The 121,896-nt window shown below is 54.2% G+C and overlaps 3 protein-coding genes across 5 annotated transcripts; 2 read left to right on the top strand and 1 right to left on the bottom strand.

Annotated features, from left to right (window-relative positions):
- Nucleotides 1-1,065: 1,065 nt before the first annotated feature.
- Nucleotides 1,066-9,482, top strand: PGC (progastricsin; the record flags this gene model as incomplete). The annotated part of the gene is made up of 9 exons (XM_082638727.1): nt 1,066-1,127; nt 3,079-3,229; nt 3,636-3,753; nt 4,711-4,829; nt 5,467-5,666; nt 6,885-7,007; nt 7,544-7,691; nt 8,475-8,573; nt 9,330-9,482. Exons 1-9 carry the CDS (start codon nt 1,069-1,071, stop codon nt 9,480-9,482), a joined length of 1,170 nt encoding a protein of 389 aa, XP_082494853.1. The 5' UTR covers nt 1,066-1,068.
- A 1,821-nt stretch (nt 9,483-11,303) lies between these two features.
- TFEB (transcription factor EB) lies at nt 11,304-59,885 on the top strand. 2 transcript variants are annotated; one of them, XM_082639653.1, is made up of 9 exons: nt 11,304-11,400; nt 53,484-53,709; nt 53,832-54,044; nt 54,582-54,659; nt 56,178-56,298; nt 56,389-56,445; nt 56,925-57,000; nt 57,623-57,770; nt 58,768-59,885. In XM_082639653.1, exons 2-9 carry the CDS (start codon nt 53,500-53,502, stop codon nt 59,254-59,256), a joined length of 1,392 nt encoding a protein of 463 aa, XP_082495779.1. In that variant the 5' UTR covers nt 11,304-11,400; nt 53,484-53,499; the 3' UTR covers nt 59,257-59,885. The 2 variants fall into 2 exon arrangements, with proteins under 2 accessions (XP_082495779.1, XP_082495778.1); XM_082639652.1 differs by having other exon boundaries at nt 53,790-54,044; nt 58,768-59,884.
- Nucleotides 59,886-83,799: 23,914 nt separating this feature from the next.
- MDFI (MyoD family inhibitor) lies at nt 83,800-98,432 on the bottom strand. Of its 2 annotated transcripts, none has more exons than XM_082638505.1 (5): nt 98,130-98,432; nt 97,908-97,994; nt 90,699-90,881; nt 87,270-87,494; nt 83,800-84,479 (listed from the first exon to the last, which is right to left on the bottom strand). In XM_082638505.1, the coding sequence occupies exons 2-5, from the start codon at nt 97,981-97,983 to the stop codon at nt 84,223-84,225; spliced, it is 741 nt and encodes a 246-aa protein (XP_082494631.1). In that variant the 5' UTR covers nt 97,984-97,994; nt 98,130-98,432; the 3' UTR covers nt 83,800-84,222. The 2 variants fall into 2 exon arrangements, with proteins under 2 accessions (XP_082494631.1, XP_082494632.1); XM_082638506.1 differs by having other exon boundaries at nt 90,699-90,876.
- Nucleotides 98,433-121,896: the final 23,464 nt, after the last annotated feature.

Genomic DNA, 121,896 nt, shown 5'->3' with positions numbered 1-121,896 from the left:
GGCAGAGTCTCAATGGAACAGAATTAGAGAGACAACGAAGAACAGAAGCAGGGGCTGGCATGTCCCCTCCTCCCATGCCCCTGCCCAGGCCTCCTGTCGCTGCAGATCAGTGCCAGTGGCACAACCAGAAGCCAGTGCGGCTAACTCTGTGGGTGTATCCTGAGTGCCTGCTGAACTATGATGAGAATTTCTCCAAATGTCCTATTTGACCAGGAAAACCTCCAAAGCTGCCCCCAATAGCTCTGACTTCAGCCACTGGCAACCCAGCCCCACCATCTGCATCTGTGCTAACAATACCGTCAACATCACCACTGTCAGCATCACGCTCACCGCTACCATTTATCATTACCATCATCCTAGCTACTGACCCCATCAACCCCCAGACACTCCTAACTGCATCCCCCAAGGGGTTGGGGGTGCTGGAACCAGGACTTAAGTCAGAATCTTTGAGTGCATCACCTATAGACCAGCGATTCTCAACAATTTTGCTCCCGAAAGGGACATGTGGCAATGCCTGCAGACACTGTTGGTTGTCACAACTGGGGACTGTTGCTGGCATCTAGCAGGTAGAGGCCAGGGATGCTGCTGAACATCCTACAATGCCTAGGACAGTGTCCACAACAAAGAGTTTTTTGTTTGAAAGTGTCGGAAGTGCTGAAGATGAAAAACCTGCCTACGGCCTTCACTCTGCCCTCCTCTGGCCCTCACCCTAAAAGGCTTATTTCACACCTCTGGTTCCTGCACAAGAAGTCATATTTGCCACTCCATCTTACGGCCACTTTGATTTCTTATCGCTCGCACCTCCTGGCCTCCACCGCTTGTACTGAAAAGTCAATAAGGTGAAAAGTCATTTGCAGCCACCCTCACAAGGGAAAACACACAGAAACAACTGATACCTGGAGCCCAGGGTATGCCTGGGATTGAGGTCATGCTGGTGCAGGGCAGGGAGGCAGGGGCTGGGCTGGGTCCTTGGGGTATAAAGGAGGAAGGAGTGTTCAGGCCTTCACTCCACTCTGACGCCACAACTCTGAGCTGCTTCTCTGCTGTGGCCAGCGGGGAATCGGCATAATGAAGTGGATGGTGGTGGCCTTGATCTGCCTCCAGACCTTGGAGGCGGCCGTGATCAAGTGAGTCTGGGGCCTGGCTGCTGGGGCAGGAGCCTGGGCAGCCTTTTTTTTTTTTTTAATGAACTACCATAGACTGGATGGCTTATAAATAACAGAAATTTATTTCTCAAAGTTCTAGAGGCTAGGAAGTCCAAGATCAAGGTGACTGTAGATTTGGTGTTTGGCGAGAATCTGCTTCCTAGTTCATATACCCCCATCTTTTTGCTATCCTCACATGTTGGAAGGGACAAGGAAGCTCTCTGGATGATCTGCCTCTGCTCTGGGACTTCTGGACAGGGAAGGCTCCCTGAATCGGCGTTAAGACAGGACTCAGCGGTGGGAGGAGATATGGCCTCTGCTTTCAGGGAACTTCCAGTCAAAGGGAGAAGCACCATCCTTTCCCCAACTGATGAGAAAAGATGGATAGGAAACAGGGAGAATAGGGGTGACTACCACCCAAGCAGATGCTGAACGGCTGGTACAATTATATCTAGATAGGGAGACGTTTGCTAGTATTTTCCTTAAGGCCCCCAATTTATTTGGCAGATGCCAAAATCATCTAAGCAGAAACACCAGTCATGTAATCTCTACACGCTGAGGTGTCAGGGGATAGGGAACGAGGCGGCACAGCTCACAGGACATCAGGAGGACTCCCGGCCTGCCACACTGCCTGCTATTCTACCACTAAAGAGTGATTTTTTGGCAAAGAGATGGCTCCTCTCAGAAACTTCTTTGAATATGCAAATTCTGTAATTGTGATGGGGTGGAGCAAACATCAGCCTTCATAGCTCAAGGTGAATGGGTTTAGCAGAGAATTTCTGGACAACGAAGGGTCTTGGGGGAATGGGGAAGAGATGGGGAAAGAAGTGAAAGCAGCAGGAATTCTGGAACCTGGAACCAGGCCTGGGTGGACCCGCAGAGACCCCTAGGCAATGGCAGCAAGCAGGTCTGGGAGGACATGGGCAGAAACCCATAATTCAGTACATGCAGTTCCAGAGCTGACGTGGGCTCCGGACCACCCAGGCCAACCTCCCCGCTGTCCCTGCATCCTGAGAGAAGCATGACTGATCTAGGCCAGACAAGTAGCTGCAGGGGCAAAACTAGGACCCTGTCTTCTGAGTCCGCAGGCTAGTGTTCTTTCCCTGGGCCTGTGCTCTGTCACGGCCAGGCAGCACCAGGTGCCTGACAGCCACTGTACCAGAGGACTCTCTTTGGGGTGAACTTTGCCATCTATGAAACTTTTATTTTATTTTATTTTATTGGCCACATTGTGCAGCATGTGGGATCTTAGTTCCCTGACCAGGGATTGAACCCGCTCCCACTGCAGTGGAAGTGCACAGTGTTAACCACTGGACGCCAGGGAAGTCCCTCTGAAACCTTTTTTAAACACGCACAAATTGGGAATTCCCTGGCGGTCCAGGGGTTAAGGACTCCGCGCTTTCACTGCTGAGGGCGCGGGTTCAATCCCTGGCCAGGGAACTAAAATCCCGCAAGCCACGTGGCACAGCCAAAAAAACCCAAAAACCAAAACAAAACAAAACAGAACAAAAATGTACAAATCCTACAAAGGGTAATGTCTGAAGTTCCTCTCCCCTGCCTGGGAAAGTGTTTATGGGATATCTGAGAGTGGAGGACCAGGGTGGGATGAGGACCCATGTGATGGGGTGGGGGCATGCATGGATGAAGGCAGTTGTTTTCTGAATCTCAGAGCAAGTCCTGAGAAGAGTTTTGAAAGAAAGAGAAAGAGAGGGAAAGAAAATGAGAGGCAGAGGGAGAAAGAGCCAGAGAGAACCAGAGATTGAGACAGAGATGGAGAAAGAGGGAGACACACAGACACGTACAAGCCGCAGACACCGGAGGACAGAGCGGCAGGGAGCCTGAGGCAAACAGAGATGCAGAGAGAGAGAGATTGGGATATTAGAGCCTCTGTAGGAAAGAGGGAGGTCCTGTCCTGACCCCAGCCCTTCTGCAGAGTCCCCGTGAAGAAATTCAAGTCCATCCGTGAGACCATGAAAGAGAAGGGGATACTGGAGGACTTCCTGAGGACCCACAAGTACGACCCCGCCCAGAAGTACCGCTTTAATGACTTCAGCGTGACCTCCGAGCCCATGGACTACATGGACGTAAGTCCTGACCCTCCCCGGGGCTCCCCATCTCCCTGCTGCCAAAGATCAGGCCTGGGCTGTGAGCTGCGCCCTTCCTCTCTGCACCCTCCCCCCCGGCCCCCGGGGCCTGCCCCCATCTCTCAAACCTGCCAGCCCGGAGACTTCATTGGCGGGCGGAGCACTCAGGGGCCCCTGCTGACCTGGCAGCTGAGTCCACAGAGACCTTTGCAGCTGCCCCGGGCAGGCTCGGACCAAAGGTCTATGGGTTCTGGGCAAGCATGGGGGGCAGGCTCAGGCCCCTGCTTCTGGTGCGGGCTGTGGGGCTGGTCACTCTGTCACTCTATCCGTGGAGGAGGCTGGGCCTGATGGTCCCTGGATCCCGCCAGAGCTAACAGCCTGCCCATGTCCCCCCTCTCCCGCCCAGGCTGCCTACTTTGGTGAGATCAGCATCGGGACCCCACCACAGAACTTCCTGGTCCTTTTTGATACTGGCTCCTCCAACCTGTGGGTGCCCTCTGTCTACTGCCAGAGCCAGGCCTGCAGTGAGTGCTAGGTTGGGCAGGGGAGGGCGGCTGGCAGGGCAGGGCACTGACACCCTCTGGGGAAGGGCCGCACTTCATAAAGATTGCTGGGGAGAGCTGTAGTCCTGGAAGGGACCAGGGACTTGTCCAGGGTCACGTGGCACATGCCCAAGCCAGAGGGAAGAAGCTGGCCATGGAGCTGGGTGGCCCCTCTGCTTTCCCTGCTCACCAATACATATCCCTTCACCTACTCCAGCCCAGCCCAGCTCACTCCACTCCGTTCTGTTTGCTCTGGGCAATGCCATTCCATCCCACTCCACTCTACAACACTCTTTCTATGCTACTCCACCCCATGATTTACTAAGTTCTTACTGAGTATCTGAAGGGACACGGGAGAAGGATATAGATGTGGTCCCCTCAGTTGTATTTGGAGACAGGAGATGTTCACTTCCTAGGGCTGCCTTGGTCCCTGCTAAAGCCTAGGGGTTTGGGTCTTGACACCTGTAGTCCAGAAGGTCCCTCATCGGCTCCATCCTAGGCTATCTCAGGATCCTGGTGTGGCCAGCTTCTCCTCAGGGTGAGGTGAGGGTCAGGGAATGCACAGATGCCCTGGAGGTTCATTCACTCCTTCATCCGATGAGTAATTTCTCAGCACTCGCCATGTGTCAGGAGATCTGCTGGGGGTCAGGGAGATGAATAGATTCTATACAGCCTGCCCATAGGGAGGTCACCATCCTAGGGCATCTCAAGATTCTGTAGGTCAGAGGGGGCTTTGGAGTCAAGGCTGGCCAGTTCTTGTGGGTCTTCCAATGCCAGGAATGTCAGCTGGCCACCACCTGACTCAGTGGCCGGTGGAGGGTGGGGCATGGGGGGAGTGCTGAGTCCCCAGGATGTAAGCCCAGGCTGGGAGACACGTGGGCAGCCCGGCAGGCCTGAGAGTGAGCCATCCTGACTTCCCGAATTTTCCTTCCCTTGCAGCCAGCCACACCCGCTACAACCCCAGCCTGTCCTCCACCTACTCCACCAATGGGCAGACCTTCTCCCTGCAGTATGGCAGTGGCAGCCTCACCGGCTTCTTCGGCTATGACACTCTGACAGTGAGTGATGCTGCCGGCTGCCCCTGTCCCCACACCCAGATGTGGGGAAGGTAGTCCGGGGCTGTGAGCTGGATTCTAACCTCAAAATTCTCACAGTCTGATGGGGAGACTTAGATGGAGGCCCTGAAAAATATGGGAAACACCTAGTGCTCTACCGTACAGGCCAGAAAATCAGTACAATAAAGGCTCATCCAGGGACTTCCCTGGTGGCCCAGTGGTTAAGACTCCACGCTTCCACTGTAGGGGGCACGGGTTTGATTCCTGGTTGGGGAACAGATTCCGCATGCCACAAGACGCAGCCAAAAAAAAAAAAAAAAAAAAAAGCTCATCCATTCACTCATTGAACCCTCACTGTGGGCCATGATGTGCCAGGCACCGAGGGCACCACAATAGTTGGATGACCTGGTCCTTAAGGAACTTAAAGCCTCGGGAAGAAGAAGGTTGGGGTGGGGAATGCTGCAGTAGTCAGGGATGGCTTCTTGGAAGAGAAAGTGGCTTTTGCAAACCTGTCAAGAAGAGAAGCAGCAGAAGCAAAGGAGGGATGAAGAACAGACCCTTGAGGGGTCTGAGGAGGGGGAGCCTGGGGGAGGTGGGTGGAGATACACTTGTCATCTCCCATCCTCTGTTTCCCCTCCAGGTCCAGGGCATCCAGGTCCCCAACCAGGAGTTCGGCCTGAGTCAGAACGAGCCGGGTTCCAATTTCCTCTATGCGAAGTTCGATGGCATCATGGGCCTGGCCTACCCTTCCCTGTCCATGGGCGGGGCCACCACCGCCCTGCAGGGCATGCTGCAGGAGGGTGCCCTCACCAGCCCAGTCTTCAGCTTCTACCTCGGCAGGTAAGGAACCACCTGGCGGTCCCCAGCTCCCAGCCCATGCCCCCCCGGGGCCCTGGACGGCTGAGGTTCAACACTTTGGGATTTGAAGGCCTCCCAGCAGGAATATGTGGCAGGGCCTTTCCTCCTGGGCTTCTGACTCTTCCTCCTCCCCTCCCCAGCCCCCGCATCTGTCCCTGCCCGCTCGGCCTCTTCTTTGTATTTCTCGGCCATGACAGTATCTCTCCTTCCTCCAGCTGAACCCTTCTTTGAGCATTGCTACTGCTTCTCCATACCTCTTGGGTTTACCTCCTGCCCAGAGCCCCAGTTAGCTCATTTCCTTCTGACCAAATGTTTTCTACCTGGACACCTCTTTTGTGTAGCAATCTATTGCTTCATCTCCTTTGATCTATTGTTCTAGCAGGTCCTGGAGTCTTCTGGTCTAGGTCCACCATGAACTCCTAGCAAGTTGTTATGCTTACCACACACACGAGCCAACTCAGTGATTTATGTGGATGGGCCCCGGTGCCAGGCGGTAGGAGGGGTGGGGGTGGGGGTGTCGCGTGTGGCCTGGGGTGGACTTTCTTTCCTCTCCAGAATTAGACAACTACCTTCTAGACATAGTCAATATCTACTCTCTGGGGCTTAGTCATTTGAATCTTTCAACCACATTATCCTGTTACGTCGGTTACTGGCCTCTGAGTTTAGCCTGTAGGAGCTCTGCCCAGTTCCACACTCAGGTTCGTCTTCTGTCTAACAGGGGAGGCCCTGCCCTCCCCTCCACCTGGGCCCTACCTCCCTCCGATCCCAGCAGAAAAATAACAAGCTGGGCCCGGGTCAGGCTCCCGTGGACACACTCCACCAGCAGCACAAAGTGAAAGGGAATGGAGAACGTGGTGTGTGGCAGGGTGGGGGGCCAGATGACCAGAGGCTTCCCCAGAGGCAGCGCTTGGTGGAGCAGCAGCACCTGGGAGCCTGAGGCACTGGGAAGTCTGAGCTCCAGTCGGGGCGGGGGGTGGACACAACCTCTTCCCTCAGGGATCCCCAGTCTGGGGGAGACACAGCCGTTCCTCAGGGAGCCCCATTCCGAGGGGAGACACGGCCCCGTCCTCAGGGAGCCCCGGTCTGAGGGGAGACACAGCCGTTCCTCAGGGAGCCCCAGTCTGGAGCCAGGGCAGGACCTCTGTTTTCCTGCCTTTTCCACAGCCACTCCCTGACTCACTTTTGCTTTATGTCCTGCAGTCAGCAGGGCTCTCAGGACGGGGGAGCACTCATCTTCGGGGGTGTGGACAGCAGCCTGTACACGGGGCAGATCAACTGGTCCCCCGTCACCCGGGAGCTGTACTGGCAGATTGGCGTTGAGGAGTGAGTCTGTGGTGGGCCCTGGGGGCGTGGGCACTTCCTCGGAGCAGGCTCTGAGGCACTTCATGTCACACACACACATCCGGGTACTGCCGGGTGGCGGGGGGACAGAGGACCCTCAGCTGGGGTTTCAAGGCCCAGGTTGGCCTGGAGAAGGAGGGTGGGGTGGGGACAACATAGGAAGGGGCAGGACTGGGAATCCCAGACATTTTGGATCCTGTAGTCCAACCCTAGGGGCTTAGACATTAGAAAACTGGGGTGTGTGAGGGGGAGGGACTAATTTGCTCGAAGTACTTACAACGAATCAGTAACCCTGGCCTTCAGTGTTTCTAGAACCATCCTTGGAACTCTTTAGAAAGAGATTCCAAGGCCATTTAGGTGGCCTTTGACAGACTTTGGTATGAGGCAGGAGGATGGCTGGATTGACCTCTGCAGAGTCCTTATCTTCCTGAGGTGCACCTCGATTCTGTGGTTGCGGCTCATCCCCTAGCTGCCCTGAGCTGGGAGGCGCTGAGGCCGCCCATCTCCTCACCGTTCAGGTTCCTCATTGGTGACCAGGCCACAGGCTGGTGCTCCAAGGGCTGCCAGGCCATCGTGGACACTGGCACGTCTCTGCTCACCGTGCCCCAGCAGTTCATGAGCTCCCTTCTGCAGGCCACAGGGGCCGAGGAAGACCAGAATGGACAGGTGCGTGTGGCGGAGGTGTGCCCCTTCCCCGGGGGAGGCCAGCCAGGGCGCATTTATGGTTTTTCCCGGGAGCACAGGAATAGCCTGATTCTTGGCCTCTGTGCTTCTCGCTGCCCCCAGGCACTGGAGGGGGAGGGCTCAGGATGACTGGGGCTGGGAGCTGGCTGGGGGCCCGAAGGCTGATCCAGGGGAGCCAGATGCTTGTGCTAAAAGGGTGTGGGGAGGTCACTACTAGGCAGAATTTCCTCTGAGCTTCAGCCCCTTAGCGGAAACAGGTTACACACCTGCCGGGCTTTGCAGTAAGAGGGAAATAACTAGACTGTGCTGCCAAGCCCATGAGTGACAAGGGACAACCCTTCAGTCCACAGCTCCTTCACCTCCACAGGGCCATGCTCTCTGCCCCGTGCCCCCTCCTGAGCCCACCAAAGGGTTTGCCTAATTAATGCATTCCCACTAACTTTGGTGGACTGATGGGCCATGCCTTCTACAGACCTGCGTGTTTTAAAAGGACACTTGCAGAGAAGGGGGTGTGGATTTAATCTCTCTCATGGGGGAAATTCAAGCAAGAGTCATGTTTGGGGTGAGAGAGATGCTCAGGTCCCCCCAGATCCTACCCTCTGCACGTGAGTCCTCATGTGTAACACGAGCAGGATTGATGTTGCAGCCTCCAGTCCCAAAGCAGGCTTGGGGCTCAGGCCCGGGTCCTGAGGGGCTGAGGTGATGGGGTTGGCAGGTACTCTCAGCGGGGAGATGAGGCATCCCGGGCCCTGTTCCTCTCTGCAGCTTGTCGTGGACTGTAACAACATCCAGAGCCTGCCCACCCTCACGTTCATCATCAATGGTGTGCAGTTCCCTCTGTCACCCGCTTCCTACACCCTCAATGTAAGTCCTGGCCCCTGCAGGCTGAGAGAGTGGGGACACGATCGGGAGGGTGGGGGATGGGGGATGGGGGTGAGGGGTGGGAGGAAGGGGTGGGTAGCCAGAAACGCTGGGTCTCCTTACCTCGCGCCATTTCCTGATGCCTTGCAGCACTGATTTCTTTTCCCCATCCATTGATTCTAAACACCCGTCTCTGGAACGAGGCTATGAAAGAGCAGAGTGCCATCTATTATTAATGATTATTTTTAATTGGGGGGAGGGGCACTGGCTCTTTGGTGATCACTTATGAGAGTCAGCCACTGAGTGAAGCACTTTGTCTACATTTCCCTGATTACTCGTCGCAACATTCAATGAGCAAGATACTGATTCTATTTTACAAATAAAAGCTTGGAGGTTCAGAGAGTTAAGTAACTGGCCCAAGGCCACATAGCTAGTCAGGGTGAAGCTAAGCTTTGAACCCAAGTTGGTCTGGCTCCAAGACTTTACTGCCAGGCTGACCTGCTCCAAATCAGGAACAGGAGGGAGTCAAGGAGACCCTGCAGAGGGAGGCCTGTTGCAGCCTGCCCTCAGCCACGCCAGAATCCCCCACCAGCCCGGCTCTGGCTCTGAAGGCTCAGTTGGCCTGTGAGCCCTCAAGGGCAGAAACTTTGGCTCACCTGTTTCTGCATCTGTGCTGCTGGCCTGGGGCTCTGGGCTGAGCAGAGCCCCGTCACTGTGTGAGCGGATGAATGAGTGTTGCCCTTCTGTATCGTGCAGTACGACGACAGCTTTTGCATGTTGGGGGTCGAGTCCACCTACGTGCCCTCCCAGAACGGCCAGCCCCTGTGGATCCTTGGGGACGTCTTCCTCAGGTCCTACTACTCCGTCTATGACTTGGGCAACAACAGGGTGGGCTTTGCCACCGCCGTCTAGACTCAGCGCCTGGACGCCCGGGCTCCCTTCTCCCTCTGGGCCTCCCAGGCTACAGGGGGTTCTCTCTGCATTTCCTCTCTGCATGTAGCCTCCCTTCTCTGGACTCTGGACTTTCTCTAACAATAAATCTTTCTTCTCCATATTGGCCAGCTGTTGTTTCTAGAGGGCAGTTGTGGCCTGTAAGGCAGCCCCTGGTCTCAGACAATGGGGACAATGAGAGTCAGGGGCACGTTTGCCTCTGCTGCACCATGTTCTCCCTGAGTTTCTAGGAGGTTTGCAGTGGGTCACTGAGAACCTAAGAGAAATAGGGCACAGGGTAGGGCTTGGGGGTGGGCCCTGCATCCCTCAAAGCTTGGAGTCTGTTCACATCTTCTCTCTGGAGAGGGAAGACTGTGGTAGTGGCATGGAAGCAGGGCATTCCTTTGTAATGGACAATCCAAAATGCTCTGCTGACCTAATTTACCAAACTACCACCAGAGTTACCCCACACATGTGCGCTAGCAGTGTGACTAGGGGCCCAATGTATCCTAAGTCTAGGCCTCTTCCTCCTTATCTGTGATCAAGTTTCACTAGGAGCTTTCAGAGTAAGGCTGGATGCCGATACACATTTGTAACAGTCATGGATCCTTTAGGGAGAGATCACCTGATGCCACCAGAACCTAGTAGGTTCCAGGAGGGCTCCAGAAGATCTGGGCTGAGTTAAGCCTATCGTATTTTAACCCAGACCCCTATGTCCCAGGGCTTGTCTTTAAAGAAGGGCTGGCTCTCAACCATGGACAAGAGGGATAGCTATTTGAATCACATGAAAATCAAGCCCATTTGTTCTAACCAACTGAGCAAGAGGTCTTGTCCTTCTGGACTTCATTCCTGTCCTCCATAGGACCCACCCAGCAAAAGACCCAGAAACCTGGTTGGGGTGGGGGGTGGGGACACGGTATGGGGAGGGGGAGGAGGAGGAGGAGGGAGAGGAGGAAAAGGCAAAGAATGATAGCTCAGCACCCTGTAACTTCCAGCAGGGGAAGGTGACACGAAAGAGGTCAGGAAATTTCTGTCCAGCATCATGGCAGTGGGGGGTACCTGCAAGCTCAGGCTGATGAGGTCTAGGTGGGGAGGGGGTATATATAAATGGAGAACTCACAATTAGAGGGGAGGTGGGCTTTATTTTATAGTCATATTTCCTTTACCATGCTGACCAACCTTGTCCCTTATGCTCAAGATCCAGGTCTGGTACCCCACTCCGCCAGGAGGGAAACTGAGGTTTGACACAGAGGGGTTTCTATGGCAACAGCACACCATCTGGGACCCTACATCTTTCCTAGACTCCAGGAAAGCCAGCCCGCTGCAAGCCTCTCCTTGGGGTCAGATAGGCCACAGGGTGTATTGTGGTGATCTGTGGTTCGGACATCACTTATTGAAAAGAGAAAACTTGCAAAAGGGGTAGAAACGAAGTGGAACAAAGTTTCCAAATTAAACGCCAAGTCCCTGTACAGGCCTGAACTCACAGAGCTGGACTACAAATCCCGGCGTGCCTAGCCGAGCGGCAGGGAGGACTACGCTTCCCAGCGGGCTCCGCGGCAGGCCGACGTGGGGCGGAGTCGGGCGGGGCGGGGCCGCGGGGTAGGGTGCTGCCCTCTGCCGGGCGCGGCGGGAAGTGGGTGCGGAGTGACAGCAGGAGCCCCGGCGCCGGGCGCGGGGCTCGGTGACAGCGGAGGCGGCGGCCGCCGGCTGGACGTAGGGAGCGGCGGCGGCGCCGACGGCAGAGGGAAGGGCGGACGGGGGCGGGCCTCCCTGGTGGCGCGGAGCCTGAGGATCCCGGGAGGGGGTGGCCGACACAGCTCTCGGGCCGGACACCTGAACTTGGGACAAGTTGCCGGAGCCGCGGGGCGCGGGCGGCGGACGGATTGACCTTCATAGTTAGGTGAGCGGCGCTGGGGGGCAAGGGGTGCGCGGAGGGCCCGGAACCCCCGACCCAGGCTCCCCTGGTCCGATCCAGTGGGTCCGGGAGACAGGTGGGTGGGTGGGGGTGTCGGCTGGAAAGGGGAGCGAGACCGTGTGCGCCGCGCTGCCACCCGCCCCGCTGTCCGTCTAGCCCGGGACGCCCGGCGCATGGCCGGGGCGGCGCTGCCCGCGGAGCTTGGGAGCCCCTTCAGCCCCTCCCTTCAGGCCCGGGCCGGGGGGCGGCTTCTCTGCGACCTTATGTAACCAGGCGGGAGGGGCCGTGGCGGGCACGGGCCTTCCCGGCCCGGGAGCTGGGAGTCGAAGGGGCGGGAGGCGTGGGAGTGAACTTGCAATAAGTTTGAGGGCGTGTGGGCCCGGCGCCCACTTCTTCTCCACCGGACGCGGCTGGGGCGGGTGGCACGGGGGAGGGCGCCGGAGGTAGGGGAGGTGTGCGGGGGCCGAGTCCGGCCGGGCCAGGCCCTGCCTGGATGGTCCGGGGGAATGGGAGGGCCGGAGCGGCGCCACGCCCCGGGGGCCGGGCTGCTGGAAGCTGAGGTGGGGGCGGGTGGAAGTACCATCCCTCCCTCCCTTCCCTTCCCTTCCTCCCCCTCGGTCTCTTGAAGAAGCCGCCTCTGCCAGAGTCCCCCGGTATCCCTGAGCGCAGTCTTTTTCTCCCCCTTGCATTATTCCACGACCTTAGGGAACCCCAACCCCAAAGCTCACCCACTGTACGCCCCTCTTTCTACCTTCCCTGGAGCTCCCAGCCATCTGCCCGCCCCCTGAGTATCCCCCTTCTTCTCGGTCCCGAATCCCGGAAACACGCCCCCTTCCCCCCGATTCCCTGAGTCCGCACCGCCCAACCTCAGGCTGTCCCGCCCCCGAGTCAGCGCTCCTTCTTCTCCCCTCCTCCCGGTACCCCGATCAGCTATTCGGCCGCAGCGAGTGCGCTCGCCTCCTCGAAGGGAGCGGGCTGATGCCAGCTCGGCTCCCCCGCCCCTCGGCCCCCTCCCGCCGGGGGTTCTGGCTTCACGCACGGCTGCCCCGAGCTGCTCAGGGTTGCGCGAGCAGGTTCGCGCCGAAGCCGCCCGGCGCGCCCCAGCCCAGCGCCCAGGGGGAGGGAGGAAGGGAGGGAGGGGGAGAGGGCGCCTGGGGCGGGGCTTGTCTGCGCTAGCGCCCGCATTGCCCAGGGCTCCCCCACCCGCTCCTCATTCCAGGCCAGCCCCTCACCGCGGGGTCCTTCTCAGATGCCCCGTCCACTCCTGCTGTCGTCCTCCCGCCCGTCTGTTCTGGGGATGGTTCTGCGCGAACAGTTTCTGGACTAAACTTCAGCGCTTTGGCTTAGTGTTCTCTGGGGAAGTGTCAGTTAATTGCCGCCCAGACCCCACCCCCCACCCTGAGAGAGAGGTGCTTGGGTGAGCAGGGAAGGGGACAGGCCGGTTCAGGTCCCCAGTGACACCACTGGGATGTGGGCTCAGGACCCTCCTAGCTGAGATTCCACCGGCCCAAGACCTGGCACTCTTGGGCAACTGGGGGTGGAGGGGAAGGTAGGGGGCCGGTCTCTGGTGTCCTCCAAGGCTGCCAGATGTGGGTGCCCTCAGATCAGATCGCAGTTCTTGATTCCTTGGCTTGTTGCCTCTGAGGCCTTCACTCTTCCCAGCCTGAGAGATGGCCCCCAGGCCCTGCCTTCAGGGAGATCACAGTCTGGGAGAGAGACAGCCAGGCCAGAAGAGGCTGAAGAGGGGAAGGGCTGGCTGCCTTGGGAGCCCTGCCTGGTAGTCTGAGGTGTGCTTGTACCATGCCTCAGTTCCCCCAGCCGTGGGAAAAATAGCAGTTCACTTGGACCCCTTCATTCTGCCTGCCTCCTGGCTTCTAGATGTGAGTCGGGAACCAGAGAGTGTAAATGAAGGGCTGTTTAGGGTGACTCTATGCTCTGCTTGTGCGGGAGAGCAGCCAGTGTTGCTTACAGCTTACAAGGCCTGTTACAGCTGCAATGCTATCCTGTCCTCAGCTCGGCTCTGTGAGGTGCAGCCAAATGGGAACCCAGGTCTCCTGGTTCTGTGTCCCATGGAAGGGGTGCAGGGATTGGGGACATCTCAGGTGAGCACTCAATCCAGGGAGAGCCCCTGGGCTTCTGTGGGCTGATGGCCTGGTAACTCACAGTCAGAGGTGGGTAGGAGGGTGGGCCAGGGCAGGCAGGAACCCATCCAGGGTTCTGGGATGATGGGAGTATCCAGTGCTCACCTCCACGGCCAGTGAGGCCTCCCTTTCAGCCTCTCGGCTGGAAAGCAGGTGGGAGGGGCTTCCCACCTCTCAGGCCTGGCTGCCCTTTGAGGGTCTGGCTTCTGGCCTGGATCCCCCCTGGGGCTCTGTTTATGGCTGTAATTGCATCATTAGCCAGAGTTTATAGAGTTACTTAGCACCTGCCCCCACAGGGAGTGGCCTAGCCACCCCCTGGCTTCTGTCTCTTCCTTTTCAAAGTCAACTTGGTTTCTCCCGGCAGCAGGGGTTTCCCCGACCGCAGCTGGCATGAAAGCCAGGTTGGGCCTTTGTCCTAGGGATGGAGGGCAGTCAGCACTTGGGGCCCAGCTTGGGGCTGCCCTGGAGATGACCGTGGAAATTGGGTTGGCCTCCTCTGATACAGAGGGAGGGAGTTCAGAGTTCCCAGAGCTGCCAGAAGTGTCCACATCCCAGGATACAGTGGGTGTTTTTGCATATAATATATGTAACCTCATCTGAAAAGAGGGAGATAAAAATGTACAAACTTCTCAGGCTGCTGTAAGGAATCAGGTGCCTGGTACATGGTGAGTCCAGGGTGCTGCTCTGTATGTCAGTGTGGGGTGTATGTGATTGATGGGAGTTTGTGTGTGTGGTTATGAGGTTATCGGTATCTACATACATGTATATAGATGAATTGTCTATATACATGTCTATGAGAATGCAACGATAACATTATCTATGAGATAATGAGAGTGTAACGATATGAGAGTGTAACGATAACATTAATAGAATATGCATCTATTCTCTTTATGCTATAATAGAACAATATTATAATAAAATTTAGTTATAATGATAGTTGTCAACATTTATTGTATATTTACTCTTCAGAATGCGGTAGTACTTATTATTTTCATTATACTGATTCAGAGAAGTTAAGCAGGTTGCCTGAAGTCACATAGCCTGGAAGTGGTAGGGATTCTAACCCAGGCCCAACTGAGTCCAAAATCCATGTTCTCAATCCCTGCAGAAGACCACTTCAGGGTTTCCCAGGAGTTCTGTCTTAAAAGGCAGGGTGTGTCGTGGTGCAGGAACCTTCTTTTCCTCTGCCGGGGTCTCCTGCTCTGAGCAGGGGTGGGACTTGCTGAAGCCCCTGCCCCAGGACACACCTGTCTCCTGGCTGCTCTTCTGAGCTGCTGACACAGGTGACGAAGGACCCCTGGCAAGAACTCTCCTGCCCGGCCCGGGGAAGAGATGGGTTCAGACAAGGCTTCCTGGGTCTCTTTGGATACCTCAAATATTCCCTTACAGTGAAGTCCTCAGTAGGCACTTGATTAATCAGATGTGGAGAAAAGGCTGGGGGGCTATTGGGTGAGAAGGGGAGAGCAGAGAGTCGTGAGAAGAACCCAGGAGACCCCACACTGACAGGCCGTGTGGTATCACAAAATACCTATAGTGATAATGTATAAAATATACCTTGACATGACCTGGGACCTGCCTCACATGTTAGCACCCATTCCCACCCTTATTCAGCCCTCTCCTCCATCCTGCCCATTTCTCTTTATTAGTGTGGTAGACTGCAAAGATGGCCCAAATTTTCTCCCTCTATGTATCCATGGCTGGTCCCTGCCTCTCGCAGCCTCGGTTTCCAAATCTGTGAACCTAGATTATCTGTGGAGTCCCCTCCAGTGCGAGCCTTCTACCAATCTTCCTCAAAGGCACCAAGGCAGGGGAGGCTTCAGAAAGGGTTGGGTATGGGGTGCAGGGGAGGGGGGAGGTGCTGCCCAAGTCCACTCAGTAGAGCTTTCGCTAAAGCCTGGCCCCGTGGAGCGACCAGCCAGTTTTTCTTGGGACAGAGCCATAGCTACCATGTATTGAGCGCTGGGCTAAGTGTACCCTAGAGCATGAGCTCCAGGGCCAGGCTGCCTGGCTTGGAATCCCAGCTCTGCCACTTACCAGCTGTGTGACCCTGGGCAAGCTGCTAAACCGTGCCGTGTCTCTGTTTCCACACCTAGAAATCGAGGAGTATAGTAGCACCTACCTAATAGTGCTGTAGGGAGGCCTAAGTATGTTGGTGCTCGCTGCATGTACAGGACCTAGAACAGTGCCGTGCTCAAAAAATGTTAATTATCATAATTAACTCCTATAATGTCTTTATTTCTCATTTCCAGGTGAGGAAATAGAGGCATAGAGAGCTCTAGGGGAGAAATAAAGACCTATGGGTTGCAAACAGGCCTCTCCCGTGGGTCTAGCAGCCTCGAGCAAAATGCCTTCTATGGGGCTTTGCAGACTCCATGGCCACAGTCCCCACCACTCCCTGTTGTACCACACCCTGCTCGGTCTCCACAATTAACAAGGTAGCAGATTTGGCCATGCCTGCAGCATCTCTACCTCCCCTGCCCTGCCCTGCCCCTTGGGACTCCTAGGATAGCATCTGGCCTGGTCACTTACTACTCACTCCTGACCAGAGGCCCTTCCCCTGCCCTCCTGCTGCCTGGCCCTCCTGCACTCTGACCAGAGATACAGATCTCCTTGTCTGCAGTGCCATTAAAAGCAGAGATAAAATCTCAGCCATAAGGCAAGATGTGGAACTTACCGTGCCCACAAGGAAGTGCTTTGCTGGCTGTGGGGCAGTGGGGGCAGTGGGTGAGAGCAGAGGGCAGCCGAGAGGGGCAGAAGCAAGAGGCAGAGTCATCACCAGTTTTCTTTCCTGTCCCTTAAGTGTGGGCATGAGGAGGAAGAGAAATGAGGTCTGGTCATCCCCACCCTTGTCCAGCTTCCTTGGTCCCAGGCCGCCTTCTTGTCTTCTATCCACACAGTGGTGTCCCAGAGTCAAATGTGCTGCCATGGGATTAATCCAGGAACTCCAACAGACTATCCAGAAACTCATGGTCCATATTCCCTCGTCCCAGCCCTTGTTCATGCTGGTCCCTTCTCCTGGCAACCCCTCCCCTACTCCCCTCCCTATAGGCAAATCCTCTGTCCATAAAGGCACACCCTTCCAGGAGACCAGGGGACTGCTCCATCTGCAGCTCCAGCTGGAGGTTGTGATGCCCTGGGGAGCTCTTTTTAAAAAAACTGTTGCATCTGAGTCTTCAGGGAGGGGCTTAGGCATCAATATTAAAAAAAAATTTTTTTTGTCTGATGATTCTAAAGCCCTGTCTCTAGGACAGTGGTTCTCAAATTTGAGTGGGCATCAGAATCAACTGCAGGATTGTTAAAACAGATTGTTGAGCCCCACTCTCAGGGTTTCTAATTGAGTAGGTCTTCAAATTCCAATAGGTCTAGAATTGGCAATTCTGACACGTTCGCTGGTGATGCTAATGCTTCTGGTCCTGGGACCCCACTTTGATAACCTACTGTTTTGCAGCTACCCAGGCAAGAGCTATCTGTTTCCTGGGTCTCCGATTGCTTTGGGTCTCTTAGGCCTATCTCCTTTTCCAGGGGCAGGAACCACCCTGAGACCATTTGGTGACCCCTAGTCTCTGGTATGGTCAGCCCTCCCTCCCCCATCCTGACTTTCTGCCCTCACCTCCCATTAAACTGACCAGTGTCCAGTCTTAGCCCCACCCTTCAGGATAGGTGCTCAGGAAATAGTTACTGCTTAAGGCAGGGTGAGGTGGACAGCACCAGCCCCGAGAGTCATCAGGACACGGGGGCGGTGGGGTCTGAAGCTCCCATAAAAGTGCTTGAAGCCAGGGTGGCATTGCTGGCACCAGGGTGGAGGTGTCCAAAGCAGCCCAAAGTGAGGCTGTAGAAAGATCCATCATGTTATTTTACTTTCCCACCCTGTGGAGGGTGTTTGATCACTGTTTGAATTGCATTTTTTGGTTACTAATAAAAATGATAATACACATGCAAGGAATAGCCATTTCCGGGCTTCCCTGGTGGCACAGTGGTTGAGAGTCTGCCTGCCGATGCAGCGGACACGAGTTCATGCCCCGGTCCGGGAAGATCCCACATGCTGTGGAGCAGCTGGGCCCGTGAGCCATGGCCGCTGAGCCTGTGCGCCATGGCCGCTGAGCCTGCGCGTCCGGAGCCTGTGCCCCACAATGGGAGAGGCCACAACACTGAGAGGCCCGCGTACCGCAAAAAAAAAAAAAAAGAAAAAGAAATAGCCATTTCCTTCTCCTTTCTTCACCTGGCCTGGAGACGTTGGAATGGTGGGTGGGGGTCATTGTTGGGAGTAGGGATGTGTCCATCATCTTCCAGGGGGTCCTGGGCCTTGAGGGCAGCAGATAGTCGGGTGACAGCGGGGTTTCACTGGGAGGCCTGTGTGGGTGGAGTCTTCCTTGGAAGCTGGGGAAGTTGCGGGGAAGCCTTCTGGGAGGGGAGAAGAGGTGATGGCAGGTCCTCCAGCCCTGCAGTGGGGTGGTGAGATGAGCTGGAGTCAGAGCCCATCAATCTACAGATGAATGGACTGCTCCAAGGTCACACTCTGAGCACAGCGGTGGGGTCTGTCTTGCAGTATCACCAGTGCCTGGAGAGAGGCTGGTGTGTAATGGGTGCCCAGTACAGCTTCATGAAGTGAGTGAGCGAGCGTGAATGGGGCCCCGGTCGTGTGCTCAGAAACAAGGACACACAAATGCTTTATCCGTGGTCTCTGCCCTGCAAGAACGTCACCATTTAAGACCCAGGGACTGGTTCCCAGGGACTTGTACAAGGAGGAGCTCCCCGCCTCTGCCCACAGTGATCCAGGCCCAGCCTGGCTCTAGCATGGGGCTCACAGCCTGTCCGTCCCCGCGGAGAGTTTGCAGCAGCAGCCCTGCCCCCTACCCCCCCCACTCCCCCACCCCAGTTCTACCAGTGGGTCTGTGGGGTGGGGCTCCGGTTTGTTTTCTCCTGTTTGCCTAGGGAAATCACAGCCTGTCCTCTGCCTTGTTTACAATTGGTTTGGGGACAGCACCTGCCCCAGCTCCTACATCCCTGAGGGGTGCAGTGTGGCCAGGAGGTGACACACTATCCTGTCCACCCCCTGCCGCCTCTGTCCCCTCCCTGCCCTGGCCAGGTGTGCTCTCAGCTGCCCCTGCCAGCGAGGCACCATCTGGCTTTGCCATGGGCTGATTGGAGCTGCAGGGCTGTGGGCCTCAGAGGCCGGCTGGCGCAGCCCCTGTGTTGTCGAGAGGAGGGGACCGGGATCCAGGGATTGCGGGGGACCCGCTCCAGCATCCATTGGGGTCAGCAGGCACGGACTGAGTGGAGGCCTGGCACTGTGCCAGCCCAGCAGGGTGGGTGGGAATAAAGACACGGCTCCTCCCCCAAAACTGGTAGGCTGGTGGGGAATTTCAGTAACTGCAGAGGACAGTGAAAGGCAGAGTGATGTGAGATAGTACAGAGCCGTGGACTAAATGACCACAAATGTGTGGACGCCTGGCCCTTTGGTCTGAAGAGCATTCTTCCTTTTTTTTTTTTTTTTTTTTTTTTTGCGGTATGCGGGCCTCTCGCTGTTGTGGCCTCTCCCGTTGCGGAGCACAGGCTCCGGACACGCAGGCTCAGCGGCCATGGCTCACGGGCCCAGCTGCTCTGCAGCATGTGGGATCTTCCTAGACCGGGGCACGAACCCGTGTCCCCTGCATCGGCAGGCGGACTCTCAACCACTGTGCCACCAAGGAAGCCCCTTCTTTTTTTTTTTAAATTAATTTTTATTGGAGTATAGTTGATTTACTATGTTGTGTTAGTTTCAGGTGTACAGCAAAGTGAATCAGTTATACATATCCACATATCCACTCTTTTTTTAGATTCTATTCCCATCTAGGTCATTACAGAGTATTGAGTAGTGTTCCCTGTGCTATACAGTGGGTTCTTATCAGTTATCTATTTTATATATAGTAGTGTGTATATGTCCATCCCAATCTCCCAATTTATCCCTCCCCGCCGAAGGGCATTCTTCCTTGGTCCAGAGAGAGTTTTTACAGAAGGGCTCGTGCCAGCACTGAGACCTTGGCTCAGCCCTTCTCACCCCTTGAGCGCCAGAAAGAATGGCTCTCTCGATCCCTGGGTCCTCCCACCCGGGGGTCACCTCTGCAGGCCCAGGAGCCTGCCTTCCTGGACAGGGTCCTTTCTTCCCAGAGGCCTAGAGGCTGCTGAGTGAGAGGTGAGGCCACAGGGAGGCTGCTGGCTCCTGAGCTACCCACCTGTCATTTGAAGCCCTGGGCCCTGGGGCACACGGTGCTAAATTGGGTGCAACAGCTCAGGCCTCTTTGGGCACACCTGTTGCTGAGCCCCAAGGCTTGGGCTTGGAACCGGAGCAGTGCCTCTGCCCCCCCCACCTCCAGCATCCCTCTCTTCCCCCCTCTTTCCTTTGCCCCCCACATCCCCATCCCTCTGACCCTTCATCTAGTTCCACGGCATCTGGAACATCAGGCCTAGATGCGGGTGTGTCTCCCTGTCCTGCTTCATCTTCTTCATTTCATTTTTCTGCCTCCCTCCTTCTTTTGGTGTATTTAGAGGGTGTGTGAGGCCTGCCCTGCTCCCCTAGGGCCTTCCCAGTGTGGACCTCTGAGCTCTGCTGTTGGGGACCCAGAGGAATGGCCCAGGGCAGGGTGAGGTGGGTGCGAGGGAGCCCAGCATCATGCAACCCCCTGCCCTTGGCCACCAGGGGCATGTGGTGGCTGGGATGCCCGGGGATGGGTGGGAGATGAAAGGGCCAGCTGGAGGAGCCCCTCTACAGAGAGCCCTGGGTGCCACTGGCTCCTCCAGACCTGTGACTAACTATAGCTTCTCATCCAGTAGGTTTGGCCTAATCATAATGGTTTTCAAAGCCAGGTGTGAGAAGAAAATATTAGAACTTCTATTTCTATGTATTTCTATCTCATCGTTTTGTCCCTCCTTTTATGGTGAAATGTAGCATAATTGCCAAAAGGAGCATAAACCTATATGGATAATGTAATAAATAATTATAAAAGTGAACACCCAGGCTTCCCTGGTGGCACAGTTGTTGGGAGTCTGCCTGCCGATGCAGGGGACACGGGTTCATGCCCTGGTCTGGGAGGATCCCACGTGCCGCGGAGTGGCTGGGCCCGTGAGCCATGGCCACTGAGCCTGCGCGTCCGGAGCCTGTGCTCTGCAACGGGAGAGGCCACAACAGTGAGAGGCCCAGGTACCACAAAAAAAAAAAAAAAAAAAAAAAGTGAACACCCAGGTTACCACCACCCAGGATGAAGAAACAGAATGTAACCTGCATTCTGAAATCAGCTTGTGTGCCCCACCTTGGTCATAAGCCCCTCCCCCAGAGCGAACCACTATTTTGACTTTCAAGATAATCAGTTCCTTGTTTTCCTTTATCATGTAACCACCTGTAGCTGCATCCTTTAGCAAGAGAGTTTAGTTTTGCCTGGTTTTGAGTTTCTAGAGCTGGAATGACACTGAACATGTTCTTTTGTCACGTTGTGAGATCCGTCCACCACTGTTGTGTGTAGCTGTGGTGTGTTCATTTTCACTGCTGTATAGTATCCACTGTATGAACTTGTTACCGTATTTGTATGCATCCCGCCACTCATGGACTTTTGGGTTGCTTTCCTTTTCTGGCTACTGTGAACAATGCTGTAAGAACATCCTGGAATTTGCTTCTTGGTACACCGGTGCATACACTTCTCCAGAGTCCATATAACCTGGAACGGAATTGCTGGAGCACAGGCTATACAATGCATATTTCAACTTTAGTAAATACTGTGTTAAGTGGTTGCACGGATTTACTCCTCACTGGTGACACCTAAGAGTTCCTATTGCTCTGTATCCTCACTAACACTTGGTATTGGTAGACTGTTTCAGTTCTGTCCCACTGGTGAGCATGTGACAGTATCTCATCATGGGTGTAATTTATATTTCCCTTCTCACTTTTTTAAAGATCTATTTTTGTATATGTTTGCTCACATGCATGATATATTAATACACTGGTACTTATAAACAATTCCTGAGAAAAGAAACTAATATTGGGGGTGCTCAAAATTTTTTACTCACAGGGGTGAGTGATCAAAATAATTGAAAGACCACTGAAATATTGAATGCCAGGGAGGGGGCTGGTTTATAGGTTGGCGGGGGGGAGGTGGTCTTGGGACGAGATTCCCAAGTGGCACTGGCTGCCAATGAGGCAGCTCTGCCCAGAGGGTACTGAGCCGACAGGGTACTTACCAGCACCTTCAGGCCCTTCCTGCCTGGCACATCTAGGGCTCCAGCAGATACCCTTCAATTTAGAATTGGCAGGTGCCCGGCTTTCAGGTCCTTCTACGGCAGTAGTTCTCTTTGTCTCCCAGGGGACATTTGGCAATGTCTGATGACATTTTTGGTTGTCACAACTCAGGGAATGCTACTGGCATCTAGTGGGTAGAGGCCAGAGATGCTGCTAAAGGTCCTAAAATGCTCAGAACAGCCCGGCAACAAAGAGTTATCTGGCCCCAAGTGTCAATCGTGTTGAGGTTGAGAAACTCTGTTCTAGGGAAGGATCCAGGAACCTGAGATTTGCCATGACCTCGCTGTGTGGCCTTAGGGAAGTGACTAAATGCTTTGAGCCTCAGTCTCCTCGTCTAAAAAGGAGGGTGGCAAGTGTTGCTGCCCCCTCCCCTTCATAGGCTGTTGCCAGGACTGGGGAGAGGGTGGCTGTGTAGGCATCTTGGGAAGCATCACTGCAAAGGGGCCCATGGACATTGTTTCCAGGGGGTGGGGGGTTTCCAGCGCCAGCCCTTCCCCTCGACTGTGCTCCCTGTCCATCCACTGAGCTGGAGGCATCAGGTGATGGCTGTGAGCCTCCTGCTATTCCAGGTCTCAGAGGGCTGTGGGGTAACTGCCCTGAGGGCCCCTGCCTTTTGATGAGGGCTGCAGAAATGAGGGGCTCTCTGGGGAGCCCTGGGGCCCAGAAAAAACCATTTCTGACTTTGTCCTCAGCTGGGTGGGAGTCCAAGGTTGTATGGGGTGATAAGAGGTGCTTATCATACTCCTTATCTGAGGCCCCATTTCAAGTGTGGTGGTGAAGCGTGGGAGCCAGAGGTCATCCTTAGGGGCTCTGTACACCCAGGCCAAGCTTTGTGTCCTTCTGGATTTTGCTATCTCAGGGAGGGCCCAGGATTGGGTCAGAGTCTGGGTCAGAGCTCTCCGGGACTCTTTGACCTCCCCATTCTGAGGCTCACCTCACCCCATGCGTCTTCAGGAACCTTGGCGTGCCTAGCCTCCCCGCCACTACACTATCCCTTCCTGAGACATACTCTCGTGAAAGGGCCTAGTAACCTCATCCACCCTGAGGTGTAGATGACTAGCGACAGCTCAGTGACTGCCTGCCTTTCTTGAAAAGCAGTATCTACCTACCAGAGATGGGAGTCCCTTAGCCACCAGAAAGAAACACTAGCGAAATGTCAAGTGTCTCAGGCTGTTAGAGAAGTGCTTCGGGGGCCGAGGAACCTCTGAAATCGCAAGTGTAGCAAGAGCATTTTCCCACAAGTGAGAATCGTATGGTGGCTCAGATCTCCCCAGAGCTTCACAGGACTGTGCTGGGTCTCAGGGTCCATTTCAAGGTGGGCCAGAGTGAGAGTGTGAATTGGGTGTCTGGAGGCCCTGGGAAGGCCAAAGGCTGAGGTCACAGGTGTGGGGTCAGTCAGGAAAGCAGTGAACCGTGGGGCTTCTGGCTAAGGGGGCACACACCTCCAGGAGGGACAGGGAGGATGTGTGGGTTAGGGTCTGGCCCGCCCGGGACCTAGTAGGATTCCTGCAAGTTCTTGCCCCTCGGTGCCTCTCCATCTCGGTGCAGGGGCAGCTTGGCCTGGGGCCCTGTGCGGCTCTGTGGGCAGTGGGGCTGTCATTGGCTCAGTCTGGAGCAGGGAGGGACCCTGTAGGTGACCTGGAGCCCCGGGTCCACGAGATGGGAGCTGGGAGCCCATCTGCGTTGGGTAGAGTTGTGGGTGTGAGAGGCCTTCCGGGCGTGTGGTTCCCTATGCACTGTGAGTAATCCTCAGCCACATTTGCAGCTCCCAGGGGATTGTGCAACTTCCTCTCAGGCCAAGGTGCAGGGGGCTGGGTGAGAAACAGCACTGGGGAAAATGAGGAAACTGGGGCCGGCACTGGGGCCAGGGGCATGGCCCTGGGCTCTTGACCCCCGAAGAGCTGAGCGTTCCTGGGGGCCTCCTTCCAGGGGACTGCCCTCTCCAGTTACGCGGGCATGTGTGCATGTGCATGTGGCGGGGGTGGGGTGGGGTGGGGGGATGTCTTTGGGGAGCTGGGTTAGCGGGGATGAGTTCCCGCAGGCTGCACTGGCATGTGGGTATCTTTTGAGCGGGGTCAGGGCTGGGGAAGCAGGTGGTGAAGGGAGGGGCTGGGGCAGAGGGTGGGATGGTGGAAAGCATGTGAAATCAGGAGAAGCAGACGGCCAGTCCCACCTCTGCGGAGCCGTGCAGCCCTGGGCGGTGTAACTAAGCGCTCCCTGCCTCCTCACCTCCTCTCCTCCTCTCCCAGGCTCGTCTGAGCCTCTGGTGAGAAGGTAATGGGCCTGATGCATTTAGCCGGGCGGCCAGGCTGCAGGAAATACACACTGACGTCAGGATTGGGAGCAGACACTGCTGGGCCAGCTGGATTCAAATCCTGGCCCTGCCGCTTTTGCAGCTGTGTGATCCTGGGGCCTCAGTTTCCTCTTCTGTAAAATGGAGATGACAGTTACAGTGCCCACGGTGTGGGTTCATTCTGAGGATTAAAAGGCTTAATTCACGGAGAGTGCTCAGAACAGCACCTGGCACAGTTAATGTCGTACCTGCATGTGAGCATGTTTGTGTGCAAACATCAAAACACCAGGTTCACGGTGATTATTTCTGATGGCGAGGATTGAGTAGGGACTGGGGATACTAATAAGAGCTCCTGTGTCCAGGCCTCACTCCACGTCGGATGCTGGGCCAAATGCTTGACGTGTACCAGCCCCTTGGACCCTCACACTCACCCTATGAGGTGGGTGCTGTCATCATCCCCATTTCACAGATGGGAACACGGAGGCACAGAGGCATCGCGTGACTTACCAGGGCAGTGATGTCAGTGAGGAGGACAGCAGAATGGTCTGCCTTAGCCCTGCTGGACCTCCCCTGGGTTCGGCTGGAGGTGGGCGGGTGGAGAGGAGGGAGTAGGGTGTGTTGTGAGGGGGGTGGGGTCCCGCCTCACCGCCAGTCAGCTCCAGCCAGGAGCCCTGTCTTCTCTTTGTACCATTTCCAATAACATAGTCAACAAATATAAAGAATGACATTAATATAGGGAACGGCTTTTTGGTAGTGGGAGGGAGTGGAATTCCTCGGTCAGAGCTCCCTGCCCGTGGGTGGACTTTCGAGAGGAGTTGAAGGCCACCCCCCCGGGGGTCAGGATGGGGCAGGATGGTCATGAACGTGGCTCCAGATTCAGGCAGCCCTGGCTCTGACCCCTGCCTGAGCTGTTTACTCTGTGACCCTGGCCTCAGTTTCCTCACATGTAAAACTCCTCCCAGTCCCTTCCTCTTAAGATGATCGTGAGGATGAAATGAGATACCATAACAGAATGCTTAGCACAGGCCTGGCCGGAGTTAGTGTCCGCCAAATGGATGTCTCTCTTAGGCACCTGTTACACAGAGAGTCGTGTGCCAGGCAGGGAGCGGGGCTATGCAGATATCCTTGGAGGGCCATTCTTTGAACTGTGGATCGGGGCAACTGATTGGACCCTAATCTGGCCATGAAATCAGCTTAGTGGGTCTCAACGAAAATGAAATGAAAAGGAAGTAATAAATTAAATGGAAAAGAATGATAGGAAACATCCAAGTGTATTATTGCACAGTACTGGTAAGTGTTGTTTTGTACAACTTTTTTGGAGTTTCATGTGCATGTGTACGCATACTCCGTGTGTGTGTGTGTGTGTGTGTGTCCTGGGTCAGATAAAATATAGTTTTCTGTGAGTCATGGTCAAAATATTTGGGGCCACCGCCTGAGAGATGATCTCCCTCCAGTGCAGTGATGTTTATGGGGCACCTACTCAGGGTAAGACCCAGCTCCACATGTGGGAGACAGACTGGGGGGTTGGGACCCAATTCTTAGCAAGGTGGCTGGGTGAGCAGGCCCGGTGGGGGTCAGCAGACACAGAGGGCAGGGGGTGGTTAGGGAGGGCTTCCTGGGTGATGACATGCATGGGGTGGGGACAGTGAGGGGAGGCAATGCCTGGGGTGAGTGCTTGACTTGGGGTCTGGAGATAGAGAGCCCCCCAGTGGGGGCTCCCTGTCAGTGGAGGGCTGCAGGGCCAGGCCTGGCCAGAGGTGAGGGTGAGGGTTGTCTCAAGGCACTGGGTGAGGGCTGAGCACGTTTTCCCTGGCTGGGGTGGGGTGGGGTAGAGGAGGACTCAGGTTTACTGATGTTCCGCCCACCCCAAGACTTGCAGGATCTGCAGTGATGGGTGGGACTCAGGGCTCAGATACTCTCCCTCCTCCCCTTGGCCTCTGGGAGTCTCCTGAGTCTTCTCCTCCTTTTTGCTGCCCCGGCTGGCTCAGATGGGCCTGGCCTGGGACCTGGCTCAGCCCTGGGCCCTGGTCCAGGAGCCAGAAGCCTTTCTATGACTTAGATCTCTGCCCGGGCTAAGATGGGGTCTCCATTTCTTCATCTGTAAAGTGGGCATACAAATCCCTGAGCAGCCAGCCGTCTGGGTGGTGATGCCCACCTTGTGACCTAACAGGGATGAGCTGGCTACAGGAAGTGTGGCGAGCTCTGGGTGGGTTGTAACTGTTGTCTCTAAGGCTGGGAGGGCTGGGGCAGGTCATGAGGATATCAGCTGCCTCACTGGAGAGCCCCCCCACCTCCCCACCCCGTGACCTGGGGCAAGGGTAGGGAGAGGCCTGTGACCCATGGTGAGCTGGGGATATCCCCGGCTCTGAGGGGGAGGTGGCCCATTAGGGGCCCCAGGGGATGAGACCCAGGTTTGGCCTGGGTCTGGGAAACCCAACCTCCAGAGCCCCCACCTACATGGGGTACCCGAGGAGCCCCAGCTTGTAGGCCTGTGATGCCAGGTGGAGGGTCTGTGTCCTTGGACTTATTGGCAGAGGTCAATTTTCAGGAAGCTGTGGGTGGCTTTGAGCCTGCCAGACCCAGAACCCAGAGCCTCAGGCGTGAGCTCTCACAGGAAGATGTGGTATTTAATGAGAGGTCACGTATATTGAGTACCTACTGTATGCCAGGCACTTTTGTATATTTGCAAATTGAGTCTTCACAGTAACCTAACGTGCAGGTCTTTTTATCATCCTGTTTTTAGGTGAGGAAACTGAGGCTCAGAATGGTCAAATCTCTCTCGCTAGCTAGTGAGTGGCAGAGCTGGGCCATGAGGGCATGAGTTCTGGATTCAGGCTGCCAGGGTTGAAAGCCAGGCAGTAGCACTTGCCAGCTGTGCAACCTTGGACAAAAGCCTGAACCTCTTTGCCCATTCGTTTCTTGCTCTGTGAAATGGGTATAACCGCAGTGCTCTCCTCAAAGGGTTGTTGTGTGAACTCCATGAGATTATGGAGGTCAAGTGCTCAGTACTTAGGACACCATCTTTCCTGTCTGTACCAGGGAACCATTGTGTGGCCCGGGGCCCATTCTCTGGTCTCCTTGGGTCCCAGTCTCCTCAGCTGTGTGACACAGGGTACTGACCCCTTCCCTGCCCTTCTCAACAGAATTGCTGAGGATCAGATGGGATCAAAACCCCGGATGGGTCCTGGGGGAGGCCTTCACAGAACAGAAATGCTAGACTCTTCAGCCCCCAGAGCTACCAGGAATTTTTCAGTGCTTGGAGCTAACTACAGGTCCCGATGTATTTTGTCTGGGCCTGCTTCAAGCTTTCATGTTTCCTGCTGGCCCGTGGAGGCATCTGAAGTGCTGACCCCAGATCTACTCCAGAGTTTCTCAAGAAGTGTTCTGTAGAAGGGTTTGGTGATCAAGCAGGTGTGGGGGAGTTGAAAAAAAAAGTAAAATGGATTTCTTTGCTAAAGGACTTGTCAGAGCCTTTGATATGCTAATATTCTTTATGCACCTCCAGTGTGTGGTCATGGTATACTTCAGGATATTTCAAAGGCCTGGTGTTCAAAGCTCCATTTTCCAGATGGAGAAACTGAGACCTAGAGTGAAGCCTAGGAAAAGATTTTCCCAGATCATGCAGTTATCGCTAACAGAGCTGTGACTAGAGTCCAGGGCTCCTGACTCCATGGCCCGTGCTCTGCCCAGGACACCAACTTCTTGCTCTCCTTCCTCTCTTCTCAGAGAAATGTGTGTGGTGCTGCTCCCTTCCTGAAGGCTCCTTACCTTTTTCTGGCCCCTTCCCTCTGCCTCCCAGCGGCGTTGGAGGGTGTCCTGTTCCTTCTGGGTGTTGCTGGAAGAGAAGCGTACGGGCTCCTGGGAGATGCTTCTGGGCTTGTAGATGGCAATAAGGCTTCATCCCAGCTGAGGGGCTCCTAGCAAGTTAATTCAGTTTTCTGAGCCTCAGTCTCTTCAACTGTAGAGTGATACTCATCACCTTGTCTCTCACCTGCAGGTACTGAGGGGTTCAGCTCTGACACCTCGTGTGAATGTGCTCTGTTAATCTTCAATTCATGTCCAGATGTCCATGAGCCTAGCAATTCTGATCATTTCGGGGTGGGGGCGATGAGGGAAGAACATGGAAGAAATGTGGGAGCCCCTGGCCGTGGGATCTGGCATGGTTCTGACTCCCAAGTTCCGATTTGCTCCCCACATTTGACGTCTGCCCTTTAGTATATTGCTGGCCCTCTCTGGTCTCAGTTCCCCTGGTCACCTAGGAAGTGGGCTGGTCTGGCTGACACTAGGGACCCGTTTCACAGGTGAGGGGAGGGGAGCCGGGGGCATGGTTTCCCAGTGTCCTGTGGGGAGCTGGTGTCAGAATTGGGAAAGAAATTCAAGTGTCTCAGTGCCTCAGTACGGCTCCGCCCTGAGCATGGTGGTCTCCAGAATCTGCCCACCCCTCTGATCTCCCGGCCCCTTCAGGCAGGGAGTGTGTGCGGGCGTGCCCACATCTCTGTCCACTCAGCAGTTGGGGTATAAATATCCCAGGCTCTCTGCAGGCTGCGGGGGGCTCCGGGTGCAAAGGCTGGTGGGTGGGCCAGGCTGGCTTGGGAGGTGGGAGGTGGTGGTGCCTCCCTGGCAGTGTCCTCTCCCCGAGGGCCGTTTGCCCAAGTTATTCTTAGCACTGACTCATTATAGAGACTATTTTTAATCCTGTTTCTAAGCATTGCCAACATCTGGTGCAGACAGTACTGAAGGGGGTGGGGGTGGCAGGGCGACCCTTTGGGCATTGCTGGGGACCAGAGCCTCTGGCAGGACAGCAAGGACAGAGTCTTCTGCTTCCTGCACCTGCCACTACTTAAAACTGGGCATGCAGTAGGCGTCCTATTTGTGCTTGAATGTTGTGGGCTCACCCACGACCTCATCCTTCCAGCGCCTGTCGGTGGGGGTGGGGAGGTGGGCTGGGGGTTACCATCCAGCCGGAGAGCATGAGCGGATGGTGCTCATCGGGTAGGCTTTCCCACGTCCATCCCTCAGGGATTCACTCGGCCTCTGACCCCCGAAGAGAAGGGCCTCAGAGCAGGAGGGCAAGCCTGAAGCTGGGGCACTTGTTACAGCCACTGCTGTGGGAGGAGCCAGCAGACATTATAGGGGAGGGGGGTGCTCAGTGGTGAGGTGTGCAGGCTCCAGGGCCAGACTGCCTGGGCTCAAGTCCTGGCTTTGCTCCTCCCTAGCTGTGTGACCTTGGGCAAGTCATCAACCTCTCTGCGCCTCAGTTTCCTCATCTGTGAAGTTGGGGTGGCAGTAGAGTGTTGTAAGGGTTCAGTAAAATAATAACGTACCCAGTGCCTACCTAGTAAGTGCCGTATAGTAGGGAGCTGGTGGCATTGTCATTACTTCTATTGTTATTGTTACTAGTGAGAAGCTCTGTGTGTGCCCTGAGTTGGGGAGGAGGCGTCTTGGCTGTTCTCTGAGTGAGGTGAAGCTTGGCATGGGGCTCAAAGGGAGTGGTTGTACCCGGGCATCATGATGGGGTGATTTCTGCCAGGCTGCCCCGAGGGGTCAAGGGCACACAGGTGGGTTGGAATGTGGGCTTTGCCCTTCACAGGTTGGGTGAGTCACTTTTCTTTCTTTTCTTCTTCTTTTTTTTAATATTCTTTTCCATTATGGTTTATCACAGGACATTGAATATAGTTTCCTGTGCTATACAGTAGGACCTTGTTGTTTATCCATCCTATATATAATAGTTTACATCTGCTCATCCCAGACTCCCAACGCATCCCTCCCCCACACCCCTCCCCCTTGGCAACCACAAGTCTGTTCTCTATGTCTGTGAGTCTGTTTCTATTTTGCAGATAGGTTCATCTGTGCCATATTTTAGATTCCACAGATAAGTGATATTATATGGTATTTGTCTTTTTCTTTCTGATTTACTTCACTGAGTATGATAATCTCTAGTTGCATCCATGTTGCTGCAAATGGCATTATTTTGTTCTTTTTTATGGCTGAGTAATATTCCATTACATATATGTACCACATCTTCTTTATCCATTCATCTGTCAAAGGATATCTAGGTTGTCTCCATGTCTTGGCTATTGTGAATAGTGCTGCTGTGAACATTGGGGTGCATGTATCTTTTTGAATTACAGTTTTGTCTGGATACATGCTCAAGAGTGGGGTGACTGGATCATATGGTAATTCTGTTTTTAGTTTTCTGAGGAACTTCTACACTGTTTTCCATAGTGGCTGCACCAACTTACATTCCCACCCACTCACTTAACTTTTCTGAACATCCATTTCTTTACCTTCATGACAGAGGTGATACTACATAGGCCACAGCGTTATGGTGGAAAATAAAGCATTTGATGTTCGTGGAGCATTTTACCCAGTGCTGGGCCCACGGTAGGACCTGAATCCATGAGACTTTCTTTCGTTTGTTTTTTGCTGTGTCCCTTTCCCATGTGACAGATGGGGTGCCCTGGGTCTGGAGGTTTGGACGGCAGGGGGCTGGGGTCCTAGCTCTCAGTGAGCTGTGTGATCCACACTCATAGCTTCCCCTGGTCTTCTGTAACACAAAGAGGCCAGAGAGAAAACTCTGGTTTTCAGACCCTGTCTCAGAACCCCTGGGGGTGCCTCGGGGAAGGACTAGGAGAACAGGGTGGTGGGGGGAGAGGCCCCCAGTTGGAGGCCAGGTGGTCTAGGCCCTTCCCCCTCCCCACAAAGCTGCTTCATTCTCATGTTTTACTATCAAGTTTCCAGGTAAATTTTGTCTGAAAACGGGGTTCTGCTGTTGCAAACAGCCTGGGAATCTCTGGTGGGTGACTTCCCAGGCTCCTGTCGTCGGACGTCTGTGCCCTCCGACGTGGCAGTGACTCTGGGAGGTGACCTGTGCCATGGGCACTGTTGCCCAGAGGGTGCTGGCACTCCCTGAGGGGCGTGGGGGCAGGGAGGGGGCTGCCAGGCTGCTCCTGGGGGAAAGGTTTGAGCGCTGCCCTGGCCTCGCTGACTGTGGGACGTGGGTGCCCTGAAGACATACTCAGCCCCACAAGCAAAATCTCACAGGAAGGAGCGAGGGCTGAGATTGGGCAGAGAGGCGCCTGCCACAGTGCCGGTAGTTTGTAGTGAATGCTCCAGAAATATTTGAAAGGAATGAATGATGTGGCACCAGCACAGCCTCCCAGGGCAGCGGCACCTCTGAGAGGGTGGCAGATCCCCCCTCTTCCCCTTCCTCCTTGCCCTCCACTCCCCCTTCCCTTTCTTCTGCTTTGCTTGACCAGCCTTAAGCTACCCCAGCCCTGGGGGCAGGCTCGGCCTTGCTCATAAACTTGAACAAAGACGCTTCCTCAGCCTGAGCCTCAGTTTGTTCATCAGTGAAGTGAGGATGATGGGCTTGGCTTGGGAGGCCTCATCCGGTGTCGCGACCTCTGTTCTCAGGGCAGGTCACATGCACACCGGGGAAAGGCCAGCCCCCAGTCACCAGGCAGGGCCCTCAGGTTCCAAGATGAGGATGGGAATGCCGCGGGGCTCCGACTGGGGCCTCCAGGGTGCGATGTGCCTGTGCCATGGCTGGGGTGGGGAGGTGGGGGGCTGTGGGTGTGAGAAGAAGGGTGGGCAACCAACCATGTCCGCTGGGCCGGGGCCGCCACCATGACTTTTGTGTGTGACCCTCTGCGAGTGTGGGCGGCAGCCAATAGGGACACGTTTGTGTCCTTGTGAGTGGGTGTGAAAGGGTGTGTGAATCCAGCCGGCCAGGGAGCAAGGGCAGTTATCTCCTGTTGCTGGGAGCTTCCTGGGCTCTGAAGAGAATGGAAAGTGATTCATGCGAAGGGGCCCCTCCCCAGTTCCCCACTTTAGCCATGACCTGAGGTATAGAGTGGCCTGGCTTCCTCCTTTTCCCCCACTCACCAGAGGCCCATGGCCCCCTCCTCCTTCACCTCAGACCCTGTATCTCACTCTGGGGTAGGGGGCTGCCGGACCTGCAGTCTGACCCTCCTCTCAGTGGCATTTGGGGCGGGGGCGTGGTCCATGCCTGCAGCTCTAGAAGGTAGTGCGCCCCCAAGCCTGGCACAGCTAAGCCCCGGCGCCAGAGGAAGTGGCCTTCAGAGGGCCAGCCTGGGACACCGTGGTCACCACCCCACACCAGCCGAGTGGTTTTCCAGCCAGAGGAGACCTGCGGGGAGGGGTGAGGAGAGGCTCCACCTGCCCACCGTCTCCCCGGCTCCGGCCATCCTGGCTGCAGCCACTGCCTATGACTCATTCCCCCGGGGACTGAGCCGGCTCCTCTCCTGGGGCACCAGCCCAGGCTCAGCAAGTTGGGGAGGGAGGAGTTAGGCCCTCTGTGCGGGGAGGGGTCGCAGCAGCCCTCTCTGGTGTCTTCTGGCCTCTGCAGACTTCACCTTCCCTTTGCCGCAGCCCCATATTACATAATGGGTCCCAAATGCCTCACAAGTAAGCGGCCCAGCCTGGCAGCTGGACTCAGGAGTCCCTATTCCCCAGCGCCCGCCACCAGGCACGTCCCCATTCCAGTGCCTGGCTCGCTGGGGGAGTGGGTGGTGCCTCCCACAAGCCCCCCCACCACTGTGAGGGGGGGCTGGGCAGCCTGGGAGGGGGTGGGGAGGCCCTCTCCAGGGAAATGAATTCCTGGCCTGGCCCCAGATGCCAGCCTGCCCAGCTCTGCTCTGGGCTAACGCTGGGTGCACACACAGCCCCATTGTACGCCTGGGCCCTGTGCCCGCCATGGGCCTGGCACCAGCTCCATCAACAGCAGTGGCTCCGTCAGCTCCTCAGCACCCCCTGCCAGGGCCAGAGCCACTGGGCCCCCGGGGAGGAGGAGGAGGGAGGGCTGGCGATTAGGCTGTGAGTGAGGGTGCCCCGAGTTGAGGGGCCGGGACCATGCAGATGCCTGAGGAGCCAAATGCATACATTTGTTTCTTTGTCAACTGTGTATACAAGGTAGGGAGCACTGCCCCCCATTCACACGAGGCATCAAGACCCTGAGAGGCTGCAGTAGCCTGCCTAAGGGCACAAAGCTAGCAAGGGATGGAGCTGGGGTTCGAGCTCAGGCAGCCTTGGTCAGAGTCTTTTCTGCACCCCTCACTGTGCTATATACCCAGTCTCCAGGTCAGGGCTCGGGGAAAGGCAGTGCTCCTTCTTTCCCCAGCCCAACTTTGAGGAGCTAGGCAGGCTACTTTCTGGAAAGTACATGTCCCCAGGGTGGAAGGGGACCCTGGAATAGTAGGGTCTGGAGCCGTGCGCTTGTGAGAAGCGTGGTGGTTTTCAAGGATGATACTGGTGGCTGGACAGGCAGTGCAAGTCTCCAGAGTCGGAAGGCGGCTCTGTGCCTCAGTTTCCCTGCCCCACCGGCACTGAATATCCCCTGTGCTTCTCGGCAGGGCATAAGAATGTAGAGGTGAGGTGTGGCCAGGGCTGAGACCTGGACCCTCATCTCCTTTTCCTATGCTCCATAGGCTGGCCGGGAACTTCCCCTTCCCCAACCTAGACCAAGGCCTCCTGTTGCTTCTATTCTTAGAGTCTGTCCTGAGCTGCCCCATCTCCTCAGGTTTCCCAGCCTGAAGGGGCCTCTGAGGCCGGAGAGCCTGCCAAGGGGGCAGCCCAGCTCTAGGCTGCGAGGGGGTCCCATCTCTGCCTAGCACCCAGGCCCCTCAGGCCAGGATGGAGGATGCTCAGAATCAACTTCCATGGGTCTCAGCTTATCCACTCATGACCTCCGACCCCATGGGTTTGGGCAGAGCTGAAGTTCCTCCCTTCTTCTTGGCCCAACCTCCTTGTCCCCTGCCCATCCCTGGCACGAGGCCTGGCTCCCCCTTGGTGACACCTCAGCCCTCTCAGCAAATGGACAGGGCAGTCTGCAGGGACCACGCGGTTGTGCAATGCCAGGGCTGGGCCTTGGGGACAGGTGGGGAAGAGAGAGGCTGGAAAGGGACACCGAGGCCAGCTCCCTTCTCACCCCACTCTGGAGTCTTGTCTGCTTTCCCAGTCTGCTTGGGCTCAGCTTACTCCGATTATGCTGTCCCCCAAGACAGCCAACACATCTTCATCCAAGGCCACGACGGGATACGTCAAACCCAGAAGGGCCATGTTTGAGTGCCTTCTCCCTGGGAGATGCCGAGAAAGAAAACCTGGGGACGGCCCTCTGGGAGCTTCTACTACAGCTGAGAAAACTAGGCAGAGTAACTTCTCTGTGCCTCAGTTTCTCATTTATAAAACGGGTACACTAATATTTCCTACTTCCCAGTGTCGTTGAGAAGGGCAATGAATTAAGACATGGTAAATCCCTTAGGAACAGTTCCTGACAAATGGTAAGTGCTCAGTTCAGGTTTGTTGGTAGTAGCTGTAGCGGCAGTAGTCATTCTAATAGAAGAAGTACAATATATGGCATCAGATAATGCTGTTTTTTCCAAACTAGGTTGTGAGTGCTGGTGAGGACAGGGACTATCTTACTCATCCCTGTATCTTGGCATCAGGCACAGAGCCTGGCTTGGAGCAGATTAAGTAATTGTTTTCAAATGGTGATCAGAGGAGGGTAGAGTCAGGGTGGGCTGCCTGGAAGAGGTAGCCCTAGAGCAGGGCTTCCTGAGATGCACAGGCATTAGACAATCTGTGGATGGAGGATGGGGCAGGGGGTACATCTGGAGGCCTTGATTGTGTTGGGGAGAGAGTGAGAAAGCCCCCTGAGCCCAGGACTTGGTGAGGGCAGGGGGATCCTGGATGCCTTAAAGGCCCACCTAGGGAGTTTGGACTTTATCTGGTGGACAGTGGGGAGCCACTGGGGGTGATGAAGCAGGGGGATGACCTTTCTTGGTTGCTTAGTGCATTTTGTTTCTGATCCCTTGTTCTCTCGGGGCTGTTCCCTTTCTCCACTTCTCCAAAGACAATAAACCCTCTCTCTGCTCTTCAGTCCCTTCTCTCCGATCCCTATGCACCCCCAGCCCACATATCCATGTTCCGTTCTTGGCCTTCTCTGCTCAGCTGTACTGGCCTGCTCCCCCTGCCTGCTCCTGTCCCCTTCCTCTCCCTGGCCCCTGACCCATCTTCCTTGGGATTGGGGTTGGCTGGACTTGGACTTGAGGGGAGAGGGATACAGGCATGGTGTGACCACATGGTGGGAACCCGTGTGATGGTGACCGAGCCAGGACACCCTGTTCTGACATAGCCTGCTACCCCCTTCAGGGAATAACCCCCCCACCCCCAGCCAATAATGTGGCTAAGGCACATTAGGAAGAATTTACTTAGCATTTGTCAACCTGATAAATGGAGATACAGATTTCTCTAACAGGTAAATTAGAGAGTGATGGGCCTTCAGTTTCTTGTTATTAAATTTAACCTAAAAGGATATTGAACTGCGTGGGAACCAGACTGCAAAAAACTACCGTGTCTCTTCTGTCTCCTTTCAAATATCCATCCATCTATCTATCCATTATATCCATCCATCCATCCATCCATCCATCCATCACTTCATGCATTATGTCCATCCATGCATCCATGCATCCATCCATCTGTCCATCATATCCATCCATCTATCCATCCATCATATCCATTCATCCATCTGTCTATCCATCACTTCATTTATTATGTTCATCCATGCATCCATTATATCCATGCATCTATCCATGCATCTACCAAATATTTACTGAGCACCAAATTAGGTGCTTTATGTTTAATCCTTATAGAAACTCTCCAAGATGGGCATTATCGTCATTTTGTACATGAGGATACTAGGATGCTGTGGAGTTAAGTAAATTGCTGAAGGTTACGCAGCCAGTAAGCGATCTGGGATTCAGCTCTACCTGCTTCAAAACACATGTTCATAGTGTGGGATCAGATGGCCTCCCTGGGTGTTCCCAGGGCCTCGTTCTGAGCGTGGAACATAACAGCTTTGCTATTGAATGAACGAACGGACAGGCACACTCAGGTTCTGGAATGCTGGAGTTCCATAGTTCTATCCTAGGAGCAGCCTGGGGGTGGGAGGCTATTCTGGGCTTCCAGTTGTATTGGCATTTGCTACTGGTAACCTAGTGTTGCCATTGCTGCCCCTGTACTGGAGGCTTCTTGATCATGTAACTTGCAACCCAGCACGTCCTGTTTCTTCTCTTCATCAGGCTAGCTCTGCTTCTGAGGGCAGTCCTGTCTTCCACAGGTAGGAAAGTTCTAGGTATGAGCTTGGCCACTGCATTCAGCCCCACCAGCCTCCCCCAGTGACTGGGCTCTTGTGCACCTGTCTCCCAGCTTCTCCATAGGACACCCAGCCCCCATTTTACTCTGCCCCCTTTATTGGCCTTTCTTTCTAAGCTGTGGAGTTAGCTGCACAATTTCAGGTTAAAACTGCCTCCTCGGGCCCCATTGGCTGAGACAGGGCTGTGAGTGCAGGCAGTCTACTTGGGAAGTGACCCCAGGAAGCATGGCTAGTGGAGCAGGCTGAGTGAGACACAGAGGGGAAGGAAGCCAGTGAGATGTGTGTTCCCCTCTCAGCACCAGGCTGTCTCACTTCGGATCTCTGGAGAACGTGCTTTAGAGCTTCCCAGCCGCGGGATGGGGTGAGGGAATTAGGGGTTTATTAGTAGCTCCCCCTGGTCTTTGGCCGGGGGAAGGTGGGTGCTGCCTCCATTGGCTCTGGCACAGATGTGTGCAGGTGCTGGCAGTTGGAGGTGCTCAGGTGGGCAGGAGGGACTGGGAGTGTCCAGGGGGCGCTGACAGCCTCTGCAGCGCTCACCGAACCCAGGCGTGGTGGCCTGGCCAGTCCCTTGGAGTGTGCCTCTTGCCAAACCCCCTTCCTACAGCCCTCCTCTCTCCATGCCCACGAAGCTGCCACCCCACCCCACGCCCGCCACTCTACCCCAGGCAGACCCTTCCCACTGGGGCCAGTCACCGGTACCACATTCATTGCATTCAGCAGATACTTAAGGAGCACCTACTATGTGCCGGGTGCCACCATAAGAGGAGGAAGCTGACAGGATCCCGCTAGATGCTCACAGCAGAGGAAAGGGATGCAGCGTGAAGGAGGTCCTTCCCATTGGCCCGCCAGACGCGAGGCAGCCCTTTCCGCCCATCTCTGAGCTCTACGTTCTCTCCTAGGGGGCGGGGCCGACAGGCTGGGTGGCCACAGAGCTTGGGCCACCTTTGAGTCACCTCTATCGAGGCTGTGATTGTAGCGGTTTTTCTGACTTCCTTTTCCTTTCTCTCGCTGCCCCTGCCTCTTCCCTCCTGGGGCCACTAGCCCCACGGCTGCCACGTGGTTGTCTTCTTCAGTCGGGACCTGAGCCTTCCAGCGCCCTCCCTCCCAGTCTCTATGGGGAACAGGATGCAATTCACGGTGCAACGGCAGGGGGGCGGGGGGGGTGAGTTTATTCACGGGCACCCTTCTTTGTCCCTGGTGAAAGCCCTGCCTGGTGCCTGCTTCCTGAAGAGGGGCCTCCTCCTTCTTGACTCCTGCCCCCACCCCTCAGACTCCGCTCCCACTACGCTCTCCTGCCTTGTAGGGCCCCGGGAGCGGGCAGAGTTAAGAAAGGGAGGTGGTGTGTAGGTAAGGCCGCCTGCTGTAGGGGCAGGGGAGGGCAGGCGACAGGGCTGGGGCAGGTGCCGGGCCTGGCGGGAGCACACACAACACACCCTCCAAACTCCGTATTGGGCCACAGGCAGGACTGCCAAGTCCCAGTCCCTTTGACTCATCTCTCCAGCCACCACCCACAGACTTTCCCCTTGATGTTTTCGCTTCCAAACCAGGTTTGGTCAGGGCGCGTGTGCCAGGGCGGCGGGGGCAGGAGTGTGTTGACCCGGGCTGGCCAAGCTCATTCCCTTTGACATTCTCCCCCTACTTACCCGTGGCATCTATTTCCCACCCCGTGGGCAGGGCCAGCGCTGGCAGAGCGAACGGCGATCGTGTACCTGCCCCACTTGGATAGAAAGATGGCTGTACTTATTCGGGGCAGGCGTGTCAGTGCGAGGGCTGGGAGGACATCAGAGACATTCGCGCGGGGTCAGAAAGGGGGCACTTACGATGAGACTTTCAGTTTGTCTCAGGATGGAGCTTAAGCAACTTTGATCGGGGGAGGAGAAGTTGCAGCTGCAGGTCGGCCGCCCGAGTCTTACCCCCATGGGGGAAGCTGGGGAGACAGAAGGGCACAGGTTGGGGGAGACGGTGAGTGGGGAGAGTAGAGTGACCGGTGTTCCCCCCACCCACCCAACACCCACAAAAGCCAGGGCACTGGCTTCCTCTCCCTGCCTGGCAAAGGGCAAATGCTTCTTGTGGCGTTTCAGAACAGCAAAAGGGGTGGGTGGGCCGCTGTGTGCGTTTTGAGAGTGAGCCCACCATAGGGTTCATCTCATACCTGTGTGTGTTGGGGGTGCTGGATGGGGCAGGTGGAGGCGGCTCCCTCACTCCAGGTGCCTGGGGTGGGGGGACATTGCTGTACAAGGTCATTTCTTTTGTTGGGGGGAGAGGTCTCCTCTGGCTTCCAGAGGGAGATGGGGTACAGGTGTCAGCCGGGTACCTGGGCAGGGCAACAGAGAAGCTGAGTTCTGGGTCTGGGGCAGCTGCCATTGGGGAAGTCCTGGGCTGAGCGAGGGCTAGGCAAGGACCCAGGCAAGGGACCCCTGGATTTTGGGCCCCAACTGACCATTCCCAGAAGCCCAGCCACCGGGTGGGTGCTGGTAGCAAGGGGAGAACAGCCTGTGGTTGTCCAGTGGCCCCTGCCTGCTCCGGCCGCCCTGTCCTGCCCCCACCGGGCATGAGTCAGACCGAAAGCAGAAGCTGCCAGACATTGCGCAGGGTGAAGTGAGGCAGAACCGGCAGTGCTATTTTGGAACCTGGTTAATTCCCCCTTCTGTCCCCCAGCGCTCATCACTCAGGGCTCCCCCCACCTCCTCGTCACCAGCTCTTTGCATTCCTCGAGGGGACTGTTGGGCCGAGACTTGATGTCCCCTGGCACATATGTCGGGGGGGTGGGTGTGTTGCTTAAAGCTCTCTGCTTGCTGGACCCGTCCTCCCCGGCCAAGATGTGCTGGCTTCTCTGGAACCGGCCTTCCGGGGTGTTGGGAGGGCAGAGTGCCCCCTCCTGGTGGGAGCTTGCAGACTGGGTAAAAGATGGTCGGTGGCTTTTAGCACTGCCCCTCCTCCGCTGCTCTCAGGCCAGCTGTCAGCCGCCTCTCCCAGGGCTGTGAGCTGACAAGGGCTTCAGGTGGGAGCCTCTCCCGGCAGTGACTCTTACAGGTCTGGGAGGGATTTCCAGACCCGGAGGGGAGATATTTTGGGGCCAAGGGCCTTTCCAGAACCCGTGACATTACGCATCCTGCAGCAGCCCCCACTGACCCCCTAGTCAATGGTTCTTTCTTGGGCATCTAGGCCTGCTTGAGGCCCCACATTTTAGGATTTCTTTGGAGCCCGTGTGAGCCTGGGGGCCCCTGGCCGTCCAGCCCGTGGAGGTGACAGAGGTCAGTGGGTGTGTGTTTCTGAGCTGAAGATGAGGGTGTATAGGTGAGAGTGTTACCCACCCGTGGGCTGGGGGGCTGGGGGTCTCTGCCGCTCCTGAAGCTGTGTGGTCAGGGAGATGGTGGGCTTTGCTATTGCTCGCGTGATTGTGTGCGTGGGAGATGGGTGCAGCCTCCATCCGCAGTGTGTTGCCGCCTCTCAGGGGGGGCCCTGAAGTCAGCGCTCCACCCGGCTATTTACCCCCCAGCAACCTGGGGTGGTGGGTTTCATGCACTGGGGCGGGGGACAGTCACCAGGCACGTTGCAGGTGACCAATTAGAATGTGGGTCCCTCTTAAGCTCAGGTGAGCAGGACTTGGGTTTCTCGTCGCTCAGCTGGGTTTGGGGCTTAGGCGGGGCGGGGAGGGCAGAGCAGTGTTGGGGGAAGAGTGGTCTCCCAGGCCTGCTGCAGAGGCCCCAGCGTCTCCCACGCCTCACGCACAGCATGCAGGCACAACCTGTCCTCGAGGTTGTCTGCTCTCTGCTGGAGCTGTTCTCTGGGCAGCCGAGTCCTGGGGTGGTGTGTGTGTGTGTGTGTGTGTGCGTGTGTAGGAGATGCTGTGAGCGTGTGTGAGTAGGTGTGTCTCACACAGCCTGTCTGGGTTGCTCTCGCACTGGGAACCATATCAGCTTCCAGTCAGCTCCTGCAGACTGTTTCCCCTCCTGCCCGAGCCAGAGCCCCAGCACCGAGTAAGAGTCGGTGAGTAAGAGCCCGAGTCCAGAGACGGCCTGGAGCCCTGCATTCCCGCCTCCACCTTGGCTCCTGGGCCTGCCTGAGAGTTTGGGTTGTTTGCTCAGGTTCACTGTGGGGCTCAGAAGGCCTGTGCCTGTCCCTTAAAGGATCTCTCTCCGCCTCCCAGCTCTCCCCTCCCACCTGTCACACTTGGAACCAGCAGGTGATCAAGCCCCCAGGAAGCGGCAAGTAAAGTGACTTTAACGTGCCCACAGATCTCCTAGGAGTCCATGTTAAAGTGCAGATTCTCACTCAGTAGGTCTACGCTGGGGCCTGAGAGTCTGCATTTCTAACCAGCTCTTGGGGATGTGATGCCTGTGGATCTTGCTTTGAGTGGTGAAGCCTTAAATGGCCCTCTTCCATCCAAACTCCAGCCAGATGGACTCTGCTCATCCGGCCAGGGAACTAACCCTCAGGGGCCACCGCCTAGGTGCCGGGCTCCTCACGTACTTTGGCTCCTTTGATCCCCTCACCTATTCTGAAGGAGGTGGCATTACTGCCATCCTGTTTTACAGATGGGGAAACTGAGGCTCTGAGAGGTTGAGTACCTGTCCCAGGTCACACAGCTGGAAAGTGGCAAAACCAGACTTGAACTCTGGTCTGTCAGGTCCAGAGCATATGAGCATTCCACTAAACCCAGCCGTCTTCCAGGGAGCGGACTCAGAAGGCTGAGATGCAGCCAAGGTGGGTGGGTGAGGGGTGGGACCGCAGCTGCAGGGAACAACATCCAACCTCACCTGCCTAGCCCAGGGCCCCTCCGCTGATGGGCTTACGACTCCCTACCTGCCTCCTCAGGCCCTTTCTGGACTGACTCCCCACCTGGGCACCCAGCCTGCTGCCGTGCCCCTGTGCACTCACCTGTGTCTGCGGAGGTTGGGTATGCAGACCCGCAGACCAGGCCCCCCAGCTCCACTGCCTACCAGCGTGCAACCTTGGGCAAGTTGTCAGCCTCTCTGCCTCAGTTGTCCCCCTGTGAAATGGGGGATATATGACTACTTCTCCAGTAGTATGTGCTAGGATTACATCAGTAACATGTATCAACTCAGAACTGTGCCTGGTGCATAGGAATGGCTCAGTGCCGGTAGTAACAAATGCCTGCTGGTTTGTTCCCAGAGACCATAGGCCACCTTCTGCGAACGTAATGCAGTTGTCAGGGCTCATAGGTGTTTTTCTTCCTTCTTTTTCCCCTGCAGTCTTCCAAAGCCTTCTTTTATTAGGCAAAGCCTGGATACTTCAGTTTTAAAGAGGTTGTTTTTGAAGTCCTCAGAGGCAGATTAAATTCTTAAAAAGGAAGCCAAGCAGTAGGAGTTCATTGCAGTGAACAAGCAGAGATTGGAGAGGCCTTCACAGCAGGGAGGAAGCAGAGGAAGCCCCCGAGGGCGGGGGTTAGGAGCCAGGCGCCCGGCCTGGGGCACGGAGACCTGGGTTTGGAGCTCAGGTTTGGGAACCTTCAGAAGCCTCTCCGTGTGCCGGCTACCCGCTCCTCGCTGCCCCTGGGCTGCATCCTCCTCTTCTGAGGAGATGGACGATCGAAGGCTGGGTCTCCAATGCTGCCACAGCTCTGGAGAGGGAGGGAGTTCCTGAGTGTTGGAAAGCAGCACCCGGCTCTCCCTGTCAGAGGCCTGTAGGCTGGCTCCCCAGGCACCCGGCCCCAGACCCATCCATGCTGCCCGAACCCTGCACCTTCCTGGACAGAGCAGGAAGGGGGCCACCACGGCCCTTCCAGCCTCCTCCCATGATCAACCAGGGGTCCAACTGGGAGAGGGGACAGGATGTGTCTGAGGTCGCACAGCTGGGTGGTGGGACAGCCAAATGCTGTTTTTCGATCCCACTCTGCCCTTTTGGAGCAGACTCATTCCAGAGGGTCCAAACTCCCGGGCCCCAAATCCATGATGGCACACAGTGACCAGTCAGGCGGAGTCTTGAGACTCATCTTCCCTGGTGGGGGTATCGGTGACCTTATGGGCTGACCTAGCATCCACCAAAACTTAGCTGATCTTCCCTCAGCAGGAGGATGGGATCAGGTAGGCTGGGGTGGGCGGGGGAGGTCACATGGGGCTTGAAGCCCTTGGAGACCCGTCTGGAAATCCTCCCCTTGCTCTTCAGGCCCCTTTCCTGTCTGGGGTGCCATCTGTGGGCTGTACTCCCCGCCCTGCCCCTCCCTCTGCACATACAGCTCTGCTGCCGTCCAGTGCCAGATCTCTGGTCCATGTAATCGCATTTCTGTCCAGCCAGTTTGATATAATTTCCCCCTGAGGCCCTCGTGTGGCCACGTTACCGCCTCAGTGAGATCCAGATATATGGTCTCCTGAGCCCTGGGCATGGATTTTCTTGGCTGTTCAGCAAGAAGAGAGCCTGCAGGTGGGCGGGGCCTGGCCTGTGTTCTGGGGCATCCAGGAGGGCTGAGGGGTGTGCAGGCCTCTCTGGGACCCTCTGGAGGGTTCACTGAGGGCAACACGGGGTGAGGGGGTGAGGCAGGGCTGGGAGTTCATGGGAACAATAATCCATCTATCTACAGGGATCTTCCCTGTGGGGCCCTGGTTACCTCATGGGACTGGAGCGGGTGGTGGTCGCACACCTGAGGGAGACCTGGGCTGGCCAGGAACACTTCACTATGCACTTGCAGTGTGGCCTTGCACAGGGCCCTTAACCTTTCTGAGTCTTGGTTTTCTCATCTGCAGAGGTTCTGTTTGTCCCATGAAGTGTTTGTGGGGGACTGGTGAGATCTGATAAAGGTCATGTGCTGAGTGCCGAGCCTGGTCCATCGTGGGGACTTGGAGTGTCTGCTGAATGAGTGAACCGGTGGTAATTGAGCACGTGACGGGTGGTTGGATGAGCAGCCTCCCAGGGCCCTGAGCCTTGTTCTGGGAAGTCTGCCGGCTAGGATCGGGTGGAGGTTCTAAAGAAGAAAGCTGATTTCTCTGGGAGCTTCCTTGTAGCTGGGGAGACTGGAGGTGACCAGGAAACAACTGGAGAACAAAGTAGTGTGGCCACAGGCAGGCTGTTCAAGGGGATGGGGTATCCAGGATTGGGGGTGCAGGGGAGAAGGGGAACAAGGGGGTTTCAGCCCCCTTGCCCTACTCTAACCCAGAAGAGAGGTGGCTGCCCACTGAGAGGCAGGGTGAGGGATTCTGCAACGTGTGTATCTGTGTGTGAGAGACAGAAACAGACAGACAGCAGAGAGTCTGCATGTGTGGCTGGGCTGAGTCTATGCATATCCCAGGGTGGACATCTCCCAGGACCTTTCTGGTTTCTCCCTCCATGCTTCCCTCAGCCACACGTCCCCCTGGCCCCCCATTCTTCAAAGCTCAGTGGCAGTCCTCCTGGGACAGGCCTCATGCCAGGGTCCAGCTGATTTTTTTTTTTTTTTTTGCGGTAGGCGGGCCTCTCACCGTTGTGGCTTCTCCCCCTGCGGAGCACAGGCTCCAGACACGCAGGCTCAGTGGCCATGGCTCACGGGCCCAGCCGCTCCGCGGCATGTGGGATCTTCCCGGACCGGGGCACAAACCCGTGTCCTCTGCATCGGCAGGCGGACTCTCAACCACTGCGCCACCAGAGAAGCCCTGGGATTGCCTTTGAAGCTGCCCCCCTTGCCGCACAATTGCCTTGCCTTGCCCCAGGCCAGCCAGGAGGTGCCAGCTCCCACCCTTTCCTGTGGGATGTGAGCTGGGTCCTCGGGCTGATGGGCCTGAGCTCTGGGCCCTGGCGGCCACTCAGCAGGCCGGGAGCTCCTGGGACTGCCCTTCGTCTCCCCTCTCCTTCCTCTCCCTCCTCCCCTCCTCCTGCCTGTGTTCAGGATTGTTTAAAACAAGCCCCTGCCTGTACTCCCCCCGCCCCCGACCTTATGCAGCGTCCTGTGGTGCACACTTACCGGGGCAAGTGTGAATCCCAGTTGCTTTTTTCAATGTTGGAAGCATCCAGAGAGCCCACTGTTGCCTTTCATGGCCCCTAGGGAACCACGGATCAGCTAAGATCATGACGACCCACACGGCTAAGCGTCTCCAGCGCTGAGCCCTGTGCTAAGTGCTCTGCCCGCTCCTGGTCTCTTTAGAACCTAGAGAGGTGGGTTTCACTGTTCCCCACCTGCCTCTCCCATAGCACCGCAGTGAATTATGTATAATATACAAGCTTTGGAAAAGAAAATCTTTTAAAACCCAAGGCTTTTCGAGAGGAAACAAAGAGGGTGCCTGGTATTGGGAAAAGCTGGCCAAGGCCTTTCTGCTTCTGGCCAGTCTGTAAGGAGAGACAGAAGCTGGTGATCGCTAGGCAGTGCTGTCCCCCCACCTGGAGCCTTGTTATGGGGTGTGTGCGCGTGTGTGTGTGTCAATGGATGGGGGAATGGATGGGACACTTTTCTCAAAAGAAATTTAAGAATAGAAAGAGGAGACTCACCCACGGATGCCCCCGGTGGGCATGGATGAAGAGAGAGTTGACCAGTGACCGAATGGTATCGCCCTTCTGCCCATGATTTCACCCTTGCAGAGGTGAAATCACCCAGCATCCCAACTTAGATCACAGCAGCTCTCTGGGAGAGGTTCCCCAGCTGGTAAGTCCCACTTGAGTGATGGAAAGGCTGAGGCTAGGCTCAGACACTGAGTCAGGCCCGAGTCTCGGATTCATCCCCAAGCATTCTGATGCCAAGTTCCCATAGCATCTTGTGGGAAGGCATGCTGGCTCTTGGGGATCTTATGACACCTCCCTACCCTTAGCTCTCTTTGGGTTTGGCCCAACTGATGCCCGCCAGGCCCTGCAGGGACCCGTGACTGCCTTGGTAATTTGGAACGGCCCTGTCCTAAGGCGAGGGGGTTGAGTGGACATTCTTGTTCCGTTTCCTAGTTCATCAGACCTTCCTTTGCCACATCCTCGGCCAGAGGGGGCTCAGAGCAGATAAAACAAACCCCAGACCTGGAATCTTCCCCTCTCTTCCCTTCCCAAGGCTGAAAGGTTACCCAGGAGGTCTTGGGGTCCTTTGCCCTGCTTCCGGGAGCCTCGGCACCTGTGCAGGAGGCCTTCCTTTAGTGGTTGGTTTGATTTCCCCTCCGCCACGACTGGGCAGCTCCCACACAACTGTAGTTTGTTACAGACTGGGTCAGAAGAAAACTTCTTCCTACCACAGAGGTGCAGAATGTGATAAATGGCTTAACCAAGCATCCCGGCCTCTGAGCTTCCACACTTTGTTGTTTCAGCCGTCAGGCATATGTTTTTTTCTGGGAATACAGGAAATTATCTCTGCCCTTTGAGGGAGGGCAGAATTTTTTCTGCTTGTGTTTGGGGATTCCAGACCATTCCCTCGTCCTGGGCACCCTCGGGCCCCCTGAGCTGGAATGAAAGAGATCAGCTGCTGAAACACTTTGAATGGTGGGGGGGGCGGGCAGGGGGGAAGAGGCACATCTTCAGTGGAAATCCCTAAAATAAAATGTGGCTATCTTGTCCCAAGTGCAGGACCAAGGCCAACTCTTAAGTCCCAGGACTAGGGTGGTGGAGCCAGACTGCCAGCGTCCAGCCTCGCCACTTAGTAGCTCTGTGACCTTTGGCAAGTGACAACCTCTTTGTGCCTGTTTCCTCATCTGTGTGTGAGGGGGACAGTACTGGTACTCATGTCATGAAGTGATTGTGATAATTAAATAAGGTGCTTTGAACCATACCTGGCGCATAGTAAGTACTCCATAAACATTAGTATAAAATATTTTTCCTCATTAGAAAGATATACAGGGACTTCCCTGGTGGTCCAGTGGTCAAGAATCTGCCTTCCAATGCAGGGGACATGGGTTTGATCCCTGGTCGGGGAACTAAGATCCCACATGCCTCGGGGAAACTAAGCCTGCATGCTCTACAGCCCGCACGCCACAGCTAGAGAGAAGCCCACACGCCTCAACTAAGACCCAACGCAGCCAAACAAATAAATTAATTAATTAAAAAAAAGAAAGATATACATGTTCATTATAGAAAAAGAACAACATTCCAAAGGTAAAAAGAAAAAAAATCACTCGTGATTACATCATCCAAAGAAGTCAGTAATATTTTAGTATATTTCCTCCCACGAGGTTTTTCTGCACATATTTGTACATGATGATCAGATTTTATATACAATTTTGCATCCTACTTTTTGTCACTTGACATATCCCTGTGTTACTTATTGTAAATACAACATTTGATGAGGAGGAACACAACATAATTTTTTTTTTTTTTTGACTGCGTGGCTTGCAGGATCTTAGTTCCCCAACCAGGAATTGAACCTGGGCCCTCAGCAGTGGAAGCGCAGAGTCCTAACCACTGGATGGTCAGGGAATTCCTGGACACAACATAATTTAACCGTCCTATTGTGGACATTGAGATTATTTTTTATTTTTCGCTATATATAGTGTGATGGGCATCTTTATGCATAAAAGCCTTTTCTGCATTTGAGATTTCTTCCTCAGGCTAGTGGATATTTTTTCAGGCTTTGATACATATTGCCAAACTGCTCCTCCAAAGAAGATGGACCAAGCTACATTCGGGCAGTTGCATTGAAGCTGCCTGGTACCAAAGGCATTTTAAAGTCCTAGCCACACTTGGGTGGGGGAGGGGAGAGGGTAATTTGTTCAACTTTTCTTTTACATTCTTTAAGGTCTGCCCTCATTCTTATGTAAAATTTTAATGAAAGTATGACACACCTACAGAAAAGTGTACAAACTATTGAGTGAACATCTGGATGCATTTTCATAAACTGGACACTCCCGTGTCACCAACACCGGCATCAAATTACAGAACATTCCTAGTCCCCACGCCCACCCCAGGCTGTCCTGTGCCACCTCCCTGTCACTCCCCCCCACAAGAGTAACCAGGATCCTAACTTCTAACATGCAAGATTCATTTCCCCCGTTTTTGAACTGTATGTACATCGATCATGCTGTGCGCGTGTTTGCCTTCTTTTGTTTGCTATGATGTCTGCAAGAGTCATCTGAGTTGTGTGTAGCAATAGTTGGTTCACTTCCATCACTGAGCAGCATTCCAGGGCATAGAGGTACCACAACTTCTTTATCCATCTCCCGGCTGATGGACGTTTGGGTGGTGTCCAGTTTTGGCCACTATCTATAACGCTGCTGTGAACTTTCTAGTCTGTGTCCTCTGGTGCCCACATGGATGCTTTTCTGCTGGGCAGATACTTAGGAAGGGAGTTGCTGGCTCAGAGCATCTATGTATTTTCTGCTTCCTGCTTGTATTTTTAAAGGATCATCTGGAAGGCAGAAAAATCCCCAGGGCAGTTCAGGCCCCACAAGCAATTGAAGGGAGGTGCCTTGGCTCAGGGCTTTTTGGGAGGCCCTCCATGAAGATCATGTCCCCTCCGAAGGCTTGTGTCAGGGCTGTAGTGGAAACTGAGTTAGGCCCTGGGTCCTGGCCCTCCAGCTCCAGCTGGCATGTGGCTTCTGACCCTGGCCTGTGCCCCCAGAGGCCACTCACTGTCCTCAGTGGGGGTCCTCAGCTGGCCTAACAACCATCGCGCTGAGCAGGGCAGGGCTCGGGCCAGACTCCAGGTGGAGCTGGGGGGACCCAACTTCGAACATGATTGGAAGCAGGTTGGGCCCCTCACAAACCCCTAGGAGCTGCCCTACTTCCTTTTCCCTTGTTTTTTTTTTAAATAAATTTATTTATTTATTTATTTTTGGCTGTGTTGGGTCTTCGTTTCTGTGCGAGGGCTTTCTCCAGTTGTGGCAAGCGGGGGCCACTCTTCATCGCAGTGCGCGGGCCTCTCACTGTCATGGCCTCTCTTGTTGCGGAGCACAGGCTCCAGACGCGCAGGCTCAGTAGTTGTGGCTCACGGGCCCAGTTGCTCCGCGGCATGTGGGATCTTCCCAGACCAGGGCTTGAACCCGTGTCCCCTGCATTGGCAGGCAGATTCTCAACCACTGCGCCACCAGGGAAGCCCTCCCTTGTTTTAAAAGAATCACACAAGTAACACATCTTCACATCCTAGGAGTTAAGTGCTTCGAAAGTGGAATAAGAAACTATAAAAACCCCTCTTTTCCCCTCCCCACTCTACTGCCCCTCCCAGAGGTAACACAGTGAACAGTTTGGGTGTTGGGGGTGCCCAGATGAGTGGATAAAATGTGGGGGCTGTGAACCAGGCTGCCTGGTTCAAATTGCCCTCCTGCTACTTATCAGCTGTGTAACTTAGGGCCAGTGACTTCACCTCTCTGTGCCTCAGTTTCTCCCTGAAAATTGAGGGCAATAATAATAGTCAACTGCCTGGGGTTGTTGTGAAGAACAGATGAGTTAATAGTTGAAAAGCACCTAGCCCAGCCCTGACCCATGGCAAGGATTCAAAGAGCATCTTGATTCTTCTAGTCTTTTCTACACATTTACTCATTTCCTGCCTAAGTGGGCTCCGGCTGTACATTTTATTCTGCAGTGTTTTGTTTGTTTGTTTGTTTGTTTTGCGTTACGTGGGCCTCTCACCGTTGTGGCCTCTCCCGCTGCGGAGCACAGGCTCCAGATGCGCAGGCTCAGCGGCCATGGCTCACGGGCCCAGCCGCTCCGCGGCATGCGGGATCCTTCCGGACTGGGGTACAAACCCGCGTCCCGTGCATCGGCAGGTGGACTCTCAACCACCGCGCCACCAGGGAAGCCCCTCTGCAGTTTGATTTGTCCACTCAGTGCTGTATCTCTGAGATCTTCTTTCCTATATCTGAGACCTTTCTGTTCTGGGACCCTCTTTCTCCTTGCGTCTCCTCATGGAATCCACTGATTTCTCCCCGTCTTTCCCCTCCCTCTGTCCACATCTTCCCTTGGAAAAGGTTCTGACCAGCCTGTTCATACTAAGGCGCAAATGACTGACGAGGGAGGCTGGTGTGAAACCACCTCAGGCCCCTGACCAGAGGAGGGCACAGCTTCGGAGGGGAGCCGGGATCCACCCGTTATCGACACCTAAGGGCTGTTCTGTTAGGTGCATTCTGCACACTCGCTGTGTCTCCTTGAATCCTCACAACGACCCCAAGAGGCAGGTGCCATTATTGGCTCCATTTTACTGGGGAGGAAACCAAGGCACAGAGAGGTTAAGTGGCTTTCCCAAAGTCACCCAGCCACTATGGGCAGAGCAGGCACTTCAGCCGCCTCTGTTGGACTGTGAAGTCCATTTTGGTCACAACTAAACTAGAACCCCGACACGGCTTAGGGAAGGTAGAGGCAGGTGGGAGGTTCTGGGGGAAGCTCAGCAGAGGCGGCCCGTGGATTCTGAGGGTGCAGACGGGGGCACCTCTCATTGCCTCGGCTGCAACTTAAGCCCCTGCTATGTCTTCCATGCTACTGGGCAGGGGCAGGAATTCTCTGGAGCATCAGACCCCCTGGTCCCCTCAGGAGGAGGGGACAGGGGCGAACGTTCTTCAGGGAAACACCCTAGCCCCAGGGTCTGCATCGTAGTGGGCACTCGAGTTCCCGGTGTTACCGAGTACACGCACGGTGGACCCTTTCCAGGCCTGGTGGGTCTGACGTCAGACAGTGGGGAGGGTCTGGGGCATTTTAGATCCGCCCTCGGATCCCCTCACCCCTCAACTCCCGCCCTTAACCCCACACCCATCCCACCTGGCCACGCTTAGAGCAACCCAGGCTGGGAGCCGGGGCAGGGGGCTGGGACTCAGCGGGTAGCAGCAGCTCTGCGAGGGGGGTGAAAACTTTGACAACAGGATTGGGGGTGGGAGAGTCACCTTCTGTCAGAGGACCCGGGACAGGCTAAGGCTTCTGATACTCTTTGATACACAGACAGCTGAGGTTCATAGTTCAATATCCTCCCCCAGGAGGCTCTCACAGACCCCGGCTGGGTGGTAGGGCAGGGATTCCTGCGTCCACTTTACAAATGAGCAAACTGAGGCTGGCGCAGGCAGTGAGAGGCTGAGCAGGCTGAGCCCATGTTCTCGCCCAGCCCAGGATGGGCGCCTAGCCCTTTGTGAGAGAAACAAGGGGCTCGTTCTCCCTCAGTCCTCCCTGTGCCGGCTGGCACTGCCAGGCTCCGTGTCTGCACCCTCACCCCACTCCCGCCCCCATGGGCCAACTGAAGTTAGATTGTTCCTGAGGGGGAGGGGCTCACTGCATTTGTGAGTGGGCAGGGGGTGCAGCTGCGAGGGGAGTGAGCTGGGCTGGGGTCAGAGCCTGTGAGGTCTGCAGGGCTGCAGTTGTTGGGGGGGGCGGACAAAGACAGGCTACCCCTCTGTAGGAGCACAGGACAGAGGTGGAGGCTGCAGATGTGTCCCTGCTACAGGACAGAGGCGGGGGGGAAAGTGTGCGTCTGCTCCTTTCTCCTTGGGAACTGTCCGGTAGGGAGCTGGGCAGAGAGACCCCTGGGGCTGAGGCAGCCTCTCTCTCACACATTCCTGGTCTACGGGGACAGAGAAGGGAGGAAGGGAGGTAAGGTTAGGGCCACTGAGTACTCAGCCCTCGAGATGGGTAGTGCTGCTCCACATTGTAGGGCAGGATGCAGGGTGATTAGAAGGAGCCCTGGCTTGGGGGTCAGGTGGCTTGGGCAGCCCTGGATCAACCAGATGTGCAACCTGGGACAAACGCCTTCCCAGCTCTACATGGAGACGTGATGGTCTGAAGACCCTTCACCCTCACCCACCATGAGCCGGGGAGCCAGATGTGGGATTGGGTCCCAGCACTGTCCCCTCTGCCCGAGAACTAACCTCCCTGTGCTTCTGTTTCTCCTTATCTGTAGAAGGAAAATAATAACCAAAGCTACCAGATGGGGCTGTTTGAGGTTAAGTGCTTGGAACAGTGCCCAGCACACAGTAAATGCTCAGATAGATGCAAATTATTATTATTTCCATGATCCAGTGATTTTCACTGAATATATGCCAGTACCATCGGCTAATGCTGACTTAGTCTGATGTCTGGCATTAGGCAGGACATGTCAGCCTGTGCTGCTTTCCTTTGCCACCCCCAGAGGTCTGGTCTCATTCTTAGGACCTTGGGGCACAGCTCTGGCCTCTGGTCTACTCTGTGGCTGACCCTCCAATCTTGTGCTGATCCATCACTCACCCACTCAGCCTACCAAGTGCTGCACACTGTTGAAGACACATTATTTTCATTTAGCACTCTCACCAATCTTCTGAAACTCTTTACAGGTCAGGTAACTGAGGCTGAGAGAAGTTAAGTGACTTGCCCAAGGTCACACAGCAAAGAAGTGGCAGAACTGAGATTCAAGCCCTGTTTGTAGCACTTGCTCAACTATAAAGTTGTACTGCCTCTTGCAATATCGCTGAGAGGGGACACTCCAGCCCCTGTCAGGACCTTATGGCATCTGGGCACCCTCAGGGCCCCTGCACCTCTCAGAGAGTCTCAGCCCATCCCAGCTGGGAAGGACCTTAGAAATCACCCAGTCCAACGTTTTCATCTTGTGGATGGGGAGATGGAGGCTCAGAGAGGGGGAGGGATGTGCCCAGGGTCACTCAGTGAGCTAGGGACAGAGTGCGACCAGCTGCCAGACTCATTCTGTTCTGTCCTGCCCCCTTCCCAAATAGGCCTTAGTCCCCTGTCCTCCTGAGACCCTTCAAAGATCAGGGCTGGGCTTCCCTGGTGGCGCAGTGGTTGAGTGTCCGCCTGCCGATGCAGGGGACACGGATCCGTGCCCCGGTCCAGGAAGATCCCACATGCCGCGGAGCGGCTGGGCCCGTGAGCCATGGCCGCTGAGCCTGCGCGTACGGAGCCTGTGCTCCGCGATGGGAGAGGCCACAACAGTGAGAGGCCCGCATACCGCAAAAAAAAAACAACCACAAAACATCAGGGCTGATGTGCTGGGTGGTGGAAAGCTCTCCCTGGGTCCTGGGAGGAACAGGTGCCCTGCAGTAGCCTTCCCTGCGCAGGGTTACAGTGGCCTGAGGACTTGCCTTTCTCATTCACTGGACTGTAGATGCCAGGAGCACAGGGACTGCAGCTGGCTCGCTGCTGTATGGCCAGTGCTGGTTCATAAATAGTAACCATTCCCTGCACATGTTCATAGAGGCCTGAGGCACAGCAGTGAGCAAGTCAGACAAAATGCCTGCCCTCAGGGGAGTTTGAACTCCTATTGAGAGAGAGATAGAGAATGAATTGAAATAACTAAGCAAAAATGTGTAATATTTAAGATGGTGATAAGTGACAGGGAGAAACAAAACAGGGAAGGAGCATAAAGTTGTGGGGGGACTGGTGGGGGGTTTGCAGTTTTAAATAAGGTAGTCATGGAAGGTCTCTGCAAGGAGGTGACCCACTTGAGGAGATGAAGGAATGAGCCATGGTGGTGTCTGGGGGATGGGCACCTCAGGCGGAGGGAAGCGCAGGTGCAAAGGCCCTGAGGTAGGAAACGTGCCTGGTATGTCTGAGGGATTGGGTGTGGCTGGAGCAGATGGAACAAGGAGGAGAGGAGGAGATAATGGGGTCACAGGGACCATGAGGTGGGGACAGATCATAGAGGGCTTTTTATGGTGAGGACTTTGGCTTTTACACACTGAGTGAAACAGGAACCATGGAAAGTTCTGAGCCGAAAGAGGGAGACGATCTAACTTTGGTTTTAACAGGACCCCTCTAATTACTGAGTTGCAAGTAGAACGTCAGGGGGCAAGCGGGAGGGAGTCTGATGCCATGAGGCGCCTTCAGGAAGCCAGGTGAGGCACAGCAGAGGCTGGGCTCACACTGGTGGCAGCGAGGCAGTGGCAGAGGAGGATGTATTTGCGGTCAGATCTGGAGGCTCACCAGGTGGCATGAGAGGGAGAAAGGAGTCAAGGTTGACTCCAAGTCCGGGAGGCTGACCTGGAGTGAGTCTCCATCTCTGGCCCAAGAACCAGCAGACTTGGGTTTAAGTCTCTGGAGGGAGTCTCCATCTCTGGCCCAAGAACCAGTAGACTTGGGTTTAAGTCTCTGTCACCCACTTGCTTGGTGACCTTGGGCAAATCCCTGCCCCTCTCCTGTAAAATGTGGTTGCCCTTGTCCTGGCCCGTTCCCCAAGACCCCGTGAACTTTGTTTTGTTTTTTGTTTGTTTGTTTGTTTATCTTGGGCTGCACGGTGTGGCTTGCGGGATCTTAGTTCCCTGACCAGGGATGGAACCCGGGCCCCCTGCAGTGGAAGCACGGAGTCCTAGCCACCGGACCACCAGGGAAGTCTCAAGACCCCATGCACGTTGAAGGGGACTGACTGTACCTCACAGCACTGCCCCCTCCCATCCGCAGGGAGCCAGCAGCCACCATGGCATCACGCATCGGGCTCCGCATGCAGCTCATGCGGGAGCAGGCGCAGCAGGAGGAGCAGCGGGAGCGCATGCAGCAGCAGGCCGTCATGCATTACATGCAGCAGCAGCAGCAGCAGCAGCAGCAGCTGGGGGCGCCGCCCACCCCCGCCATCAACACCCCTGTCCACTTCCAGTCTCCGCCACCTGTGCCCGGGGAGGTGCTGAAGGTAAGGCCTGCTCCACCCTGTCCCTTCGCCCTGGTCCTCGGAGCCCCCGCCCTGAGCCCTTTACCTCCTCCCCCCTCCAGGTGCAGTCCTACCTGGAGAACCCCACCTCCTACCACCTGCAGCAGTCCCGGGACCAGAAGGTGCGGGAGTACCTGTCTGAGACCTACGGGAACAAGTTTGCTGCCCACATCAGCCCTGCTCAGGGCTCCCCAAAGCCCCTGCCAGCCGCCTCCCCGGGCGTGCGGGCCGGACACGTGCTGTCGTCCTCAGCCGGCAACAGTGCTCCCAACAGCCCCATGGCCATGCTGCACATCGGCTCCAACCCTGAGCGGGAGGTGAGTGAGGAGCTGGCCGGTGCCTGCCACCAGCAGAGCTGGGGCCATGTGCTGTGCTCCTGGGACTCCTAGTCTAATGACAGAGGCAAGATACTGCCCTCAGGGAGCCCCGGTCTGAGGGGAGACGCGGCCCCGCCCTCGGGGAGCCCTGGTCTGAGGGGAGACGCGGCCCCGCCCTCGGGGAGCCCCAGTCTCCCAGGAGAAACATCCCTACTTTAGAAACCTCTGCTAGGGAGAAACAGGAGACTCGTACAGGAATGCCCAGCACACCTGCAAAGCCATGTCCTGACAGAAGGTATATAAAGCCATCTGCCTGGGCAACTTGGCTCCTTCGGAAGAGCCCTGGCCTGGGCCTTGGGGCCTGGGGGACCTGGACAGCTCATCCTCTCTCTGGGTCTGTTTCCTTCCCCCCAGGTGAGCAGATGGGGTGAGGTAGGCGCCAAGGTCCCTTCGGGTCAGTGGCTGTCCCAGTGCCCCTTCTCCCCTGCCTTTCTCCGAGCAGGCACCCCCCAATATGGACTATCTTTTCCCTTTCAGTTTGATGTCATCGACAACATTATGTGTCTGGACGATGTCCTGGGCTTCATCAATCCCGAAAATCAGATTCCCAACACGGTATTGCTGGCCAGGGCAGGGTGGGTGTGTCAGAGGGAGGGGCAGCGGCCCTACAGCGGCTGTGAGCCTGGAGAGAACTAGAATATCTCCTACGGAGATGAGAATCACCTCCATCAAATCATGTGACGAGGGCCCAGGGTCCGGCAGAGCTGTGAATCCAGAGTGCACCTTAGCCTGCGTGCATGGTGGGGCTTGGGGGCAGAGGTGGCTGGGGAAGGCTTCCTGGGTCGCGGGGCGGGGGGCAGGAGGCACTGGTACTGAGGGGAGCAGTGTGGCCCCAGGAAGGCCTGGAGCTGATGAGTTTCTCTGAGATCTGGGGCCCCCTCTTCTACCAAGCCCAGGACCCAGAAAGCACAGGCCTGTGTCCCTCACTCTGAGGGGCAAGTGATTTCAGGCTGGTTGGGTTCCCTCCCTCTGGCAGCCTCCTGGCAGCGTTAATGCTCTCTGGGCTTCCTGGGCAGAGGTGACAGGGCAGGTGGGAAGGGGTCAGGCTTGGAATCAAGAGGCCTAGATTCTGGCTTTGGCTGTGACTCTGGGAAGTCCCTTAACTGTTCTGAGCCCCTGGGGATGATGCCTTCTACCCACGGGCTGGTGGGAGAATTAGATAAGGCAAGAAATTGGGGGCTAGCTCTGCACAAGGGGGACAGGTACTTACACTGAGCAGGTGGAATTGCAGGTGTCCCCTTCCCTTTTTTTTGGAGATCCCTGAACCTTAGCTGCTCACTCCTGCCCCTTGGGCCCCAGCCCATGCTGCTGAGGGAAGTCAAGGACTCAGTCCTCAATCCCTGCTGCCTGGTGACAGCGCGCAGGGGCTCATCAGGAGTTGGCCGGGGCCAGTGGGTCGGAAGCCAGCTGCCAGCAGGGGCATCGGGGGCTGGGAGGCCGGAGAGGAGGGCACAGCATCTGGCCCCTTTCGTGGGGGCCAGGGTACCCTGCAGGGCTCTGGGCCTGTGATTCGCTCTGCGTGAATGTGTGGCAGGAACTGGGAAGATCTTTCCAGAGCTCAAACCTGTCCCTGTGGGGCCCGTTTAAACGCCCAATGGCTGCTCATCACCAAGTCCCAGGGTCTCTGCAAGTGGAACCTGCCCTCCAGCATCCGGCAGGATCTCCCCCCACTCCCCCCGCCACCACTGCGCTCCTTCAGCTTGACCTCATGCTGTGTCCTGGCTGCTTTCCTGCTCAGCCATCCCCCAGCCCATAGTGCCCTTCCTCACCACACCCTCTGGAAACCTTCCAGAAACTCCAGAATAGATTAGGTGCCCCTCCCCTTGACTTCCAAAGGCCCTGGGGGAAATCCTCTCACCCACTATCTCCTCTCTCTCCAGCTGCTTCCCAGCGCTGGCTGGTTGCTCCTTGAGGGCAGGGGCTGCCTCTTATTCAGCTCTGGACTCTGCCCTGGGTGACCCCAGCACAGCCTCCCCCAGTGTCCCGGGGAATCCTGGGACGATGGGCCCTGGGGAGAGCCCCCCGAAGACAGGGGGCTGCTCATCGGGTACCCTTCCCCACCTCACCCTGCAGCTGCCCCTGTCCAGCAGTCACCTAAATGTGTACAGTGGAGACCCCCAGGTCACCACCTCCCTGGTGGGCGTCACCAGCAGCTCCTGCCCAGCCGACCTGACCCAGAAGCGAGAGCTTACAGGTACCAGCCCGCTGCTTCCCTGCGCCCCAGTTCCCGAGTCCTGCCGCTTCCCTTCCCCTCCCAGCTCCTCTCTCCTCTCCTGTCCTCCAGATGCTGAGAGCCGGGCCCTGGCCAAGGAGCGACAGAAGAAAGACAATCACAACCTCAGTGAGTCTCCCCAGCCCCTCTTCCCCCCTTCACCTGGGCTGGCTCAGAAGCCACTCTGACCTGCACAGCTCCTAGGAAGGATTCCCTACCCAAGGCTTTAAAATCCTGGCATTGGTGTGACTGGGTGCAGCACAGCCCTCTTCCCGTCAGCCCTTTCTAGGAAGGGGTGGGAGAGGCGCTCCAGGGAAGAGATATTCAGAGGGAATGAGTTTATCAGATTGTTTTCTTTAGGGCGTGGAGTCTGGGAAGGAGTTCTGGGCAGTGGAGAGAGTCTTCCCCAGGCAGCTTCGCCCGCTACAGCCTCACCCGCTTAGCTGTGTCCGACCGCCCCCGACCCCCTCACCCCCATAGAAATCCCATTTGGTTGGTCACCCATTACTTCCCAGAAGGACTAAGGCACCCCTGCTTGGGCTGGACCCTTCGTCCCAGGTGGGGTCCTCATCCCCCTAATGGCCCCGCCTGGAATTTGTTACTTTTAGTTGAAAGGAGACGGAGGTTCAACATCAATGACCGCATCAAGGAGCTGGGAATGCTGATCCCCAAGGCCAACGACTTGTGAGTGGGTTTCCTGGAGGAAGGGAAGGGAGGGCAGCAGCTCACAGGTATTATCTGCTGGTTGCCACGGGGAAGGGATGGGAAGAGAATCCCTTGGTTGCTGCCTTAAAGAGCTTATCATCTATTTGGGAAAAGAAGATTCCTCCCTCCCCCAAATAAGGAAGGCTCGAGACAGAGGAGCAGATGTCCCAGAAGTGAGGGTGGGGTCAGGGGTGCTTCCTGAAGGAGGAGTCATGCTGGAGTCATGCTGGGAAAGTTTGGAAAGGCCACAGGACTGGTGCAGAGGTGGTCCAGGGACAGGAGTAGTGAGAGTCAAGGATGAGTGTGGGTGTGGGTTTTGGTGGCAGGAATGGGAGGCCTGGGGAAGGAGGCTGCTCCAAATTGCTTGGTTCCTGGGATTAGTGACGTGGGCGGTAGCACCACAGTTACCTGGGAAGGCCCGTTCTGTGCAGATGGAGATCAGCCTCCTTCATAAGTAGGGGTTGCCTGGATCTGGGATTTGGGGCAAAGTTGGGAGAGGCGACATAAGCTCCGAACAGGGTGTTACTTCCACCCACTAAGCTCCTGGAAAATACTTGCCCCCTCCTCTGAGCATGCACCTCTGATTCTGCCTGGCCTGCAGGGATGTGCGCTGGAACAAGGGCACCATCCTCAAGGCCTCTGTTGATTACATCCGGAGGATGCAGAAGGACCTGCAGAAGTCCCGGGAGCTGGAGAACCACTCTCGGCGCCTGGAGATGACCAACAAGCAGCTCTGGCTCCGCATCCAGGTCTGGCCCCTGAACTTGGACTTCTTGGGTAGCTCTGACTCCTGACCCTTGGCCTGAGTCCTGACCCCAGGGGCAGTGCTTATACTTCTGAAGCTGGAGACATGGGAATGATACCCATGCGGAGGGAGGACGTATCAGTCAGTATGTTATAGTTTGGTAACAAACAATCCCCAGCAGCTTTAAGCAACAGATGTCAGCTGGAGGGCCTGTTCCATGAGACCCTCATTCTGGGACCCAAGCTGATGGACAGGCACATCTAGAGCTGGCTCTTAAAGCCGTGTGTCACCCTTAGGGTGACACTTGTCCCTTCTGCTCACATTTCCTCCATCAATGCAAGCACATGCCTATACCTAATGTCAAGGGGGCAGGAAAGGGCAAACCTACCCCTGTGGGAGGCAGAGAGCTGGGACTTTATGGTGGGTAATGCTAAGAATCACCACAGGGGACAAGAGAAAGAACAAAGGCTTGGGAGAGTCCATCCTACCACCTAGAGCTGCCTAGTCCTGGCTCTGTGTTGAAGGGCTCTTGTCCTCTTTGGACCTGAGGCTGGTCACCTATACAAAGGGCAGCTGGACTACAGCTTAAAATTCTTCTATTTCTTATGGTAGATAATACAATTCACATTACAATCCAGCACACATAGCCATACTCAAAGTGAAAAATCAAAGTTTCATGAAAGAACCCTCATCCTTAATAGATGCAGTACATTCTGATAGTTTCTCGTCTAGTCTAATCTAGGCAAGTCTATTTCAATTAAAAAAATAGAGAGCTGGTCAAGGCTCACTGTAGTGGTTTCCCAACCCACTCATGAGTTGCGACTTATAGTTTGAAAAAACACTGGTCTAGACTCTAGAGCTGCCCTGTGCTTCCTCCCAGCTGAGACATTTTGTGGTCTTGGGTGCCACAAAGGGAGGGGCAAGGGCTGCAGCAGATGTGGGGGGCGGGCAACAGGTGCCCACGGGTGTGCACCTCCAGACTCTGTCTGCCGCACCTGCAGGAGCTGGAGATGCAGGCTCGAGTGCACGGCCTCCCCACCACCTCGCCCTCGGGCATGAACATGGCTGAGCTGGCCCAGCAGGTGGTGAAGCAGGAGCTACCCAGCGAGGAGGGTCCGACAGAGGCCCTGCTGCTGGGGGCCGAGGTCCCCGACCCTGAGCCACTGCCGGCTCTGCCCCCCCAGGCCCAGCTGCCCCCGCCAGCCCAGCCAGCCCAGCCACCGTCCCCATTCCACCACCTGGACTTCAGCCACAGCCTGAGCTTTGGGGGCGGGGGCAACGAAGGGCCCCCGGGCTACCCCGAACCTCTGGGGCCAGAGCATGGCTCCCCGTTCCCCAACCTGTCCAAGAAGGATCTGGACCTCATGCTCCTGGACGACTCACTGCTACCACTGGCCTCCGACCCCCTCTTCTCCACCATGTCCCCCGAGGCCTCCAAAGCCAGCAGCCGCAGGAGCAGCTTCAGCATGGAGGAGGGCGACGTGCTGTGACCTGGGCCACGGGGGTGGGCCTGGGGGGTGGGAGAGCCAGGGCCACCTCCCTCCCACCCTCCAGCCTGTACTTGTGTGTGAAGTAGCCCCTGCCCTGCCTCACTCCGCCCTGGCGGCCCCCCGTTTGGGCTTAGTGCCCTTGGCAGCCCGTGGGGTCGGAAGCCCCCCACCCAGGGGCAGCCCTCTTGATGGGGCTGGGCAGAAATAGGCCTTCAGCCCGGCTCCCGGAGGTGAAATCATGAGGGTGAGGGAGGTTACAGGGTGTGCTGGAGGTAAGGCGAGGTCTTACCTTCTGAGCCTGGTCCCCCCACCGATGAAGGAGGACTCGTTGGAACCAGGGGTCCAGAAGTTCCTTCTTGGAGGCAGTGGCTGCTCCAGGGGGTGCCCAGGCCTGCCTTTCTGGACTCTGATGGCAACAAGCCCGTCCCCCGGCCTGGCGCTCCCCCCACCCCCCTTTGGTGCTAACAACTCTCCACCAAGCGGTGTGAGGGCGGGGGTGGCCAGAGGAGGAGGCTCTGGGTTTAAGTTAGAGTGGGGTCACTGCTGGAAGAGCAGCTCCCCTCCAGTCTCCCCACTTTGTGCCTTTAGTAAACACTGTGCTTTGTACCTGTTTGTCCTGTCTCTTTGGAGGGGGGTCTGGGGACAACAGAGATGGGAGGATTCAACCCAGTGGGCTCCTTTCTGGATTCAGAGTTCAAATGCCCCCATGGGGATCAAGGAAGGGGGATACAGACAGGAGGGACTGAGTCCATCACCTGGTTTCCCCCAACTCCCCAGCCCTGTCCCCTGGGAAGCTGGAGATCTAGCCTTACTTAGTGGGGTCGGGAGCTGCCGTGGGCCTTGTCCCTCCTCGAGGCCACAAGGTGGCGCCACAGCCCTGCTGGTCTCACACCTCCAGCTGTGGCCTGAGACCGCTGACCCGGGTGATGTGGGAGACCCCGTTGCTTGTAAACCAAGTCTACTGCTCCTAACTGCAGCTCTTGGGCACTGTGGGTCCCGGCTACTCCTGGCCTGGGATGGGGGGCATGTTTCTCCTGTCCCCACCCCCAGTTCTTTCCCCTCCATAGGTGGGCTGCCTGATCTGTGCGGCCAAGGCCCTCTGCCCTCTGACTTAGTGTCTCTAGCAGGACAGTCTCCCTAGGAAGTGAGGGGCTGCATCCTTCTATGGGTTTGGGGAAAGAGGGACCATGTAAACCAGTTTGGGAGGAGGTGGGAGCACAGGACGCTGGGTGGTGCCCAGGGCGTGGGTTCTGCTCCGGCACCATCAGGCCCCCACTAACCCTTTTCCCTCTCTGGGCTAAAGCTCCTTCACTGCACAGTAGTTCCTGGGGCCTCTGCTCCAAGATCCTGGGACGTTATGACCTCACCCAGGATGGGGAAACGGGCTTGGGGCAGAGAGGGGTGAAGGGGGAGATTTTTGAGCCCTGGGTTTCTTGGGGGGAGGGAGGAGAGGGTCTCTGGGGGCTTTCCCTGGTTCTCCCTCGAATTCCCACAGTCTCTTCAGGCAAAGGCCAAAGTGGCTTCCCCCTTATGGGGCCCTATGAGGCCAAAGGGGCCTAATTATAAAAAAAGAAAAAGAAAAATTCCAGGATGAAAATGGCTAAGTGGGCAATTTCCTCCTTGCAGAATGGGAGATTGAATCAACGTTGGAACAATTAATGTGTGCAGGAGAGAAGGAAAGGGGGCTGGGTGTGTGGGTGCTGATGGCGGCTGGGCTGGGGATTAATCTCAAGGTCAGATGGAGCCGTGGATGACCTTGTGAGTTGGAGCCAGCCCAGGTGCTGGCACCTCCTTCCAGTTCCAGGCGCCACCCTACTGCCGGGACCTGCCCACAGCCTGGGAACCTCCCTTTCAGCCCCTCCTGGGGCAGGTCCTGGACTCTGGCTGGGAGATACCTGATGGGGGAGACATGGGGGTGTGGAAATCCCCAGGCCATCCTTCAGGCCATTGAGGACTCTCTCCTACCCCCATCTGTTCTCCCCCTTCACCCTGGGGACTGACTCAGTGGAGTGGAGAGCTGCCCACCTGCCTCCTCAAGCAGCCCCTCAAGACCATGGTATCCCCACTCCACCTGCCTGCAGGCTTCCTGCCCCGAGGTTCCTTCAGCCTGGCCACCACCTGCAGCTTGGGAAGAAGGGTCTGGACAGCCAGCCCATGGGGCAGCACTGGGGAGTAATTGGGGGGGGGTTCTGCCCACAGGAGGGTGCCACAGAGCCAGGAGCGGGCAGCTGCCGGCTCCCCTGGCAGGGGTGGGTGGGGCCGATGTCTCAGCTTAATTGTGCTTTTCAAGCTGTCTGCCTGCGGGCCCTGCAGGTTTGGTTCAAGCAGGCACAGAGGCTACCTCCAGAATTTCAGCAAGCCACCAGAAAGTGTTCATGTATCTGAGACTGGTCTGCATGACCCTTAGCTTGTGGCTGGGATGGCGTCGGCCAACAGCTTCTGACCGGTGGCTATGAACATCTCTGATTAAATAAGAAGAGGATGCAGTCTTCATTCACACCCTTTACTTGGTAGACAACACCTTTCCAGACGTCGGGTCCACGACGGGGAAACTGTTTGTAAAAGGGTGGAGTGGGTGAGGGATTGGTGTGAAGGCAGAGACGGACCTGTGAAACCCCCTCGTTTCACTGAGGAAAACCCCACGGCCTTGAGAACAAGCCAAAGAGTGAAAAGGTAGTGGGGTCTAGGAAGGGGTCCAAGCCAGGTTGGGGGAGGACAAGCAGCTGCAGCTCCTTTGGCTCCCCTGTGGAGCCCCAAAGCCAAGCAGGTATACTGGGTGTGAGGGTCCTGCCATCCTCAGCTCCACTCCCTGTATCTGCCTGTCCTTCCCCCACCAGCTGCTGGCTTCTCACCTCTTGTACTGGAAGGAAGTTGGGATGCGAGGCCCATGAAGTAAAATAGACACACTCACCGGGGTGTACACACAGGACAGTGGCTTTCTACCCATGACGTCTGTGGAGCATTTCCCTGCTTGTTCAGATAGAAGGCCAAGAGTGGACTCCGGGCCCTGCTGAGGACAGGCCAGGGGTGATGCTGGCTCTCGGCTCCTTACACCCACCTCCTCAGCATGGGGAAATCTTGGACGTCCAACAGCATCTCCTCCAAGGCCTGCTCCACCATCTGTAGAACAGGGCTGTCTGGGAAGCCAGAAGCGGAGTGAAGCCTGGGGTGGGGATGGAGGGGGGAGAAGCAGGACCTCAGTATGTGCTTCTTGGAATTTCTCAAGTTTCCATCACCCACCGTTCCTTTTTTTTTTTTTCCCCAACATCTTTATTGGAGTATAATTGCTTTACAATGGTGTGCTAGTTTCTGCTATATAACAAAGTGAATCGGCTATACATATACATATATCCCCATATCTCCTCCCTCTTGCATCTCCCTCCCACCCTCCCTATTCCACCCCTCTAGGTTGTCACAAAGCACCGAGCTGATCTCCCTGTGCTATGCGGCTGCTTCCCACTAGCTATCTATTTTACATTTGGTAGTGTATATATGTCCATGCCACTCTGTCACTTCTTCCCAGCTTACCCTTCCCCCTCCCCGTGTCCTCAAGTCCATTCTCTACGTCTGTGTCTTTATTCCTGTCCTGCCCCTAGGTTCTTCATAACCTTTTTTTTTTCTTCTTTAGATTCCATATATATATGTGTTAGCATATGATATTTGTTTTTCTCTTTCTGACTTACTTCACTCTGTGTGACAGACTCTAGGTCCATCCACCTCACTACGAATAACTCAATTTCGTTTCTTTTTACGGCTGAGTAATATTCCATTGTACATATGTGCCACATCTTCTTTATCCATTCATCTGTCGATGGACACTTAGGTTGCTTCCACGTCCTGGCTATTGTAAATAGAGCTGCAGTGAACATTGTGGTACATGACTCTTTTTGAATTATGGTTTCTCAGGGTATATGCCCAGTAGTGGGATTGCTGGTTCGTATGGTAGTTCTATTTTTAGTTTTTAAAGAAAACTCCATACTATTCTTCAATTTACATTCCCACCAACAGTGCAAGAGGGTTCCCTTTTCTCCACACCCTCTCCAGCATTTATTTTTTGTAGATTTTTCACCCACTGTTCCTTTATTTTATTTATTTATTTATTTTTAAATATTTTTCTAATTTTAATTATGCTTTCTTATTTGACCTACATGCTATTTATGATTGTATTGATTAATTTTAAATTCTTTTCTTTTTTTTTTTAAACCCCACATTTGTTTATTTATTTATTTTTTTGGCTGTGCTGGGTCTTCGTTTCTGTGCTAGGGCCCTCTCCAATTGCGGCGAGCGGGGGCCTCTCACTATCGCGGCCTCTCTTGTTGCGGAGCACAGGCTCCAGACGCGCAGGCTCAGCAACTGTGGCTCACGGACCCAGCCGCTCCGCGGCATGCGGGATCCTCCCAGACCAGGGCCCGAACCCATGTCCCCTGCAATAGCAGGAAGACTCTCAACCACTGCGCCACCAGGGAAGCCCCCACTGTTCCTTTAAATCAGAGATTCTTCACTGTTTGGAGATACTGGCTTGGATGAGCGTCTCATATACACTATGGATATCACCCCCCACATAGCCTCCTAACAACGAACCCTAAGTTTAACCCTCCTGCTCCCAACCCATACCTCCCTCCCCATCTCAGAGCCTGGGCCCCTCCACGTCACCTGGCATGTCAGCTGGAACAGCTAGAAAGAGCTCCTTCAGTTCACCTCCTGTCCCTCACCTCCTGAGACCTTCACCTCCCAGGGTCCAGCCCCCATCCCCCTCTCGGGCTCCTCCAGCCTCATCTTTTTTCTTTGCTCTCTCTTTTTTGAGGGGGGCAGTGAAATTTATACAATATTTAAGCAGGCAGAGCCGAGTCTGGGAAGATATTATTAATGTAAAAGGGACGGGCTGCAAATGCTTTTGGACCTGGTTACAATTAGAGGGTGATTTTTCTAAAGGTCAATGAATTCAGATAATATTCAGGGGGGAGAGAAATTTAATACCTTTTTAGTGAATTAATTAATTATAATATTATATCGGCTTGGGGTTCTTTTCCAGAGTGATTAAGGGAGCGATCTGTCTTCTGTGAGGCCGGGGAGTGGTGCCTGCCGCAAGCGAGGACCCTGTCTCAGGGATCAGGATGGGGGTCCTTCCCCCTCCTCTCACTCTGGAGGTGGCCAGGGAGCTGGAGGGGCTGTGCGTAGCAGGGGAGGCAGGCGGTACCCGGTCTGGGCCGGGGCAGGTGCGGTGATTGGCAGTGCCCTTTGCCCTCAGCCTGGCCCTCCTCCTGCTGCCTGGTCTGAGCCACACGCCATAGCTTGAGAAGTGGTGGTGTGGGTTATGGCCTCCTCCTTTACACTTGGAGAAACCAAGGCCCACTGGGTTCAGGGCCTTGACCTGAACCCCACTATGAGTTAAGACAGACTGGGGTGGTGGAGCTGGCTGGAATAACAAGAAGGCTCCCCCAGCCTCCTGGAAAATCTCCACTGGCCTGTGTAGTTCCCCTTTCAGAAGAAAGAGGCTCTTTAAGGGCATAGCATGTGCCCAGGCTCTGCTTGTAAAATAAAAATGTCCCAGGAGTGCTGATAAGTCAAGTTGCTGTGAGGCCTGGAGAGGAAATAGCTAAGACTTCTGACACTGGAGAGCCCTGAAAGCACCCTGGGGTGCGCGCCTCTCACCCACTTGTGCATTCATCCATGTGTTCAATCATTCAGTCACTCAAACATTTGTGGCACGCCCACTCTGGTCCCATCTCGGACAGACTGAAATAGCCCTTCTCGAGGGCCCACCGACCACATCTTGAGCCCTAGGTTCTCATCTGAGCGATGGAGGGTGGGCTGGGGACACGTCTGTGGTCCCTTTCCACCCAGACAGCAGCCCGCCTCCACCTGAGGGCAGGAAGACTGGCTGCGAGATAGTGGTTATTCATTCCCTCAGCAAACCTTGAGCACTCCTTAGAGCCAGCTCTGTGCTGGGTGCTGGGGATGCCCTGGTGGATAAGGGACAGTCCCTACTCTCTAGGAGCCAGTCCCCAGGCAGGTGGGGGCGAGGAGACAGGCACATGAACAGCCATGATGATTAAGCGAGGGGGTTACAGGAAGGCAGAGGCGGTATTAAACTGAATCATGAGGGACCAGGCTGGCAAGGAGACGGAGGGGGCATTCCAGGCACAGTGTGCGAAGGCTGCCTGTGGACCAGAGGGCTGGGGAGCCTGGCAGCAGATGAAGCTGGGGGGCCCAGGCACTGACCAGAAGACTATTCCACGAGGCACAGGTTTTGGGTCCAGGAAGGCAGGGAGCAGCAGAACCAAACGGACCTGTGTTGAAATGTGGGCTCTGCCGTGGCTTGCCGTGTTAAGGGGAGTGGGGGAGACTTTCTCTGCCTCGGTTTCCCCTCTGTAATTGGGGACTGCCATCTCTACCTCCCAAGGTTGTTGTGGGAATTAAAGGAATAACTGAAGGGAAATGCCAGGCACAGCATCTTGCTCAAGGTGTGGCTCCAGACTTACTTTCAGTTGGCCCTCGAGGGGCGGGTGGGTCAGGGCCCTGTCCCTGGTTGTCCCTGCAATTCCGGTTTCCTCCCCAGGGGGCGCCAGCGGAGGCCCTAGCCTGGGGACCTCTTTGGGGGCAGGGGGAGACCAGCGCTTTCCTCCCCTCCCCGCTGGGCCTCTGCTGCCCGCCCCACCGCTGTCCTTCTCCTCCCTCCCCCCGCACTTTGGCCTGGCTGCCCCCCGCCCCTCCCCCATCCTCTCCTCCCTTCCCCTGTGCGGCGGGCCGGGAGGGCTTCCCATTGTACTATCTTTGGGGCCCTAAATTAAAATTGATGACATCTTGAAATGAGCAGTGAGGGTAATTTTGCTTCTGAGCCGGGATGCTAATGAGGCCCCTTAATGGTGCGAACGCCGAGCTGACGGGTCGTGTGTCACGCGCGGCGGCGAGGGGGGTAATGGCCGCGGTAAGTGCCGGTAATTACACCCTGTCTGCCTGTATTTTGGCAGCCCTGGCGGGAGAGCGGGGCGCTCCATCGCCGCCGCCGGGGGCGCCCCCACCCACCGCGGACCTGACAGCCAGAGATACCCCCCTACGCCCCGCCAGGCCCCCCTACTCCAGCCCCTCCCAAAAGCAGGGGCCTGGGGCCCGGCCCCCCATGCACACACTGTGTGCAACAGCGCACACACAGTCACACGCGTTGCAATGACACCACTGTGCCCCTCGCAGCCTGAGCACACACCCGTCGTGTGCCCAGCACACCGTGCTCACCCATTATGCTCCCCACCCCCCGACACTCCATACCCTGGGAACACACAAAGATCCACGTACACACCTTCGTGGCACACACGTACGTGTGCACACAAACACGTCCTCAAATAGCGCACATATGTTCAGTGCCTACTGTGCTTCAGGTCTGTTCTCTCTCATCCTCCCAACTCTCCTGAGCTGGGAGGTTGAGTCCCACTTTATGAGGCAGACACTGAGCTTCGGGAGATGAAGCAACTTGTCCAAGATCACACAGCTGGGCAGCGGCAGAGGCAGGAGCGGAGGTCAGGTCTGTCTTACTTTGCAGTCTTGGCACCCACCACGCTTCCTCTCACGTGTGCCTGCTTATACACCTCTCCGAGTACAGACACATGCACGCCTGCATATGCACGTATATTTATCACACCCGGGTCACATACAACCTCTGTGCACCCAAATACGGCTACCAATGTACTGTGTGGACATTCATCCAGGCACTGTCGACACACAGATGCGTGGGTGTACTTAGCACACACACACACGGTTACACACATGTGCGTACGTGCTTGGATCACATGCTGTTCATACTCCATGCACACACAGGGTGCTAGTCATGCAGCTGCTCCAGGCTCTGGCATCTCAATTTCTAAAGAAGGGGAAGTAAGTCCTGCTCCACTTCCCTCCCAAGTAGTTAACTATTGTTAAGGAAGAATAACAGCTACACAAAAGTGTGTGATGTGCCCTCTTACAACCCCACCCACCCCCCCGTGCAGAAATACACACCGGGTGCACACACAGACGTTGTACAGATGTGCACACACTCTGAAAGTGTGGTGTCTAAGCTCTCTGTGCATACAACATGCAGCCTTTAGACACATTTCTGCACAGACATGATCCACGTGCAATGACCACATATGCACAATCCTGGTATAGACCCCCAAGTGTACATAGCCGTGAAACTGGAAACTCCACAAAGCCCATGGTACTTGTCATGTGTATATCCTACCACCCCCCACCGCCCCGCCCTGGGCAAACGTTTATCAACCTGATTATAGTAGAAGGTAGAAGCATGGACTTTGGAGTTTGACTGTCTGGGTTCTTGGCCTGGGTCCATCACTTTACTTGCTGTGTGACATTGGGCAAGTTACTTAACCTCTCTGTGTCTTGTTTTCCTCCTCTGTAAAATAGGATAGGGATGTTGGGAGTGTTAAATGAGTTAACAGATGTAAAGCACTTGTGCCTGGCACATGGTAAGCTCCCAATAGATGTCGGGGCAAGGTGTGTATCGTCAACACAGGGTGCACATCAGGATGTGACAAGCAGTGAAGGATGGGCAGTGGAAAGCAGAAGAGAGAGTGCCACTTAAGCCTGGGGTGGTCAGGGAGGGCTTCCTGGAGGAAGAGGGCTTTGGGCTGGGCCTTGAGAAGAACTGTAGCCACCATTAATTGAGCAACCTAGTTGTGGTCATTGCACGTGGATCATGTCTGTGCAGAAATGTGTCTAAAGACTGCATGTTGGGCCCTGCACTAAACACTTGGTATGAATTAATCCCTTGAATCTTCTGTGGCTCACAGGAGGTGGGTACTGTCATGTCCACATTACGGATGAGGAGAAAAAGACCCAGAGAGACTAGGTAACTTGTCCAAGGACAGGAAGGGCTGAGATGAGAGGAGAGGAGGGCCCGGGAATTCCAGGTGGGCGAGCAGTATGTGTCAGAAATAGAGCAACAGATGGGAAAACGCCCCCAGGGGGCTTTCCTTGATACACTGTAACAGCATCTGGAGGGGGTTCTGACCTAACTGCTGTGTCTCTTGAAGCCACACCAGGGACCTGGTGGGGGTGGGGGTGGGGTGGCCGGCACTTCCCTAAGATGCTGGGGCATCTTCACCTCTTCCTCCCCCAACCAAGGACTAGTTAGGGAAGGGGTGAGTCGTCCTGAGCATCCTGGCCCTGGAGGCCAGGCTTGGCCCTCTGGAAAGGGACCAGAAGAGGACTCAAGAGGGCAAGAAGGCATGGGAGGAGGTGTTGAGGGGCCGTGAGCAAATCTCTGCCACCAACCCTGAAGCCAGCATGGCCTCACCCAAGGGGCTGTTTCCCTTGGATTCCTCCATAAGGAATAAATGCTCACCAGGGCACCCAAAGCTTTCCCCAACAGGCCACAATATCCCCTTTGGCTTCATGTCCATTAAAGCGTCCCAGGCCTGCCAAGCTGGTCCACTCATCATCCTCGAAGAGATCAGAGATGTATTTTTCAGTTTTTGCACAAGCTCTTCCCACTTGCGGTGCCTTTTTCGATACCCAGCCAACATCAGTGCCCCGTCCTCTATGAAGCTCTCCGTTCAGGCATTTTGGGCGCCCCCCCCACCCTGTATCTCAAGTCCTTAGGCCAGTGGCGGAACACAAATAAGGGAATACGCTTCATCTGGTCGTGTGGTTCTTCGGATAGTTGGCCTAAGCCCCTGTCCCCAGGTTCCTCTCTCTCACCTGCTCCCAATCCACTCAGTCACCTGTCGCCCCCAGAACTGCCCACCCCCAGCAGCCTTTCCTCCAGACACCGAGTTGCTTTAACTCCTTTTCATAAATGCCAGTGTGCGCCAGCCACTCTCCCCACATGTACCCCTAGACCTTCTCATCCCACACGACCCTTCTTTCGTAGTGCCCTCTTGCCAACTCAGAGAAGGAGCGTGGCAGGGCAGGAGGAGAAGGGGCGTGGGCTTCCGAGGCGTCCCCCTACCGTCGTGGGGTAGCACCTCAACTCCTCCCCTTTCTGGTGGTAGGAATTTGGGGAAGCCCTCCACCCATATCCTCATGCTTTTGTTTTTTCCTCTTCTGTCAGGGGAGGGGGTCCCAACAACCCTACCTCTCAGGTGGAGGAGTCCCTGGGATGGGTGAGCACTGCCTCCGGCCCACTGGTATGGACAGCACCTGGCCGACGGTGGGCAGGGGAGGGTGTGTACACTGTGGGATTGTAACCAAAAGTGGGGTCCGGCTGCTCGTTGCTCCAAAGGCAATAAAGAGGCAAGGTTGGTGGGGAGGAAAGTTTGCTTTATTTTGGATGCTGGCAACCAGGGTGGAGGGGAGGGCAGATGCCTGTCCAAAGGCCGACTCTGCACCCCCCTACAACCAGTGGGCAAGACCGTTTATAGGCTGAGGGAGGGGGTTACATGCTGAAACAGCACAGTCAGCTCTGACAGTCATCTTGAAGTTGGTCATGCGGTGGTCTAAGTAGCATCATCTTGATTGTTTTAGGTACAGTTAATCTTCAGTTCCAGGGTTGGTTTGTTCCCATTTCCTTGAGGCCAGTTCTCAGAACTGTGGCAGCTTATATCATGGCTACCGCCTGGTCATCATGTAGTTAACTTCTTCCACCTGCTGGGGGTTTCAGAATCTATAAGAGCTCACAGGGTATGGCTCAGAATATTATCTACAGCCCTTGAGGAGGAACTAAAGGTCCTTGACTCTGCATAATGACTGCACTATTATTATTTAGTCTTGCTGGACTGTTTTCCTTTGTTTTTGCTTTTGCTCGCTTCTCTGATTAAACTTATTCTTCGGCTAAAGTTTTTTCACAGACAAAAGGCAGGTGGAGGGCATGAGGGGAGGAAGGACCATAGGGCCCTGCTCCATTTCAGGATATCATTTTTAAACATTTATTTATTTTTGGCCATGTTGGGTCTTTGTTGCCGCATGTGGGCTTTCTCTAGTTGCTGCGAGCGGGGACTACTGTTCGTTGCAGTGCGCAGGCTTCTCATTGCGGTGGTTTCTCTTGTTGCGGAGCATGGGCTCTAGGCGCGTGGGCTTCAGTAGTTGTGGCACGAGGGCTCAGTAGTTGTGGGACACGGTCTTAGTTGCTCCGCCGCATGTAGGATCTTCCCGGACCAGGGATCGAACCCATGTCCCCTGCACTGGCAGACGGATTCTTAACCACTGCACCACCAGGGAAGTCCCAGGATCATATCATTTATTGTCCAAATCTGGGCCCTTTAAAAGTGGAAGGGGGCCCTATGAATAACTACCTCAAGGCAATAGGCAAAAAGTAGGCCTGTCCTGGGTGAAGCAAGATGTGTGGTCACTAGATCTATATGCGATGTTGCTCCCTTTCCTGCCCACACCTCTGGTAGGATGCGCTGGGACATCTGTGTGCCCCCATTGGCCAGCCGGCTTGGCCACCTTGAGGCCCTCAGGAGCCAGCACAGCCTGGACCCGGGGAAGCATATAGAGAGGGTCACAGCTGGGGGCAGAATCTCAGGGAGGGGAGGTGACATCCTAGCTGTTGGGAGTGGCTTCCAAGGCTAGACAGTGGAGAGGAAAATCTGAGAGGTGGGAAGGAGGGGTGGGGGACCCCAAATCCCAAGGTGCTCTCCTGGAGGTACCAACAACCTCCATTACAGAAAATAGTGACCACCGCCCTTATAAAGCACTGGCTTTGCACGGCAGACACTCTTCTGGGCACTTTTCATGCATTCACTCACCTAATCCTCACAGCAAGCCTTGGGGGTGGGGGTGGTACTATTATTATCCCCATTTTAGAAAGGAGAAAGCTGAGGCACAGAGAGGTCGAGGGTAACTCGCCCAATGCCACACAACTTAGAAAGATCTGGGATCTGAACCTAGGTGACCCATCCCTGCTCTCTGAGGCCCTGCTCTGGGCTTATAGAGAAGTTAAACTGTGTCGATGGAGGCAGATGTTCCCAGTTCTGCACATCGTGAGATCTGGGAAATTCTGCAGGAAGCAGCAGGACTAGTAGAAAGTAGCTGGGCTCTGGAGTCAGACCCATTCTTGACTCTGGCTCCATCGCTTACTAGCTGTGTGAACCCCCCGGGTACACTTCTTGCTCTCGTGGAGCCTCAGTCTCCCTGTCTGGAAAATACTGTTCTGTTGGGTGTCAGAGGCTCCAGACACTAAGCTGTGGGAGGTGATTGATCGGCCCAAGGTGGGTATTTCATGCACACTGGTCCCTGTCCTCCTGCTCTCCAAGCTGGGCCTGCCCTGGGCTCCCCTCACCCCAAGGAGGCCAAAACTCGGGGCTCCAGAGTCCACAGTTCCATCCTGATTCGGGGCCAGGGGTTTGAAGGAGGAAGGCTGCAGGCTCCTGAATCTGAGATGCTCAAAATGGTAGAAGTTGTTATTATTTAGATCATCACGGAAGGGCACCTGACTTCAGGCCAGGGCAGCATGAGCTCGTCCAGCTGCCCCCCTCTACCATCAGGATGGGCCCAGAGGCTGGGCTGGGGTCCGGGGGCACCACCTACCATGGGCCCCTCAGGTGCCTTAGTTGGTAGGTTCTAGAAAAGGGAAGGGGGAGAGGGGAGGCTGCTTCCTAATGAACAATTAGTGTCTGCTGAGTAGCTAATCATGTGGTTCCATGTAATTAAGAAGCTAATTAGTTCTGTGTCAATTAAGGTTTAATTAGTGTCTTCTTCAGAGAAGCCTGAAAGACCCTCATGCTGGAAGCTTCTGGAATGGCAGGTGGGGGTGGTGGGTTGGGGAAGTGGATTCTAGGAGATACATCAGGCATTGCAGGGGAGCCCCTCTTCCTCCTGTTGTACCCCCTGCAGTTCTGGGATCCGTGATTTATTGACCCCTGGCTCCACCCCCACTGGCTCTGGTCATGGAGGTTTGGCGACCTCATGAGGCTCTCCCCCATCACCAGGGTTTGCTCACCCCAGCGAGTGATGAGGCCCCTGCACAGCTCCTATGACAGGGGGCCCTTAAGGCATTGCACCCCATTCTCTACACCTGCTAAAGCTGGTAACTTCAGCTGCTCTCCCCTGAGGAAGGTGAGGAAACAGGGGCCCAGAGAGGTTAAGTAACTTGCTCAAGGTCACACAGCCAGTTAAGTGGCAGATCTGGGATTCAACCCCAAGACTGTTGGGTTCTTTCTTCTTGCTTTTCTCTCTTCTGCCCCTACCTGAGCACCCCACCTTCCTCTGTTTCTCAGCCAGGACCTGACCTGGTGGCTGGGTGCAGAGCCACCGTGCAGTAGAGCATGGCAGCTGGGCCCCAACTGCTTGGCTGTCCACAGGGAGGGACTTGAGATGACAGTCATCTTTGGAGCATCACATTCAGTGGGTTCTTCTCTCACCCTCAGCTCCCAGCCAGCTGTTTTCCCCGAGGCTCTCCCTTCCCCTGCTACCTTGTCCCTCTCTCTTCCAGAGGGGTGCCGTCTCCTAATGCAGGGCGGCTTCATTTTCTGTTGGGGTCCAGAGCTGACCACGGCTTCGAGCAGAAACCACTTTCCTCACAGGACACAGTATCCCCCTGCCCTGTTTAACAATTTGATCAGCTTTATCGAGGTACAATTTACAAACCATAAAGTTCATTCATTTTAACTGTACAATGCAGTGGCTTTTAGTACATTTGGAGTCGTCTGATCATTGCCATAATCTAATTTTAGAACATTTTCATCACGCCCAAAACTGAACCCTGTACCCATTAGTGGTCACCCTCTAATCCACCCTCCACCCCCAACCCCAGCCCTAGGGAACCATTAATCTGCTTGCTGTCTCTACAGATATGCCAGCTCTGGACATTTCATATAAATGGGACCAAACAAGATGGGGTCTTCTGTGACTGGTTTCTTTTATTTAGCATAATGTTTTCCCCTCTCCTGTTAATACTATTTTAAATAATACTGTGATAGACATCATGGAACTCAAGATCTTCAGGCACATGTTGAATAATTTCTTCAGAGTACATTCCTAAAAGGGAAATTTCTAGGACAAAAGTTGAGGCTTTTTGTTTAACTGACTCCCCACTCTCTCCTGCCCTCACTGTCTGATCAGAGTTGTTGGGGGCATCCCTGCCCCATGACAGGTGACAGCCGCCTTCCTCTAGTTCCTGTACTATCCCCCCTGCCCCACCTCAAGCCTCCGTTCTCTGCCCCTCATCTTTCTCCTTTGGCTTCCATCGTGAGCATCGACTCTGGATTCAGCTTCCGAGAGTGTCTTTGCTGGATGGTTTCCCAAGGCTTATGGGAGGCCGCCCACACTCCTTGGTGGTCTTTGAAGGTTTATCACAACCCCAGCCCCCTTCCTCCCTCCCCCCTCCCTCCACCCTTCCTTCCTTCCTCCCTGCCTGCCTGCCTGCCTTCGTGGCTTCCTGCCTTCCTTCCCTCTTGCAAACTTCCAATAATTCAGCCAGACCAAGCTCCTCATCTGTGTGCTGCTTCTGTTGGCATTTCCTCTTAACTCTAAATCCCCAAACCAAACGCTAGCTGCTCCATGAAGCTTTCCCTGATCCCTCAACCCAGAAGTGTCGTCTCCAACTTCAGAGCAACACAGAACGCAGGAGGCTGGCTGAGATCACACACCTCCTGCCAGGCTTCCTCCTCGGGATGTGGGCAGGATGGCCTTTCTGGGCTATGGCAGGGCAGCTGAGGTCAGGCCATCAGCCCCCTCCCCTGTGCTAGGATGGAGGCTATCACTCTGGGACCCAGAATCGTCCTTTCAACAATCTTTTCTAAGCCTTCTCTGGAAGCCAGGCCCTGGGCTAGATCCGGAGATGGGAAGATAATGAAGACAAACCCATGCCCGCAGGGAGCCTGTAGTTTAGTGGGAGAAGAGACAAGCCCTCTGAAAACAAGGTGGTGAGGGCATGGGGCTCCTGAGAACACAGGACAGGCCCCTGGTACTACCTCCTGGGCTGGTGCTAGTGGTGGCGACAGACAGGAGCCTCTACCTCCTCAACGCCCCCCCCCCAACCCCCCCGGTCTCAAGAGTAGCAGGAAAAAAAAAAAAAAAAAAGAGTAGCAAGAAGGCCCAGTTGGGGAGGGGAAGCAGAGACATTTGGCTTGAGGGGGGAGGAAAAGAAACAGAACAGAGATAATTGTTCCCATTTGACAACTTTCTCTAATTAGGGACAAGTTCTGGTAGATTCTCTAATTTGCTTGGTAATTACTGGCCAGTAATTCTACCAGGATGAAATCTGGGGAAGAAATATGTTATCAGAACATTTTGGTTTTCTCTGTCCTGGGGGCTTTGCCCAGAAAACAAACTAGATGATCTGAGCTCTCTCTTCTGCCTCTAACCCCGCATCCCTTGATATCCCCCGGAGGCCTGGTCCTCCTCATGCCTCCCACTGGTCTGTGTCCCCGAGCTGGCAATCTAGTTGGAAACCATCAGGCAACACCACAGGGATGTGGGGTCATCTGTATTTTTGCCTTTGTAGCATCCAACCAGGTTTTGGTGACATAGAATTACTGTATGTCAGGGACTAGGAAGGGGCCACCTTTGAAATTTGAATTGCCTTTTGGCACCTTCATTGAAAATAAATTTGTCATATATGCATGTGTCTATTTCTGGACTTTCTATTCTATTCCATTGATTCATTTGTCCATCTGTCAGTTCCATCAATTTGTCCTGATTCCTGTAGATTTATAAATCCGAGAGTGTAAGTTCTCCAAACTGCTGTTCCTTTTAAAAGTTGTTTTGGCTATTCTATGTCATTTGTCTCTTTATATGAATTTTAGAACCAACTTGTCAATATCCATGTAAAAGCCTGCTGGAATTTTGATTGGGATTGCATTGAATCTATAGATCAGTTTGGGGAAGAATTGATATGTTAACAATATTGGGTTTTCTGATCCATGTACACAGTCTACCCATTTCTTCTCTTATTTCTCTCAACAACGTATTGAATATTTTAATTTTTCGGTGAACCAGTCTTGCACATTTTTGGTCAGATTTATCACTAAGTATTTCATCGTTTTCAATGCTTCCTTCATGGCTCAGCCACCCATCCCTTGTCCAACCAGACATGGTCAAGTTCAGGGCTGCCACACACCGTCTGGCTTTAAGAGGCACCATTCAGAGGGGTCAGTGTGAACAGTGGCTCCTGGAGGATTTCAATGGGAAGTACTTCTCTGGGCAGTGGGGTTGGTTTCACTCAATGTACCAGCGAGATGCAGGGCAACTTTTAGTAGAAAGAACCCCTTAGAGGGGGCCTCTCTCCTTGGGCAGGTGGGTGTGTCTTAAGCATCTACTCTTCTTTTGTCTTCCCAGCACCTTTCTCTCCTTCTTCTAAAATAATGTCCCTGCTTTGAGGAACTGTTCCTCTTCCCCTCCTTGGGGCTCTGATGAGCCTCTCAATTACCAAAGCCCCCTCCCCAACAGGAGTAAGAGGATGATCCAGGCCCATGCATTAGTGTAGCCAATGCTTCTGGCAACAGTGATCCATCCAGAGGATGGACATGTGATCCCAGAGAGCCATCCTGAGTCCTCTCCTAGGATTAGAGTTTTTTTCCTCACTGGGGTTCTTGGCATCTCTAGCTTCTATCCGCCTTGCTCTCTCCCCCTCCACCAACATGGAGGAGATGTGTCTGCAACAGGAGACGCTGAGGCCAACACTCAGGGGGTCACAGAGCTGAGACAGAGGAAAGGAGAGAGAGAGAATCCTGGTGGCATTGGGTCCCCAGCTCCCACCGATTGCTGAAGATTTTTCTTTAATTTTTCAAATACCAGAGTGTTCCTTCCAGCTATGAGAGCCAATAAATTCCTTTTTTGTTTAAGTTGGTTTGCATAGGATTTCTGTCACTGGCATGGTAGATGCAGAGCTCTCTGGATTCCTCGCCAGGAAAGTAAGACTTTGGGGCAAACTCTTCATTCCTCTCACAGAGCAACTAATGTCACAAGACGGGAAGTAGATCAGTCAGTATGTTTTCTTTTTTTTTTTCAATTTATTTTTATTCATTTATTTTTGGCTGCATTGGGTCTTCGTTGGTGCGAATGGGCTTTCTCTAGTTGCAGTGAGCAGGGGCTGCTCTTTTTTTACATCTTTATTGGAGTATAATTGCTTTACAATGGTGTGTTAGTTTCTGCTGTATGACAAAGTGAATCAGCTATACATACACATATATCCCCATATCCCCTCCCTCTTGCATCTCCCTCCCACCCTCCCTATCCCACCCCTCTAGGTGGTCACAAAGCACCGAGCTGATCTCCCTGTGCTATGAGGCTGCTTCCCACTGGCTATCTATTTTACATTTAGTAGTGTATATATGCCACTCTCTCACTTTGTCCCAGCTTACCCTTCCCCCTCCCCGTGTCCTCAAGTCCATTCTCTACATCTGTGTCTTTATTCCCGTCCTGACCCTAGGTTCTTCATAACTATTTTTTGTTTTGTTTTTTTAGATTCCATATATATGTGTTAGCATATGGTACTTGTTTTTCTGTTTCTGACTTACTTCACTCTGTATGACAGACTCTAGATCCATACACCTCACTATAAATAACTCAGTTTCGTTTCTCTTTATGGCTGAGTAATATTCCATTGTATATATATGTCACATCTTTATCCATTCATCTGTCGATGGAAGGGGCTGTTCTTTGTTGCGGTGCACGGGCTTCACATTGCGGTGGCTTCTCTTGTTGCAGAGCACGGGTTCTAGGCACGTGGGCTTCAGTAGTTGTGTCACACGGGCTCAGTAGTTGTGGCTCGAAGGCTCTAGAGCATGGGCTCAGTAGTTGTGGCACACGGGCTTAGTTGCTCCGTGGCATGTGGGATCTTCCTGGACCAGGGCTCGAACCTGTGTCCCCTGCACTGCCAGGCAGATTCTTAACCACTGTGCCACCAGGGAAGCCCAGTCAGTATGTTTTCTTTTTCAGTTTTATCAAGAAATCATTGAGATACATATAAGTTTAAGGTGTATGGCATGATTGTTTGATTAACATATATTGTGAAATGATTATCACAGTAGGTTCAGTTAACATCAATCATCTCATATAGGTACAGTAAACAGAGAAGGAAGAAACAATGGGAAAGAGTAATTGACTTCCAACACCATGGACTGATTCCACTGTCTTTGTACTTTATGTAAAAAGAATCACATAATCTGCTCTTTTGTGTCTGGCTTCTTTCCCTTGAGTCGGGTTTGTTCATTCTCACTGCTGTGCAAAATTCCATCAAGTGACTGCACCACAGTTTGTTTCTCCATTCTACCATTAATGGACAATTGGGTTTCCATCTGGGGGTCACTATGGATAGTGTTGTGGTCAACATTCTAGTCTGTGCCTTTTGGAACATGTGTGCACCTAGACCTTTTTCATATGCAACAAGAAGGGAATTGAATCGCTGGGTTGAATGGCTTATGCGTGTCTCTTTTGCCAAAGGAGATGCACTCCCAGCGGTGGTGTACAAGGGTTCTTGGTGCTGAAACATGAGGTAAGACAGTCTCTACCTACAGCAAAGTGGGGGGAAGCTGGTGCCTGGATGGAAAAAGCTAGACTTCTCCATCCTGAGAGTGGGTGGCAGTGGGAAGGCGGGGGCAACAACACCCAGGAATGGGGATGGAGGAGGACTGGCAGCCTGTAGGGAGGGTGGCCATGGAAGGGTCTGGAAGGGCCATCTCTTGCTCTCCTCCTGAGCTAAGCAGGTAGAGGAGGCTGAGGTGACAGCTCCACATTCCAACAGCACCGGGGCTGAAACTCACCTCCTCTCTGTGGGGTTTGTCCCCACGTGCCCCTCACACTGATGTGGAAATTGCTCAGTCCCTGTGACTGGCCTCTGGTGGAAGAGTCTCAGCCCTGGAGAGACAGGGGGAAGGCTGTGGCAGACCCTGTGGTGGTCTCCTCAACAGCCGGCCCCCTTCTCCCTGCCCAGCAGTGGATCAGGTTGGTCTGTCTGCTAGTCACTGCACACGCATTGCAGGTGATGGGGCTGCCTGTCCCCTCAGGCATTACCAATGAAGAGCTCTCTGGCCAACCTCTGCCTCCCTGCATCTCTGCCTCTTTGCCGGAGGGCTTCCTTCAGCAGCCCAACCAGGCAGCAAGCACCAGAAAACTGACACTCCATTGGGAAGAGCCTTCAACCAGTGATGGTGGGTTTGGTGTATAAATACCTCAGCTCCCTCAGAGGCAGGACTGAGTGCTATCCACCCACAGTGGTAACCAATTTGATAACACACCCTTTATTGTCTGCCTTCCCTCCCAGTCTCACTCCCCTCCTCCCCTACTGATGTTTCCTGGAATCCCCTCCTGAACAAACCTACTTTCACTTGAAACCTTGTCTAGGGCCTGCTTCTGGGGAAGTTAACCTAAGACCACATGTGACCCAGTCTGGACAAAAATGTAAGTAGACCTTCTAGGAGCTTCTGGAAATGCTTTTCCCCCCTCTGGTGAAAGGCATAGGAGGAGGAGGTCTCTCTTTCCCTCTCTGCTGTTTTTGTTCTGTGTGGATGCTGTGTGAGCTTGATGCCTGGGGCTGCGGTAGCCACTTTGTGACAAGGAGGGAAGACCTGGACCACATGATGAGGATGACAGAGTGAAAGGATGGAAGCCAGCTTCCTTGACAGCATCTCTGAGTCTCCCAATCAGCTTGGGATCACCTACCTCTGCATTTTTGTTAAGGAGACAGTGCATGTCCTTACAGATTAAGCCACCTTCGGCTGGGTTTTCTGCTGCTTGCAGCCAAGCTCATCAATTGCTGATACAGGCCTTGTCCCAGAGGTGTTACCGTTGAACTCGACACTCCTGCTACCACCTTGAAGCTCCCAATTAGTGACACCAGAGAAGGACTAAGAGACAGGCTTGGGGTGCAGTGGGGCGGAGGAGGGGCCACAGGCTCCAACTTCACAGGTGGCTGAGGACCAGGGGTCCCAGAAGCGAGAGGGACTTCTAGGCAGCAGGTAGCTGGGGTCCCAAGGACAGGGGGTGGGGAGGGCAAGAACCCATTAATCTGGCCAGGGTGAGCGTTGTTATTGTTATTATTATGAAGCATCTCAAGGCTCACACTCATCCTGGCCAGGCCCCATTAATGGCCCCATAAATCCCAGCCATAAAGAGTAATGGGGGGAGACAAATGAGATAATTAGGAATAAATCTCACCGAGGTCTCTATTCAGCAGCGTCCCTGGAACGGGCCAATCTTCCGAGCCATTAGCCAGGCCCCTAATTAATGCCAAGCTGCCCAGCGTTGTAGAGGCTCCAGGCACGGGAGGGACCCAGGACCAAAAGGAGGGGCACCACTGCCCCCAAAGCCCCGGCGGCGGGTGACCTTGGGAGCAGCCGAGGGACGCGTGTCCGCAGCCTCCCTGCTTCGCTTTTCTGTCTCCAGGGCCTTGGGGATGCTTTGTCCGCACTGTCCCGTCTGCCTCGCTGTCTCTTCCCCTCCTTTTCTGCATCTCACTCCATCTCCGGTCTGTCTACCTTCAGTCTCTGTTTCTCTCTTATCAGACGGTCACTGGCTGCATCGTTGAGCCACATAAGGTCTGACTTAGCAGGAATTGTGGGCGCCACCTGTAACCACCCTCCTCCATCTGTCCTCCCTGCCAACAGTCAACACCAGGGCAGGCACCCCTTTGATACCCCCACCCCTGGAACAGTCTTTGGAACCGAGAGGTCCCCCTACCACTGCTGCAGTGCGCTTCCCTTGGAGCGGTTCTCTCTCTTGCCTGGGGCTGGGATCTCTCTCTGTGTCATTACCTCTGCCTCTGGGTCTTACCTCTGCCACTGGAGCCCGAGACTGAGCCTCACTCTCCTCCCAGGCTTCAGATTTTTGAAAGCCTTTGTCCTTGACTTTCCCTCTCCAGCCAGATGCCCTGTGCAGCTCAAGGTTTCCAGCCAGGCCTCCCCAGCCCAGGTGCCTCCTCTGGACCCACCTATAGTGACCTCTGTTGTTTAAATCTGTCATCCTTCCCCCGCTTTTTGTCACAGCACCCCTATTTCTTTGGGAAATGTGCCCACCTGATTCTGGAAGGGCAGCCATGTAACCCACCGTCTCTGGCCACAGAGGCCTGGCTCATTTGTAGCCCTCTGTCCCCAGACACGGTGACTGGTCCAGAGATGGGCCTTAGTGCCTTCCCTGGGCCCCCTGCAGTGGCAAAACTGAGAAATGCCTGAGACACAGCACGTGAACACACCTCTCTTTCCCGCCTCCGAGCACCCCTGGACACCTGTCCGCATCATGAGGGAATGAGGCTGTAACCCAGGGATGGTAGGAATTGTGGGGTACAGAGGCCGCTACAGGGTCGGGGAAAGACAGGAAAACCAGGTGCGGGGCAAGGAAGGCTGGGAGGGGCTTTTCTCTGGAGGAGGTGGTGGGGAGGGGAGGGCTGGGGCTGTGGGAGATACCATCCCATGCCTGTCTCCGTATCATTCTAGGAAAGTCAGAATGTGGAAAGGAGCATAAACACGGAAGTGACAAGGGGCCAGGTCTATGACCTCTGTCCTCTCTGCTGCCCCCGCTCAGCAACGGGGAGTGTCTGCAGCAGCTGTCCTGAGCCTTGGGGACCAGCCCTCAGTCCCCCACCACTGTCTCCTCTGCCCGGGGAGCTGGTGAAGGCCCCAGGCCATGGCTGGCTGCAGGCAGTCCAGCCTTGGGGCTGCTTCAAGGTGTCCCCTCCTTGGCCCGGAGACATGGGGTGTCTAGGCCCGAAGCCGAGTTGGAGTTGGCCCAGCTCTGAGTACAAGCACAGAGAATGCCGATTAAATGTGCCAAAGAATGGAGAGAAGCTGGTGGAGGCTCAGGAGGCCGGGGCGTGGCGGGCAGACCACCCCTCCCCACACAAGCCCGCCTCTGGCTCAGCCGCTCGCTCGGTTACAGGGCAAACACACCAGATCACCCAGAGGTCATGGGCGGTCCTGGCCAGGGACAACTCAGCCTGGCTTCACCACCTTGTCTTCCCACAAATGTGGTAATGCCTGTCTTGAGTTAGACGACCCAGGGGAGGAGAGTGGCCCTCAAGAAGTCTCCTGGGCAAAGGGGGTGCTGACCTGCTGCCCCAGGGTTGGAAGAAAACCAGAGAAGCAGGCTACTTCCCTGGATACTGTGGCCGCCATTAGATTTCCAGAGCCTCATCACTGTTCCATTGTACACACGAGGAGACTGAAGCCCAGAGAGTGAAAGGGCCTCTTGCCCAGAACCTACAGCAGAACCCGGCTCAGATCAGCTGGTCAGAAAGCAGAGACTGGGAGCCAACAGAGAAGGGCCACGGTGTGGAGGGGAACGGTCCAGAACCAGGGCTTGCCCTGGAAGGACTTGTGGGCAGAGCTGGGTGGGTCAGTGGCCTCTAAGGTAAATGCCGTCTGCTTCCCAGCAGAGATGAGGCCACCTGGGCAAGGACGCGGGGGCTGGGGAAGGTGGAGAAGGCGTGGGATGCAGGGGGGCGGGTAGCAGACACAAGGATCAGGCTAATGGGCTGGCGGTGTTGCAGGTTCTGAAATGTGCAGTGTGTGAGCACATGTGTGTGTCTATGTCTGGTGTGTGTGTGTGTGTACGGTATGGGTGTGTCTTTGTGGAATGTATGTGAGTATGTGGCTGTAAGGAGAGTGTGTGTTTGTGTGTGTGTGGCTGAATCCCGCCTCTGTCTCACCCCCACCCAGCTCAGCCTCTCGGGTTTCAGCCACTGTCCTGCAGGAAATCACTATTTGGACTTCAGAGGTGCGTCTTCCTGCAGCGGTCGCCACGGAGGGGAGAGGGCCGGGAAGGGGCCTTCCTGCCCACCTGGACCACACCTTGAGTTGGTCAGGCGAACCCCCCACCCTGGTCCTCCCTAACGTTCCTCAAACCGCAGCCTTGGGGAGAAGCTGGGTTGAGCGGGGACTGAACGGGGACCCTCCCACCGTCAGCCATCCTCCTGTGGACAAAGAAGCGCAGCAGCGAAGTGGACGCTCCCCGCAGCCATGGGGGCAGACTGGCATCCCCTCATCGAGGTCAGAGTCACAAACACACACACCCTGAGGCCCAGCGATCCCACCTTCAGGAATATTCTACAGATACAGCTCATTTGTGCAAAAGGACATGCTCACGCAACCTTGTTTATAACAGAGAAATTAATGGAAGGGATTAAACAGGAGCTGGGCAACTGGATCATGTGTGGCTCATCCCTCCGTGAAGCTCCAGGCCGCTCTTCAAAGTGCTGATAAGGAAGAGCCCCAAAACAAATGGTCAAGTGATAAAAATGGTGCAACATTCATGGGATTCTGACATTTTGTAAAAAAAAAAAAAAGAAAAATGATATGGGTAAATGCTTGTGCATGCACTTTTGATGAGACTTTTGAACCTTTTGTACTTTGAGCATACAATAACTAAGCAAAAACAAAAAAACAAAAACCCTTGAGACAAACGAACATTGAGGGGGCCAAGAAAATGGGGCTTCTCTCCTGGCTTTGATCTTGACTATGTGACCCTGGGGAGGTCACTTCCTCTCTGTGTCCCGAGTTTCCTATGTGGTCCCAGAAGTCGGGAAACCTTGGTGTTGGCAAAGTGAGGCCTGTGTACACGTGTATGAGGGGAGGGGCTGCAGGGGAGGGGGGGTGGGGTCCTTCTCACCATCTCCTGTCACCTCCTTCTGCTGACACTGCAACCCACACCCAAGGCCATGGGCTGTTCCCTAATGTGGCATTCCTTAAGAGAGCTCAGATTTCATCTGGCTCTTTTCCTGAGCTCCCTCCTCCCCTCCAGAATCCGTCAAGGCCACTCCACCCTTTGTTCCTGGAAGCAGCATCCCACCAGTTTCCCATGAGGTCTCCACTTTTCAAGGCCTTCTTCAGCCATGTCTTCTCCTCAGGACAATCCAAGTCCAACCATGAGCTGTCCTCTCACTCACCCTGGACCCCTCCTGGCTTCCTCCAGGTCCAGGATGGGGTGGAGAGGGGTTTGGTCCACACAGCCCTCCCCACTGTCAGCCTCAGTGCTCTGGTCTGCCCCTCCTTCCCGCACCCAAGGGCTCTGGACACCTGACCTCTGAGGCTCCCGCCAGTCCTGACAGTTTTCTTCTATCTCAGGCCCCCTGGAAATCAGGGGGACAACTGAGGCTGGGCCACGTGACCTCCATTCAGGCCAAACTTGCCTCCCAGTGCAGCCCTGGCTGTGCGGGGGCCCAGGGTTGCCCCCTCCCCAGGCCCTGCTCTGCCACTGACATAGGCGTCACCCTATGCCTTGGAGCCATCATGGCTTCGAGAAGCAGGAGTCAGCAGGAGATTAATTAATCAAAACCTGAACACATCTGCTGTTAATTAATTCTATGCCAAGGGTTAACTCTTCCCTTTCTGGTCTTCTCTGTCCCTTTGGCAGGAAGAGGAAATAAAGGTGGGGCGTGGGTACCCGTCTTCCTTCCTTCCCTCAGGGGGGAACATGAAACAAGGGAGGGGACCTCAGAGGCCAGGAAAGCCCCATCCATCTGGGGACTCTGTAGGGAAGTTGTGGGAGTGTTTGCTTTTGAGTCCTGGCCCATGGCTATCACTCATGTGTCCTGAGGAAATGTGAGATGGACCCATATCTTTATTTACAGCAACAAATAGAACAGACCTTCCCTCCATTCCCTCCCTCTCCCCTTCCAGTCTTTTCTATACCTTTCCCCCCTCCCACCCCACCCTGGGCCCAAGCCCAGCCCTGCCCTCTGGGGTCACTGTATGGGTCAGGCCCCACAGGAGGGGAGACTGGGAAGGGGCTTGGCTGAGGTCAGGTGGGGTGTCTCTTTTCACATTTTGTTGTCCTCTAAGCCTGGGGGCAGGGGAGGGGGGAGGCAGGCACAGGGGCAGTGAGAGGTAGAAAAGCGCACAGCCCCAGCACCCCAGCCTCCCCCATGTCCCGGCCCCCTCCCCCAACTTTCACAGTGTTCTGCAGCCCTGGCAGCTGAGCCAGGAACGGTCCCCCCTCCCCCCAGGTCTTAGGTGCTGTTGTCCAGGGAAACCAGCAAGGAGGACCAGCACCGCCCTCTCACCGGGCTGGGGTTCCGAGAGGGCTCGGGGAGGGTGGGAGAGGCCCGGGGGAGGGGGAGGGGGCGGTCCAGCCTCGTGTGACAGCCGGGGACACCGCGGGTCAGGAGGAGAAGCAGAGCCCACAGCACTCCATGCAGATCTCCAGGCAGTCGGCCGACTCGCAGCAGGCATCCAGGATGCCGCAGTCCAGGTCGCAGGGCAGGTCGCAGTCAGCACACTCGCCGGAGCCGCAGCAGCAGCAGCAGAGGCACGAGTCCTCGGAGCTGCAGGAGCCGCACGTGGCGCAGTCCAGGACGATGTTGCACAGCGTCAGGAACTCGCAGAACAGGCAGGACAGGATGCAGTGGACGCAGCAGTCTGCAGGCGAGACGGCCAGGGGCCGGGGACCAGCCGCGGGCGCAGGCTCACTGAGTGCTGACATAACGCTCGTGCAGCCCTCCCCCGGCTCCGTGAAAGGGGGACCCACCTTCCAGGTGACCCCAAGACACGGACAGTTACATGGAGTGAGGGTCTGAGCCCCGGCAGCCTGGATCCCGAGTCCCTGCTTTGACCACCCTCGGTCATTTAACGAACACCGAGGGATGACGTGTTCCAGGAACTGTTCTAAGTGTTGTGCACGAATTAAACTCATTGAAACTTGCAACAACTCCTTGAGGTGGGGCTGTATTAGCCCCTCTCTACAGATGAAGAAACTGAGGCACAGAGAAGTCCCTTCAAAATCTCTCCAGGATCCTACCACTCTGCTCAGCTCTTGCCTGGTGACAGCAACTGCGACCTTGCTGGCCTCCCCACTCCCTGCCTTTGACTACTGCTCCCAGCCCGCACCTACTCCGCAAACACACAGAGGCCAGAAGGACCCTTGAAAAACTTCTGTTGGATTCCACTCCTCCTGCCCTCACAACCCTCTAGTGGCTTCCGCTTCACCAGGAGGAAAAGCCCAAGAGCTCACAGTAGCCCCGACGGCCCCTCCCCAGATCACTCTGCTGTGGCCACACTGGCTACTCCTGGTCATGCAGGCACTGCCCCGTCCCCCCAGTGCTCCAGCCCCAGATACATGCTCTGCTCATTCTGTCCCCTCCGTCTTTGCCCAAATGTCCCCTCTCGGGGAGGCTTTCTGGGAGCACCCTCTTGAATACTGCGAGCTGCCGGGCCCCAGCCGCCCCCCCTCGCCGGGGCCCGCTCTGCCTCCCCGCCCAGGACTTAGCACCTCCCTGGGCTGACACAGCTCTCCCCTCCTACTAAAGGGCAAACACCGCAGGGGCCGGCGTCTTTGTCTGTTACGGTCCCTAGACCGGTGCCTGGCACATCGTGGGTGCTGAGAAAATACACAGGAAGTGAACTAACACACGATCCTGCCTTGGGCACCCAGCTGGTACGCGGTGGTGCTGGCTCAGCAGCCCGTGTTCTGAACCGCTGGCGTGCTGCCAGGATGCTGGGCTGGCACCCCTCCCAGGGGTCGGGCCATGGGCAGTGTCCAGTTCCCCTGACCAGGCGGGCCCCTGGCTCAAGGCGGCTGGTCCTGTGGGAGTCTCACACCACCATGCAGGCTCTGACGTCCCCACCCAGTCCTGTGTACAGGGAATGGGGGCTCGCACAGCTGGAACCCCTGCCATCTATGGCAAACTGGATAAGGGAGTTCTCTTCAGATGCAAATCTGATGAGGTCACCACCTTGCTTAAAACCCTTCGAAGCTCCCTACTGTCTTCCAGATGAAGTCTAGACCCACTAAGCAGCTTACCAGGTACTCTCCACCGCAGGAGTCCCGGTCTGCTTGGAGTCTCACCTTCCACCATTCCTCACCTGGAACTTCATAATCTAGCCACACTAGCCAGTTCTCACCTCTGTGCTAAGGCACCCTGGCTAGATCCTCCTATGGGTCCTTTAAGATTTGCTCAGACACCTCCAGAGCCTTCCCAGACTCCCCTCCCCAGCTTTCTGGGCTGGTGTGGGTGTCCCCCTGTGTTCACTTTATCACTCATCATTTATCTTTTTTTTTTTTTTTTTTTTTTGCGGTACGCGGGCCTCTCACTGTTGTGGCCTCTCCCGTTGTGGAGCACAGGCTCCGGATGCGCAGGCTCACCAGCCATGGCTCACGGGTCCAGCCGCTCCGTGGCATGTGGGATCTTCCCGGACCGGGGCACAAACCCGTGTCCCCTGCATTGGCAGGCGGACTCTCAACCACTGCGCCACCAGGGAAGCCCACTCATCATTTATCTTTTATCACATCACAGAGTGATTACCTGTTTGTATCTCTCTGATGAGAGCTTTTATGAGGCCATGGCCTGGGTACCCAGCACACAGCACAGTGCCTGGCTCAGAGCAGATGCCCAGTTCACTTCAGATGCATGAATACCCCCTTCATAAACAAGCCTGTTGGGCAGAATCTGCTCTGGGGGGGGGGTGAAAGTTATGAACACATTGTGTGCAAATGTGTACACTGAATCCTGTTTGCAGAGGACCAGCCAGAGTCCCCCAGCATGGAGAGAAATCACTTAAAAGTTCTGGGGTGAAGGTCAAGCATCACTGGGCTACAGGTAGCCGTCACCCATGCTGAACTGATGCCTGGTGGGGAGGGGGACCTGACTGCCCAGGTCAGTCCCTCAGAGGACCTCTGTGTGGCAGGAACAGTGGCTGGTATATCTGGGTGCTCTGACCTCCCACTGAACCTTGCAGCCCCCATCCCGCCCCAATTAAGCACCTGATGGTGCATCATTTTATTACGCTGAGTGCTGTGCCCTCACTAAACAGATGGTCCATTCCTCAAGGAAAAGTTCTCTTTCCAGAAATGAGGTGGCTTAAGCTGGACGAGCCCAGATGGCTCCATTTCTTGTTAGAGCAACTCTGGGAGAGTAGGGATGAGAAGGAGTTGGCCTTGAGAACTCACACGTGGCTTACCTTACCCAACATGTGTCCTCTGCAAGGTTCTCTGATTTAAGAGTCTTGCATCAGACTCCCTGGAGGGCTTGTTAAAACCCAGACTCCCAGGCCCCACCCAGAGGTTCAGATCTGGCGGACCTGGTGTGGGGCTGAGATGCTGCACTTCTAACCAGCAACCTTGTAAAGATGCTGCCGCTGGCCCCTGCATCAGACTTCGAGGAAGCCAGCTTTGGAGGCTTCTCCCAGAGGGAGGCGGGATGGGGTGCTTACCTTCCTGCGCCTGGAGAGGGATCTGGGAGGCAGCAGACTTGGTGCTGCCCTTGCTTTTCTTGCCGCCTTGGCTGGCTAGAGATGGGTGTGTCTGCAACTTCCGGTGGGCCTTGGGGCCCCCCAGGGCACCATTCCCCGTCCTCCTGGTGCCGCTCAGCTCCGAGGGGTGGCCAGAGCCATTCGCCACTAGTGGGGTGCAGCCCAAGGGGTTCCCCTGAGGCTGGCCTAGGAAGATGATGAGAAAGGGCAATGGGGAAGGTGGGAGCTGGGGGGGGTCCCCGCACACCCTCCCGGGGCTCTGCTTGAATCCTGCCTGCTTTGTTCCTAGTTACACCACAAGTCATCTAGCTGATCTGTATTTTGCAGATGAGGAAACTGAGGCCCAGGGAAACTGGCTTGCCCAGTGGCACATCATGAAACAGCCACAGAGTCGAGCCTGGCTCCTGACTCCCAGGTCCGTGCTCATTCCAGAAAAGACAGAGGTGCAAGGCAAAGGGAGAGGCTCAGGGCCCTGGACCCCACCTTCTTACCCCACGTGAAATCCACTCTCCTGCTCTTGGGGTCCTGGGATTTTGGCGAGAGAGGTGGCAGTTGGGGGTGGAGGGACAGCAGGGAAGCGGTTAACCATCACCTCGGCCCCTGCCAAGCCCCCTGCTGCTTTTGCCCTTCGTGTGCCAGGTGATTGATTGGAAACATCTGTTTGGAGATGAATGCCCTGGCCCTGGAACCCAGGGGCTCCTCAGAGCAGCCCCCTATCTCCCGCTCCTTCTGCCTCCAGCTCCCCGCCCCATCCAGCCTCTGTAGGGCAGCTGCAGAAAGGGCTTGCTGAGGGGCCCCTTGGGTCTGACGAGGGGGAGAAGGGAAGAGGGAGGCCAAGCAGGGAGACCCCAGAAGCTGGGAGCCCTGGGTCCCCATCCTAGGCTGAGGAACCAAAGCAGCTTTATCAGTGGGGTGTGGGGAGGCTGGCCCTGGAGGTCCCCCCAAACAGCCCGTTCTTTCCCTCAGGTTTGCCCACCTGGATGGCACGGTTCTGTTCTCAAGAGATGAGGGCAGAGGGTGTGTGTGTGTGTGTGTGTGTGTGTGTGTGTGTGTGTGTGTGAAGAGATGAGGGCAGGTGTGTGTGTGTGAAGAGATGAGGGCAGGGGTTTGTGTGTGTGTGTCTCAAGAGATGAGGGCAGGGGTGTGTGTGTGTGTGTGTGTGGAGAAGTCTGAGAAGGGGTCCCAGGAGTTCGAGGATCCGTCTGCTCAGGGCCCCTGACTCCTGGGCGGGACCCTCTGGCCCTCAGGACCCTCAGTAAACGTGAATGTGGGGCACTTCCATCTCTCAGGCCCTGGGGTCTAGATCCCCAGCTCCCTCTGGGTCAGGTCCCTGGGTTTGGATTGTGGCAGGAGGGGGTGTCTGGGGCGGGAGCTGGAGGCTGAGGAGAGCGGAAGGGGGCCTCAGTGCTTCCCCTAACTGAGGGGGCTGGGCCTTTTAGTAATGGTGGGAGCACATTGCTGGGCACTCACTGCACGCCGGGCACTGTTCGGAGCATTTGGCATGCGAACTGTTCTCAGTGTCTCTATAGGGCAGTATCCTCCTTTTACAGATGAGGAAATCGAGTCCCAAGGAAGTACAGTAACTTGTCCAAGGTCACACAGCGAAGTGTCAGAGGTGGGACCAGCCTGGAGGCTAAAAGCTGGGACTCGAGAGCAGAGAGGCAAGGAGCGGGGCAGAGGTTGGGAGGCAAGGGACCGAGGAATAAGCTCCTACTATCACGGCCATCACTACTCTTGTAACTAGTAGCTGACATGGTTTGAGCTGTGACTAGGTGCCAGACACACACAGTGTTAAGAGCTCTAAGTGTAGTAACTACTTCCTTATGTGCTTTTTTTTTTTTTTTTTGGCCACACCGAGTGGCTTGCGGGATCTTAGTTCCCTGACCAGGGATTGAACCTGGGCACTGGCAGTGAAAGTGCTGGGTCCTAACCACTGGACCACCAGCAATTCCCAGTAGTAACTTCCTTAAGCATCAAACAGATCTACTATTACTAGCCCATTTTGCAAATGAAAAAACTGGGGCCCAGAAAGGGTAAAACTTACCAGAGGTTCCACAGCTAGGAATTGGAGGGGGGAGGGGATGGAGATTGGGAGAAAGGAGCTGAGGACAAGCTGGGGAGTCAGGGAGATGATGGAAGACAGGGCTCTGGGGAGGACCGTGCTGGGAGTCTCTGGCCCTGAGCAGTGGCTGGTGCCTGCATCCGGGTAAACAGGGGTAAGGCCAGGGGAAGTGGCCAGGCCTGAATCATCCTGCCCCCAACTCCTGGCCCCATGGTGGGTGACTGGGCTGAGTCCTTGGCCAGCTTCGGTGCCCCCTGCCCTGCTGCCTAAACATGGACACAGTGACCAGAGGGCGGGAGGGTGTGGTGAGCTAAGGGCCCAGGAGGTTGGGGCAGACACAGAGCTCGCCTGTGGCCATGGCTGTGGCGGTGGTCGTGGTGGCTGAGTCACAGAGCAAACACTCACGGCCCATAGACACAGGGGTGTCTGTCCAACTCCCATCCAGGCCCCCTCCTCCGTGACCATGGCATTCATCTCTTTCTCTCAGTTCTGCTGGTGGGTGTGTCTGGAGGGCAGTGCACTATCAGGATTTAGTAACCCTGACTTCCAGGGAGTCCAGCTAACCCCAGATGCCCTGGTTGAAGGCGGTTCCGCACTTGGCCATGCCAGCTGGGCAGGCACGCGTAAGAAAGAGCACTGGGCCAGGAGACCTGAGCTCCCCAGTCTGTGTCCAGGGAGAGTGGGTCTCCGTGCCTCAGTTTCCTCATCTGTAAAATGGGCTTGGCAAGAGCTATCCTGCTGCCTCAATACAGGCCAATTTGGAAAGCGCGTGAGATCATGCAGGGAAAGAAAGTTGGAAAGTGCCAATGTGTCTGTAGATTTTGCGGATCTTACTGGTAATTACAAAATGATTCTGGTTGTCCCTTCCCCTGCTCCTGAGGGTGACAGTGGCGAATTCTCCCCTTCCAGGACCTCCTTGGAGACACTGAGCTAAACCTGGGAATAGAGCTGAGTTTTGCTCCTTTCTACAGAGAGCAACTGCGGGTGTCTCTCCTGCCGGTTTGCTCTTGACACCCTGAAGGCTGGGCTGCCTCAGGCTCTGGCTCCCTGCCCCTGGCCTCACGCTCTCTTGTCCTGAACCATATTGCCTGGAGCCTGGCCACACTCATTTTGAACTAATTTTATCCGAATCATTTTGTATGTGGAGGTCTTCTTCCTAGACAGAAAGGGCAACATCCTACACCTTTCCACCGCCCACACCTCAAGGTCCTGGCCCACCGGTAGGCTCCCACAGGCACCCACAGCATTTCTGCCAGCCCATCTGCATTGGATTCCCTAGAGCAACCCCTACATGTTGCCATCCCAATCCCCTGACCCCTAGGACTCACGTGTCACAGCTTCTGTGGGGATGTCGAGGTCAGTGCTGTCCAGAGCCTGGGAGGCCCCAGGGCCATTGCTTTGGGGCATGGAGGGTGCCGCCTCTTCCAGGGAGCCCTCCTCTAGCGCTGCCTCTGCAGGTTGAGCGGATCCTGTCACTACCTCCAGCCCAGGCAGGAGGGATAGGGTCTGGGCTAGGGAAAAAGCAGACGACGGAAGGACATTTTCCTGGTGCCCTCCTGTTTGCCCAGCCCTGGTCCCCTTCCCACAGCCCAGAATGCTGTGAGCCCTTATTCTCGGACTCTGTACCAGTTACCCAGCCTTTACCCTATCTGGCAACAGTGCCAGACTCTAGAATAGAAAGTTCCCAAACCACAGCCTGTGAACAAGCAAGGGTGTGTACATGTGCAAGTGTGTGTGTGTGTGTGTGCGTGCACCGTCAGGGAGTGGGGCCCGAGGTGCATGGTATAAGGGAAGTGGGGGGAGGCAGAAACAGCGCAGGAGAGAAGAGACAGGCAGTGATGGGGAGACAGGGACAGGCATCCAGAGTGACATGGAAGGCACAGTGAAAGGTAGAAGCAAAGACAGACAGTGCATCAGAATTTGGGAGATTGGGCACGGAGGAGGGCGCCCCAGACGCCCAGTGACAGACAGCCCGGGACAGGCAGGAGACTCAGCAATTAAGCGAAAGTCAGCGATGGAGAGAAAGATAAAGATGAGGTCAGAGGCAGAGGCGATGGAGAGGGAGTGGGGTACAGATAGAGCAAGAGGGAGACAGTCAGTGAGCAATTGGGGCCGAGAAAGAGGATGATAGCAAGAGAAAGAGTCAGAGAACCCTGGGGGGTGAGGCGGAGGGGCTCCGGGCAGGAAGAGAGACGGGGAGACGGCCCGAGAGGGCTGGAAGAGGCGTATGGCAGCCACATGTAATTACAGTGAATGGCTCGGCCCCTCTGTGCAGGGTGGGCGGAAGGCAGAAATGGAGCCACCTACAGTTCCTGAGGCAGGAGGACTAGGGCCCCCTGGGTCCAGGGGAGGAAAGTTCTGGGGGCTGAGATGTGGGGCAGGGTGGCAGAAAGGTGACTGGGCGTGGGAAGGCCTGAGGGTGGACAGGAAGGGTGAAGCCCAGGGTCATGGGGCCAGGGGTCAGGCTGGGCAATGACAGGGTGCAGCCTGGGCCTCCCATCAGCCCCCAGGTCGTGCAGTGGGAATGACAGGGGCCTCAAGAGGGTGCCCCTCCCCCAAGCCGCACTGGGAGCAGGGGAGACAGAAACGAGAGACTCAGAGAGACACAGAGACCAAAGGCTCAGGGAGAGGAAAGTGACACAGGGAGCCACAGAGAAAGATGAAGAGAAAGGGTGATGAAACCCAGAGAGTAAGAGGTCAGCGCCCACCCGTACACACCACACACAGAAATCACGAGACACACCCACAGGGACAGAGAGAGACGAAAGCTAGTCTTGGAAACAGTAACGGAACCAATCACAGAGCGCAGAGGGCCTTACATAGGGGTTCCTTCCCTGAGCTGTCTGCAAATGGGGGCGGAGGGGTAGGGAAGGAGATCTTTAGAGGGTTCAATTCAGGTTGGGTATGTAGGTCTGGGGGATGGGAGCATCCTGAGGGGAGGGGACAATCCAGGGGCTCAGAGACCCCTGAACAATCCTTGTTCCAAAGACCCTGGTCTCCCATGGCCAGGGGGACCAAGGCCCCAGGGACCCCACGTGGGTCGTACAGAGAGCAGCCGGCATGCTCCCACCTGCTTAGGGAAACCATTGACCCTGCCTGGAGCTGGGAGGTGGGACAGGGTGCAGGGAGGGCTGGGGCTCCCACCACAACTGAACGGTGGCAGTTCTGTGCTGGGAACCCCTCCCGGTGCCCGGGGAGGCAGGGGGCAGGCCCCTCCAGCCCCATCCATTCCTTGGGCCTATTGAGAGCTCTCTGCGTTCTTAAGAGGTCAAATGGCTTTGGGAGCATCGCAGGGCTCAGACGAGGGGGAACAGGGAAGCAGAGATGACCCCCGAGGGGGATCCAGGCCGCCCGCTCCATGGCACCTCTCCTAGCCCAGAGTCTGGTCTACAGCAGCACAGACGGGACAGGACAGTGGAGGGTCACGACCAACCTGGCACGGAGAGGGAGGCTCACGGCTTGAGTCCTAATTCCCAGAAAGGGAGGGGGCCGCCCAGCTCCAGCCTCTGGCCCCAGAGGCGTCTTGCCAAAGCCCTGAAGCGGAGCGCTGACTCTCCCAGGTGGTGTAATGACAAAGGCCTGAGCCAGCAGCTGGAAGACCCAAGCCTTGGTTTTTACCAGATACCAGCTTGGGCGAGTTACCAGGAATTGGGTCACCTTCTGTGAAAGGGGGCTCACCATGCTTGTCCCTCAGGGTTTCAAAGAGTAAATGAAACACTCAGCAGTGCCTGGCATGCAGGGGGCTGCTCACATACGCTTCCACCTGCCCATCCCCCTGCCTGCCCTCACTCCTCTCCCTTCCTTCCTTTCCTCCTTCCTTCCTGTGTTGTTTGGTGTAATAGCTACGACGCACCTCCCAATACGTCAAGCACTGGGTGGACCAAAATGAGAAAGACCTGGTCACTCCCCCAGGAGTCCTCTGTCGGGGATGGGGTGGGTGACAGTCACGTACACCGAAGAGCAAGAGTTACAGCAGGGGCATCTAAGAACTGTGGAAACACAGAAGGTGGGCACTTATCCCAGGGGTGTGTGTGTGTGTGTGTGTGTTTGTGTGTGTCTAGGAGGCTTCTTGGAGAAGGCAATGCCTACACTGGGTATTAAATAATCAATCAGTCAGCAAAGAAGGGGAAAAGGACCTTTCGAGAATAGCAGCAGAAGCCAAGACCCCAGTGTGAACAGCCATAGCATGAACGAGGGGAGACTAGAATGATAACTGAGGCACGGTGGGCCTTGTGGTCACTTCCCAGGCTTTCTCCTGAGGTCACCAGGGCACACAGAGGTGACACTGTCAGTCCTGCAGTGCAAGGAGCCAGGATTGCAGCCTCTTGGCCCCCAGGGTTGAAGAGGGAGGAAGGCGAGGAAGAGGAGTTAGGAGACTGGTCCTCACCTGGGCCCTCCTACCCCTATGTCACCTGCCACTCTCTGGGCAGTCTCTCCTAAGTCACCTACAGGGCTGGTGACCTTGAATCTGGTGGGAACAGGAAATTACAGAGAGCACAGACAAAGTCTCGAGGAGGCCCCTCCTGCAGGAAACCTGCCATTCTGGGGTGAGCAGCAGACCTCGGAAGGAAACAAGGGGGGAAAGTAAACCCAGTCCAGTCATCTTGACCTGGAAACACTGAGGGACAGACCTCCTGGAGCCGGGAGGGCTGCGGAGAGGACCCAGCAGACACTGGGGGAGCAGCGCTGAGGGCAGAAGAGGAAACTGTGCTGAGGGCCCAGAGACGTGGGAGCAGGCAGAGAAGGAACAAGAAGTAGCAGAAGGACCTGGTCTGCGGGTGACACGCTGCCCGGGGCCCCGACGCCAAGATGCTGGAGAAGAAACAGCTCTCCCTGCAAGCACATGGAGCCGAAAAACCAGACAAGAGGCGGGGCCCATGTGCTCAACCATCGAAAGACGGAAAGAGCCCAGCTTTCCTTCTTGCGACCAGGAGACCCCTGCCCAGCCACAGAGGGGAGAACATCTCTAGGAGAAACTCCAGGAGGATGGGAGGCCAGCAAAGGACAAGGGCCACTGTGTGGACAAGAAACTCAAGTTGTGTGTGAAGGCATCTGCCCCGGGTGGGGGTGGGGCTGGAGTCCCTGGCTGGGGCCCCACCAGAGCCACCTTTTTCTAATGTGCACAGGGGGTAACTCCCTGGCGGTCCAGTGGTTAGGACTCCGCGCTTCCACTGCAGGGGGCACGGGTTCGATCCCTGATTGGGGAACTAAGATCCTGCAAGCAGCACGGTGCAGCCAAAAATAAACAAATAAATAAACTTAGAAAAAATAATAATGTGCGCAGCAGGCCAGCCATGCTGGTGTCATCTCTGAGCAGAAGCCCCAGCCCTGCACTTCTCTCAAGAGTCCCCATCTCCAAGGGGGAAACACAGAAAGGCAAGAGCCCCTGTGCCTCGACCTATTCTCATCCTTAACATGGGATAAGGTTCAGGTCAATGCCCTGAGTTCTGGAAAGACAGCCCCAGAAGAGGGTGGAAAAATCACGTTTAAATCCATAAGCCCGAGAGCGAAGCAGAGAGACTCAAGCTTCAGCCAGACCCTGTGCGCTCCCTCTGCCTGCTGTTCCTGGATGGAGAAGGAGTTTGGGGGACCTCTTCCAGGTGGGAAGGGTTCATTCCAAGCCTGGAAAGTGTCCACAGGGCCCTCGTCCCCAAGCTCCGGTGCCTGGTGCCTCCAGCCGAGCCCTCTCCATTGTCTTCGTGGACAGTGGACCCAGCCTTCCCCTTTGGAGCTCCGACCATCTCTGCAGAGAGAGGGCCAGGATCTGATCTGCTCAGACAGTAGTGACCAAAGCCCCACATTCCAATCTATCCCTGGCCTGGTATTCAAGGCCTCGGTCTATATCTTCAGCCTACTCAATGGACAAGGAGCCTATGTTCCAGGCTGGCCGACCTCTCCATGGCCCCAGGCGACCACAGGGCCTTCTGCCCAATCCATCCAAGCTTATATTGTTCCCCTTGATCAGAATGTCCTACCTCTTCCCTCTCCCCAGATCCAGCTCATCCTTCATGACCCAGCTGGAGTTTCACCTCTTCCTCCAGAAAGCCTTCCCTGACCCTCGAGCCAACAGTCTCTCCTCGGAGTGGCCACTTACTGAGAACTCAGCGTCCAGGGTTCCCTGCTGTAAACTGTAACTAGGGAGTGAAGTGCGGGTCCTCAATCAGACTGCAGCCCCAGTCTGTCTCTGCACCCCCAGTAGGCACTTAACAAATGTCTGTTGCTGAGGATTGAGTTCTGGAGCCTGGAGCCCCAGGTCAGGAGGAGAGAGAATGAGAAGGTGAGAATTAGGGTTGGCACCCGGCACCAAGAAGGCAAGAATGTGGACTCGTTTGATACACACTTGTGACACACAGGTCACAGGCTCAGGTCACCAGGCTAAGGACCTGTGAGGGCCCGAGATGGCCAGTTAGGCTGGGTCCAGTTGGTTTTATTTTAGGTCTGAAGGCTCCAATTCCCCAGGAAATTCAATTTAGAACCAAGAGCAGGAATGTGACGCCACAGTGCTGGACAGAAATCTGTGGGTTAGGGAGCCAGGCTCCTGGGGCTCTCGGGGCTGGATGGGGAAGAGGCCACTGGGGGAGCCAAGGGTGTGCGGGCTTGGCCACCTTCCCCGACCAGAGCTGCCCTGGGTCCCCTTGCACCCCTGTCTGCATCTTGGGTGGCTGAGGGAGGGGCTGACTTGCTCCCTGGCTATCTTGCCAGCAGGGCCTTGGCCTTGCTGTTCTGTCAGCGCTCAGCAGGGAGCGTGGGGGATTCTGGTCTCCGATTTAGGCGTCTGTGGGGTTTTGGCTGGGTCTCCTGCGGTTTGGGCTTCCTGGGCAGCAGGCTCATTCTCCCAAGGCAGCAGAGCCAGGCCTTCTCGTGTTATGAAAGCCACATTGTCTGGCCCAGCCCAGGCTGGGGAGGGGGCTCGCTGGGGCACTGGGGGGCCTCAAGTTACAGCCCAGGGCTTAACCCTCCCAGTGGCCCACCCTGGCCCTTGCCCCTGCCCTGAGCACATTCAGCCCCTCCTTTCCCTACTGGGGCTCGAAATGGGTCACACAGGGGCGAGGATCTTGGAAGGAAGGAGTGGAGGCGAGAGCAGAGAAAATGGATAAGCAGGGGAAGAATGGGAGAGTTGGAGAGAAGCAGGAGGCCGAGAAAGAGAGGAGGGGCGAGGGACAGAGAAAGAGCCTTCCCAGGCCTCTGCCCCTAGCTCTCTCTCCAGGCTGCAGGAGTCCAGTTCTTGGGGGAGTTTATTCCCCAGAAGTCCCTACTCCAGGGTCCCCACAGAGGGGGGGAATCTGAGGGCTGGTGGGATGCACAGCAGACACACTAGTCTCACGTACATGCCGGCCCCTGGCCAAACGTCTCCCACTTGTCCTCACTCTAGGAGACCCCCAGCCCCACCCCACACCTCCACAGCCCTGGGTCTCCAAAGGGCCAGCATCCACATCAGGTAGACCTGGGCCTCTCCAAACGGGCAGACCAGCTCCCATGGGCGGATATGGAGACTGAGGCCAGAGAGGGGAAGGAACTTGTCCAAGGCCATGCAGGGAGTTAGTGTCAGAGGTCCAGGACCAGACCTCCGTTATTCAGAGACTCAAAGAGGGGAGAAAGGGCGAATGGGGCTGGGTGAGAGGAAGGCAGAAGATTAAACTAACCTAGAGCTGGGATTAAAGGCATGAAATCTGGGCCTGTACTCCTGCATGCAACCCCTCCAGCCTCCCGCAACATATCCCAGATGTTCCTGACTTCTCCCTGTCCCTGTGGTCCATTGTGAGCCTCAGCTCACATGTGTGTGGTGAGGGGATTGACTGAGAGCCACAGCCCCAGGACTCCCCTCTGCCCCCTCCTCGGACCCCCTCAGGGAGTCACAAACCCTCCCGGGTTGGGAGGCTCCTGCAGGAATCCCAGGGAGGTTACAGACCCTGTGAGTTGAGGGAAGGGGTGTTTCACTCGGGTGGAGAAGGAGATAAAGCGTGTGTGTGTGTGTGTGTGTGTGTGTGTGTGTGCGTGTGCGCGCGCGCGTGTCCCTGCAGGGTAGTGGTGGCGGGGACTGGCCGGGCCCGGGAGGGGAGGAAGACGAGCGAGACGAAATGGCAAGGAGGGGAGGGGCCGGGTCCTGTCGGACAAAAGTTTTCTGGAAGCACTAGGCTCTGGCTGGGTTGGGGGAAGGGAAGGAGAGAAAGACTCAGACACCCCCGCCCCGCCTGAGGCCCCCATAAATATTTACACACTGGGCAGAAAAGGCTGGGACACCAATCCCAGACGGACAGACAGACACTGCGGTGTGTGTGTGTGTCTGGTGTTGGGAGTGGGGAGAGTTGGAGCCAACTTGGCGCGGCCACCGCCTCCGTTCGGGCCCTACCCCCATCGCCTCAGCCCACCACTCTCCTTGGACCCGGTCCCCGATACCCAGATTCCTCGCCTCCACCTCCACTTAAGCTTCCCCCGAACCCTCTCCCCGCTTCTCAGGGAGGAGGGGGGAGAATGACCACCGCCCCCAACCCCCTACCCGGCTCTCGTCCAGTCTAGCTCTCCACCCCCGGTCCTACCTGGGCCGGGGGCTGCGCTGGGGGCTCCATGGGGCGCGTCGCAGTGAGGGGGGCGCTGGCCACTCACCTGGGACATCGGCCCGGGACCTGCGGGAAACAGAGCTCAGCGGGCGGGGCGGAAGGTCCCCGAGCGCGCGAAAGGGGAAAAGGGGGCCGGGCAGAGGGCGATCCAGCGGCAGCCGTGCGCCCATCCCTTCTCAGCCCGGCCCCCGACCGACTTACTCGTGCGAGCTGCGCGCCGCTCTCTCGCGCCGCGGGGATCACTGCACGGGGCCTGCCATGCACGACGGCCGTGAGCGCCCCAGCCCAGGGGCAACTCGGCTCCACTGCGCTCGCCCCGCGCCCCTCCCCTCTCACTCGCTCCTTTCTCCCATTTCGGCGCCAGCGCGCGCTGCTGGCCCGCTTCCTTCTGCCTCCTTTCCCTGTAGCCCCCTCGCTCCTCCCCTGCTTGCTTCTCCTCTTCCCTCCCCTCCTCCCCGGCCCACCCTCTCCCCGCCCCCTCCTCGCCTTCCCAGGCGCCCCCCCCCACCACGTCCCTTCCCCCGCGCCGGGCTCGGCGCTGCCTGGGCGGGACACGTCTGTCCGCGGGGCGCCGCGGCTGGAGCCCCCACAGGAAGCCGGCTCCGCGCGTTTCCTCCGCGCTCTCGGAGCTGGGCCCAGTCTCCCCAGATCCCCGCCCCCCTCCCAGGCCCAGCGCCCCGGGGGGCGTGCAAAAGGGGCCGCGCGCGTTCCCCTTCGCCTGTCCTAAACTCTGCGAAAGTTTTCGAAAAAGCAAGAGAACGAGAGAGAGAGAGAAACCATGGTAACCACAACTACCTCGAGCCAATTGTCTGAACATTTGTGGCCCCCACATCTCGTTGTCCTAAGGGTGGGAGTGATCAAGTTTCTCAGGCACCCTTTGCCCACCCCCTTGGTCTCTGCCCCGGGGTCCTAAGCCTTGGCACAGACCAGAAGTTGTCCTCCGGGAAATCCGGTTAGTGACCACCTAGCATCCCGTGTCCTAGAGCAGCCCTAATTCCCCCACCTCCACCAGCCGTGCGTGGGAATGTGGTCAGAAACCCAACTCTGGAGGCCAAGAGAGGTTCTCGAGTTCAGCCTTTCTTTTGGCTCCAGACTGGAATCCGAGGCCTTCCAAATTGCGGGCGCTCGGGAAAGGGGAGACAGGGAACCCCTCCCGGCGGGGGCAGCCCGGCGACACATCTGGAATTGTGAGCTGGGTCCCTCCTCAGGGCCGGGGGTAGGAAGGAGCCGTGGCCAGAGAGTCGGGGAGCGGGGGGGAGTTCAGGGACCCTCAGCGTGGCCCAGGGAGTAGGTCCCCGAGGATGGGGGAGGGCATGGAGCCTGCGGCCCGCTGGGTGGAGGTGGGCGGGCGAGCCCGTGGGATGATCAGGTGGGGCCGCCCGCTGTGGTGACAGCGTCTCGGCCACGCTAGACCAAGGACTCCTCGGAGCCGAGTATGGGCTCCCCACCACGAGGGCCCGTGAGCAATTAGGGAGGCGACGGTTGCGCCAGGCCTGTTCTCCCGGTCCCGCCTTCCAGTCCGGGCTTGAAGCCAGGGCTGGGACGCGGGGGCCGAGCTAGGGACTCGGGGCCTCTCCTTGGTGTCCCCCAGTCCCCGCAGTCGCTACTTACGACGCTCGAAGGTCCTCGCGGCGCCGTCGAGGCCAGGACCGCTGTGGTCCCCACGGCTTTCGCCACCCGAGGCCGCGTCCCCGCGATGAGGCCAGGTGGCTTCGGCCGGAAGTGGGGGGCCCCCGGGCCGGGAGGAAGGGGTCCGGCTCCCGCGGCCGCGCTGCTTGGTGAGGGGGCCTGGAACTCCGGGAGCCAGCCCAGATCAGGCTGTTGTATGGAAATTCTGGGGAGCAGGGCGGACTCCCCCTTCCCGGCAAGGTCTGAGTCACTGGGACGCGCCCGCGGGGCTTGGCGACTGCAGCATTCTGACCAGCTTACCTGGGTCCGCGAGCTTGGCCTCATCCGCCGCCAAGAGTGGAAGTGGAAGGGCGTAAGGGGGCAGGGTGGTGGACATGGTCCCCAGTGCATTCCCCACCGTCGCTCTCCGTCCTCTCCTGAATGTGGGGCCCCCTCCCTAACCACAGACCCTAGCCCTGCACCACTAACCCGCCCCGCCTCCCCCCCTGCTTCTCAGTCTCTATCTAGGGCCCCTAAACTCTGGATTGGCCCAGTCTCCCAGCCTTACTGTCCGAAATCAGCTGCTTGGGATCCAAAGTCCTCTGAATCTGGCCCAACACTAATTAATATGTCTGGTTTGTTGGAAATGTAAAATATTTACATTTAATCCCACATACCGGTTATACAGGTGTGCTCAGTTTGTGAAAATTCAGCAAGCTGAACATTAAGGTACATACACTTTTTTATATGGCTATTATTCTTGAATAAAATGTTTTAAAAAATCAACACTCATTAAAATCAACATTCTAGGGCAAAACACAGTATGGTGTGATGACCAGGCATGGGACTCCAGTTCCAGATCCCAACTCCACCATCCACGTGTTTCCTTGGAGAAGTTCCTTTACCTCTCTGAGCCTCAGGTGGGATGAACATTGGGGGCCTCCGTGTGGAACCTAATAGTTTCATTGCTATCCAGGACCAGGACTAGGGTGAGGTAAGTGGGGCGCTCCTCTGGGGTGCAAAATTTAGGAAGGTGCCAAGATGAAAAAATGTTTTAATTCAATATTTTTAAAAAGCCAAACCAGCAAATTACAGCCCTGCCAGCCAGCTGCCTATTTTTATTTATTTATTTATTTATTTATTTATTTATTTATTGGCTGTGCCTCACAGCTTGTGAAATCTTTTTTTTTAAATTTTATTTATTTATTTACTTACTTTTGGCTGCGTTGGGTCTTCATTGCTGTGCGCGGGCTTTCTCTAGTTGCGGTGAGCGGGAGCTACTCTTCGTTGCGGTGCGCGAGCTTCTCATTGCGGTGACTTCTCTTGTTGCGAAACACGGGCTCCAGGTACGTGGGCTTTAGTAGTTGTGGCACTCAGGCTCAGCAGTTGTGGCTCGCGGGCTCTAGAGTGCAGGCTCAGTAGTTGTGGTGCACGGGCTTAGTTGCTTCATGGCATGTGGGATCTTCCTGGACCAGGGCTCGAACCCGTGTCCCCTGCATTGGCAGGTGGATTCTTAACCACTGTGCCACCAGGGAAGTTCCAGCTTGTGAAATCTTAGTTCCCTGACCAAGGATGGAACCAGGGATTGAACCCAGGCCCTCAACAATGAAAGCGCTGAGTCCTAACCACTGGACCACCAGGGAATTCCCCAGCTGCCTATTTTTATAAATAAAGTTTTATTGGAACCAGGGACAGGATTAGGGTGAAGCCAGTGAGATGGGATCATGCAAGTTCAGGGTTAGATCCTGTCTTTATTTAAAATATTGGCATTTTATTCATTATAGATTTTTTGCATTAATGTTGATTTTTAGATATATTGTAGGAAAATATTGTTTACCGAGTAATTACCGAGTAATTGTAATTACCGAGTTTTTTGATGCTCCCTTAAGTTTTGCACCTGAGCCTCACTCACTCTAGACCTTATACACCTCACCGTTGTCCCTGGCCTATTACTGTCTTCTCCTGAAGGACCTGACTAGGACCCCAGAATAAATGAGCGGGAGGCTGAAGATGCTTCCACCCCCCTCACCACCCCCCTCAACACCAGGTAGGCTCTGCATTCAAGCCCAGGCCTAGCTTTCCTGGGGCCCACTGATCAGTTCAGAGTCAAATGCAAAGTCCTTACAATGACCTTCAGGCTCCAAGAGCTGGGCTTGACCTGCCATGGCTTTCATCTCCCCTCACTCATTTCCTTCCAGCTTGCTGCTCCCTGAGTTTGTTTTTTCAACTTGCCTCATGTGCTTGCCTCAGGGCCTTTGCACTTGCTCTTCCCTCTGCCCAGAATGTGCTTCCCCTAGATATTCACTTGGCCCCCTTCCTTGTTTCCTCTACTTATGTCACCTTCTCAGAGAGGCCATCCCAGACCGCTCATTCTCTGTCCCTTCCCACCAATTTATTATTCTTCATAAACCTTTCACCTCTTGATTAGTAGAATGAAAGCTCCAGGAGAGAGGAGACTTTGCTTTGTCTGCTAGGGTATTCCCTAGAATTGGGTCTGACACAGAGAGCTCAATAAATATTTCGTTTCACAGATGGAAAACAAGGGGCCAGAGAGGGGAAGGGGCATTAGCAAGTCACGCAGTGAGTTGGTGGCAAGAGCTTACTAAATCCCATGTTTCCAGACTCCCAACTCAGTGCTCTTTCCTGCCTCCTGGGGCTTATCGTCACCCCCTACCCCCACAGCCCTCCAGACAGCGAAAGGTGACCCTGCACAGCTCTCCTGTACGCTCCCTTCCACACAATGTGATTACAGAGCCTGGCCAGGCTCCAGACCCTGGCATCCACCTCTCTGCAGTGTCCAGCAGGCAGGCACAGCTCTTCCTGGCTTCCTGTCTGTGGCACAGGGCTGGTCAGTGGCTGGGCTGGGTTCCGCAGCTGGACCACAGCTGTGGTCTCCATACCCTGGAGAATGGGGGGCAGGCCATTGTGGTGCGACCTCCCTGCAGAGGACTGTATTAAAGGGGGTGTGTTTGTGTGTAGTGGGGGGAGGGGGATGCTGGATAGGAACTGAACAACTAGATAGGAACACCCTCCGTAATGAGCAGAGTGGAGAATGGGGCTCTAATCCCCCCTTCCTCAAGGACATGGCATGCGACGGTGGGAGGGGAGCTCTGGGCCCCAGGCCTGATTCTGTTCCTTTCTTCTACTCTTGGTGATCAGAAGACGGTGGTGTGTCACATTCAGTACACATGACTTGGGTATGTTCTATATGCCAGCCCCTTGCTGGATAGTTCTAGATTTGTTGCTTCCTTTCTTTTCTTTTTTTTTAAATTTACTTTTTTAACATCTTTATTGGAGTATAATTGCTTTACAATGTTGTGTTAGTTTCTGCTGTATAACAAAGTGAATCAGCTATATGTATACATATATCCCCATATCCCCTCCCTCTTGCGTCTCCCTCCCATGCTGCTTCCTTTAATACCCACACAGTCCGGATAGCTATTATCCTCATTTTACAGGTGAGGCAGCTGAGGCACAGTGAGGTGAAGTGACTTGCCCATGGCCACACAACTAGTATGGGTTGCAGCTGGGACTTGTACCACATTTCTTTTATTTTTTTATTTTTTTATTTTTTTGGCTGTGCCGTGTGGCATGCAGGATCTTAGTTCCCTGACCAGCGATCGAACCCATGCCCCCTGCAGTGGAAGTGCGGAGTCTTAACCACTGGACCGCCAGGGAAGTCCCTTGTACCACATTTCTGAAGCCCACTGCAGTGCTCATTCCAATCCCTGATATGGCCTTTAGCACAGAGAGAGAACTGTGATGTTCTTCGGGATGTGTCCCCCACCTCCAAGCTGGCCGCTGGAGATGGAGGCATGGCCCTGGCCTCCCTCCTCTGTCTCATTGGTAATTGGCAGCGTAGAAAGAGCGGGGCTTGGCTTGGTATCGTGGAGACCCAATTTACATCCTGGCTCACTCACTTCTGCCTAGCTCTGTGATTTGGGGTAAGTCATTTGAACTCTCTGAGCTTTCAGTTCTGTTGTGTAAACCCAGGAGGCTGGTCCCCACTTCACAATTGGGAAGAAATTAAGTGAGCACCTGGTACAACATCAGAGGCTTCAGTAAATGGTAGCTCCCTTGCCCGGGTCTGCCCTCCCTGATGCTCACCCAGCAGCAAGCAAAGGGAGCCTCACAGGGCATGTGTCCAGCACATTACATGGTGTTCACTATGCGACAGGCACAGTTCACAGCACTTTACATGAATTAACCAGTTTAATAGTCACAACATTAAATATCAATTAATATTAAGTACCAGTATTTCCCCCATTTCACAGGTGAGGAAACAGAAGCACAGAGAGGTTCAGCAACTTGCTTAAGCCTCACAGCCTTCCCTTCAGCACCATCTTCCCTGGGGGGAGGGAGGGGTCTCAGGGCTGATCCTCTACTGGATAGGTCCTCTTCATCCCCCAGGGAAGTTAATTAATTCTGAGCTGCTGTTAATCACGTATAAATGCCCTTATGCACTGGCCTCCAAACTTTTTTTTTAAGTAATTCAACTTTATAACAATTATAAGTAAACCTCTTAAAATTTTCTGGACAGTGCCAGTCTTAAAAAAAAAAAGATTTATTTTTTAGAGCAGATTTAGATTCACAGCAAAACTGAGTGGAAAATATAGAGTTCCCGTGCACCCCCTGCCCCACACATACCCAGCCTCCCCCATTATCCACATGCCCCCCAGAGTGCTAGATTTGTTACAACTGATGGATCTGCACTGTCCCATCATTATTACTCAAAGTCCATAGCTAACATTCAGGCTCATTCTTGGCATTGTACATTCTGTGGGTTTTGACAAACATATAACGACATGTATCTACCACTATAGTATCGTACAGAGTATTTTCACTGCCCTAAAAATCCTCTGTGCTCCACCTATTCTTCCTTCCCTCCCCCTAACCTCTGAGAACCACTGATTTTTTTTTTTTTTTTTTTGGCTGCGTTGGGTCTTCGTTGCTGTGCATGGGCTTTCTCGGGCTTTCTCTAGTTGTGGTGAGCGGGGGCTACTCTTCTTTGCTGTGCGCGGCCTTCTCATTGTGGTGGCTTCTTTTCTTGTGGAGCACGGACTCTAGGCATGCAGGCTTCAGTAGTTGTGGCATGTGGGCTCAGTAGTTGTGGCTTGCGGGCTCTAGAGCGCAGGCTCAGTAGTTGTGGCGCACGGGCTTAGTTGCTCCGCGGCATGTGGGATCTTCCTGGGCCAAGGATTGAACCCGTGTCCCCTGCATTGGCAGGCAGATTCTTAACCACTGTACCACCAGGGAAGTCCCAACCACTGATATTTTTAACTGTCTCCATAGTTTTACCTTTTCCAGAATTTTGTGTAGTTGGAATCATACATTATGTAGCCTTTTCAGATTGGCTTCTTTCACTTAATAATACATATTTAATGTTCCTCCAGGTCTTTTCATGGCTTGATTGTCCATTTCTTTTTTTTTTTTTTTTTTTGCGGTACGCGGGCCTCTCACTGTTGTGGCCTCTCCCGTTGCGGAGTACAGGCTCCAGACGCGCAAGCTCAATGGCCATGGCTCACGGGCCCAGCCGCTCTGCGGCATGTGGGATCTTCCCGGACCGGGGCACGAACCCGTGTCCCCTGCATCGTCAAGCGGACTCTCAACCACTGCACCACCAGGGAAGCCCTGTCCATTTCTTTTTATCACTGAATAATATTCCATTATCTGAATGTACCACAGTTTCTTTATCCACTTTTTAAATTGAAGGGTATCTTGGTTGCTTCCAAGTTTTGACAATTATGAATAAAGCTGCTATAAACATTTGTATGCAGGTTTTTGTTGGATGTAAGTTTTCAGCTCATTTGGGTAAATACCTAGGAGAATGATTGCTGGATCGTATGGTAAGAGTATGTTTAATTTTCTAAGAAACCTGCAAACTGTCTTCCAATGAGGCCGTACCATTTTGCATTCCCACCAGCAGTGAACGAGAGTTCCTGTTGCTCCATATCCTTACCAGCATTGACGTTGTCAGTGTTTTGGATTCTCGTCATTCTGATAGGTGTGTAGTAGTATCTCATTGTTGCTTTAAACTGCATTTCCCTAATAATATATGAAGTTGAGCATCTTTTCATATGCTTGTTTGTATCTGTATATCATCTTCAGTGATGTGTCTGTTCAGGTCTTTTGCCCATTTTTAAATTGGGTGGTTCATTTTCTTATTGTTGAATTCTAAGAGTTCTCTGTATTTTTGGGTAACAGTCCTTTATCAGATACGTCTTTTGTGGGACTTCCCTGGTGGTTCAGTGGTTAAGAATCAGCCTGCCAATGCAGGGGACATGGGCTTGATCCCTGGTCCTGGAAGATCCCACATGCCGTGGAGCAACTAAGCCCATGAGCCACAACTACTGAGCCCGCGTGCTGCAGCTACTGAAGCCTGTATGCCTAGAGCCCGTGCTCTGCAACAAGAGAAGCCAATCACAATGAGAAGCCCACACACCACAATGAAGACCCAACGCAGCCCCCCCCAAAGTAATAAATTAATTTTTAAAGAATAAAAATTTTAAATTTTAAATTTAAAAAAAGATATGTCTTTTGCAAATATTTTCTCCCAGTTTGTGGCTTGTTTATTCATTCTCTTCAAAGTGCTTTTTGCAGAGCAAAAGTTTTAAATTTTAAGTCCAGCTTATCAGTTGTTTCTTTCATGGGCCCTGCCTTTTGTATTATATCTAAAAATCATTGACAACTGCCAGGTCATCTAGTTTTCTCTTACATCATTTTCTAGGAGTTTTATAGCTTTGTGTTTACATTTAGGTCTGTGATCCACTTTCAGTTAATTTTTGTGAGGACTGTAAGGTCTGTGTCTAGATTATTTTTATTTTTTTGTATGTGGATGTCCAATTGTTCCAGCACCATTTGTTGAAAAGAGTGTCTTTGCTCCATCGGGTTGCCTTTGCTCCTTGGTCAAAGATCAATTGACTATATTTATGTGAGTACTTCTGGGCTCTCTGTTCTGTTCTAATGATCTATTTTTCTATTCTTTGCCAATACCACACTTTCTTGATTCCTGTAGCTTTATAGTGACTCTTAATGTTGGGTAGTGTCAGTTATTCAAGTTTGTTTTTCTTCAATAATGTGTTGGGTACTCTGGGTCTTTTGCCCCTCCATATACAAGCCATTTTTTAACGGCTTTATGAAGATATAATTCACATACCATACAACTTACCCATTTAAAGTGTATGATTTAGTAGGTTTTGGTATATTACATTACTAATTGTTTTAAATTATGGTAAAACATTTATAACATACATTTTTCCATTTTAATAATTTTAAGTTTACCAGTCAGTGGCAGTAATTACATTCAAAATGTTGTGCAACCATCACCACTATCTATTTCCAAATCTTTTTCATCACTCCAAATAGAAGTTTGCAACTACTAAGCAGTAACTCCCTAGTTTCTTAGGTTGGCCATGACAAAACACCAAAAGCTAGATGGCTTAAAACAATAGCAATTTATTGTCTCACGGTTCTGGAGGATAGGAGTCTGAGGTCAAGGTGTCAGCAGAGTCATGCTCTCTCTGACGGCTCTAGGGGAGAATTCTTCCTTGCTTCCTCTAGCTTCTGGTGTTTTCTGGCAATCCTTGGAGTTCCTTGGCTTGTAGATTCATCACTCCAGTCCCATGGCCATCTTCTCCCTGTGTCTTCACATAACCTTCCCTCTGTGTATGTCTTTCTCTGTGTCCAAAGGACACCAGTCATACTGGATCAGGGCCAGTTCTAAAATGACCTCATCTTAACCTTGTTAAATTTGCACAGACTCTATTTCCAAATAACATCACATTCTGAGGTACTGGGGGTTAAGACTTCAATGTATCTTTCGTGGGGGACATAATGCAACCCATAATACTCCCCATTCCTCCCTTTCCCCAGCCCCTGGCACTCTGTAATCTACTTCCTGTCTCTATGAATTTGCTTATCCTAGATAAGTGGAATACAATACTTGTCCTTCTGTGTCTGGTTTATTTCACTTAGCATAATATTTTCAAGGTTCATCTATGTTGTAGCAGGTATCAGACCTTCATTCCTTTTTATGGGTGAATAAATAGTCCATTGTACTGATATGCCACATTTTTTTTTACCCATTCATGTGTTGATGGATACTTGGGTTGTTTCCATCTTTTGGCTACTCTGAATAATGCTGCAATGAACATTAGTGTTCAAGCCCTGCTTCCTCTAAAGTATTTTGACAGTGAACCTATATCAAGTTTTTAAAATTGCCCATCAATCCCCATATGTGTCATTTACTTATAAACTATATACCTGTGCTATTATGTTATATATAGTGCACATAATAAATATGCTGAAAAGTGAAAGGCTGAGACAAAGAGTAAATATGAATGAAGTAAATATAAATAAGTGTTTCTTCCTGAATCCTGTTTTGGAGACAATGATGTACCACTCTTCCTGAAAGAATCTATGGGATTGACAGACGGCCTTGCCTTAACCTCCTGGTTGTAGCTTTCTCAGGATCCCATATTTCTTTGACAATCTGATGAAAATTATGGGCACTCTCCAAAAAAACTTCCCTCAAATAAACATAGCATTTCCAATACAAGTTTGGGAGATCCATAGAAGCCCAGTAAGCCTCATTTAAGATTACTTGCCTTAATCTGAAGGACTGCTTCAGCGGTGGAATTTCAGATATCTGCATAAAGTGACATTTGAAGGTGGGGAGAAAGAATTTTATTCACCTCCGTAGCCCTGTTTCTGAGTCTATGGGTTTTTTAGGATAACCTGACATTGCTGAAGAGAACAAACAAAGCAAAATATATGGAGATTGGAACTGCATCCAATAATCAGAAAGTGCTTCTGAATAGCCAAGAGAATAAAACAGAACTGCAGGTGATGAAGGTGGTGGTAGGAGTGGAAGGGGGGTTGTTGGGTGGGGGTTGTGTATCCTGGCCCCTGAAGATGCCCATGGACTCCCACTGGGGTGATAGACAGTCTGGCTTTAAGTCGCCAAGCTGATGGGTGGGATAATGTCAGATTCCCACTAAGGGGAAAATCATGGAGAGTTTGCATTTGGGTTGCCTTTCTGCTTTGGACCTTGCAGTAATAAGAAGCAAGCCATTTTCACATTCTCATTATCATCTCATTTATTGCCATTTGTATCAATTAGTGTCCAAACAGGAAAACAGAAACCGTTCTAGGTGCTTTTAGCAGAAGGGGGTTTAATACTGGGAATTGGTCACAAATGTCTTAGAAGGGAGGAGGTGATGCTCAGAGGCTAGGAAGCTGCTACCATCCCTGGGCTGGAACCCACAAACCCACACTTGGGGTTGAGTAGCTAGAAGTGTTGTCACTGGAACAGCTGCCACTGAGCAGCAAGCAGGGACCCTTCTTGCCCACTGATGCTAAGGAAGTGCCCACCCCAGGTGTCCACGCTGCTGCTGCCAATTCAGAAGTAACCTGCGGAAGCAGAAAACTCTGCTTCTCCCTCCCTCATGCCTTCCCATCTCTCACCGGTTCCTCCCATTCGCAGAACCTAACTGGAGTTTGGGAAATGTAGTTTGCTAGCTTCCAGCACCTGCAGAACACAGAAGGGAGGACATGAAGCTGGGAGCCAACAGACAGAGCGCCAGCAAGTTACAGCAGCCACCGCAGACCCCACCAGAAACAGACCCATGTGGACCACTGAATTTTCTGTCTCCCCTCACCTGGGGTGCCATCCTTGAAGACAGGGTGCTGTTTGTCCACCACACTTTCTCCAGCACCTTGAACGGGGTACCTGAGTCAGTGCTCCATAAAGCTGTTTTCCCTGGCCATTTTATCCTCCCACGGAGAGAGGGTGAGTGTTCTCCGCTTTCAATGTATAAAGGAACCAAGGTCCAGAAAGTCATGACTTGCCCAAAGGGACCCAGCTGCCATGACATGTCTGTCTGACAAGTCTTGGGAAGGTTTTGAGCGAGGATAGGGCTGACTTGGCAGCTTTCTGCGCCCCACTGCCCGCCACGCCTTCCGGTCTGGCTGCCCAGAGCAAGCTGTGATGTGGATGTCTCTTTCAGGTCTACAAGTGCTCTCAGAGCTGAAGCCAAGAAGGGCTGACTCAGCTGTGACCTCCTCAGGGCTGGGAACTTCCTCCTGCCCCAAGAAATAGGGCATCCTGGCACCTCTCTGCCAAAAGGGCCACGCTGGAAGTCAGGTAGGCTAGTCAATGGAGACAGGGGTTGGAAGAGGCAGGAGCGGGACCCTGCGTGGAACCCTCCCTCCTCTGTTCCCCAGGGTGGAGCTCTCCATCGCAGAGTCTCTGCTATACTTAGAGTGACAAGATTTCCCAAACCAAAAATTGGTACATGTGGTTAGACACATATGACTCTCTTTATGAGGAAAATGGGAGAGAGGGTTAGAAATAGGGTCTATCTCAGGGTTTCTCAATCTTGGCACTCTTGACACTTGGGGGCCAGATGGTTCTTTGTTTGGGGGCTGTCCTGGGCACTGTAGGATGTTTAGCAGCATCCCTGACTTCTACCCACTAGATGCCAGTAGCATTCCTCAAGTTGTGACAACTGAAAATGTCTCCAGACATTGCCAAGTGTCCCCAGGGCAGGGTAGAGGGAAGCACTCCAGTTGAAAAACAATGGTCAGAATTCCCTGGCAGTCCAGTGGTTAGGACTCCATGCTCTCACTGCCAAGGGCCCGGGTTCCATCCCTGGCCAGATGATAGGATTCTGTGCAGCACAGCCAAAAAAAAAAAAAAAATCAATGGTCTATCCCCAAAACTCAGGTTGCATCTCTACACTGGACATGACCAGTGGCCAGGAGATGGTGCCCAGTCTGGCAGAAATATAGTCCTGCCCCTTGAGGAGAGAGGCACAATTCTGGCCCTAGTCTGAGGGAAGAGACAGATCCTGACCTTGGGGAACCTCTGGACTAATGGGGGAGATTAGACAGCCCCAGAGAAACAGGAAAACATGGTGGTTAAGAACACTGAACTTTGGAGCCAGAATCCAGTATTCAGAACCTGGCTCCACCATTAATAGGATAAGTTACCTCTTCGAGCCTCAATTTCCTTATTTGTATCATGGGGATAATGATGGCACCTATGTTGTAGAGTTCTATAAAATTATTTATTTATTATTTATTTGTTTTCATGGTCGACTTTATTTTTTAGAAAAGTTTTAGGTTTACAGAACAATTCAGAAGCTAGTACAGAGTCCCCGTATATCTCATGGCCAGTTTTCTCTGTTATTAACGTTTGTTATAAGTAATGACCCAACACTGATACTTTTTATTATTAACTAAAGCCCATAGTTTATTCAGATTTCCTTAGTTTTACCTAAGGTCTTTTTTCTGTTCCAGGATCCCATCCAGGACAGCTCATTATATTTTGTTGTCATGGCTCCTTAGGCTCTTCTTGGCTGTGATGGTTTCTCAGACTTTTCCCTTTTTTATAAATTTATTTATTTATTTATTTATGGCTGCGTTGGGTCTTTGTTGCTGCACACGGGCTTTCTCTAGCTATGGCGAGTGAGGGCTACTTTTCATTGCGGTGCGCGGGCTTCTTACTGAGGTGGCTTCTCTTGTGGAGCACGGACTTTAGGTGCATGGGCTTCGGTAGTTGTGGCACGTGCGCTTCAGTGGTTGTGGCTCACGGCCTCTAGAGCGCAGGCTCAGTAGTTGTGGTGCACGGGCTTAGTTGTTCCGCAACATGTGGAGTCTTCCCGGACCAGGTCTCGAACCGTGTCCCCTGCATTGGCAGGCGGATTCTTAACCACTGTGCCACCAGGGAAGCCCTCAGACTTTTCTTGCTTGTGATGACCTTGACAGTGTTTAGGAGTACTAGTCAGGTATATTGCAGGATGCCCTTTTACTGGAATTTGTCTGACTTTTTCTCATGATGGACTGGGATTATAGATTTGAGGAGGAGAAGGTCACGGGGTAAAGCACCCTTCTCATCGTGTTGTCTCAATACTACATCCCATCAACATGACTTATGACTGTGGATGTTGACCTTGATCACCTGGCTGAGGTGGTGTTTGTTAGGTTTCTCTGCTGTGAAGTTCCTCCCTCTCTCCTGGCTGTGCCCTTGGGAAGGAAGTGGCTGTGCACAGTCCACGCTTAAGGAGTGAGGAACCTCATAAGGAATTTGTGAAGACTGAATAAGTGCAGAAATACATGCTCCTTAGAACAGTGCCTGGCATGTGGTAACCCTTCCGAACGATTTGCTGTTATGATGACGATAGGGAGACCCTCTGAAGAGGAGATTGGATGGTCCCCACACAGTTGTCCATACTCAGGACAACTTGTAAGACGGTACACTGTGTTAGGCAGAATAATGACCCCCGCACACCGCCAAAGATGTCCCAGAAATTTATGAATGCGTTGCCTTACATAGCAAAAGGGATTTTGCAGGTGTGATTAAAGGTATGGACCTTGAGAAGGGGAGATTACTCTGGATTATCTAGGGGAGCCAATCTAATCACATAAATCCTTAAAAGTGGAGAAGCTTTCCTGGCTAAAAGTACAGAGAGAAGGGCTTCCCTGGTGGCACAGTGGTTGAGAATCCGCCTGCCAATGCAGGGGACACGGGTTCGAGTCCTGGTCCGGGAGGATCCCACATGCCGAGGAGCAACTAAGCCCGTGCACCACAACTACTGAGCCTGCGCTCTGGAGCCCACGAGCCACAACTACTGAGCCAGCGTGCTGCAACTATTGAGGCCCACGCGCCTGGAGCCCGTGCTCCGCAACCAGGGGGGCCACCGCAATGAGAAGCCCACACACCACGGCAGGGAGTAGCCCCCACTTGCCACAAATGGAGAGGGCCCGTGCGCAGCCACGAAGACCCAACACAACCAAAGATAAATAAATAAATAAATAAATAAATTTATTAAAAAATAAAAGTACAGAGAGAAGGTACACAAGGTCAGTGGCTTTCGACATGGACGGCAGAGGGTCAGAGAGATGGCAGCATAAGCGCTTGACCTACAGTTGCCAGTTTTGAAGATGGAGGGAAGGGCCCCGGGCCCCAGGAAGGCACGCAGCCCTGCCAACGCCTGGAGTTTAGCCCCACGAGACCCGTGTTGGACCTCCTATCTACAGAACCGTGAGGTGATACACCTGTGGTATGTAAAGCCGCTGACATTGGTCGAGGCAGCGATAGGAAACTAATACGTGTACCGACAAGCATGGGGTTGGAAGTGGAATTACAGTCCTCAAGCAGAAATTGCTGCTTACCAACTGCAGATGAATCAGCTTTCCAGCCCTCTTACCCTGAGAACTGAGTTCTTCCAGAACAATAACAACAACCACCAAAAAAAACATGGGTGCTGATGCTGCCATTTCTTGGGGGCCAGCTGCGCCCCAGGCACTCTGCTGGGGCTTTTAGAACACCGTGTCGTTTAATCTTCACACGGCACCATACTGTCTCCGGATTTACAGAACAGACAGAGGGAAGGACCTTCCGCCCTTCTTCACTCCTGAGTCAGCTCGCTGCTAATAATTAACTCTTTACAAGTTGGAAGTGGATTTTCAGTAAGTCAAAGTCCCTTTAAATCCAAGGGGTCAGTTAGAGGAGATGTGTTTGCTTTCTTACAGGCCTTGGTTCAGGGCTGCCTAAAAATGAGTCCTGGTAGATTTATCAGACATTGCCAGAGCATCTGGAATATCCTGCAAGCATTCATTCGTTCATTCAAGAAGCATCCATGAAGCATCAACTATCCCCTGCCCTCTAGAAGCTCCAACCCTATGAGGGCGAGTGGGGCTTGGACTGGCATAATTGTAACCTGGGCAGAGTAGGACTGTGGCCTTCAGGAAGCATGTCATAGGCGTTTAACTGGGGAGGAGGCACCAGGATGTGGGAATCCTGGAAGGCTGCAAGGAGGTGGCACGTTTAAGTTGGGTCTTGAAGAATAAGTAGGCTTCACTAAGCAGAGATGATGCCCGTGGCATTCCAGGTAGGACAAAGAGCACCAGCAAAGGCATAGAGGAAGAGAAGTGGAGGCTGTGGGTTAGACATTTTACTCCTCACAGGGTGCCCATGGAGTAGGTACTATTATTATCCCCACTTTGCAGAAGAATAAACTGAGGTAGAGAGCAGTTAAATGACTTGCCCTGGAACACACCGAGCTTACAAGTGGTGAGAGGGGTGTTTGCAGCCCGGCAGTCTGACTCCAGAGCTCCTGTTTTTGGTCTTTTCATCACGTCTGCTGGGGAAATGCAAGCTTAGCAGGGTGAGTTTAGACGCTCATGGGCGAGAATGAGTGAGCTTCATTGATCCATTCCCTTTGTCATTCAACAAACATGGATGGAGCACCCATTGGGTGCCAACTCTGGGCTAGGGGAAACAAGGGGACTCGAGGAACTCCCATCTGGAGGAGAAGGCAGACATGCAGATGCTGAACCCCCTCGCTGTACAGTGAGCACCCTGAGAGATGGGCAGGGGAGGGAGTGTGGAGACCAAAGGCCGGCTCCTGGGAAACCTTTTCCAGGAGGATGGGAGATGGAGCAAAGTCAGCGAAGGAGACAGGTCAAAGTGGTCAGAGAGCTTGCAGGAGAGTCAAGGGGGCAAAATCAAGCCCACCCCTGACATTTGCAGGGCCTGGGAAATGCAAATGGCTCCTGGCTCCCAGCCTGCCCCTCCCCCTTTCTTTTCACACTTTCAGCTTGTCCTGCAGAGTGAGGGTCTCCTATTAATGGAATGCATGCACATTCCAACCGTAAACCCCAGCTCCGTCTGTGCTCTCCACCTGTAAACAGCTGCCGGTAATTGCCCCTCAGGCCCTGGGCACACGCACCCGTCATGCTTCACCCTCAAGAGGCCAAACCAAGGCAGGAAGCCCTTGCAGGCTCTGGAAGTGGGCCTTGAGCTGTTTGGGCAAAGATGCCCAAATATTGGGTACCTGGAGCGTGGCCTAGAAGACAAGTCACGTGCTCCGGGGGTGGGGGCGGCATGCTCTTTGGCCTCATGAACTCCTTGTTCTGTCAAGGACTCTGGTTGTCTGGGTCTAAAGGTCATTTTGCAGACAATTATGGAAGCCCTAAGAAGAGGTTTCCTCCGATGTCACATTCTCCAGGGAGGTTGAGTGAACAGGATTAAGAAAAGGCCACTGCCCGAGAAGGTGGCCCTGGGCTTGGTGAGAGCGGAGTCTGTGCAGGGCGGGGTGTGCAGAGATGTGGGGTGAGTGTGAGGTGAGGGATGGGAGGCAGAGAGCACAGAGCTCTCTTTCAGGAAATTTGGCAGAGAAAGGAAATAAAGCCGGAGGAAGGGAGCGTGAGGGGGAGGGAGACGAGAGGGAACGTCTGTGTTCCTTGGTGTTTAGAAGGCAGTAGACAGGAATATGTTTTAGTCGGAGGGAAAAGAGTCTGTGGTAAGAGAGAGAGGCTGAGAAAACAGGAGAAAATATGTCCAGAAAGGATCTTTTTAACTCATCAGACAGGGGGTATGATGGCCTTAAAAAAAAAAAAAAAAAAAAGGAAGGATTCCTCTTTCTCTGAGTGAAGACGGTGGGAGGAGATTGAGAGATTGAGGGAGCCCTAGTTGGGGGGTCTGGATTGTCCCTGAAATAATCCACATTTATCAAACACCCGTTCACTATGTGTCAGGCGCTGTTTTAGGGGTGCTAAGCATGTAAGATCTCACCCATGTCTCACGACGGTCCTTAGAGTCAATACAATTATTGTCCCCTCCATCTGACCATAATGAAAATTGGGGCACCAAGAGGACTAGTAACTGGCCCAAAGTAACACATCTAGTTACTAGTGATCTCAGACTTAGGCAAAGGGGCCTCCAACCAGGGATCTGCAGTTTAGAAGGCTCTGCATGTCACAGCCACATGGGAAAAGAAATTTACTAATAGAATGAGACTTCAGCTTCTGGCCATAATGAAGTGACAGGGACTAGGTTTACGCTCCTGCCTTAAAGAACTAGGACTCCAGACAAAATAGCTGAAAAAATGATTTTCAGACTTTGGACAAAGACAACACGGGACTGGTCCCTGGAGAGAGGGAAACAAATGAGGTGAGCCCTGTAATTACCCCAGCTCCCCGCCCTCAGCAGTTTCCAGGCTTCAGTGCAGGGAGGAGGGAATGCAAACAGAGCTTGGATGTCTTGCTGATTGAGAAGACAGATTTAGAAAGGTGCTAGAAATTCACAGGCCAGAGTCCCAGGGAAGTGGAGCTGAACATATATCCAGAGATCTGCAGAGGTGTCTCCTTGAGTCTGGCTGAGCCCTGATTTGCACACACATGAAAGGAAAGGCTAGGAAAAGAGCCACTGAAGGCAGAGCAATGCCTGGAGCTCACACAGGGCAGGGATTAGTTTGTGTTCCCATCAGGCAGAGTGGAAAGACCTCATAATACACGGGGTATTGAGTATAGTCCTCAGAAGCGTATCCCCTTAGCAGAGGTCTAAATTAACCTTGGACTAACAGCTACTCTGTATCTGTCCTAAAAATCTTAAAAGCAAGCCTCAAAAGTATACATCTTACTTCAAGTATGTTAGCTATGTGCCAGAACAAAGTCCAACACTGCTTAAAGGAATGCAACAAACTCCTACACCAAACAATGGAAAATTCACAATGTCTAGCATCTAATCAAACTTCAGACCAATGGCCCGAACATAGGTGCAAAAATTCTAAACAAAATTTTAGCAAATCAAATCCAACAATATGGGGGCTTCCCTGGTGGCACAGTGGTTGAGAGTCCGCCTGCCAATGCAGGGGACACGGGTTCGTGCCCCGGTCTGGGAAGATCCCACATGCCACAGAGCGGCTGGGCCTGTGAGCCATGGCCGCTGAGCCTGCGCGTCCAGAGCCTGTGCTCCGCCACGGGAGAGGCCACAACAGTGAGAGGCCCGCATAACACACACACACACACACACACAAATCCAACAATATATAAAAAGGATAATACATTATGACAAAGTGGGGTTTATCTCAGGAATGCAAAGTTGGTTTAATGTTTGAAAACCAATCAATTGAACTCACCATATTAACAAACGAAAAAAGGGAAACCATAGGATCATTTTAATAGATGTAGAAAAATTGACAAAATCCAACATCCATTCCTGTTAAAAACTTTCAGAAGACTAGGAATAGAAGGGAAAGTTCCTCAGTCTGATAAAGAAGATCTAGAAACAGGGAATTCCCTGGTGGCCCAGTGGTTAGGACTTGATGCTTTCACTGCCATGGCCCTGGGTTCTATCCCTGGTTGGGGAACTAAGATCCCACAAGATGTGCAGAGTGGCAACAACAACAACAACAAAATATCTGAAACAAACAACACAACAACAACAAAAGGACGTGCTAACAAGTAGAAAGGTATGACCCACGATCAGGAGAAAAATCAATCAGTAGAAACAGATTTAGAAATGAAGAGATGAAGTAATTAGCAGAGGAAGACACTGAGGTAATATAATTGTGCCTCACTCATATGTCTCATGCATTCAAGAAGGTAGAGAAACATATGAACATGATCAGGAGAGAAACAGAAGTTATAAAAAAAATCCAGTAGTAATGTCCAGAAGTGAAAAATATAATATCTTAAATAAAAAAAGACACTGAATGTGATTAAGAACAGATTAGACACTGTAGAAGAAATGATCAGAGAATATGCAGATACAGCAACAAAAAACATCCAGAATGAAGCCCAGAGACAAAAAGAAGAGGGGGAAAAAACATAAATAGAGCATCAGTGACATTTGAGATACTACCAAGTCATCTAACATATGAGAAATTGGAGACCCAGATTGGGGCAGGGAAATAAGAAATATATATTTCTCCAAAGGAGAAATAATGATAAAAAAATTTTCAGGTTTGATGAAAACTAAAAACAACAGAGCCAAGTGGCTCAATGAACCCAAGCAGAAGAAACAAAGAAAACCACATAAGAAAACATCACAGGGCTTCCCTGGTGGTGCAGTGGTTGAGAGTCCGCCTGCCGATGCAGGGGACACGGGTTCGTGCCCCAGTGCGGGAGGATCCCACATGCCGCGGAGCGGCTGGGCCCGTGAGCCATTGCTGCTGAGCCTGAGCGTCCGGAGCCTGAGCATCCGGAGCCTGTGCTCCGCAATGGGAGAGGCCACAACAGTGAGAGGCCCGCGTACCACAAAAAAAAAAAAAAAGAAGACATCACAATCAGATTGCTGAAAACCAGTGAGAAAGGGAAAACTGTATAAGCAGCCAGAGGGAAAAGAACACATCTCAGAAGAGGAACAAAGAAAAAGAGTGATAGCATATTTCTCGTGAGAAACTGTGCAGGCCATAGGACAATGGAGAGACATCCTTAAAGTACTAAAAAAAAAAAAAAAAAAAAAAAAAGAAAGAAAGAAAGAAAAGAAAAGAAAGAAACCATCAACCTAGAATTCTATACTTAGTAAAAATATCTTTCAAAATGAAGGCAACCTACCTAGACTTTCTCAGACCTAGAAAAACTGGGATCTGGAATAGTCAAAGCAAATTTGAAAAGAAGTAGAAAGTAGGAAGACTTATACTGATTTCAAGACTTATTATAAAATTACACAAAATTCAGTGACTTTTCTATTTTTCTGTCTGTCGTCGTAGAAAAAGCATAGCTCTGTGTACACACGCTTACACGTTTTTGGTTTTAAGGAAGATGTATTTGTCAACCTAGGAAGCTGGAACTTTTTTTACGTAATGGTTTGTTAGCTTTATTTGAAGCTTTTAACTCTCAAGATATGGAACTGGGGAGTCTCCTCTGCACTCTTGCCCTGGGCTGCAAACATGAAATGTGGGGCTGTGTCTAGTAGGTGATAGACCCCAGACCTCACCAAAGTGGTTTGACCCCAAATGTTCCCCACTGCACCACACTGCCTGCTAGCAGAGAACAGGGAAGGTATTGGGGAAGAGTAAAGCACAACTGTATAGCACAGGGAACTCTACTCAATACTCTGTAAAGACCAAGTGGGAAAAGAATCTAAAAAAGAATAGATATATGTATATGTATAACTGATTCACTTTGCTGTACAGCAGAAAGTAACACAACATTGTAAATCAACTATACTCCAATAAAATTAATTTTCAAAATAAATAAAATAATGGGACTTCCCTGGTGGTCCAGTGGTTGAGACTCCGCACTGCCACTGCAGGGGACATGGGTTCGATCCCTGGCTGGGGAACTGGGATCCCGTGTGCCGTGCGGCATGGCCAAAAGAAAAAAAGAATAATTAAATAAATAAATAAACAAAATACTGTATTCAAAAATAAATAAATAAATAGATTCCCACTATATTTCAGTAGCGGGGAGAAAAGAATAAAGCACAGAGGAGTTTCTGGAAGAGGCCTGTAAAGATGCCAAGGAATGTCTGTAGGAGTGGAATTTAATGTACAGGAGGAAAGTTTAATGGGTGAAGGAGGTAAGGGCGGTGGGGATGCTGAGGGCTTTTCTTCAGGGGACAACAGACTCACTGGAAGTAGGGTTATCAGGAGAGAGCTTGTAGCCTGGAGCTGGGAAGCCCTTGGGTTCTGACCCCTCTGTTGAGATGATTCTCCTTACTTCAGCCAATGTTCTATCACCCTCAGGAGTAGAAAGCCAGTTCACTTGATGATTGTAAAGATAAATGCATGAGGGTTTCCCTGGTGGTGCAGTGGTTGGGAATCTGCCTGCCAATGCAGGGGACGCAGGTTTGAGCCCTGGTCCGGGGAGATCCCACATGCTGCGGAGCAACTAAGCCCATGCGCCATAACTACTAAGCCTGCACTCTAGAGCCACGAGCCGCAACTACTGAGCCCACGTGCCACAACTACTGAAGCCCACACGCCACAACTACTGAAGCCCACACGCCTAGAGTCCATGCTCTGCAACAAGAGAAGCCACCACAATGAGAAGCCTGTGCACTGCAACGAAGAATAGTCCCTGCTGGCAGCAACGAAGACCCAACGCAGCCAAAAATAAATAAATAAATAAATGTATTAAAATAAATAAATAAATGCCTGAGAAACAAAGCAACATACTACGTTCTGGCAAGATACTTTGCCTGCCGGATACCACTAATGCCGGGCCAGCAATAGCTAGTGGTAGAGCGTGTTAGACACAGGCTAGCACTAAGCCAACATCTTTCTCTTTGATGGTATCAAAAGGATTAAAAAAGACTCAAAGCGCAAAGTTACTTTTTAAAATATATTTTAATTAATTAATTTATTTTTGGCTGTGTTTATTTTATTTTGGCTGTGTGTGTGGGCTTTCTCTAGTTGCAGTGAGAGGGGGCTACTCTTCGTTGTGGTGTGTGGGCTTCTTGTTGTGGTGGCTTCTCTTGTTGAAGAGCATGGGCTCTAGGCGCATGGACTTCAGTAGTTGTGGCACACGGGCTTAGTTGCTCTGCGGCTTGTGGGATTTTCCCGGACTAGGGATTGAACCTGTGTCCCTTGCATTGGCAGGCGGATTCTTAACCACTGTGCTACCAGGGAAGTCCCAAGAAAAGTTACTTTTTGCCATCAAATCATCTCTGGGACACCAGTGATACAGCCCGCATCATCTGGGAAACATTGCTCTGGGCCAGACTCCTGAGGGTGCAAAGCCGAGTGGTCAAGCCAGACTTCCCCGTCTACCACTGACCTAACGTTATGTACTGGTACCTTGTCTCTAAAGACAGCCCCCAACAATCTCTCCCATATCTGTGCCATGTCGCTCCTCCTACCAGGAGACAGAGGCTATCTCCACTCCCGTGAGTCTGAGCTGGCCTTGGGACTCACCTTGAACAACAGAATGCACCAGAAGTGAAGTGTGCCAGTTCTAGCCCAGGAATTAACTGACGGCTTCTGCCTGGACTCCCTGGGGCCCTGGGCTGCCATGCGAGAAGCCCACTTTGCTGGAGAAGGAGGTCCAGCCTCCACAGTTGAACTTCCAGCTGAATGTAACCAAATGGGTGCCCCACTGCCGCCACAAGCGGCACAGGTACTGCCCAGCTGAGCCCCCAGAATCATGAGAAGTAAAGAGCTGTTCTTTTAAGCCACTATGTTTTGGAGCAGTTTTTACACAACAGTGGGCAACTGACCATATGCCAGGCACCGCCAACAGCCTTACACATGTTATTAGTTCTTCCAGCATCCCTGGGAGAAATGTTACCTTTCGCTCCATTTTACGGATGGGAAGACCCAGGCTCAGAAGGGTGACATCACCATGCCCGCGGTCGCACAACTAGAAAGTGCTGGAGTGTAGACTGGACCTAGTCTGTCCAGCTCCAAGATGGGCAGGACAAGGGGCTGGCTGGGAGACCAGGGGAGAACCCGTGTTCCCATGCCAGGAGGGAGAGAGAGGTGCCGCCCAACTTGCTCTCGTCCAGGACCGTTCTGGTGCCCTGGCCAGAGGGCAGCCGGCTGAGGAGGGCACTGCAAGATGGAAAAGGAGGCCAGGTTCTGCACTGGGGGTTAACGTGGGGAGAAAGGGGCTCCGTGACCAGGAACTCTTTGACTCAGACGGACCTCAGCCCCCCACCCTGCCTGGGACACCACCAGACTTCACATGGTCCTAATTGGATACTATCTCTGAGACGGTCTCCTGGCTTGTTCAGCTTGCTAACCCCGGGACGCACGTGGCCAGCCTCCTGCTACCCAGTGCCCATGCTGTGATGGATACGGGGCTGCCCACTGTGGGCATTTCCCTGGCCCAGAGGTCCCTCTTGCCTGTCTATGGCATCCTGCCAAATAGTCTTTTCATGTCACAAGCTAAACCTGAAATTCCCCTCCCCCCCTTGATCCTGGATGCTTATATGGCTGAGAGGGGACATTAACGACACTAGTATCTCCTCAGGCCCGTAGAGCCCGCACTGTGATTCAGAGCTGGATGCCCAGGGGTCCCTCCAGGCATCTGTTGGCATGAATTTACTAACAGACAGGTGGGCATTCCTTGGAGGCCTGGGAAGAGAAGGGATGTTTCTGGTGCCCTGGCCTGGGACAGAGGGAGACAGGAGAGGAATGAAGTGAAATCAACAGAGGGGACTGTGGAGTGTCGCTCTCAACCTCCAGTCCACCCTTCTCTGGAGAGGTCAGAGAGCTGAAAGCCACATTTCTCAGAACTCGCTGGCAATAGGGATCCGGGTGCAAATTAGTTTCCCCCTAATGTAGATGCATTGGGTGGTATTTGGAAGCAGCCGTGAATGTCCTTTTGGGCTGCTTTTGCTCCCAGGAAACGTGGAGGAAATGTGCCATTTTTCTGCTGCAGCCTCCCAGGGGCCATTCTGTAGCTTCCCGGCTGTTGAGAGGCCGGTTTGGCAGAAGCAGTAGCAGCTTCCTGATCCCTGGATGGCAGCCATGGGGTGTGATCTTGATCTCTGCGCTCCAGTGGGGCCTCAGAGGGAGAAGTCCCTGGTGGGTCCCAGATGCTCACCTCCTCTTCTGGGACATGTCGTTCTCCTGACTTGGGCAGGGCCACACCTTTCTGGTAGGAACCACATCTCCCTCTGCCT

Source organism: Mesoplodon mirus (genome assembly GCF_964341445.2).
Source record: "Mesoplodon mirus genome assembly, chromosome: 12".
Lineage (NCBI taxonomy): Eukaryota > Metazoa > Chordata > Mammalia > Artiodactyla > Ziphiidae > Mesoplodon > Mesoplodon mirus.
The sequence above is the reverse complement of the archived record's forward strand: the minus strand, read 5'-3'. Positions and strand labels throughout refer to the sequence as shown.

Excerpts from the sequence above, each read along its gene's own strand:
- TFEB (XM_082639652.1), top strand. The coding sequence starts at position 53,500 with ATGGCATCACGCATCGGGCTCCGCATGCAGCTCATGCGGGAGCAGGCG. Across the intron at positions 54,045-54,581 it reads GCTCCAACCCTGAGCGGGAG|TTTGATGTCATCGACAACAT; the intron begins GTGAGTGAGGAG and ends TTTCCCTTTCAG. Across the intron at positions 56,446-56,924 it reads GAAAGACAATCACAACCTCA|TTGAAAGGAGACGGAGGTTC; the intron begins GTGAGTCTCCCC and ends TGTTACTTTTAG.
- MDFI (XM_082638505.1), bottom strand. The coding sequence starts at position 97,983 with ATGTCCCAGGTGAGTGGCCAGCGCCCCCCTCACTGCGACGCGCCCCAT. Across the intron at positions 90,882-97,907 it reads CAGCGCAGCCCCCGGCCCAG|CCCAGACCCTATCCCTCCTG; the intron begins GTAGGACCGGGG and ends CTTTTTCCCTAG. Across the intron at positions 84,480-87,269 it reads CCCTCTCCAGGCGCAGGAAG|ACTGCTGCGTCCACTGCATC; the intron begins GTAAGCACCCCA and ends TCTCGCCTGCAG.